We start from the raw sequence: 105005 nt of genomic DNA, 5'->3' as shown, positions 1-105005 counted from the left end.
GTGGTGAGCAGACCCTTGAGTCTGTAGCACCATCACAGGAACTTCTAACCATAATCGGAAGAGCAGCATAAGGACAGGAAGTGCCTGTACACTTTGACCCCTCCCTTTCTTGCATGTCTGAACCAGTCCGAGGGCTGGCTATCCAAGTTACACTGGACTATTTGGAGGTTCACGCACTTGAGTCTTCCTTGAGATTCCATGGAAGACCTCTCTGGTCAAAGGTCCGGAGATCTTTGAGCAGAGGCAGGCGCAGCACTCCAAATTTGGGGTAAACCCTGATTCAGAGCACCGGATACTCAGGTCTCCTCAGAGGACCAGGCACCCTCTGCTCCCAAGTCACCAAGTCTCCCAGAGACTCGTGGCTTAGCACACGTGTCTGAAGACCAATGAGAGCAAGCAAGAAATCCAGGTGTCTTTCTCAGGGAGAATAATAAGGTATATCTTAGTTTTACCAGACCACTGAGCTGTTTAACAGCTCTCCTAGGGCTGGCCCGAAGGATTAGATATTTCTACATAGCTTGGAACCAATTGGTTACCTAGCAACGGGACCTACAGCTTATTATGGGATCTGAACCACATTATATCGAAAAATTAATTTCTATCCCTAGAAATAAATTCCTCTGGTTCTACGTTGGCCGAGCCGAGAATCGAACATCGGACCACCAGATTGGTAGCTGAGTGCAAAATCCACTCGTCCAACGAGGAACTTTTCTCAGGGAGAAAGACATCCCTTCGGAAGACCCAGAACGGGGCTTCTTCCAGGTGGGAGCAGCGTCCTCCCTCTTCCTCCGTTTAGGGGCTTTGGAAGGGGAAGGAGAGGGAGTTGAAACAGAAGAGGAAGACAACAATGAAGATGGAGTTTTCCTGGATCTTGTCTTCAATTTCCTGGATACTGGGACCTGAACTTGGGAAGCAGTGACTGAGACAGATGTCACCACTGGGGCAATAGTTTTGTGAACTACTGCTGGGGTGTTCACAAAACTACTGCTGGGGTGTTGAGAGTGGGGTGCATACAAACACCCCTAGTCATCAAATAATTTATCATCATGGTTACCATGGAGGTGTGTGTCACTGGATGAGTAGGTGCATGAGAGGCTCGCAAGTGACTCAACAAACCTTTCATAGAAGGAACTCCTTGGGGACCCAAAGACTGCCAAGTCTCTTGGAGTTTGTCAACCTCCATGCCTGAAAACGAAGTCAAGTTAGTGGGAACTACCTCCGCTCATACAGAGAGAGAAGCACCTCCCTTGCAGCAGGAACAGGGCGCCAAAGAGAGATCGTCCTGGTCTCCAGTTTTCCACCAACGATCTCCTCCCAACAAAGTGAGAGAAGACGACGAGTGAGAAGCCACTCCCACAAGAGGGGCAGCAAGGACAGAAACTTCATTGGGGGAATGAAAGCCGCCAGAGGATTTCTCGTCAAGGTAGTCACCGAGGCCGTGGCACCCTTTGATGATGACTTGTAGAGTTTCTTCTGGTACTTGCTCCTTAACAAGAACTTATTCCATGCTCTGAAGACTAGTTGTGACACTCAGAACAAGTGGAATCAGGTGTACAATCAACTCCCCTGCACGACGTGTAGAGGAAATGAGTCTACATCAATAGAGGAGCGGAAGTGGTTGCACGCTTTGATGGAGGTGCTAGGGCAGACCCATATAGTAACCTGCTATCATACAATCAGCAACAACAACAAAGGACTATTCCACCAGGAAAGATGAAAAGTATAAAAGCTGAAGAGAGGGCAAAGAAACAGCAGGCAGAGCAGAGGGCAGCACACAACATCCATCTACTAGGACAGCCGAAAGTAAAGTGTACCGACCGAGCAGGAGTACCTCCCATCCAGTACTCAGGTAGTTAACTACCATAAACCTTGTTAGAAGGTTTAACTGTTGGTTTCCAGCTTTGCTGAATAGTAATTTCAATATAAAGGCTGAAAGGTTTGTATATCGTGTAGGAACAAATTGATTTTAACTGGAATTGGAATTTAGGCGAAGGGCCAAGTGCTGGGACCTGTGAAGTCATTCAGTGCTGAAAGGGTAAATGGCAGTAGGAAGATCTGAGAGGTGTGACAGGAGGAAAACCTCAAAGCAGCTGCAGTTGCACTATGAAACAATTGTTAGAGAGGGTGGGAAGTCAGATGGATTATTTGGTCCCTCCAACAATGCTTCACTTGTTTTCTGAAATAACATGTTCTCTGTCATATTTCTTTATGAATTAAGATGTTTTTAGCTCTTAAATGTGTAAGTATGCACAACGTAGTTCTTGGGACAAATAACTGAATAGCTTGGGCAGTCTTATTCAAAGGTTCCTTTACCAATATAGTCATTGCACCATAACTCTATTATGCATCAATATGATAATTCAACTCCACAGCAACATAGAATTCAATATCAGTAATCATCAAATGAGAGCTCCTTAAATTTACCAGGCTTCAGGTTTCCATATTTGGGTACTAGGTATAGCCTATTAGCAAATTTTCATCAATACTCAAATGGAATATTTAGGTAATAGTACTTTAAATAAGCAGCACTACCAAATCTCCAGCTGAAGTTTCCATATGTCTTTTGACTCCTTACAATTTTCCTTACCTTTGACTTTGTTAAACAATAATCACTTGTAAGAACTGCTGATGACAAGCATTAGTGTGATATAGTATAAATGAAATACCATGGCATAAAATACGTTCTATCTATCTGCAAATCATCTCTTCCACTTATAGCATGGTCCGATGTGTAAGAAATTGTATAGGGTAAATGACCAAGCGGCAACATAGTGGCCACATCTTCCGGAACGCGGCCACCTTCCCGAAAAAGTACTTGACTTTGCTGCCATGAGCATCAGTCAAGATTTGTGGCCCATCCAGGCAGCACATCAAGACCTCTATGCTCCTCTCAAAATATTTTCTCTTAAATTACAAAATAATGGCATAATTCAAGCACTTTTTCAGGAAATGGCCGCGTTCTTGAGAGAGGTGACTCCTATGCCACCACTAGGTCATTTATCCTGCATACCTAATCTTTATAGTACTTTAAATAGGGGGTCATGAGGAGCAAAGCCTCATAGCCTAGGTGAGGTATGCCTCAGCACCCTGTTAGGTTAGGGAAAGTAAAGTTAGGCTGCATCCCTTTATTTCCCTAATTACTCCAATACCTAATGGTCATAAATGCATGCAAAACATGATGAGCCATTTAAAAAATAAATTTGTTCATGTACTACTGCGTACCCTTCCTATTTGTCTACTTACCCAAGCATTCATAGCCTATTTTGGTAGATCTAGAGTACTTATTCGCAGTGGCCTAGACTATGGCAGTGGCGGTTTTTCTATGCAGTTTTACCTACTAAACAAGAATTTTAAGTAATATTTATTCGGACGACTGTAATTAACCCCCCCGGAACTTCCAGTACTCAACACTGCGAAATACATTGGACGCCCAAATCCCTAGTGGATGTCGTATCTGTGGTAACGTTCCTTGCCGTCCGTGCGGACTGCTTCTGTAGAAATACCCCTATTTTCACTGATGAACTTGCTCCTCATACCTAGTAGGTACTATGCCCTTGGCAAAATACCTACTAGGCTACCTAGGTACCTATATGACAATCATTCGACCATGTCTGATATTGAATTTTACCTATGATGGCAAAGTAGGATAACAGGTTAAGTATCATACCTACTAGGCTAGGTAAGTAGCCTATTAGGTAATTAGCCTAGTAGGTACATTCCCTTTCTACCGAATCCTCATGAAAAAAATAGACAATGATGACCATGACCCCATCCTATTGCCATTCATCAATCTTTAATCTGGCTGCTTTAATTACCTAAACAACGTAATTTCCAAAGAAATACCGTTATGTAGGGATAACTAGCCTACTAGGCTTAAAGCGTATTCCATTTTTCTTAAGCGTTATTTATATTTTTCTTATTTTATTTTATTATTTTTATCATTATTATTTTGTGTCAGTCTGGAAGAAACTAGTTTGACCTTAGCTAGTCTCTGCCTGACGGAAGTGCATCGGAATGCCATGCGCCTACTCTACGTAGTATTAACTCTGTACATAGTGTTTATAAACACCTTTACTAATTTTTTTGGGGGGAAATCACCTCACCAAGTTTCCATCACACAAAAATCCCTTAACATAAGATATGATAAGAAACATTAACGACGCGCCACTTACAAGCAAAAAGCTCAATGCCAAAGGGTCGTCTACAAGGTAACAACTCCGGAAGGGGAATGACAATGAGTCAATGACGTTTGGAAGTAAATAGAAAGGCAGGTGCTGCTATCGGTTGAAAGTTTCCAAGCATTCTTCTTCTTCTAATTGCTTACCGCCAAAATGCTTCTGAAATTTTTGTGTAGTACCTATTTTAAAACTGAATTAAGTGATGCATTAACATGTCCTAAACTTATACTCTACCCAGTGTAATTTTGATATGTTAGCTTCACTTTGAAAACAACAGAAAAATATTGCATTGAGATAAGTTATATGTTCAATAGTAATAGTGACTTTTTTTACATTTGCACAAATAAAAGTTACTCTCTTAACCCTATCAAGATTTGGAAGAAGTCTGTTTTCAGACTGGAAGGGCTTGAGGAAATGCAGCTACTTGTAGCTAGCCGATAGAGAATGTCTAACAGAAGGTTATCATTAGCCGAGTTATATCATATACAAAGCTTTTCTGATGTCAGTTTGGAATTTTGCGATGTGAGAATCTATTCACAATATGCGCATTTCTCATGGAAAAGTAATACACGATGCAACAATTACCTCAAAACTACAGAAAACAAGCTTAGATGCAAAGTGACTCTATAAATACCATAGTTACTCACAAAGTGAACATGAGGCACTAAGCAACTTTATATATATATATATATATCTATATATATATATATATATATATATATATATATATATATATACTATATATATACATAGGGCCGGAGCTGGAGCTCAAAGATGTATCACGAAGGAAGTAGTAGGGAAAGGCATCCTCATCCTTTAACAGTATTTCAATGCCGACGTTTCGCGACGAATCGAATTCCCAGTCGCATTTCCAAGGCTGAAAATACATAAAGTTTGCGAACATTAATACTCAATTTGATTTAATTTATATTAAAAATGTAATGGCAACAGCTCTCAAAGTAAAAAGTTAAAAGTTAAAATTCAACAGCACCTTCAAAGTAAAACAAATTACAGGCACAGGACTTCACTAAAATCTTAGAAACACCTACCTATACAGGAGAAAGATGTCAGTTTTACTAACAAAGTAAGTAAAAACAGAGTGAGGCAAACCAGCTGCCCAAAATACGCTATGAACAATTTTACAGAGGACGTTTGGGTGTTTAACAACGGTACAGTCTTTTTGATAATTATAGATTCTAAAATAGCTAGATTGTTGCAGATTTGATAACCTACTACCTATTCTATGGTTTATGCCCCTGTGGGAATCTATTCGAACCTTCAACAGCCTCTTCGTGCATCCCACGTATGTTAGTCGAACTCTTTCTTTTGTATAAGTAGGTGTTTCTAAGATTTTAGTGAAGTCCAGTACTTGTAATTTGTTTGCCTTTGAAGGTCCTGTTGAATTTTAACTTTTAACTTTGAGAGCTGTTGCCATTACATTTTTAATATAAATTAAATCAAATTGAGTATTAATGTTCGCAAATTTTATGTATTAAATTTTAGCCTTGACAATGCGACTTGGAATTCGTCGCGAAACGTCGGCATTGAAATAAACTGTTAAAGGATGAGGATGCCTTTCCCTATACTTCCTTCGTGATATATATATATATATATATATATATATATATATATATATATATATATATATATATATATAAAGTACAGTGTATATATAAAACTTAAACTACGACTCGGTCAGTATTTATGCACCTACAAAAATCAGTTGAGAATTCAAAAGTATTATATATGCTCAATTTTACATCCAACCAATTTTGGATTCATATTATATATATATATATAACTATATATAATATAATATCTATATATATATATATATATATATATATATGAATCCAAAATTGGTTGGATGTAAAATTGAGCATATATAATACTTTTGAATTCTCAACTGATTTTTGTAGGTGCATAAATACTGACCGAGTCGTAGTTTAAGTTTTATATGTACACTGTACTTTATTTATTGAATATATCATGGCAGGCCATCATCAAAATAATACGAGCTTTAGCAAACTGAGAAATTAGTGCTAATCAGAAATTGAAGTTCTGTGGCTTGCCTAAGTTTGAGACCAATTTCCATTTAATATTATTCTCATTGTAAGCTATGTTTTCTGCTCTGCTAATATCTAGACTATGAAAATCTTCATTAATCGCTGCATCAGTCTTTCCCCTGAATATTTATTGATTTTGCTGCCGCATGCAGGATGTAATGTAACAGTGCTAAACATTCCATAGTCCCTAATTATGTAATACCTTTATCTTATTACCATATTCTCTCCCTCTTACATATGGAACTTTTAATTAATACCTAATTTCTGAAGACAGCAACCGTTTACTAAATTTTTTAAAAAGTTGAATGCATTCATGCCCACTCTCTTAACTGCGAGAAGTTTTAAATAAATCGTGTTTCATCGTAAGCTAGCATACGCTCACATTTACATTTACTATTCTTATTTAGCATCTTCTAATAACTTTTACTAATTTATATTTATCCTGAGACTAAGGTCGTAATTCTATAGTTAGGTGCATTTCTGTCTTTTTGTGATCTGTTTCACTTCTTCCACTCGTCAATGTACTTACTTTGTTCTATATGAACAAGTGAAGGTATTTAAAAAAAATATATATATATAAAACGGTCCAAGGTTTACACAACACAGAACAAACAAACAAGACCACTTAGGTCATGAGGGACTGCATATTTGTGTTCGTTCCTTAGCCCCTTGCATCCCTTCGTAAGGGACCAACAATTTCCTTAACAGCTTTGCTTTAAGCTGATGTTTTTCATGCAATACCTTTGGTCTCGGCTTGACACCAAACTTTTTACCAAATAATCCACAACCTTTACTTTTCATTTTGGAACAAAACTGAGCTCTACGAGTCTTGGAATAGTAGTCTCTCTAACTTGGGAATTCAGTTCTTTTTAGTTGAAAGTTATTTCCATTGAAGTGTTCTGATTTTGATGTCATAAAAAGAAGTTTGACTTTATGGCAGAAAATGTGAAAAAAGGAAGAAAGAAAAGAAAAGAAATGAAATGTTAAGATGACAGGTTGAATCTATTCCAAAAAGATTCCGATGCGAAAAATATTTAGGTAAAATAAAGCTTATAAAACTCCTGTTCCATGAAAATTGCCACTAGCCTACTTTTCAAAACTATAATGGTATAAGCTATTTAAAGTAGTATTGAGCATTCAAGATAATAAAAGATGTAAAAGTTTTATAATTGTTAAACTTTAGTAATATAATTTTTGGACCCATTTGCGCACTTTTCATACTGGAACGCACCAAGTTTATTTTGCAGCTTAAATGTCGATTCATGGCAGAATGTTCAGAGAAGCAAAATAAAATATCTCAAAATGATGGTTTGACCTTAGCTAATGGGTGTTAAGCTTTCCTTGTAAATGGAAATGCAAACAATTTTTTAGAAACACTGGTCAAGGTGAATAAATTTCATTTTTTTAAATCCATATATCAGGTTGTTAGCCCAATAAGCATAAAAATTGTAATTTGATGTGGTAAAAGGGCAATTTCCATTAAATTTCATAATTTTCTTTTTCTTGGACACATTTCCTTTGAATTTTTGCAGGGTTCAGGAAAAGACATCAAAATTTTCCACTGCACTTTATTAGTTGATACTTGAAATAAGTTCATCACACATTCCAAGAAAATGAAAAAAATACCATGTTTTTAAAAATAATAGATCACAGACATTACAATTAGAATCCCGAAACATTAAAGTTGCTCATCCTCTGAAGATAGATGCAAATGGTACTGTTCTGTTTCCTCTGTTGTTGACACTTCAGCAGCATCAAGAGGATAATACTCAGGAATATCTGCAGAGAGTGATAATTGGTCCATTTGGTAAACAGCCTCTTCAAGATCAGGTGGGGGTGGTGGCGGTGGTGGAGTATGAACCGAGCGCGACTGATTTGCAGGATGAGTTTCATTAACATCACTATCGGTGGGAGACAGCTCAGGAATTGGGTGATGTGACAAATGACGCTGCTGAACCTGACTGTGGTGGTGGTGTGGGGCTTGATGAGAATGTACAGTGTGAGACAAGATACTGTGATCAGCACTAGTAGTTAGATTATGAGCTAAAAAATGAGGGATGTGAACAGGGTGGTGAAAATGCAAATGATGGTGGTGATGAGGGATGTGATAGTGATGACGGTGAGAATCGGCGGAGAGGGCATGTATGTGTGTTGGCTCACTGGTGTCAGGTGACCCACTACTACTACTTGTGGCACTAGGTGTGTGTGGTGTTTGAGGAGTATTGCTTGGTGCTGTGGGTGTTGGTGGGCACAAATCATTGTTATTAGCTGATGGTCCCATTAGGTGACCATCTCCAAATTCATGACTTAAACTGGAATCCCCTGAAGTTGGAACATGAATGGCATGAGCAGCAGAATGAAGTGCTGATAATTCAGCTTCCAACTGGCTTGGAAGTTTAATACCAGCAACACCCTTCTTAGGGATAGAACTCAGGTCCCTCTTGATGCGGCGTCTTCGACTAGGATCATTACGTCTCAACTGAACCATCCTGTCAAAATCAATGATGTATAAAAAGCCAGCAACAAGAACTTCACAGGCACGTTGACCGGAACCGTAGGCTGCTTCTAATTCGTGACTGGTCCGCTCATCATACTGCCACCAACCTGTAAAAGTATTGCATACAAATTGTCTGTTAAAAATAACAGCCATCATAACTTATTAGAAACTTGCAAAGACCATACAAAATTATGTTTTCCTTTACAAAAGTTTGGTAAACATTGCAAACCAAGCAATACAGTATAGATACCTTCAACACAAAAGACAAGCAAATGATTCTTTACTTTCCACCACCAGTGTTGTTCTTTATATACTACCAATAGACAGATACATGTTATACATCTTTAAAATTATCAAAATTACTAGCTTTATTATCTGGGCCCAGAGACACCACCAAAAATCAAACAATCACAACAGTTTTTGTCAAACATTATTATATAATATACAAAAAATAATGTTGCCAAATTTAAAGACTGGGTACAGCTATTCATCTGCCACTCCTCCAATGCAATTTCTGATTTTTTCTGGATTGCATTATAAGTTTTACATTACATATTATATGCACCAAAAATATAAAATATCCTCAGAATTTCAATGTCATTCTTTTATGACATAATTCTATTGGCTATAAAGCACTGAATAAGTAACATTTAAAAGTTTTCTTTTTACCAATTAATTTTCCCATTTAACCCATTTCTCCAAGATTATTTCCAAACATTACTACAGTGTTTTAATAAACAATTACCACAACATCCTACTAACATGCCAACAATCTACAGGCATTATGAACTACCATGCAAATAAGAAAGCTTTACATCAACCAAAGTAGTGTTACTGTATATGTCGGCGTATTAGGTAACTTGGCTTATAAGATGACACCCCCTTTTTCCATGTAAAAATGTAGGTTTAGGAATAGGTTCGCCATAAAAGACAACCCCTAGTTTATTAAATAAATAACTCAGTCATCTGATGTAAGTTAGTTGGTACAAAAATAAAAACAATAATTACGTATTGGAATTATCATACCAAAATTGTGTAAAATCAGTAACTCAAAGATTTTAAAGTGTTTCACAAAGCTACCCACTAAGAAAAAATACTTTTGTATTCCCTTAGGAAAAATGATATTGTTAAACTACAATAAAGTTTTGTACATACTTACCTGGCAGATATATACGATTAATAGCCCACCCAGCCTCCCCTCAGGAGACAGGTGGAAGAGAAAAATCTGACAAGCTTACAGGAGTGGTTCGTACATCCGCCACCCAGCGGCGGGTAAGGTAGACCACCTGACCTACCTGTCGCGTGTGCCGCGAGATTTGAAATTCTGTCGGGAACGTCGGAGACTATAGCTAAGTATATATCTTCCAGGTAAGTATGTACAAAACTTTATTGTAGTTTAACAATATCATTTTTGTACATGAACTTCCCTGACAGATATATACTTAGCTGATTGGCACCCTTGGTGGAGGGTAAGAGACAGCACAATAATACAGGTAAGACGGGAAACAACTAATGTTGTAGGATATAAAAACCTTGGTTCTCACCTTTTCAGGATGAAGACTTCATAGATACTATCTCTGAGTCTGCATTGCCTGGAGAGCTACAGCTAGGACGTGACCTGATGCTGAAAGACTCTCGGATCTACCACTGGGATATGTGATCCCCTATTGTGGTAGAATCCAAGTCGGATGCTGTTAGAGGGACCTTGTCCGCTTACCTAACAGATCCTTACCACTACCTCTGCAAGGAGCCAAAACCCACCAGACCACCTAACCAAAATACAAAGGGTTAATATTACGACAAAAAGAGGTGCCTCCTGCAACCTCTTTCAGACAACCAAAAACAACAATATAAAATATAGGGTAACATATAAAAAATTTACACAGGATAAGTTTCAGCTCCCTGCCCCAGCACCGAATCCGCCGATACGAAAGGACCCAAGGCGAAGCATTTATCATATGTGATTTTTACATCACGTAGGTAGTGGTTTGCGAAAACCGATTGGCATCTCCAAAAAGTCGCCTCCATCAAGTTCCGCACAGACATATTTTTTCTGAATGCAAGCGAAGTTGCGATGGCTCTCACCTCGTGAGCTTTCACTTTCAGTAGTCTAAAATGATCTTCCTTACAGGCAACATGTGCCTCTGTAATAAGGCTTCTCAGAAAAAAGGAAAGAGCATTCTTCGACATGGGCCGAGTGGGGTCCTTTACGGAGCACCAAAGCACATCTTGATTAGCCTTAAGTTGTTCCTTCCTCTTAAGGAAATACTTCATAATTCTCATAGGGCAAAGAGTTCTTTCAGGCTCTTCCCCTACTAGAAAAGATAAACTACGAACTTCAAAGCTCCTGGGCCAAGGGCGTGATGGGTTTTCATTCTTTGCCAGGAAACTTGGAAGAAATGAACACACCATAGAATCTTCCTTAAACCCTACATTGCCCTCAATAGCTTTGGAGCTCACTCACTCTCTTAGCTGTAGCTAGGGCCAAAAGGAAGATAGCCTTCTTCGTCAAATCCTTGAAAGAGGCTAAGCCAGGAGGTTCGAATCTAGACGATCCAAGGAATTGTAGGACTACGTCTAGATTCCAGTTCGGTACTACATGAGGACGCTTAATGGTTTCAAATGATCTAATAAGATCATGCAGGTCCTTATCATCGGATATATTTAAGCCTCTATGCCGAAATACCGCCGCCAACATACTGCGGTATCCCTTAATAGTTGACACAACCAGATGACATTCTTCTTTGAGGAAAATAAGGAAATCCGCAATTTGGGTCACAGAGGTACTGGAAGAGGAAATGTTCTTCCTCTTGCACCAACGTCTGAAGACATCCCACTTTGACTGGTATACACGCAAGGTGGAAGGTCTCCTCGCTCTTGCGATTGCTTTAGCAGCTGTTGCTGAAAAGCCTTTCGCTCTGACCAAACTTTGGACAGTCTGAAACCAGTCAGACTGAGAGCGAGGAGATTTTTGTAGGTACCTGTCGAAGTGGGGTTGTCTGAGTAGATCGCTCCTTAGCGGGAGCGATCTTGGAAGGTCCACCAACCATTCCAGTACCTCTGTGAACCATTCTTGGGCCGGCCAAAAGGGAGCGATTAAGGTCATTCTCGTTGAATCGGACTCTACGAACTTCTTGATGGTTAGCCCCAGGATCTTGAAGGGGGTGGAAACGCGTAGACGTCGAGTCCGTTCCAGTCTAGAAGAAGAGCATCTATTGCTACTGCCTCTGGATCTGATATCGGAGAGCAGTAAGGATCCAGCCTCTTGTTCTTTGACGTGGCAAAGAGGTCTATGTGTGGCCTGCCCCATAACTTCCACAGGCTCTGGCATACATCCAGATGAAGGTCCACTCTGTGGGAAGGACCTGATCTTTCCTGCTGAGGAGATCTGCTCTTACATTCCTTTCTCCCTGCACGAACCTGGTGAGAAGCTTGATTCCTCTTTCTTCTGCCCACAGAAGAAGGTCTCTTGCTGTCTCGTACAGGAGAAGGAATGCGTCCCCCCCTGTTTCCTGATGTATGCCAGAGCTGTAGTGTTGTCCGCGTTGACCTGCACTACCGATCTTCTGACTTTGGGCTCGAAAGCCTTCAGAGCCAACCACACAGCCATCAACTCCTTTCTGTTGATGTGCCAGGCTATACCTGGTCCCCCACCCAGGTACCTGACACTTCGCTGGTTCCCAGAGTTGCACCCCACCCCATGTCCGACGCGTCGGAGAACAACACCAGGTTGGGGGTCTGTGATTGAAGAGACAGTCCCTTCGCAAAGAGGTTGGGATCTGTCCACCATAAGAGATGTTTCTTGATGTCCTGGGATAACGACAGGGAGAACGTCAAATCCTGAGAACGACGACTCCAATTCCGATGAAGAAAGAATTGGAGTGGTCTCAGGTGCAACCTTCCTAGGGAAACGAATTGCTCCAGAGAGGAGAGCGTCCCCAGCAGACTCATCCACTCCCTCACTGTGCATACTTCTTTCCCTAAGAAGGTTGTTACTCTCTCGAATCCTCGGGCTATCCTTTCCTGCGAGGGAAAAGCCCGAAAACTCAGAGAGTTCATCTGTATCCCGAGATACACACACTCTTGCTCGGGAATTAGTGATGACTTCTTGAAATTGACAAGAAGTCCCAAAGCCTTCGTCAATTCTAAAGTTACTTGTAAGTCCTTCAAACAACGATCTTCTGAATTGGCCCTTATTAGCCAATCGTCAAGGTACATGGATATCCTCACCCCTTTCAAATGAAGCCATTGAGCCACATTCCTCAAAATCCCCGTGAACACTTGAGGGGCCGTCGAGAGGCCGAAACACAGAGCCCTGAACTGAAAAAATTTTCCCCCCCATCATGAATCTGAGAAACTTCCTCGAGGAAGGATGGATCGGTACGTGGAAGTAAGCGTCCTGTAAATCCAAGGAAACCATCCAGTCCCCTGGACGAAGTGCTGCCAGCACTGATGAAGGCGTTTCCATCGTGAACTTCTTCTTTTCTACGAAGAAGTTCAGGGCGCTTACATCCAACACCGGTCTCACCCCTCCCCCTGAGACTTCGGAACTAGGAAAAGGCGGTTGTAGAAGCCCGATGAATGATGGTCTGTCACTAGTTCGATAGCCCCCTTCTCCAGCATCTGATCTACTGCTAGATGGAGAGCTTGATTCATGATGGGGTCTCTGTACCTGGCCGTCAGTTCCCTTGGGATGGCCGTCAAGGGAGGTCTTTCGACGAAAGGGATGAGGTAACCTCTCCTCAAAATAGAAAGGGTCCAAGGATCCGCCCCTTTTTGGGCCCAGACTTCTGCAAACTCTGGCGCCCACCGTTGATTGAAGGACTTGCAAGTTATTTGGGGGCCTTAACAGACTTGGCGAAAGTCTTACCCCTTCTTGAAGGTCTACGACCTCTAAACGTAGAGTTTTCTTGATGAAGATGCCCCTCGAAAGGGTTCTCGAACACTTGCCTTTTCCTTCTTAGCCTTGGTAGGGAAGGAAGGGCGAGGTTTTTCTTGCCGACTGTGCCAAAAGGTCCTGGGTGGCTTTGGCCGAAAGTGACCTCGAAATGTCCTGCACTCGATGTTTCGGGAACAACTGAGTAGACAGAGGGGCAAACAGCAAAGAAGACCTCTGAGCATGGGAGACCGACTTCGTTAAGAAGGAACAATAAACCGACCACTTCTTCACGATCCCGGCCCCATAAAGGGAGGCGATTTCACTCGCTGTCCGTCTCTTACCGACTTGTCCATACAAGACACATAAGATCTTCTGGCGAAATTGACTCTGGCACTTCAATTTTCTTGGCTAGGACTCCCAACGACCAATCAAGGAAGTTAAATACTTCTAGCACTCTAAACATACCTTTGAGGCAAATGATCCAATTCATTCATTGCCCAAGTCGTCTTAGCAGAGTTAAGGGCAGTTCTTCTTGTCGAATCTACCAGTGCCGAAAAATCCGAATCAGCCGAAGACGGTAGACCCAATACTAAGGGCTCTCCTGTTTCGTACCAGAAACCGCGCGTCCTGATAATATTCGAAGAGGAAAAGCGAACATCGTTTTCCCCGCTTCTTCTTTGGAAGCCATCCAGGAACCAAAACTCCTCAGTGCCTTCTTTCATAGAAAGAGTTGGCTTCATCCTCACACAAGAAGAACTCTTCGCTGTCTTCGCCGTTGAAAAAAGTGAGTGAGGAGAAGGAGGAGCCGTAGGCGTAAGGGAATCCCCAAAAACTTGTAAAAGTAGCTCTGTAAGCTTCTTGTAAGAAGAGACAGCAGCAGAAGTGTTCGGTTCCTCATCCGAACCTTCTAGGACGTCTTCTCGAGGCGAGCGCGGAAGATCCTTATGTGACGAAGGGATCCTAGCAGGAGTTGAGCGAGAGGTTGGAGAACGCCCTCTCTTAGAAGAGTTCACATCCACTGGAGAACGATGAGAAGATCTGGGAAGTCTACGATGAGACTCCCTCTTCGAGGTATACGGAATCTCAGCCGAAGGAGAGGTAGGGCTCCTACTCCGAGAATCCTCGGAAACATCCACAGGGCGCTTACGAGGAGGCGAGCGCCTACTATACTCTATGCGCCTATCCTGAGGCGAGCGGCTGCCAGGAGAAGAGCGCCTATCGAGAGCAGAGCGCTTGCGCGGCTCTCCATACCTGTCCAGTTTGCGTACCGATCAAACGGAAGTCCGACTGGAAGGCGAAATGCGCCTACTAGGAGAAGGCTGCTTGCGAGACTCTTGACGTCTAACAAGAGGGTAAGATTCAGGAGAAGGGCGCTTCAAAACTAACGAGCGCCTACTTGGAGAAGGGCGCTTCCGGGATTCCTGGTGCCTACCCAAAGAGACAAACGGTCAGGAGAAGTGCGCCTAGAAGCGGGAGAGCGCCTACCCGGAGAAGGGCGCTTGAAAGACTCTTGTTGTCTGCCCCTAGGAGAAATAATCAGGAGTATGACGCCTTAAAAGAGACGACGCCTACTATGGAGATCTATGTGCAGTAGGCTCTTGGCGCCTACCTTGCGGGGATCGGCTAACAGTAGGGCCGTCTATCATTCAACTCCTCCTACCAGACTCTGATGCCTGTCAGGAGAGAAGTCACGATCCGACACTCGAGGAGAGTGACATCTGGAAGAAGAACGCCTACTTGTATAAGGGCGCCTTCTAGAATCTTGAGGCTGCTGAGGAGAAGTTTCACGCGAGGGAGTTGAAGAAATCGCGTGATGAGCAGGTGCAGTGCGCTTACCGGAAGCGGGAATCCAATCTGGAGAAAAAACTTCTTTCTCCATAGAGCTTCCTACCGATGTTTGGCGTCTTGAAATCGAAAGAGAGCCAGGCGAGCGAGGGCGCTCACGCGAGCGAGGGCGCTCACGCGAGCACCCCCTTCATACGAAACCTCCCCATATGAAGGAGAACGATCCTCTGAAGAGCGGCGCCTAGATCTCTTGATCGGAAGAGAAACGTCCTTCTTCCTACGTGATCTAACTGCTAGAGAGTCTGCTAGCGCCGTGATCTGAGCTTGAAGTCCCGCGAGTACTCTCGTAGGAGAATCTTCTTGTTCTTCCTCGGAAGCAGGCGCCGAGCGCGGAGCGCGCGAAGAAGAACGATCACAGGATTTCTTGTTGGGTTTCTTCGCCTCCACCGACGATTCTTCCGGGAAAACCTCCGGACTAGAAGCCAAAGGACTGCAGGGAGCTTCCAAGCCCTCTTCAACGGCGCGACGCATCCGGGGAGGAGTTCCAACCTCTCTTCGGAGAGGGAGACGACGAAGAGGAGAAGCATTGGCGTAGGAGCTCCTTCTTGTAGCGATCCGAGGCAGCCTGGGAGCGTACTTCAGGATCTGCCGAGGGGACGCCTGACCGGTGGGGGCTCTCCCTAGCCCTCCTGCGGCTTTCGACTTTCCTACTCCACTGGAACTGGGAGTCTGGAAGAGGTCTAGGCCTAGAGGCACTAAGGAGCCGGTCAGACGCACCCTCCACAACACTGGGGACACTGCACTGATCACTAACACTCTCCTTACCTTCCAACTGACGAATCTTCTGATCCATAGAACGATTCTTGGCTTTCAGAGCTGCCGCCTCCGAAGGCGAATCTTCGGCTTCGGTGCGGGGAGCCGGGGCTGCCACTTGGGAAGAAGGTTCTAATTCTACGTTAGTACTATTAGGATCCACATCCAACTCACTCATTCTAGATCTGCTAGAACTTCTAGAGGAAGCCTTACGCACTCTATCACGTTCCAACTTCCTAACATAAGAAGAGAGAGCCTTATATTCTTCTTCATTCAATCCCTTACATTCATTACAAGGGTTAGCAAAAGCACATTCATTCCCCCTGCATTTCATGCAAACCGTGTGGGGGTCTACCGAAGCTTTCGGCAACCTCACCTTACATCCCTCATTCACGCAAACCCTAAACAAAACCGAAGTTTTAACTACCGATTCTAGATCAGACATCGTTAAAGAAAATCAAACTCAAAATCAAACCGGTCCACAATCAGCGTATGCCAAGCCAAACAAAGCGAATACGTCACCAAAAGAAGTCCAAATTAACTCCAGGCAAGCGAGAATCGAAAAACTATCGAGAGGAACCGACAACAGTTGTTATCGTTCCCGCGACAGAGAAAAATCTGACAAGCTTACGGGAGTGGTTCGTACATCCGCCACCCAGCGGCGGGTAAGGTAGACCACCTGACCTACCTGTCGCGTGTGCCGCGAGATTTGAAATTCTGTCGGGAACGTCGGAGACTATAGCTAAGTATATATCTGTCAGGGAAGTTCATGTACAAAAATATATGGTAAACATCATGACAAATGCTCAACACTTGTGACATCAATATCAGCAGAGTAATACCCATTGGAAGTACAAGCATGAATGTATTCCTTTAAAATTGTAAAGAATCCTGATATTAAGGATAACTGGGGAACTATCGATATCACAAATGCCTTTAGTTTGACCATAAAATACTACTATGCAAATATTAGGCTTTATTAAACGACAAGACTCGTGAGTCAAGCACGACTGGGAACTATGAATAAAGAGCAGACTGGAAAATATTTTGAAGGCAAAAACACCATCTAACACTGCAAAAAGATGTACTTCATTCAATTTAGGTTTATAAATAAAGTAGCTGCAATTTCTAAACCCAGCTTTGATAATTTACGAAAGAAACTTATCTCCGAATTTTGTTCCATTCGGCAACTACAGACAGTGATGATATTGGTAAAATGTAATCAGCTGATTATTTTAAGAATGTAAACAAAAGCAGAATGTAAATTAGCAGAATGTAAATTGTAGATCGCTCTGTCTATATTATATTATATGTATTAAGTACATAAAATATGATTAAATACAGTTAAACATCAGTTTTATTAAAAATATCATTATTCTCAATACTACAGCTATTATTCAACTACTATTGCTAATGGATATCTGTCAGCGTAACCCAACTTTGTTGATTTACAAGAAAAAGTATCACTAAATTACTTACAAGAAAAACTACTGCTAAATTACATCTCTTCTAGAAGCTAATGGCAATGAAGATATCAATAATACGTACTCAGTCAGCCGAGATTTTGAGAGTGTAAACAATATCGAGTGCAAATGGTGTACAATGACAATGTTTAAGTGCAAATGGTGTACGATGACAATGTTTACACTACTTTGTTATACTTTTAACTTTTGTAAATGATCAGTTCTCTCCAGAAAATATTTAGGCTTATAAAGCTTTTCGGTTTTCATAATTATGGATAGAGATCGTACACCTGTAGCAAGTGACAGCTCACTCCTCCTATTGTCTAATTATGGTAATTACAGTTGTTTTTATTACAGTATTAATAGTAATGTCACTAAGTGATTCACTTAAATTACCTATGGTTTTTACCATTATTACAGATGTTTTGTTCAGTCTCGATGGTTGGGACAGTAGAGTTAACTATTGACACAACTATTGACACTTCGGGGGTTACCCTATCATTAAAAATCTTGACAGGATTTAAGGTTTACTTTTTATACTCCATGTATAAAACAAACCCCCATTTTGGGGGAGATTTTTAAGGTTAAAAAGATTGCCTTATACGCCAGCATATACGGTACATAGCACACCCAAGATATGTATACCATGGGTAAAAAAATACTGTACATCTATGCTTTTCACAAGATTCTAGAAATACATTAGATTTAACTATGATGAATCATAAAAAGTTAAATGGGAACATTTAATCATAAATGACTTTATGTCATGGTGATATATACTACATAGTGACAAGGAAAGAGCATCTTGTCAAATCCAGAAGCAATTCCTATACATGACAACTTTACACTATGGATTCCCATGTGTGGTTTATTATAAAATTCTAGGTACATTATACTTTATAATAACTGACAAATATGAATTACTTTTCATATTCAAGACCAGGGGAAAGGAAAGCCAAGATGAGAGAGAGAGAGAGAGAGAGAGAGAGAGAGAGAGAGAGAGAGAGAGAGAGAGAGAGAGAGAGAGAGAGAGAGAGAGAGAGAGAGAGAGAGAGAGAGAGATAAATGAATGGTTACCTTGTGACATAATAGGAATGGCAATAATTGTAAGATGATGAGCAGTAATTATCCTTTTCAAACAATTGGGGAGGTTGATGTAAATCAACATTGCTAGCAACTGCCTACGTCAGTCTCCCAGTATTATGTAAGAAGATATGCAACAACCTTCAAAACCCACAATTACTGATTATAAAAAAATAAAAAAAAATATTAGCAAAAGCAGTGCATGTAAAGTACGTTATATAACATAAAAATGAACTTTTCCAGGTTCTTGAAGCCTCTAAATTAAAGGAAACTAGTGAATAAACTGCAAAATAAAGATCCTGAATCAGTCAAAATAAAGAACTTGAAACAAAGAAAAGAATGACCATCAATGTAAAAGTAAAACTAAATTAACTGAAAACAAGGCTTATCTTGAGAAAGTGAAAATATCCACTTATTTACAGATCCATGTTCTCTTTATTAATATAAAGGAAACTCCTGAGATGCAATGTTCAAACTGACAATGGTGGACAATACAATCAGAAGCTGTAATCTCTCAGTTTTCCTGTATGATGTTCTTTTTTTTTTTAGCTAAGAATCACCACAGAAAACTTTATGGGGCCAACTTATTCATCTATATTTCTTACTGCAGTTATATAACTTTAAGGTATTCTACCAGTGTACTGAAACTCCTTGACCGATGGCTTATGTTTAATCAACAGTCACATTATACCTTTCATCACTAAGTAGACAGAAGTTCTGCTGTTACATACAGAAACATTGCCAAGTACCTAATCTTGATTTGATAATTTCCTCTTGCGACCTCTACCTCGCCTTCTACCTCGGCTGGAGCTTTTACCCTTAAGAGTCTTGGTAGTGAGGCCAGCTGTTCCCTTAGCCTTGGAAGTTACTGTGTCACGCTTGATAGCTCTACGTAGGCCTGGGCAATTCGTTCGACTCTGTCTCATGGTGTTAAAATCAATATCATAATTGTGGCCAGCTATTAAGAGAGTGACTGATGTTTCTCCACTGGAATAGGCCTCCTCTATCTCAGAATTTGTACGTTCATCATATCGCCACCATCCTGCAGGACAATCAGGTAACATCTCTCAATATCCTCCAACAAAGTCTTAACCAACACTGATGTTAAACTCAATGATCTACGCCAAGTATCTTTCAAACACTTTTGTTAACTTGAAATGATTAATCAATGTACTGAAAACCAGCACATTGGTAATGGGATTGAAAAATCAGTGATCTGAAACTATATATGTCCAACCCAATTTTTAACATGAATGGTATCTGATCTTTTCCTAGGGAGAAAAACAAGTTTCTTGTTACAATAAAAATCTACTCTACAGAGCTAACTTATACGGCATATACTGTAGTTACACTGAATTCTGTCAATATGCCTTCAGCATATTTTGCTTGTGATAATAATCAAGACTGCTCTCCACTGAATCTTTTTTTTTTTTAACTCATAAATTCAAAGGTTACTTCTCATTGGTGAAAAGTACAAAAGTTTTGAAATGTGTTAACTCATACTACAACTGCATATATGCCTGATCTGCCATACTAAAATGCGGCATCACCACAGACACTATCACTGTCCATAGAAAAAGAAAGAAGGAAAATAAAAAGAAAATAACACGTATATATGCTGTATACATATACATATATATAGTATACTATACAGGGCATCCCCAAGTTACGGTGGAACTGAATTATGGCATTCCGTTCTTACGGTTCTTTACCAAATACATTTATCAAGAACAGGTAAGTTACAGTGCTTACAACAACATTAGGCAACGAGTTATGACACCATAATCAAGTTACCATGTCGTAAGCATATTTAAAGGTGCTGCGCTTACAGTGCCTATCAATAAGCACAGACTTATGGTGCACCGCTGAAATGGAACCTCCCTGTAAGTTGGGGACTGCCTACACACACACACAGATATATATATATATATATATATATATATATATATATATATATATATACACACACATATATATATATATATATATACACACACACACACACACAGTAATACCTCAATCCTACACGATTCGAATTGCGCAGATTCAGAACAGACTCGCGAGCGCAAATGCAACAATTTCGAATCCTGGAGAAATCCTGCAAATTTTGTTAAGTCCAGAGCTGTCAAATATGTCAAGTAATGTGACAGAAAGGAGTGTTGCCAGATTAGTGATCAATGATTTTTATGTAATTCTCTCTCTCTCTGCATATGTAATCTTTACACCCTCCTCTATTTTCACCAACTATTTCTTTCTTTCAGGGTAATGTATTAAGCTAACTTTTAAAGTGAATTACAGTAACTTTAATTTCATTTAAAAGTTAGCTTAATACTTACGCAAAGACTACCCTTCTCTCTCTCTCTCTCTCTCTCTCTCTCTCTCTCTCTCTCTCTCTCTCTCTCTCTCTCTCTTGTAGTTAGAGGTAGCGTAGATAATCATCTATTTTTACCTTTATCTTCTAGAACCGTAAATACCTGTCCTAAAACAGACATAAATTATCATGACCTTGTTCCGTGGCAGGCCTGATAAACAAAACATATACTCTGATCCTGAAACTATGATAAAAGAATAGTGATAACTTGAGCAAAGTCCAATGAAAAATCAAGTCCACATAAAAAGCACTGTTTGTTCATGAAAAGGAATTTCAGAAACAAAGAGAAAGAGACAGAATACAGAATTTCTTAACAGTCGTTGAGAAAACTTCTAAAAAGATTGGTTGGTCAGAAGGGGGAAAGAAGAGAGAACTATGTTGTGCGTATGTAATCTTTATACACTCCTATATTTTTACCAACCATTTACTTCTTTTTTATGGGTAATGTATTAAGCTAACTTTTAAATGAAATTACAGTAACTTAAATTTCATTTAAAAGATAGCTTAACTTAGATGAAGCGATTGCAAACCTGTAGTACAGATATAAGCAACCAAATCCAGAAAATGCTGATTGCCGACGTCATTTGCCGTCACTATAAAGATAAAAAAAAAAAGGTACAGGCAAAATTGATGTTCAAAACTAGCGAAATCACGACGCTTTTACAATCTAGTATTGTGCCACTTTTAAATCCAACTTTGTTAATTTACAAGAATGTATCTAAATTACATATCTTCTACCAGCCAGTGTGTAATGACAATGAAGATATCGATAGCTCAATAAGATGAGATTTTGAAACTGTAAACAATATCAATGCTTATATTCTATAAAACACATCTAACTTTTTCAAATTATCATTTTCTCCAGAAAATATTTATGTTTAGGCTTATAGACCTTTTCGGTTTTTAGAATTACAGATTGAGATCCTACTCCTGTAACAAAGTGAGAACTCGCTCATCCTAACGTCTAATTATGGTAATTATCCACAGAAATTGCTGTAATTAGTTATTTTGTTTACAGTATCAAAAGTTGTATTACTAGTTAATCACTTGAATAACCTATGGTTTTTACCATTATTAGGTTACAAATGTTTTGTTTAGTGTCAATAGTTTGTCGATAGTTGTGACTGTTGCCAACTATTGATAGAACTATTGACACTTCAAGAGTTAGCTTATCATTAAAAATCTCACCAGATTTTAAGGTTATCACAGAATGCCTCTTGCATTATAATTTTCAATAATCTCAAGATCAATTGTGGTTCTTACAGTTTTCCTTACCAAATGAGCATGGGAACAACGCATAATAGCAGCGACTGAACGAATCACTTTTGTTTACAAAAATCATATGATTCCTTGCGTCGGTTTCTGGATTTTTGTTTGAGCTCAGATGCAACACTTACTCAAAATGTTCTATTGAAATCCAATTATTTTGAGTTCTAATATGACACACACATACATAAATAGCAGTGTTTTCGTTTCACTGGAGTTCAGCCTACTATCTCACCAACTACACCATTCACTAATCTGCTCCATGTTACGATTGAGACTACGGGCAGCTTCACTTCTCATAAGTGGAGACTACTACATACACAAGTGTTGCATCATCGGAATATTGAACAATCTTTCTAGGCCAACAACCACATCACTTGTATATACTAAAAATAGCAGTGGAACAAGATCACTGGCCTGTAGAAGTCCACACACAATGGGTTTGACTGGCAAAGACAAACGCAGCCAATTTCTGTTATATCAAATGTCCTTTTCACAGCAAAGCATACCTCAAGTACATAAACTCTGGGCTATAAGCTCGCTACAAATTTATATAAGTTTTTTGAGAGTTAATTTAGTATGACCACGTACAAAACCCTCGTCAAAGGTGCAGATTAAGCTTTTCAAACAACAGTCATAAAGATAAGTACCTAACTAAACAAGCTTTACCCCTTGAGTTAGTAAGCCCCCAGGAACATTGTGAGTGAAGATAATCTGGTAAGACAGATTAGAGCAGGTAGTTATACAATATGTAGCCTCAATAATGCTTACTTGCTACCTGAGGACAAAGCCTGTCAGAAAATCCACCCATTCATCCTTTCAAATAGTCCATTTTGTCATCTAATAAAGTAAGGTACAGAAAACTTTTATCTCAAGGTAGTCAAAAAAGAAAATTTTTAAAAATCATGACACAAAAAAGACTTGTATTCATATAGAAATTTCTTGAGTGTATTGCTTAAGTAATATGTTATAAACAAACAAGAAATTACAACTGAAGCCCATATTGCTGAAAGCAACAGTCCACACATAACCATATGTAAACTATACACGAATTTTGCATAAAGGAACTCTGTATCTCGATCAGTTGCACCCACAATACAATACATATATTCAAAATCATTAAAATTATGAGATGCTTTAAAGGACCTGGCATGGTAGACAACAACATTATAATGCATTAGCTACCACAGACCATCATTTACCGTCATAATTCATAAGCATTAACATTCTTACAGCATATTCTCCATTAATGCAAGCCAGTCTGAAAACACCTCGCCGCTTCTATCTTTTGAACTTTCTGCCTCAAACCACCATAGTTATGTACTCTTTTGTGATATGTCTTCCACTTCACTTCAGCCATAATTTCAGCATTATCACAGTTTTGCAAAATATCCAATTTTCTTTATAAGTGGTTATGTCCACAATGCATAGTTATTTATATTTCCCATCAGTCCAACTTCTCTTCACTTTATCCAGGCTCTTGATATCTTTTTCGTCCTACTGCCCTTCTATTTAATATATCAAAAGTCACAAAACTATTCCACCTTCTTAAAGGCCTGTACCTCCAATGCAATATAATCATCCTCCTCATTCATTTCTTCAGTTTAAACTCATCATATATATGATGGGTATGAAAATCCTTACAGTGCATGAACTTTGCTTTCCTGAACATCTCTGATACAACTTGTTGCATTCCTCCATTCCCCTTATTCAATTTATCCATGATCCATTTCCCATCTGAAATTCCTAACTTTCCTAACTGTTACATTATCTCAGTTTGCTTCCTATAAAACTTTGAGGAATATGAAATAATGTAAGTGACAAAATGGTGTAAGGTAAATAATTCACAAAATCTTCCTCATAAATTGAATTAGTAAAACTGGTAGTGGCAGAGATACAACACACTTCCATCATCTTAATTCCCAATGTTTCGTATTCATGTTTCCAGAATCTTTATATTATTACTTAGCTGCCTTTTAAAAAAATTTATTTCTTAATCAAATTAGTCTGAGGATTAAAAATCAGCTACAAAATCAGTGTTCAAAAGTTACAACACAAAATGCTAGGCCACTTTCAAAAGATTTTAAAACATTACTTTAAAAACATTCAATAGAAAGAACTTTAGTCTACTGAATATATACAGTACTTTGATAAATTTAGTAAAGCTTTGCTAATCAGTATTAAACGGGGAGAGACCTTTGGATTTACAACTATTATTTCATAAAGGCTAGCCAAGAATAGCATATTTCTACCAATTTTTAAAAATTTAGGTTAGCTAATAAACATGTTCTGTCTTCTAAAAAAAGACTATTCATTACTGGTGGGTTGTGATATATGTTAAAAACATTATGGAAATGAAATAGGCCTTGCATTTTTCTGTTTTACAAAAGTACAAAATGCCAACCATAGTCTAGCACTGCCTATGTTTGCTGTACATAGGTAGGCCTGGCTTGGCTGAATTCATGCATATAAGCTAGCTTAAGCTAGCTAATAAGCATAGCTGGTGCTACATAAATAATTATTTATTACTAAAAAAAAGTTATGAAATATGCCAGTAAAGTTATAAATAAACAATTAACAAACATGAAAATTTTTTTTTCAAAACCATACCCATTCAGTTTGAATGGATACAAAATTATCTCTATATGTACTTTCTATTTTATTTTAACCATGTTCTGCAGTAAAGAGCTTTTATTTATTTCCATGTACGTACTATTATACTTTTACTGAACTGTTCAATATTTATCTATACACATGTTTACTAAATTCAATACCAAATTATCTAATATATGATAAATAACAAAATCTAAGACAATAAGCCTATTCTATTTAAATATGTAGTACTCCCTAAAAAAATAAAAATAAATTTTTTAGATAAGCTTATTGTTCAATAAGCTTAACTATAGTACATTATTTTTTCATATGAAGTCAGTATACTTCAGTGCATTTTACTCTTATTTTATGCTTATCTTGTCGGAATAATTTTCATATTTACCACACCAAATTTATCAACAAAGTTCTAAAATGCTGAGTACAATTGTTATTACTGTATTAATTATTAAAGGTGTACTGCTTTTTTTTGTATACGGTGCTTTTAAATAATTTCATTATATTTCATTTCCACCAAAGTTTATACCTTGCATGCTTATTTTGGTAATTAAAATATTTTTCAATTTTCAATATACTTGGCCTGCTTTATTTTATTAAAAATCTCGAATGATAAAAAAAATTATCTGTGGACTATTTATTCAATACCTAAACCAAACAGTTAACTAATGGGTTTAGCATGTTGGATTATCATGACCTTGTTCCGTGGCAGGCCTGATAAACAAAACATACTCTGATCCTGAAACTATGATAAAAGAATAGTGATAACTTGAGCAAAGTCCAATGAAAAATCAAGTCCACATGCCAATATTTAAAACAGTATTGAGTACTACCAGGTTATATTTCTAGACTCTTATAGGACTTACCTAGGTTTGAAAATTGGAGCAAAATAAAGTTCATGAAGTTGGACATTAGGGGAAAGAAACCAATGTAAATAAAAAATATCAAAAGTACAAATAATGTATCCAAAGGTAACATTAATATGTACATTCATAATGCTATGCGAAAACAAACCATTAACAGCAAAATTTTCTTCCTTTTTTCCAATCTACAGTCCTTGGTCTTGCTAATACAACTTAGCTTTAAACTGAATTTTTTTTGTTACTATCACCATTATCAATTATTTTGCCATTATCAATTATTTTATAAACAGGTCGAGTTCTGCTTTGCATACCATACAACTAATGCAAATGATCTGTTCTTAAGGGTCAAGGTTGAAGAATTTGGAAAAATGGGTGGGAAAAGTTTAAAGGGACTGGGTGCAATCTAGCAGTGGACAAAAGGGACAAAACAATGAAACTTGGGTGCTGCCTGCAAAACTATACTTTGCTATACCACTGCTAAAAGCACACCAACAATGCCACAACAAGCAGTGAAACAAAATATGTACACCAGGATTAATAAGTAAATCAACATATAAAAATAAATAGTACATAAACAAATTTCCATTACTATACCCACCATTTCGACCTTCATAAAACCATTGGTATCCTCCAGGATGAATTTCTTCCTTTTCCATTTCAATAGCAGAGAGAAGAGTAGGGTGATCCAGAAAGTCTGCTGGTATCTCCTGCCGGCACATGGCACAACGTTTGCTCTGGTTGGCTACACCCTGTCAGAGAATGTGCTGTTAAATAATTGTGCATTTCAAAAATAACGAAGGGGTTTATATACAGCATCTTGCTTGACTTCCAAAATTCATAATGCATACTTATGAGTTTTATTCACAGACCAATTCAGATTGTTCCATTTACTATACTAACTGTTTATTTTGTTTATTTCAACCTATGCTTCCGCACTGCTAACTGATTATTGGTAGGACGAGAGAGAGAGAGAGAGAGAGAAGAGAATTACCTGATCAATTCTATCCCTCCAATAATGGGGGGGGGGGGGGGGGGGGGGGGGGGGGGGGGGGGGGGGGGAATTACCACAGCAAGTCCCTCTCTGGTGTGAACTTGCAAACTACTAGATGCTTTTATTGGAAGCAATAATGTTAGTCTAGTAGATTAGGAAAAAATCATGCACTTTTTGAACAGATTATCAAAATTTGGCTCCTAAAAGACTTTTTGATGCACTTTCTAATAAGATGAGGAGACAAGTGATCTGAGCACTCCATGACCCCAAAAAGTGACATTTTTCAAAATGGCCGCCTAAAATAGACCTATGCCTATAACTTCTGTTGTAAGTCAGGTAGAAACAAGATTTTAGTAGCTTTACCTATATTGATCAATGTGTCCTATCACGTGCTGCTACCAGAAGTCCAACATGTGTGGCATTCATCTTGGAAATCCAAGATGGCTGCCCTGAAGTTACCTTTATGTATAAATTCGTTGGTAGGAGAGACGGAAATATGATCTTGGTGTCCAAACCTGTGTTCTAATGTGTGACCTGTCTTCCAGGTAACTCAAAAATTAAATATATGTGGCAGCCATTTTGAAAATTCAATATGGCTGCCTCCAAATTAAACTTTTGTGCATACATTGATGATAGATACTTCATGGTTTTGCATGATTTCCTGAGTAAACCATATAGAAGGGTGGTGCTTTATGTTTTCAGGTGTGTCATCCATCTCTTTGTCTTATATCCTGTCTGTATATCCATATGTCCTTCTGACTGGCTGTCTGTCTGTCTATCTGTTTTTGTATATGTCTTTCAATCTGTTTAAACATCTAATTCCTGTTTCATTTTATTTCAGGTGCATAAATATCAAATACAATTATATAGCCAAACCCTTCATGAAGCAATCGCCCTGAATGTTGTACATACGTGTATATAGACTAGTGGTGGTGGTAGTTGTAGTTGCTAACAGTTTAACCATAGAAAATGTCTGAAATGTGCATGCAAGTAGATCCAGTGGAAGGAGCTGCCATGCAGAAAACTGCTAAACCTCAACAGATTGGACATTATGTATTTTATGCCAGGTTATGAAACCAAATGAGAAACTTAAACTCCCAGGTGTAAAACACAACGAAGAGACAGTGAATGTAGTTACAAAAGGTTAGCAGAAAATATATATGAATTTGAACAACTTGGATGTGTTCCATTGGACATCGACATTAAAAGACTGGACAATGGCAAAGGAATTGAAGCAACGCTACAAGAAAATGATGCCAAGTTTCACAAGTCATGTGAAGGCCTTTTCAACAACCAGAAGCTACAGAGGGCTAAAGAAAAGAAAGCAAAGCAGGAGGTTGGCTGTCAACCAAGCCCAGCAAAAAAGAAGCTTAGATTAAGCAGTGACAGCATGCCAAAGGCAGAGTTATGCTTCTTCTGTGAGAAAGATGAGAGTGAAGCACCTTTGATCAAAGCAATGTCACTAAATGTTGATCGCAGAGTCCGAGAGTATGCTCATATACTACAAGACAGAAAACTTTTCGGCAAACTTTCTGTCTGGAGATTTGCCAGCTCGTGATGCTGTTTATCACCACAAATGCATGACAGATTTGTACAACAAAGTTAGGGAAAAGAAGAATATTGATGACAGTGGAACAAAAGATGCTTTCAACACTGGGCTAGTTCTAAGTGAATTGGTTTCACACATAGAAGAACAGAGAGGTGAATCACTTCCAGTATTTAAACTTGCAGACCTAGGGAAAATGTATGATGCAAGAATGGCTAAAATAGATCCAACATATACCCAAAAGGTGCATACGACTAGACTTAAAGAAAAGTTGTTAGCTCTTATTCCAGACCTCAGGGCCCATAGTGAGGGAAGAGATATAATATTGATGTTTGACAGAGATATTGGAAAGGCTATCCGCATTGCTTGTACATATGCTGATGAGGAAGTATTCGATTTGATGCATGCAGCTAAAATAGTTCGCAGAGATATACTTTCCCATGAATACTCATTTGATGGTTACTTTGAGCCAGGATGTGAAAAGAATGTGGTCCCAAGAAGTCTTCTTGTCCTTGTAAAGATGATATTACAAGGACCTTGTATCAAAGATCAACAATGTGATGATGATGCTATGACCAAAATAGCCCTTTGTCTGTCACAGCTACTGATTTTTAATACGAAGACGACCTCAAGAGAAGCTTCATCTACAAGACATCAGAAGTGCAGAGAGACACCATTTTCGATCTATGCAGCCCTACTCATCCATGCAAAAACTCGACAAAGAAGTCTTGTTGATACTTTGTTTAGTCATGGACTCTGCATATCATATGAACGCACTCAAGAGCTCTCAACAGCTCTTGCCAATGGTGTCATCAAGCAGTTTGAACAAGATGGATGTGTCTGTCCTACAACTCTAAGAAAGGGCATATTCACTGTTGGGGCAGTGGACAACATCGACCATAACACTTCTTCAAGAACATCAAAGGATTCATTTCATGGAACAGCTGTTTCCATAATTAGAGAAATCTAATTAAGTTTAGTCATTATAGATATATTACTATTTCAAACTATATACTGTATTATTATGATTGTGGTGTGAGTAAACAAGATGAATACTCAAATGTAATATAACTATTTTTGAGAAATGCATTTTACTATAGCTTCAAACACTTTACATATGCCTAAAGATTAAATTTTTTTCTGATGCATCTATTACTGTGTTAAATTGTTGGCTGCACTTTTGACTGTCTATGGAACACTTGTAATGCACCTCAGAAAAATCCTTTTTGTCATTAATATGTTGGATGCACTCTTTGAGACATTTTCCCCAAGATCAAGCTTGTACATTTATTAAATTATTAAATTAAATGTTATAAAATGTTGACTTGTTGGCAGCCATCTTGAAAGGTGTTCTATTTATTATTTTTGGTAAAAAACAGTGCATTATGGTCATTGTACTTCAAAAAGTATCAAGATAATTAATTCTATTCCTAAAAACAAACATCGGGGCAAAAATTTTAAAAAGTGGCAAATATAAGGCGGCCATTTTGAAAAATGTCATTTTTCAGGGTCAAAGAGTGCTCAGATCACTTGTCTCCTCATCTTATTGGAAAGACCACATAAAAATCTCCTAGAAACCAAATTTTGGTAATCTGTTCAAAAAGTGCACAATTCCTACTAGTTTTTGACCTAATCCACTAGACTAGTTGGATCTGACTACAGAACTGCATGCATGGTGCCAGATTCAATTAGAATTTTGCCTTAGATTAGGGTCAGTGAATGACAAAAGGTAGTATGTCTTGGTTCATCCAGTAGAATATCCAAGGACTTTTCTAATTTACAGTGCTAAAAAGTCATAAAAAGCAATTGTTACTTGATGGGTAAATTTAACGTAACAAAAAGAAGTGATTTGGGCAAATAGAGTGTAAGTGAAAGAGACAGGCAAATTATCATCCCAGCCCAGCTGGTAAGTCAGTAAGAAGCAGACCCCCTGTCTCCCTCCCATAACCCACCACTATCCCTTCCCTCTCCTCTCTTTTGTCTCAGTCAGCATACCGAACACTGGCTGAAGTTGGCTCAATAAGACATTTCTTTTATGACTGTATAGCACTTGATTGTTTTTGTGTTTTATCATTATGTTAAATCTATTGTGAAACATTTTATTATTTATGTCAATTGGTACTGATGTTAGATGCATATAGTAAAGATTTTACTGACTCTTCTCCTTCTCTCCTCAACAATATCACAACGCCTGATAACTTAAAATAAATTTTTCATTGTTCCTCAAAACTGTAAATGCTCCCTCCGACTCCAGTTATCTGTGCATCACCGCAATGACATATGATCTTTTTCATTGTTCAAGCTCAATTTTATTGTGAAAAGCTTTATTCTTTCATTTACTGTTGTGTTGAATTTGGTTATCATTAAACCATATCGTCTCACTCACCGCACCGAACACTGGCTTTTTTTATATACATATAATTTTATTGTTTCGGTAATACTACATTTGATTGTTTTCATATTTTACCATCATTAAATTTATTTTTTATTTTTTGGTTGAATATGGTTATCTCTAAACTATATATTGTAAGGGAAAAACAATGTTTTAACAGTTTTTCTTGTAGGACGCAGCAGGGCGTCTAATAAAATAGTATAAGCAAGATTATAAGTCAGTTAGAGGTACAAGTATTTGTTCGACAAATGATAGAAAATTTTCTCAAAAACTTCATTCCAAAAACAGAATGTTCAACATAAACTTTCGACTAATGAGGTACAGTGGTCCCCCCTTATTCACGGAGGATGAGTAACGTGAATAGTTAGAATCCGTGAATAATTGGAACCCCTTTAAAAATGCTGACAACAGCCTATTTTGTTAATTGAAACTCAAGAAAAAATCCACTAAAACTTTTTATACTTTACTTCTGGATATTTCCTGTAGAAAAATACCACATATAGGTGAAATCCCCATGCTGTTATCAATGTTGCTATTCATTACAGGTACTCCTCATTTAACGACATATGTACTTGTTTTACGACAACTTGGAGTTATGACGACAACGTGAAGAAAAAACCATACACTAATGAAAATAAAAACATTGCCAATGGTGGCCAAGAGAAAGGCTATTGAGTGCCAATAATCTAGCCTAGCCTAGGTTTTGAAAACCTTGAAATTCATGGCTAAAACAATAAAATAAATAAGGCTTTAATATATTTTGCAAAGAAAAGCTATACAGTTGAACCTCTTAAAATTGGCATTCTATGGTCTGGGAACTCCACTGGTTGGCTTGATTCAGCCACCATTAATTTGTTGCGCGCCAGAACGGGTGGTACCACGTTTGTTTACAACTTCAAGAAAGCAAAACTCATGCCATATCTCCTTTATTTTAGTGAGAATAATTCTTAGTAATGAAAAGAAAATATGTGAATTCTTAGGAATGAAAAGAAAATGTGTGAAGTCAAATATGTTTTTTATATTTACTTGAAAGTAAATATATTTATTTAAATATTCCACTTCAGAAGTCTCTACAAAGTAAATCCTTTTAATCAAAACAATGACACATTTGGCATGAGACCAGATGATACTAGAGGGGAGAAGTGCAAGCATATACCTTCATCAAAGCTAAAAATGCATATCCCATTAGTGAATAATTTAGTGTTCACTTTCCTCAATAGATGGCGTTGTGCTTTGTTTATGTTTTAACGGAAACATTCAAATGGCTCGTGATCACCGAAATTCATTAGTAATTACTTTTTTCATCTCACTACCCTCAACAATAAAAATAAGACAAAGAAACTAATAGTGATAATTATGAAATGCTAAATTTAGAATATGATATTAACTGCTAAATAATGTGCAGATTCTGAGAAAAGTTTAGTACTGTAGGCTATCTCAGGAATGTAAGCTAAATGTGTTAAATAAAGTATACAATATTTTAAAGAAAATTATACATCATGAAGTTATAAAATGATTTAATTAAAATATGAGTAATGAAATTATATAAAGTGTTGTCAGAACTTTGCCAAGTAGTAGGCTATGTCAAAAACTAGTTCTGTGTATAATATATGACTGAAAATTAATACTATTGTCGAAATAAAGAGAATAACCTGTTTAACAACATGGTCGCTGGAACAGAACCCCGTCATTGAACGAGGAGTATCTGTATAACAGAGAGAAAAGGACCAGGAACTGATATAACCAGGTTTGTTTGGATAATGCTCCATTAACCTAGTTGGGCAGGTTGAAGTTATTAACTTTGTATAAAGCCTGAGTAAATTTGAAATAAATAGTACTGTAAACTTCACTGACCTATTCTAGGATTCTGACTGGTACAGATTTAATGATTAGCTGTTATAAGCAGACCTCCCCTACATGAATTTAATCAGTTGGCAGAGAAAGGAATGATAGCAAGCCAGATGTTTGACGACTGCTTTCTTTAAGATATTCTCATAGATGGTGGGATGCTAGTTTGATGTCACCCAGTAAGATGTTGGGAGATCATTACAGGTATTCTCCTTTGGTAGAGGAAAAGTGACTGCAATGTTGAAGACAACAACATTGCTGCAAAGTGGTCTGGTCTGGCTGCACATTTAATTATATGACTGTCAACCTGTTTTCCAGTAATGTTGTCCAGAAGGCCAATATTTTGTAGACACTTTGGTTATAGAATTCAGTTTGAGTGCATAAGAAAAGCACTACATATTGATTTATCTATTTTCTAGTCAAGTTTTCCCCATCTTGGTTTTTGGACTTTGAGATGATTTATAGATCTTGTTATATCTATATCATTTCAGCTGTCATTCTACAGGTTCAGCTTGAGTTTAGTAGTGTAGACTTTAGAATTTTCAATTGCCTTTTCGCAATCAAAATAAGACAGTCTGGTCTCCCAAGATTTTGTAGGTTGTACTGCCTGGTAGATTCTTATATCTAGGTTAGACTTTAATGCTTAGTACACTTTGATGTAATATTTCCTAGGGTTTCACTGTTCCATTTGTTTCTTGGAAATTCATCTTAAGGCTCATATGGCAGCTGCTAGGAAGGGGTAGCCAGGTGGGAGAAAGGGAGGTGGGATGTGGGGGTGCCACCAGGTAGGAGGACAGTGGGTTGGGAACTGACACAACACATGCAGGTGTTAATGGTGAAAGTAGGTGTTTGTATTAGCCTCATCAAAGAATAAGGTATAGTAAATAAATAAGTAAATAAATTATAAAATCACAGACATGGCCTTCATGGCCTCTTTCAAATTCTACCACTCACATTTTTCCTGTCCCATCTCTTCCACAAATCTCTAACCTCTGCCTCACAGTTCTCATTCAAAGTCTGGGTCTTCCAACTATTCTGATATTTACAGCACCCAAACTGACACTATCACCTACTATTCTTCCAGGGGTTATGTGATGAACATGTACAAAAAATCTCCATCTCCCTGTCATCATTACCTCATCTACATAATGCACTCCTGTGATTTCTGTTGTGGTATCATTCCAAACTACCCTGCCATCTAACTCCTAATATCCTCCTTGAAGTCTTACCTCTCAAATTGAAAAAATCTTTTAGATATACAATAATACCCCAAACCTTATGCAATTCGATTTGCATGAATTCACAATGGCGCAAACTTTTTGTTGGAACCTAACTAACTATTACACACAAGTTCTTCACAATAGCGCGAACATTTGCGAATCCTCCAGAAACCCTGCAAAAGATGATATTGTTAAGATACAATAAAGTTTGTTCATACTTACCTGGCAGATATATATATAGCTGTATTCTCTGAAGTCCGACAGAATTTCTAAAACTTACGACACACGTAGTGGGAGTTAGGGTGGTTAGTACCCATTCCCGCCGCTGGGAGGCGGGTATCAGGAACCATTCCATTTTCTATCAGATTTCATCTCCACTGTCTCCTGAGAGGAGGTGGGTGGGTACTAAAATTATATATATCTGCCAGGTAAGTATGAACAAACTTTATTGTATCTTAACAATATCATTTTGTTCATGAAACTTACCTGTCAGATATATATATAGCTGAATCCCACCTTTGGCGGTGGGAGAGACAGAAAAAACAAAGGATTTTAGAAACATATAAATGTATATGATTGACAATCTTGGTTCCTTACTGTTAGCATAGCTGACTTCGTGATTACTGTCACCCAAGCCTGCTTCTGCTTCACTGAGTTACCAACAAGGTAGTGACCTATGTAGTTGGTGCGCTCTAGATGATCTGTCAACGGGGACGGGACCACAATGTGACTAGACCATGACCATACTTCCGAGGGCAACGAGGCAAAAAACCACCTACCAAGTTAGCCTAACAACAAACTCCATATACCAAAGGCTAAAGGAAGGGACGACTGTACTCGGCAGCCGACCCTACAACTATAAACATACAAATATTAAAAAACTCACCTACCCTTTTCTATGGGAAAGGATGAGTGCTACCTCGCTGCCCCCAAAATAGTGTCTGCGGCGACGTATGGTCCGAGAGAGTAACAGCTTTCATAGGTTCTTCCGTTTCTCACCGCTCCCGAGTAGGTAGTGAGAGGCGAACACTGAGTTACTCCTCCAAAAAGATAGCACTTAAAATGTCTTTAAGAGCCATGTTTTTCTGAAAGGCTATTGAGGTCGAAATAGCCCTTACTTCGTGCGCGTTAACTTTAAGTATCTTCAGTCACTGTCTTTGCAAGAAGCGTGCGCCTCTTTAATGGTGTTTCTCAAAAGAATGCCAGTGCATTCTTGGACATGGGCATGTTTGGTCTCTTGACCGAACACCATAAGTTCTCTGCAGAACCTCGGCAATCCTCGTTCTACGAATATACTCTCTAAGAGCCCTAACAGGACACAGGACTCTTTCTGGCTCTTGACCAATGATCTCTGCCATACCCTTGATCTCGAATGTTCTAGGCCACGGATTGGAAGGGTTTTCGTTTTTGGCCAGAAACGACATATTCAAAGAGCAGACTGCATTATGCCCTTTGAAACCGACGTGTTTGCTGATAGCCTGTATTTCGCTAACTCTCTTCGCCGTCCCGCCAGAGCAGTTAGGAATACAGTTTTCTTCGTCAATCCCGTAGAGACGAAGATGAAAGAGGTTCAAAACGATTTGACATCAAAATAATTTTAGGACCACATCCAGGTTCCACGAAGGTAGCTTCGGTAGTGGTACCTTGGTCGTTTCGAAAGATCTCAATAGATCATGGAGATCCTTATTGTTAGCGAGGTCAAGACCTCTATGGCGAAAGACTACAGATAGAACGCTTCTGTAGCCTTTAATAGTTGACACTGCCAACTTTAGATCTTGTTTCAGATAAAGCAAGAATGTCGGCGATCTGGCTCACAGAGGTAGTGGTAGAGGAAACTCCTTTTCTCTTACACCAACTTCTAAAGGCTGCCCACTTCGATTGGTAAACCGCGATTGATGATGGTCTCCTCGCGGTGGCGATAGCTTTAGCCACTGATTTCGAAAAACCTCTCGCTCTGCCAACTTTTGGGATAGTCTGAACGCAGTCAGACTCCAGAGCGGAGAGGTTTTTTGTGGTACCTCTCGAAGTGGGTCTGTTTGAGTAGATCTCTCCTTAACGGAAGAGATCTCGGATAATCCACTAGGTAGAACATCACCTCTGTGAACCAGATCGCTGCGGGCCAAAAGGGGGCGATTAAGGTCAACCTCGTCCCCTCCGATGCTTGCAAATTTTCTCATCACCTCCCCCAGGATCTTGAAGGGGGGAAAAGCGAGAGATCCAGGCCCGTCCAAATCCCATAGGAAGGCGTCTACTGCTACTGCTCCCGGATCGAGAAACCGGGTAGCAATACAGAGGAAGTCTCGCCGTCCTTGATGTTGCGAAGATGTCCACTAAGGGGCATCCCCAAAAAGACCCCACAGTTCCTGGCATACTTCTTGATTGAGAGTCCACTCTGTCGGCAATAACTGTCCTTGTCGACTGAGGAGATCTGCCCTGACGTTCTCGACTCCGGCAATGAGTCTTGTCAATATTGTGACTTCTCTCTCCTTCGCCCAAAGCAGGATCTCTTTTGCTAGAGAAAAACAGGGAGCGAGTGTGTTCCTCCTTGTTTCTTCAAGATGCCAGGGCTGTGGTGTTGTCCGAGTTGATCTGAACCACACGCGACGGGAGACTTTTGTACTGGAAGAACTGGAGCGCTAATTGAACCGCTGCCAGCTCTTTGAAGTTGATATGCCAGGTTACCTGTTCCCCTCTCCAGGTACCTGACACTTATCCTCCCCCCCTAGAGTTGCTCCCCACCCCGTGGATGACCGCGTCGGAGAACAACACTAGGTCGGGGTTCTGAAGCTTGAGGGATACGCCCTTTGACAGCTTCCACGGATCGAGCCACCATCTTAGATGGTTCTTCACCTCTTCCGAGATGTTTAACTTCATGTCGAAGTTGTCCTTTTCTGTCCAGCTGTCCGACAGAAAGAACTGAAGAGGTCGGAGGTGTAGCCTCCCCAGGGAAACAAACTTCTCCAGCGAGGAAATGGTCCCAGCAGACTCATCCATTCCCTCACCGAGCATGAATCCTTCCCTAGAAAGGCTGACACTTTTTCTATGCCTTGTTGCTGACGTTCCTGGGACGGAAAAGCCCGAAAAGCCACTGAATCCATCTGAATCCCCAGATACACGATGGACTGTGTTGGGGTCAGATGTGACTTCTCGAAGTTCACCAGAAGTCCCAGGACGCAGCTAAAGACAGAGTCGTCTTCAAATCCTTCAGCACCGGGTCTGCGAGGAGGCTCGTATGAGCCAGTCGTCTAGATAGAGCGGAGATTCTGATGTTGGAAAGATGGAGCCACCTCGCCACGTTCTTCATTAAGATGGTGAAGATAAAGGGGCCGTACTCAGTCCGAAACAAGAGAGCCCGAATTGAAAGACCTTCCCTTTCAATACGAACCGAGTACTTCATCGATTGGGGATGTATCGGACGTGAAAGTAGGCGTCCTGGAGGTCGAGTGTACCATCCAATCTCCAGGTCTTAAGGCCCCCGCCCAAGAACTGACTGAGGTGTCTCCCATCTTGAACCTCTGCTTCTCTATAAAGAGGTTAGACGACTTACATCCAAGACGGGCCGCCACCCTCCCGATTGTTTCGGTACAAGAAACAATCTGTTGTAAATCCTGGCAGTTGCCAGGTCTAAAACCTGTTCCACTGCTCTCTTCTCGAGCATCTGCTCGAGCAGGTCGAAAAGAATCTTTCGCTTTGTTAGCGGATACGATGGGGACAAGTCCCTGGGAGTGGAAGTCAACGGGGGCGGCTTTATGAAAGGGATCTTGTAACCCTTCTCTATGACGTCGAGAGACCAGGTGTCTGCCTCTCTTACTCTCCAGGCTTCTACAAACAACTGCAGCCTGGCTCCTACCGGTGACTGAAGGCACGATCTCTCACTTCTTACCCCTAGACTTGGAAGGGGCTCTACCTCTAGGAAGGCTTCTTCCTCGAGGAGACGATCTAGCGGAAGTCCCTCCACGAAAAGGCTTCTGCTTTCTAAACTGTTGTGTTCCAGACGACGTTGAAGGGCCAGCCGGACGTCTCGAAGACTGAGCCAACAGGTCTTGTGTGGCTTTTCTCCTGCAGACTCACTGCCAGATCCTTCACCATAGCTTGGGGGAAGAGATGACTCGAGAAGGGAGCATACAAAAGTTCTGTCCTCTGAGCGGGAGAGACAGACTTAGCCGCGAAGTTGCAATAAAGCGACCTTTTCTTAAGAACCCCTGCTGAAAAATGAGAGGCTAACTCCTCTGAGCCATCCCTGACGGCCTTGTCCATGCATGACAATACACTGGACAGCTCCCCCAAGCTGATCGAGTCTGGCTTACGAGATTGGTTGTCTAAGGCTCCAAGACACCAGTCTAAAAAGTTGAAAACTTCTAAGGACCTAAATAGTCCCTTCAAAAGATGGTCCAGTTCGGAAGTCGTCCAAGAAACCAAAATTAGCCGATGCTAAAAGGGCCCTGCCTTCCTTGAGGCATCCACCACGCTGGCGAAATCACCTTGAGCCGACGTAGGAACCTTCAATCCTAAATCCTCGCCTGTCTCATACCACATCCCTGCCTTACCGCTAAGTCTAGACGGAGGCAGGGCGAAAGTAGTTCTTCCTTTTGCTTTCCTAGACTCCATCCAGGCGTTTACCTTCCGGAAAGCTCTTTTCGTAGATAACGACGTCTTTCATCTTCACGAAAACCTGGAGAGGAGGATAAGGAGGAGCAGCTGGCTGAAAAGTATCGCCAAACGAATCACGAAGTAGTCGTGCCAAAACTTGATAATCTGACGAGGCAGACGTAGCAGGTTGATCATCATCAACAATCCTCCGAAGAACCGCTAAGTTCTCCTTCTTCCCTACCCGAGTGCAAGTCCGAAGGCAGAGGCAGAAGTCCTTTAGCTCCAAGTCTCCTATCTGAACGATGAAAAGAAGACGAGGGTAACGGATCCTTAACAGTAACAGGATCAGGAGTCACTTTTAGAGGCGAACGTGCCAAAGTCTCGGGAACCACATCCGAAGTGACAGCGAAACTTCCACATTCGCGTCCACAGAGGTCTTACTAGAACGTCTACGAGCGTCCATCTGAGCGTCCAAAGTAATCGTTCTCTCGAGCGTCCAAATCAGCGTCCAACCTAGCGTCAGCGAAAGCGTCCAACGGAGCGTCCATCAAAGAGACTCTTCTACCGTCCCGCGAAGCGTCCTTCCGAACGTCCAGCGAAGAAACTTGATCCACTGCCCGACTAACATAAACGTTGAGCGTCAACACTGTCATGTCGAAGACGTGCAGAACGCAAATCGTCGTCAGCAGAAGCGTCGAAGTCGGAACGCCGAGCGTCCTCTCTACGGGAAGGGAGAGGAGCATGCAGAGAACTCTCTCTAACTTGGCGTATAACGTCACCTCTAGATGAACCCTGGGGAGCCAAACACGTCTAGAGGGCGAAATATCAGAAGACGGGGACGAAAAAGGAGCCATTGGAGAAGACTGCTTAGATCTCCTTGATAGGCAGTCTATCGTCTTTCCTTCGACGCGGGACCGTCTCCTTCTGTTTCAGTAAAGCGTCCAGTTGCCGCTGCATCGCAATGATGATCTCCGTCTGAGATGTCTCCTTACGCGGAGACGGAGCTGCGCTTGCGAGAAGGAGAGGGGCGAGGGGACGCCTTCTTCCCTTCTCCCAGGAACAGCCTTGGCTCTAGAGCGACTGGGGCGCTCGAGGGCGTCATCGTCGGATGACGTCCTATACTTCTTCTGGGGAGGAAAGGCTACGCTTTCCGGAGAAGAATGCCACTCAGACATAGCATGACCGTGAAGCGTCCAGCTCTTGAAGAGTCCTCTTCAGAGGTCGCGAATCCGATCGAGATTCCCACCCCTTGCGCGGGGGGACGCGTCGGAAGACGAGAAACAATCCTTAAGGATACGTGCTCGGAGCACGCTCCTTAGCAGCCTGGGAAGCGTCCACAGGAACTGCTGAGGGACGCCAGATCGGTGGGGGTTCCCCGTAACCCTCCTTCGGCCTTCGACAGCCCTCTCCCTGAGTCCTGGGAGTCGGCAGAGGTCCCAGCCTAGAGGCGCTATAGGGCCGATCTGACGCCCCCTCCACTTCACTAGGGCACTATCACTGCACTTATTTTGCCTGTTTTCAAGGGCAAGCACTTTAGATTCAAGCGTCTTCATGAATCTAGAATAAGCGAAAGGGCATTACCCTCCGCAGACACCACTTGAGGGCCCGAAGGCAACACTACAGGGTTAGGAGACACAAATTCTAAAGGAGGGTTAGAAGGGGATACATTAATACCCTGTCTGCTACCCGCACTTACTCCTGGAGGAAGACCTCCTAATCCTATCACGTTCTAACTTCTTAACGTAGGATTCATACGTCTTCCATTGCAAATCATCTAAGCTTTCACACTCATTACAGCGCAAATCAAATCTACACTCTTGCCCCCTACACCCTTTACACAATGTGTGAGGATCAACCAAGGCTTTTGGAAGCCTAACCTTGCATTCCACCTTCGAGCACACCCTGGCGCTAGCAGAACTACATCCAGACATTTTTAAGGGAAAAATCTAAGCCAAAATCAAAAAACAGTCCAAATCATGTATGCCAAGCTATCGATCCAATCAAAAACCAAAAAGTCAGGGAGGATACCTCAAGCAATATGAAAAGTTTTCCAAAATCCTGAGGCGGAGGTGTGTAAACAGGTGTTTACGACACCGGCGACAGAAGAAATCTGATAGAAAATGGGAATGGTTCCTGATACCCGCCTCCCAGCGGCTTGGGAATTTTTTTTGGGTACTAACAACACCCTAACTCCCACTACGTGTTGTCGTAAGTTTTAGAAATTCTGTCGGACTTCAGAGAATACAGCTATATATATATCTGACAGGTAAGTTTCATGAACAAATGTTAATGTTTAATTTATTATTTAAAGTTTTAAGTTTTAAAGCTTTTCTGTATAATATCTTTATTAAAAATGTATTATTTTCATTTTTGTACATGCATAAATATGATAAAAAGGTAATTACAGCACCTACCACTTAGTTCATATATGTACTTTTACTCTCTCTCCCTCTCGTTCATAGTTAGCCCTCACACTAGTACACGATTTTAAATAGATTGAATTTTACCTTCACCCTCTGCAAACCTTATGTATGTACGTACAGTGAGCCCTCGCTACTTCGCGGTTCGACCATCGCGGATTCACGACTTCGCGGACTTTTTTCATTACGTATGTATATATTATAAAAGAAATATATCGCAGATTTTCCGGAAATTTCGAAAATAGCCGCAATATATGAAGACCCCAAATATTTCGTTAATTCCATTAATAATTAGTAATATCTGCTCTTACTGATGGTTCAATGTGATCATACGATAATTCAGTATACGTAGTAAAATTAAATCGAACATGAAACGCAAATCAGATGCAGTCTGACTTTGTCATATTTGAATGGTGTAAGGCTGCTGATGGCTACTACTACAAATGTAATGGATGTGCATCTTTTCCTTGAATCTTTTGTATGTATACGTAGTACTGCATCCAATAATATTGTTTGTTGCAAAAATCACATCTCGAATAAGCGTACGTATCTTACAACAAAACAAGCGTAAAATAGCGTACGTAAAGCATCTATAGTACCTTGTACATATTTGAATTTGTAACTACTACGTAGCATGTAAGACGGACTGTGATTGGTTCCAATGCTGATAGATGACGAATCAGCTCCCAAGTTTTGTAATCTAGCCAGTGATTGGTGTTTTGACCGCTTCTCCGATCCGCAGCAGCTTGGCTTGTCTCCGACCAGTAGCATCTTCTCGCGGCCACTTTGTTTGCCGCTCTCTCGCCCGGTAGATGCTGCTACGTTACTGTGTAACTTTAACCTGTGCTGTGCGTGACTGTTTGAAGTTGAACTTTTTGTTGAACTTTCTGTTTACGTAACCCTTGCAATGGCTCCCAAGCGTTCTGCTTCTGCTAAGGCTGGTAGTAAGCCTAAACGCCACCGAAAAATGATACGATTGCTGAGAAGGTGACACTTCTCGATATGTTGAAAGAAGGCAGAAGTTACGCGGCTGCAGCCCGCCATTTTGGAGTGAACGAATCCACCGTTCGCTACATTAAGAAGGACGAGGCGAACATTAGAAAGACGGCTGCCATCACCTTTAGCAGGTCAGCGAAGCGAGTTGTTACTCCTCGTAATAAAACGATCGTCCGTATGGAAGGTGCTTTAGCAATCTGGATTGCCGACTGCCGGAAGAAGAACATAGCCTTGGATACGAACACCATCCGAAACAAGGCTTTGAGTTTGTATGAGAATTTTGCGGCAAAGGAACCTCAAGACGACGATGGCGACCATGCTGAAGAAGACGAAGATGATGTACTAGATGAACCTCAAGCAGGGACATCCACTGATTCCCAGCCTCAGAAACAACGTTTTTCCGCCAGCAAAGGATGGTTCGCGAAATTTCAGAAACGCTTCGGCCTAAAAAGCGTTTCCCTGCATGGCGAGGCTGCTTCCGCTGACACTACCGCTGCTGAAACTTACGCGAATGAGACATTTAAGAATATTATCACTGAAGGCGGATACAAGCCCGAACAAGTGTTTAATATGGATGAGACCGGCTTGTTTTGGAAGAGAATGCCGTCGCGAACTTTCCTGTTCAAAGAAGAAGCCAAAGCCTCTGGCTTTAAAGCATTCAAAGATCGTGTTACCCTCGTGATGTGTGGCAATGCTGCTGGATTTTTGCTAAAGCCGGGGCTTATTTACAAATCGAAAAACCCTCGCGCTTTGAAAAATAAAAATAAGAATCTCCTTCCCGTGTACTGGATGCATAATCCAAAAGCATGGATTACGAAGATGCTGACCTCCAACTGGTTCCACCAGTGTTTTATCCCACAAGTCAGTAAATATCTCTTAGAGAAGGGCTTGCCATTTAAGATCCTTCTCCTTATGGATAACGCTGGTGGACACGCAACTGATCTGGTCGCATTGAGGGTGGCTATTCAGGTTGAGTTCCTGCCACCCAACACAACATCATTAATTCAACCGATGGACCAGGGGGTTATCAGGGCGTTCAAGGCCCTCTACACGAAGAATACCTTGGCAGACCTCGTTGCATGTGTGGATGCTGCCCAAGATGATGAGGATGAAACATTCAATTTGAAGGCGTACTGGCGGCAGTACACAATAGCCACGTGCCTGCAGAACATCCAGAAGGCACTGAAAGAAATGAAACCTGCTACTGTTAATGCGAGCTGGAAGAAGTTGTGGCCCCAGATTGTTTACGATGACAAGGGATTTACACCTGCTGAGATTCAACACTCTGCAGTACGGAAATCTGTGCAGTTGGCTGCGATAATTGGAGGTGACGGGTTTGGCGACATGACAACTGAAGACGTCGACGAGTTGTTGGACTGCCATTCCCAGCCGCTAACTGACGCAGACCTCGAAGACTTGACGAAATCGGCCAGTGACGAAGACAGTGAAACACAGGAAGAGACCCAAGAAATTGTTGAAGAAACGGGCTTAACATTAGAACGGCTTGCCAAGCTCTGCAACCTTGCGAAGGAGTTGAAAGAATTGTCGCAAGAGTGGGACGAGGATATGGTTCGTTCACTGCAATTCTGCAACAAAATCGATGAAGACATGACTCCCTACAGGATGCTCTTCGAGCGAAAAAAGAAGCAGCGGCAGCAACTTCCGATCACAATGTTCTTCCAGCCTCGCAAAAAAGAGCCAGTTCCTCCTGCTACTATGCCTTCGGAAGAAATTGAAGAAGTGTCCCAGGAAGAAGTTGAAGAGGTGTCCCAGGAAAAGACACCTCCGTCTGAAGAGACGTAAAATACTATCATTGGCTGCACAGTAGAAGACATCATCAGCTTCATCATCATCATTTCTACTGTGCAGCAAATTCATCGCCATCATCATTCAAGTTTTTCTTCAACTTCTTTCGTGGTGAGTACAGTAACAATCTTTATTTTTTTATACTTTAATATTCTAATATTTTAATATTTGTGCCTGTTTTAGTTTAGGGTACTGTAGTACATGCATTAAGTGTTCTGTACATTAAAGGGTGGTTTGTTAACAGTACTACATAAAGGGAGGGTTTTAAAAGTCTGAATATACATGTTAAATAAATACGTAAATATGGTGTCCCTACTTCGCGGATTTTCAGCTATCGCAGCCGGGTTTGGAACCTATCTACCGCGATAAACGAGGGTTCACTGTATATAAGTTTTCTTTATTTTATTGAATTGTGTACTTTTTGTTATGACTGATACGTTTTCTTTATTTTATTGAATTGTGTACTTTTTGTTATGACTGACATGAAGTTTACCTAGTGACCCAAAAAAAACTTCTTTTACTCTGAGGGAAAAAGAAAATGGCATCCCACGAATTACGCGTAACATTAGTATACGTATGAAAATGGCTACATATGTACGTTGTAGTTATACTGTAACTATTATTATGCCAACCAGTTATTCTTTTTAAGGGTAATGTATTAAACTAACTTTTAAATGAAATTACAGTAACTTGAACTTCATTTAAAAGTTAGTTTAATACTACTTAGGGAGCATGAATATGGTCATATTTAGTGTTCAAACACTAGAAGCTAGCATTTATTAGAATTTTTAGGGACTGTGCCAAACTTACGTGAAACTTCCCCATGTGCGAGGAGGCCTGAAACCTAACCTCACGTAAGTTTGGGGTATTACTGTACTGCAGCGTCAATATCATACCCGAATCATGTCCCTTTACAGCATTTTCAATCTTTTTGATTTCCAAATCTTATTCAGCATTTCTAAATCTTTCACTAAACTCCAGCTCAAGATACCCAAGCTTGATATTATTTTTCCTAATCATTTGAAAGACTGAGCTTTTAATCTTACAGGGTGAATTATGCAATCACTTTCAGAATAAGTAGTCACTTGGGATCGTTCCAATCTTATTCATCAGGCATGGCACATCCTTGTTGGAAAGATGTTCGATAGTTCAAATTTAATGCATGGTTCAGAAGGAATTAGTGTAGAACCTTGGATACTCATCGGTGTCGAATAATTGGGGGGGGGGAGAGGCAGGAAGTGGAAAAGTCATCAAATAATTATTTGATTTATTACAATACGAATAATTATGAGCAAGATTGCTTTAAAAAATAACCAATGGTCAACAGTTGGACATTTTCTTGTTACTGATGAGTAAACATTTAGAAAAGGGGTGTAATCTGTTATGAGAATTTCTAACTATGGTCTTATTATTTATTTCTAAAACCTATAATAATTGCATATTTGGCGAGAACATCAGTATATTAAAAAAATAAGTACTAATTGTAAAAATTAATTTCCAAAACTGTTAAGTGATCTTAAATTTCCCTCTGCAATAAAAAGGAATGTCATAATTACAAAGAGAAACATGCTATAAGTGGCTTTTATGTCGGTACATATGGCAAGACGACATCAACCCATCACCACCATTTCCCCCTGGTAGAACTCAGTTCCTACATCCTCTCTTCCTTCCCAGTCCTTAGCCTTCCCAACACTCCTTCCCTCTCCTCCCATTCCTACCCTGTCCCATTTTTCCTCCATATCCCCAATACTTCTCAATATCTCCCCATTTATGTGAAACTTTCAAAATCTAAATGTTTCTCTTCTAAAACTGTAAAAAGAAATCGTCACACTTGAACATGTTCGCTGGTGTTAACGTTCACTTAAGAAGCAACAACACAGACATGATGTTTTTCCATTTACACAACAGGAGGTGTAATTTGAACCACACTCTTAAATTTAGGGTTTGAACAACACCGGCACCAAGATAAGGAAGTTACAATTGTGTGTGTGTGTGTGTGTGTATGTGTATGGGGGGACCCCATAGCCTAGAATGACCTTATTACTTTTAAATAATGTATGGTATTACCAGCTTTCACTTCAAACTTTAACAAAGAAGGCTTATCATATAGTAGATGTAGTTAGTACTAATATCCCACAGGAAAATTTCAAACAAAAATCGGAATAAATTAGACTGAAATTTGTGTGGGGAGATACATAAAAAAAATGTGTGTGTGTGTGTGTGTGCACATTATATATATGAATGGGCTGCCTTTGAGTGAGAATGCAATTATGAGTTCATGAAGTAGTTTAGGTATGTTACCTTATTGTGGTGAAGGTTTTATATTTAATCACAACTTTATTCAGACAATAAAATGACACTTCTTATTTCTACGAATTCTACTGTATAACCTTAAAGTTACAATATAGCCTCTGGGGCAGGCTAAGATTTAGGGGCGGCATAACCCTAGGCTGGGCTATTAAATATTTCAATAAATACACACCTGTCTAATTAATGCAGTTACTATACATACAAACACAGATATGGATATCAATCTTGTATTTTAGCTACTGTATTTCTTTTATAATTTAATGTTTCTAATTGGGGTAATCATTTCATGTTACTATTTCACATACTTAATCAGTTTTACTATCATGTTTAAATTTCATACAAAAATAAGTGCAGATAATGCATATTACCATTCCGTACAAGCAGTTTTCTATAAAAGTTAGTCCTTCATAAACGTTTATTTCTACCTAAAAGGCTACATGAAAAATAACAGAGAACACTTGCCTTTACACACAAAAAGCAGAAAATGTGAGAGCATGGCAGGCGAACAGGATGCACACACTTCTGGAGGCAAACAGCACATTCTAGCTCCTCTTCCTCTTCTATCTTGGGCTGCGACTGCTGTGTTTTTGTCGTCTCTGTTGAATCTAAATAATCAAATAAAGAAAATTTAAGTGGCTAAATTATAAGTACAAGTTGCTTACAGATAACATAACATAACTAGCTGAGCAAACCAAATTAACAGAAGTCCCTTGATTAAAATGTTCTTCATGTATACATCTGTCAGTTACAGACAAACACAATAAAAAGACAACTCGCATGACATGCCATAAAATCAAGCAGAATGAAAATATCAAAGTTAGTACCATTAATGCAATTAATGATGTTGACCTAAATCTAAGCTCAAATGTTTTCATTTTTAGTTATTCTCTCTCTCTCTCTCTCTCTCTCCTCTGTCTCCGTTCGATCTCTCTCTCTTTCTCTCTCTCTCTCTCTCTCTCTCTCTCTCTCTCTCTCTCTCTCTCTCTCTCTCTCTCTCTCTCTCTCTCTGACACAGGTAATCAGATATATGCACTTAAAATCACTTTAACCAAAACTTTAAAGTTATCTGTGCATAACATTAATTTTGGTTCATGCTCAAGCTGACAACTCATTCATAGTCATAGGTATGAAACATTTAACTAACATATTACTGTACCATACTTAAGAAGCTCTTGAATCTTCCATCATGGATTGATGGGTTGAGTATTCACCACAAACTTAGGAACAAATGTGATATCTCACTCCACAAACCAAGTCAGAGACTGAAGTTAGCTTACTCTATTAGCTAATACTAAGGTTAGCAGGAAGCATCTCTTTTGAAGCATCTGTGTCTGTAAGCCAGCCAGTTGTCAAGAATATGCTTAAACTTATCCTGTGCAAGAAGGAGCAAGTTGACACAGGTGAAAACCTTAGGGGCTGTTGCCTGTCACAAAATATTAGACTGAGCTAGTGGATAGTCCCTTCACAGCAGAACTAACACCCCAAAGGGACTGATGAATGGACACCTAATAATACACACCCCTTTTTACTTTCAAACGTATCAAGTTGCTTTCTTTAATGGAATCCATCATGAAACAAGTTGTTTCCTTCTTGAGCCAAGTGGGGGGCATAAAACTTGTTTAACAAAGAGAGGTTCCCAGCCCCCAATCAACTTCTCAACATGAGAGTCAAATGTAATAGGTTGGGGACAGGTTGTCTATGATTTAGCATGCATTCTTTTCCAGCATTGTCCTCATCTCAACCAGCACACCCATAGCTTTGAAAGAATGAATTAATGATGTAGTTTCTGCTTTAGTTAAGACGAAATAAAGGAGCTGGAGTTGATGGGTAGCAAGATACAGGGTAAACGTCCAGGCATGCAACATGTTGGCTCGTAGAAAAACCACCTTTTCACTCGATATTTAATTGGTGAAAAAACAATATAATTACAATAGACCCCCCTATTCGTGCACTCTGAATTCGCGGATTTCTCTTTGGAACATATCTACCCATTATTTGCAATAAATTCACACATTCACTGTATTTTTCTATGAGAAATATGTATTCACAAATTACAGTTGTTCTTTTAGCAATTTCATCATAAAATGATATTGTTATGATACAATAAAGTTTGTTCATACTTACCTGGCAGATATATATATAGCTGTATTTTCTGAAGTCCGACAGAATTTTAAAAACTTCCGACACACGCAGTGGTCGGCCAGGTGGTTAGTACCCATTCCCGCCGCTGGGAGGCGGGTATCAGGAACCATTCCCATTTTCTATTCATAATTTTTATTTCCACTGTCCCCTGAGGGGAGGTGGGTGGGTACTTGATTATATATATCTGCCAGGTAAGTATGAACAAACTTTATTGTATCATAACAATATCATTTTGTTCATGAAACTTACCTGTCAGATATATATATAGCTGAATCCCACCTTTGGAGGTGGGAAGGGACAGAATAGAAGGATTTTGGGAAACAAATGCATGCAGATGATTTACATCTTGGTTCCACCTGTTAGCATAGCTGGCTTCGTGGTTACTGCCACGTAAGTCTGCTTGTGCTACTAGAGTTGCCAGCGAGGTAGAGACCTATATAGCTGGTGCACTCCAGATGATCTGTCAACAGGGGCGAGACCACGACGTGACTAGACCATATTGACCATACCATGAGGGCTAAGAAGTAAAATAAATATATATATATATATATATATCACCACCTGACCAACCTAGCCAAAGTTAAGGTGTGTTAACTAAGGCTTAAGAGTTAAGAAGTCGCCGTTGTCGGCGACTCCACAACTAAATTAAGAGCTCTTCCTAACCATTTTCTACAGGATAGGATGAGTGGTACTTCTTGCCCCCAAGATTGTGTCTGCAGACACGTATGGCCCTAGCGAGCAGCAGATCTCATATGCCATCTTCACATCTCGCAGGGAGTGTGAAGTGAACACAGAGTTGCTTCGCTAAAACATGGTACTCAGGATGTTGCTGAGTGCCATGCTCTGTTGAAATGCTTCCGAGGCCGCGCCCTCACCTCGTGAGCATTCAGATAAAAGATTTCAAATCTTTGTGCAAACACAATGAAGGAGCATTTTTGAAAGAACTCCTTAACACTAAAGCCAGGCTGTTCTTCGATATGGGCAAGTCTGGTCTTTTCGGAACACTGCAGATTGCCCGATTGACTTCGACTTTCTTGAGTTTTATGTAGATAAAACTTGAGAGACCCGACAGGGCACAGGACTCTCTCTGGCTCCTGCCCACTAACTTGTGCCATCCTTGATTCCAAGCTCCTGGCCCAAGGACAAAACGGGTTGGGTTACCATTCTTAGGCCACAACGGAAGGGTTAGAGAGCACACCGCCTTGTGTTCTCTAAAGCCAAAACTTGTGACGATGGCTTAAAATCTCACTAACCCTCTTTGTCGTATCTAGGGTGGTTAGAAGAAGACCTTCCTGATCACATGCAAGAAGTTAACAGGTAGGAGAGGTTCGAATGCTTTGACATTAAGAACTTCAGACTACGTCTAAGTTCCATATTGAAAGCTTCGATCTGGACATGCACAGTCAGTCCGTCTGTACTAAAGTCAGGTGACCGACCAGTTGACCAGTCAGACGAATCAAGGACAGCAAGGCTGTACCCTGAAGACCATAAGGCACTATTCTTCGCTGAAGGATGAGTGTCTGGACTGCCTGGGCGATTCAATCTAAGCAAACCTTGGGGTGTATCAACGCAACCCAACGTCGTCAGCGAATCAACTCCTGACTCGAGCTTCTGGTGCCAGGAGAAAGGAGCGAGGAGCAAAAAGGCGATTCAGTCCCGAAGGAAGAATGCCTGACAGTCCAACCTGGTCTCATGTTACACGATCATCGGGGGTGTATAAACGCAACCGACTTCGTCAACAAGAAACTCAGGGCTACTATATGTCGCCTGATCTCGCACGAGTGTCTGACTCCGAGAAAACAGGTGAGACAAAAAGTAGATGGGTGAGCGAGGTTCGAGATTCCACAGAACTCAAAGATCGTGAAGGGCTTTGTTGTTTGACAGACGCAAATCTCTGAGCCCAAAGGCCGTCAACAACATATTTGCGTATTCTTTAATAGTTGTGACTGCCAGCTTATCCCATTCTTCAGACGGAAATGGAAGACGGTAATCTTATTCCTGTCAACATCTCGATAGCCTGAACGTAGTCAAGACTCAGAGCGGAGAGGTTATAGGTACCTTTCGAGTTAGAGTAGACCGACTCTCTCGGAAAAGGTCCTTGGAAAGTGAACTAGGAAGTATGTGACCTCTGTGAATCCAGGATCCTGAAGGCCAATCATGGGGCGATCAGCGTCATTGTCGCTCCCTGTGACGTCATAAATCCTCTTATTACATTTCCTAAGCAATTGAAAAAGGGGAAAAGAGACTAAATATCCATCGCCGTTCAATATCATAGGATGGCGTTAATGGTACCGATCCCGGATCGAGAATAAGGGAGCAGAGAAGAAGAAGCCTCTTCGTCCTCAACATATCGAAGAGAAGAATGAAAGGGCGTCCCTAAAGTCTCCACAACTCTCAACTTACTTCTAAAGAAAGATTCCACTCGGAAGTCAATAGTTGCTGCCGTCGATCGAGACGATTCGTACGGACTTTTGCAATCCGGTAAACGAACCTCTAGAGGATCGTTACATTCTACGCCTGTTGTTATAATAGGCTTTCTCGTAAACTCGAACAGGGACCGAGAGAAGATACTTCTTAAGATATGGGAGAGAGCTGTGGAATATCAGAGTTGATCTGGACCACTGGTTCCCAAAACTCGTTACGAGGACTGGAGGGACTACCGAATCGCTTTTACTTCTTTCAGATTAAGATCCAGGACATCTGAAAACCCTATCCAGATGTCCGGCACCTTCTTTCTATCACCTCAGGTGATAAACGCACTGAGAGATGTTCAGAATCATTCCTAGATCTTGAATAATATTTCAGTTTCCCGGTAGGAAAAAACTGTGGTCTGAATTGCAGTCTATTCGGGGAAACAAACTTCTTCAGGAAGGAAATGGTCCCCAGCAAGCTCATCCATTCCCTCCCCGAGTATGCTTACTTCCCTAATAAGGCTGCGCTTTGCCTAAGCAGGAGAGCATATAAAAGTGCAATGTTGCGGTAGACTCGTAGTTCTATACCGTGCGGTAACGAGCACCGAAAGGATTAAGAGATAACTCTGTTGAACATAGTAAGGCAAAACGCGAATGCAACGTTTATTCATTCACGTAAGAAATCCCCTCAATCTTAGGCTAAAGTCCGTGATTGTAGGGCAGAGTTACAGTTAGTCAGTCAATCCAGCAGGAGAGACGTAACCGCCAGCACAGAGATACGGTTAGTCAGTCAATCCCGCAGGAGAGAGAGACGTAACCTACGGCGGATGACAGCGCCCGATCTGTTACTGGCTCGGTTGGACTGGAAGACAGACAGACACAGCGTGACAGCAGCAGCCAGCAGCTTACGAACGTCGTCTCTTAACTTTATGTCTGGGTTGCCAGCTACCCTATTCTACGAAGAAATAGGCCCGTTATTTTTTGAGCCGAAAGACTCTCAAGCTGGTATATTTAAGCGAAACAGAAAACGCTAAATATATAGATGCGTTTGTGTCGTCAGAACACTACCATACAACGGTAAAAGATAAATCGGAAACTCCTGGAAGGCTGCAGGGAGTAACGATTAAATGTCCTTAAAATAGACAATAGACCTCTCGGTTGCCATCCGGAAGAGAGGTAACTACAGCAAGCGTATATGACTTGAACCAACCAGAAGTAAAATAACGCAAGGCAAAATATGAAATTATATCACAATAAAGTTTGTTCATACTTACCTGGCAGACATATATATAGCTGAATTCGGAAATACAGCTACATACATATCTGACAGGCAAGTTTCATGAACAAAACTTAAGAGAATCGAAGCAGTCAGCTCAAGCTTCTTATGTTACTGGACATAAGCGTTCATTGACGTAGTCTACAAGTCTATTTCTTGTACGAGTCTGCGAATGACGAATGAGAGCTCTTCCGAATCTTGTCAATAAGAGCTTATTCGCTTACGCAATATCAAGTTAATGAGATGTTTGTCAATGAGAACTAACCCATTTACGGGACAAAGAGATATTTGTCAATGAGGGGATACCCACTTACTTGACAAAACGAAAGTATATTGTCAATGGGGGAAAGTCACTGAATTGACAAAACGTAATCCAGGGAATCAAGCATTTAATTTTTTTTTCGATTCCCGTCTCAATCGAGGAAGGGGCAAGAATCCTGTTAAGAGACTGGGCTTACGGCAGGTAGAACGACGATGTTCAATTCGGCAGCGTAGTCCCGACTAGAAACTAACAAAAATCTATCATCTGAAAAACCCTTTCAGATGGGCTAAAAAGCTTGCAAAATTATCCTGGGAAGAGGAAGAAACTCTCCAACCAGCTTCCTCTCCCGTATCACAACTAATGCCTGCTAAAGCTTAAAATTTATTGGCGCAGTATGGCAAAGGAAGTCCTGTCTTGCGCTTTCCTGAAGAGCGTCCTTTTGATGAGTGCCTTTGCAAGAATCCCACTGAACGTTGCCGAGAGTCCTGACGTGCAGGACATCGAGCCTTACATAACCCGTAACTGCCTTATCGCAAAGTCTTGACTGCGGTAGTGGCAACTTAAATTTATTGGCCGAATGGCAAAGGTTGCGGTAGAGCAAACGAGATCTTCCCTTGAGCTTTCCTTAACTCCATCCACCTATGCGAAAAGCAATATTAATTGACAGAGACCTCTTGAATTCACGAAACCCGATGTCTTGCTGGGAGTTTCGAAGAAGAAGTTGTCTGTTCACTTTAAACTTCCTCCGAAGCACTGCCTACTTCACATTCTTTGCAGGTGAGGTAGAAGGTATCACCGGAGGTAGAGGTAAACATTCTTTAGGCCCATATCTGAAACAAGAGCTTGAAGAGTTCAACAGAAACGTTCAGCCAGGCGACACACCTGGCGTGCGCTGGTGCACGCTCGGCGTCCACTGGCGCGCGCTCGGCGTCCACTGGAACGCGCTCGGCCGTCCACTGGAGCGCGCTTGGCGTCCACTGGAGCGCGCTCGGGCGGTCCACTGGCGCGCACTTGGCGTGCACCCGCGCTGCGCCTGGAGTCCATCCGAGCGTCCCGGGCGTCCGCTCTCAAAAGCTTCCTGCTACTATGACTTCTTTTACGTATTTCTCGGTGGAAAGACGGACAAGAGTTCAGGCGACGTTCGCCTTCTTACTTCTCACTGAAACGCATAACGAGAGAGAGGAGAGGACGTGGAAGCGTCCTCTTCTATAAAGCTTCTATTTAGAGGGCGCGAGTCCTTCCGAAAGCTCCAACCCCTGCATGGGGAGGACGCTTCGGAGGACGAGAAGCAATCTTTCAGGATTCGTGCACGCGCACGCACTTTGGCAGTCTGGGATTTTCATCAGAAACTGCCGAAGGCACGCCAGATCGGTGGGGGTTCCTTGTAACCCTCCTTAGGCTTTCGACATGCTCCCTCCCCGGGTCCTGGGAGTCAAGCAGAGGTCCCGGCCTAGAGGCGAAACGAGGCCGATCTGACGCACCCTCCACTACACAAGGGGTATCACTGCACTTCTGCACTTCACTTTTACTCTCTAAAGCAAGCACTTTCGATTCTAAGATACGAATCGAAAGAGTATCAGAGAAAGGGTAATTCCTCTACAGACACTGCTTAGGGCCCGAAGGCAACACTGCAGGGTTAGGAGTAACAATTACAGAAGTAGCACTTCACAGCAATGAAGGAGAGCGAGCACCTCTCGTAGACATATTCATAGACCCGTAGGCCATACTACAGGGTTAGGCAAAATAAAGTCTACAGGAAGGTTAGCAGGTTCACTACCTGACTTTTGTTACTGATTAATTGCGTACATACGAATCATACGTCTTCCTTACGGAATTAGACATGTTTACTGATTAATTGCGTACATACGAATCATACGTCTTCCTTACGGAATAGACAAAGTCTCACACTCCTTACATGACAAATCTCAACAAAGAAGCAAGACCCCTACCCCTCGTACATACCAAGTGCGGATCTACCGAAGCTTTCGGTAGCCACACCCTATCTTTGCAGACAACCCCGTCTGAAACTAGCCTAACTAGATTCAGATATTTTATGCAAAAATGAATCAAATTCAAATCAATTTAAGATAGCGTATGCCTAGCCACAAATCCCACAAATCCAAGTAAATAAATCAAAAGACAATTAGGATACTTAGCGGCAATGAAGTTTCCAAAATCCTAAGACGGAGGTACTGAAAACAGGTGTTTTCAGCACCAGCGACAGAAAAATTATGAATAGAAAATGGGAATGGTTCCTGATACCCGCCTCCCAGCGGCGGGAATGGGTACTAACCACCTGGCCGACCACTGCGTGTGTCGGAAGTTTTTAAAATTCTGTCGGACTTCAGAAAATACAGCTATATATATATCTGACAGGTAAGTTTCATGAACAAAATACACCTTTTGTGATAAACTATTAAAAAATCAGGTATAAACACTTTAATGGGTTTTTCTTGAGTTTTAACAAACAAAATAACAGTTTAAAGCATTTTAATAGGGATTCTAGCTATTGACAGTGGGGTCTGGTACACATTCCCCCGCAACTACGGGGGAACACTGTAAATCCTTAAGCATACCATTCAAAAGATTGAAGTTTCATCAACAAAATGAGATATATGAAACCACCACAAAAACAATACGTATTTGCTTAGGTATACATTTATGTAATGTTTACTGATATTATGTACTCAAGACTGTAATTGTATTCAGCACAATAAAAGAACATTTTGTTGCCTATACCAGTGAAAGTATGAGACTTCTTATTCCTGGGGTCATGTTTTGAACTGAATTGCATTTTTATCTTGTAGTCGGTGGTTTTATCCTAACTCTCATCTTAACTGAAACTCAACAGTGCTTATCTGATTGCAATTATACACATTTTGTTCTTATTCACTCCAAATTCCATGAAATACGCAAGAGTTCACAGCAAAACCATAGTGGGAATAATTTTTCAGCCTTATTGTATATATGGCTGCCAAAAATATCCGCGAGCAGACAACGCATTAGTGAACTGTTCATGACAAAAATGTTGTATTTTGTGCTAGCACTTCTTATTTATTTAAGTCCATATTACTATTTTGACTTTTTTTATTTTTAATAATTATGGCTGAAATAAATGTACTCTATAATGATTGCATGCTAGGACTAGAGTCCCGAAGTGTGACGCAATCAATACGTCTCTGGCCACTTGTCTGTTTTCGCTCTGCAAGAAAATAATGGGGCTGACTTTTCTGTGTTATAACTATAAAGTAAACATAAAACACTGAGTTATTACACAGCTCTCACATCAAACAGAAGTTTTTAGGTAAGTTTTCCTCAGTAAGTTACACTTATAGAAGCTACTGTCATGTGACGAAGAACAAAATAGACGTGTGAGGCAACAAGAGTGAAAATTTTCTGTATTCACTGAGTAAGAATGGATCATAGAGAAACAGGAAAGTAAAGAGATTTAACCTGTACGTATTGCATTTATCACTTTTTTAGTTAGTATTTTTTAGTCCTTGCATGCATGCGCAGATACAGACGTCAGTCTGTAGGCTAGTTGACTCAGTGAGAGACAGAGTTCTCTCAACTTAGTTTTTTTCACAAGTTTTTACATATTTTTTTTTCTTGGAACCAATAGGTAAGCATTTCCTCACTTAATGACTTTATAACTAAGAATTCTATACACTATTTCTGTAACTCTAGGTAACTACTTTTTTTATACGCTCATGCGGCCCTTTGTTGTAAAATTACCTTCACATTTTATATACGTAATATTATATAATACTTATTTTTCTTAATATATTTAGGTCTAAATACTAACTTCCCTATACGTACTATTAAGGATTTCAAGGTTGATTCAAATCTGGGTCTTTTAACTTATGGCGATAAAACTTTGCTGTGGGTCCGGGCCAGGCGATCACATAGACTCCGACACCATGGCCGCAGAATGCATTGGCAAATGGAATTTATAAAATGTATTATGAGATCAAATTATAATTGGAATAAGATATTTATTGGAAATTCATAAATTTTTATTCTAAGTATTCAAAATCTTCACTTTTAATCTTACAAAAATTTATCCTAGAGGTCTTCACTTAACCTAGGGTCTAGGTATCTAGCACACTGGCACCCCCAAAAATTTGCTAGGTTTCTCCCAGCCACATCTTGTTAGCAAACATCAAGATGGTATTAATCATCTACAATTAAGGTGTTTTAAGTCAAAATTTCGGGATCGGTGGCTGCTAAGTCACTGCTCGGTCATTTACCCTACTTAGATCTCTACTGTTAGGTATACTAAGTGTTCCTACTATACCTAGTAGGTACTCAGCCACCCCAAATCACCAGTTCCCAACAAAAGTTCATCCTCATTACCTACTACCATTGCTAGACTTAGGGTAGAGGGGGAACTTTAGACATAGCTAGGTACTAGGAATAGCCTTAGCTAAGGGAAACAACCGAGTGGACTAGCTGATCCAGTCTTGGCCGCTTGTTGGTCCACCCTCCGAAAAAGTACTTTAACACATCCTGACACCGGAGATGGGCATCGATCATGAGTCATCGGTGGTGGGAGCAACACCTTGAGACCTCTAGTCTCTTTTCGAAGTAAGCAAAAGGGTAGATCTATATTACTAGGGTAAACAACCGAGTGGACTGGCCAACTCACCGACTACAGCGGTTTTGGCCACCCTCCGAAAAAGTACTATAACAGGTCCTGACACCGGAGATGGTCATCAGTCATGAGTTATTGGTGGTGATAACAGGAGCTCAAGACCTCTACTCTCCTTTCGAAGTAAGTATTTTCTCCAAAGGTAGAAATTAAGACCATATTTTAAGATTTAAACAGAGGGTAATGAAAAGTGTGACCAACGCAGTGCACACTACCCTAAAACGCTTTTGAAGTTTTTACATACAGCTCCAATATTTCGAAGATTGACGCCATCTCGATGTTTGCAGACACTTGTACCCATAGACACTGGGGCCCTTTCATCACAACAATCGTAAACCCGACCTCTAACCAGTACTTATTTGTACTTATTCAAGAAGACTACGGCATTCTTTGCGGCATTTTGCGCTCTTCAATTGTTTATCAGTGCTGTCAATTGGTATGTGTTTACCCTCCAAATTGGGTATAAGACTTACACAAAACAGGGGAAATAAGTGAAATTAGCGTATCTATTTGTAGTATATGTACATATTACAGCAATTTTATCATTACTGCATTACTATGACAAATAGAATTCATGGAAACAATTTGTAAATGCATCGGCGTATGTAGTAGTAGTAGTTATGGGTCGAGGCAATGCCTTTGCAACGGCGCCTCTTAGTCTTGGGTATTTTTTTTTTTTTTTATTTGTTTTTTTTTATTTATTTTTGTTTAGCTTCTTCCTTTTTTTTTGTTCTCCTTTTTTTTCCTTTTTTTTTTCCACATCAAAGTATATGGTTTCTTTTCTTATTTCGTTGTTACCTGAAAATAGAAATTTTCCCACTACGTCACTTTCCTTCTCTTCATAGGGTTGTTGTAGCCCTATTGCTTTAACCCGTTCCTCTATATATGTATCACAATATAAAAGGAAATGAAATATGTCTTCTACTGCATCATTGCAAAAAGGACAACAGGTGTTCTCCTTCTGGTGCCTTTTTGCTATATTTAAATTAAGAGAGTTGGTTCTGGCTTTGAAGAGAAGGACTGAACCCATAGAGTTGTCATAAATTTCTTCATCTTTTATTTCTCTTTTCCACGTTTTATATATGTTCACAGTCACTTTATTTTCCAACTCTTCTTTCCACCTCTCTGTGTCCCATATTCTGGCTTTGTCCTTTATTTCTGTTCTGGACATTCCTTCTAATTTTCTTAAATTTATTTTAACTTCATGCATGTACTTTTCCACAGTTTTCCACCATTTTCTTTCCTTTTCTTGCATATCTGTAATTATTTTCTTCAGTATCTCTTTCCGTCCATTTAAAGTATTATTTACATAGCTTATCTTCCCATTCATAATTCTACTTTTCATTGAAGAAGCTCCTATCTCCCCCCATAATGTGGCTACTACTGTACTTCTACATGCCCCTAATATTTTCCTATATACCCCATTCTCTATTCTTTGTAATTTTTCTATTTCTGCGTCTGTTAGATTAACCACATTGGTTCCGTATAAGATTGATGGTAGAGCTATGTTTTTCCAGAATGTTTTCCCTATTAGAACTTTGTTGCAGCTTTTTTCTATCACGGAGTAGGTTAGGTTGGCTAACTTCTGTGCTTTATTCAACATTTCTTTTTTCTGTAGCTTAAACAGATTTTCTAGAGTCATTTATCTTTATTCCTAAATATGTAATGTTCTCCCTCACCTTTATGTTCTCTATCTCTTCTGGTTTATCTTTCATGTTGAAAATAATGATGCTGCTCTCTTTATTTATTTCTAGCCCACATTTGTTCCCTATATCTATTAAAATCTTTATGTTTATTCTTGCGTCTTCTATATTACTTGCTAGAACTAATCCATCGTCGGCGAAGAAAAGTGTCCCTATCTTTACTAGTTCATTTTCAAATCCTGTCCCTTCCTCCTCCATTTTCTTAATTATTAAATATGTCATTAGTTTGAAAAGTGAAGTAGAGCCTGTGCAACCTTGCCTAATCCCACTTGTAATTCCCATTTTCCTGTTCTACTCCCTCCCCTAGGTCTATTATTGTGCTATCCCCTTCATATATGTTAACTACTGCCTCTATGATTTTTGGATGTATTTTGAACTGTTTCATAACTTCAATCATGACTTCTCGTTTTACCGAGTCAAATGCTTTACTGTAATCGATAGCTATTACTATTAATGGTTTTCTATCCTGTAGCTCTCTTCTACACCATATTGTAGTGTAAGGATGTTATCTTCTATCCTACTCCCTCCTGTAAATCCTGCTTGGCATTCGTGATCTTGTTCATTCAGTCTGAGGTGTGCTTCTATTCGTCTTTTATCAGCATCATGAATACTTTGTATGATATATTTAATAAGCTATAGGCCTTAAATCCTTAGCCCTTGGTTTCCTTTTCTTTTCTATCATTTTTGTTCTAGATTTCTTCCAAGATTCAGGCTTTTCTTTGATTTCTAGTTCTTTGTTGTAACACCTAACTAGTACTTCTATACATGTTTTGCTCTTCATTAAAGCTTTGTAAAGCTCTGGTTTGATTCCATCTGGGCCTGCAGCTTTTTTAGCTTTGAGCTTACTTAGACAGCTATGACTTTTTCCTTGGTTATCACAGGCTCTTGCATTGGGATTATCTTCCTTTTGCATTCCATCACTAGGTCCATGTGTTCTCTTAGTACTTCTGGGAATCTATAGTCTCCAATTCTTATGATATCACTTCTGCTGCCAATTCATTTTCATATTCCATCCTTTCTCTTCGTTCCAGATTTCCTTTATTTTATTTTCGTGTTTGCTGTAAATGGTTCTCCAATAATTCACTAATTCTTCCTTTGTTTCAGCCTCATTTAGCTTGCTTCCCTGTTCATTATATAAGTGTATAGTTTCTTTTTTGGCTTTTTGCTTATTTCTTAACTTACCAATATTTTCCCAGAGCTCTTTGTTTTTGTTTCTTTTTATTTCTTCTGTTATTTTCTTTTCATATATTGTTATCTTTTCTCTTATTAATATCTGCACTTCTTTTTTCTTTTGTATATATTTCTTCTCTAGACTTTCTTTTACGACATTATCTCTCTCATTCCTTTTCTTCCTATTCAGCTCCTTCCTTTCCTTTATACCTTTTCTTACTTCACTGAACCAGGGTTGCTCTTCTACTTTCTCCTCTACTAGCAACTTTCTCCTGTATGTTCTCATTAGCTTGTCTTCTGCTACTTCTTTTATTGATAAGTCCATATCTGTGATTCTGTCAATGTCTTTATCTATTAGGATCTCTTCTAATTTTTTAATAAAGTCATTTAGGTTGTCTTCATCTGTTTTGAAGTATTTTACTTTCCCCCATTTACCCTTGTTGAGATTCTTGTTCTGTCCTTTGAATGTTAAGTGAATGGTAATTAGGTTATGGTCTGAGATATCAAATTCCTTTTTGTCTTCATCAATTACCATCTCCTCAAAATTTTTGTATAACTTCTCATCGACTAAAGCAAAATCTATTACGCTTTTCATCTGCATTCTCTCCCATGTGTATACTCCAGTGCATCTGTCTTCTGCGTTAAGTAGTATTAGCCTATGTTCATTCATCCATTCTAATATTATTTCCCCGTTTCTGTCTGTATTCTGGTGGCCTAAGAAACCTATATGGCCATTGAAATCTCCTAAAATCAGTAATGATTCTTGGTCGTTTATGTTTTTCATTATGTTTTCGCATTCTAGTTTTATTGCTTTATCTCTATTTTTATCCTCCTCTGTATTTCCTACTGATAGGTATAACAATAAAATATGGATAGTATTATTGTATATTTTGCATTTAGCATATAGTAGGTCTTTGCTAATAGTCTCCACCTTGTTTAACTCTGTGCTATCACTGTCTCTATAGCATCATTAACCCTCCCCCTTTTTTGTCTTTCATCTCCCTCATATTTTCTCATTTTATTTATACCTTTACTTAATGCTAACTTGTCTAGTTTCTGGTGAGTTTCAGTTAAACAAAATATCTTATTTTCATTGTCTAAAAAACTTTCTATTTCTACTATCTTTTGTCTAGTTAAACACTGTATATTTATCATATATATTTTGAACTGTATTTCAACTTTTTTGATTTTGGCTCCTTGGTTAATGTATTATTTTCATCTCCGTTTATTACATTTCTCCTATTGCCCCATCCAGACTCTGAAAATTTTCATTTCTGATTAGTTTACCCTTTCTGATGTACCATCCCTGTTCCCCCCTTTCTTTCTTGTCTTTGAGTTCCTGTCTCAATATCTTATCCTGTTCTCTTCTTGAAGGTTAGGTCTGGTGCTATGAATATTCTGTTGTATCCTACCTCTTGTTTCCCCTTGAGAATCTTGGCTTTCCCTATTACTGCCCATTTTTCCCTTTCACTTTTCATCTTAACTAAAATAGGTCTTGGCCTAGGTTCTCTGTCTCTATCCTTGTTCCCTGTAGTACTATTATTGGGTGCCTGCATCCTACATTTCTTCCTAATCTACTTACTTCTACTATTTCAATGTCCCTTAGCCCTAGTTCCTCTTTGAACAGCTTGCTACAGGTTTCTGTGTCATTTCTAAGCCTAGTTTCATTATTTCCCTCTAAGCATTCCTTGATGTTGTAAATAACAAGATTATTTTTACGTTTTTCTTTCTCCCATAATTCCTTCACCTCTTCTCTAATCACTGGGTTAAAATCCTCACTTCTTACTCTCTGTTCAGTGTCTAAGCCTCTTTTCACTTCCTTTAGCTCCTCACTGAGTTTCATTATAACCTCTTCTAGGGCACTCATCTTGAGCACGAAAGTATCCCTCAGTGTCTTCATCTTCCTGTTCTCAGTTTTCAGATTCTTATAAGCTCCATTGCATCTTCCACAAAACCAGTTGAGGCTTTTATTTTTCTGTACTAATTTATATTCTTCCTTACTTACTTTTACGCAGCCGTTGTGAAACCAGCTGTCGCAATAATCACAAGCGATGCCATACTGATTCTTTGTTACCTGCTTCTCGCAGATCGCACAATCGTCCGGCAGAGTTTCTTCTTCCGAACCAGAGGTAATGTCTTCCTTGGGATTCTCATCCTTATGCCTATTAGTGATCCTTTCTTTAACCATTTTTGGAAATTACCTACGACCCTGTAACCACTTTCGAAACACTTAAACACTCTTAAAACACTATCCTATTCGTATGTGTGAAGCTCCACTAGATTGGTAAAGATGAGTCTTTTTGCCATCGTCTGCTCGTACTTCAGAAATAACTGTAATTTTTTAGGGTTAATTTGGTTGCAAAAAAGAGATAACAGACATGAATTAAATAAACATTTTGAGTAAAGTTAAACTAAATAATGAGTAAAGTAAACAATTAAGGGAATAAAGCTTTGCACCTCATAAAGAGTGTGGTCGTCTGTTGCTCGTAACTCTGTTTGCGGAGTGAGTGCTTAGGAACCCGGAACAGCAACATGGTTCAAATAAGTGCTGTGGAGTTTCAGTTGTGATGGCAGTAAGGGTAAAACCACCAATTAAAGGGTAAAAATGAATTCAGTTCAAACCGTGACCCCGGGAATAAAAAGTTTCATACTTTCACTAATATAGGCAACAAAATGTTGTTTTATTGTGCTGATTACAACTGCAATCTTGAGTGCTGGGAAGGCTGGGAAAGATGGTGGATTGTCTGTGGTTAGAACGGCCAGCCACACGATTGCCACCATATTGGATTTCAAAACTACCTTGAAAACATATTTTACGAAGAGCTCACATGCTTATTTTAGTTCGTATGGGGCTTTCATATATCACATTATGTTAATGAAACTTCAATCTTTTGAATGGTATGCTTAAAGTTGTAATTGTATTCTTGTTTCACCAATTAAATATCAAGTGAATAAGGCATGGCCAGCGCGATGACAATGGATCGTCTGCGGTTGTTTACCCTATTCTGCGGCGGCCTCAACTGTGGCAGTTGCAGTTTTTCTATGCAGTTTTACCTCCTGAACAAGAATTTTAAGTAATATTTATTCGGACGACTGTAATTAGCACGCAAGGGTTCGTACTAAACACAGCAAAATACATTTGACGCCCCAATTCCTGGTGGCTTTCGCATTCCCGGGGACAAACGATGCAGCCATGCGGAATACTTACTAGGGTAAAAAACCGCATGGTATAGGGGTGGGGCATGTACGATCAATGTGTACAACCTCAAGAAAAGTACATTATAACGTGCCCTGACACTGGAGTAGAGGTCTTCAGCTCCGTTTCTCACCAACAAGTCGCGACTGATGCCCATCTCCGATGTCAGGACGCGTTATAATGTACTTTTTTGGGGGTTGTTCACGTTGATTGTACATGGTCCACCCCTGTACCATGCGGTTTTTTATCCTAGTAGGTATAAAGAAATACCAGCAAAAGTACTTTTTCGGAGGGTGGATCAACAAGAGGGCAAGACTGGATCAGCTAATCCACTCGGTTGTTTCCCCTGCTAGGAATAGCCTAAGCTACTTTCCATCAGATAGGTTAATAGCTATAGGAAATAATCAAAAGGATTACCGTAATCGAAATCGTTAAAATAATATACTAGCCTACTAGGTAGATAGCCTAGTAATTTGACAGCCCACAGTTGGGTACAGCATAGGTAGTACCTACCTGGGCAACAAATGTGCTACCTAAACTAGGTAGGTACTTAGGTACCTAGTAGGTAGAAGGGATTGTGAAATTGCAAAGCGAACAAAATAGGTATGGCCTTCCAGATTTAGAAACCAGAATAGGATTACAGACTACCATGGTATTAGCTAGCTATACTGGTTACTGGCATTTTTTTTAAATTAAAATAATGCATAGGATACCTAGTAGTACCGATCTTCGTCTACCTATCGAACTAGGAGTAGCCTACTAGGTAATAGCTACCTACTACCTAGGTACTAGGCTACTACACATTGTCAGTCATTACAATACTAGCTTAGGTACCTTCATTATCTTCTGCTTTATCCTTCAGGATCTCCGTAGTAGACTCTTCTTTATTCGAAGCCTCTGCCATAGCTGAAGTCACTCACAACGTTTCGGAGTCTCAGTCACACGGCAACATTGGCCACAAAAATGGAAAGTCAATCGTTCATCGCTGTTTGGGTGATGGTTGCAACTTCCGTTCCCTTTTGTCTGTTTATTTGTCTCTTGTTCGGACCTGACTTGCTGAGGGCGCCTTCGATTGCACGCAGTTTGAAAGTTGGCTCAATACAGCATTTCTTGCTGCGCATTGTCGTTATTACTTTCCCTTTCTCTCGCATGGACACATTGCTTCTAAAATATTTTGTGATTGAATCATTATTTTATAAATCTAGTCATTTTATATTTTCTGAAAGATTGAATGGACTTCCTTAATAGATTAAGACCAAAGTAAATATTGAGTTGCGCTATCTTTAAATCCATTCGACCAGAAAACGTCTTAAAAAAACTTCCCAATTGTTTAAATCCTATTGAATTCATTGTATAGCTTGCATGTTTAGATTTTCCGTTTATAACTAAATAATCTAAGCGAAAAAATTAGTTGTATCACGAAAAATATTAGATTAGTTAATTCGTTTTCAACACTGCTTTTAATTACGATACGAATAAAACTGTCTTTTATTATTATTTCCTTGGCATTGATACCTTGATCATGTTTCTGATATGAGTTAACAGCTGTACAAATTTTTCATATTTTCACTAATAAAACCTACAGAGCAAAAGAAAACAAAATTAACGCAACAATGAATGCCCCAGTCATCTCTTCACTATAAAAGCAAGAATGAAATCCAACAACAACAAAAATTGATAATTATATAAATCAATAACACCCATACGTTGAGCATATTTCCTTCATACGACAACACAAAGGCTCATCAACATCACATTAATATCTGCACATAATGTAAACTGAATTATATACCTCTATTGAACTTCCAAGCAATTGACCCAGAAACAGCCGTCTTGACTCTTTGTATGTCTCCTCCTCCCTATTCGAAATTTCATTAAAAAAATTGCTAACCCACTATGGAGGAGTTATGGAGTTCTATTTGCCAACGTCTGTGTGTATTAGAGAGAGAGAGAGAGAGAGAGAGAGAGAGAGAGAGAGAGAGAGAGAGAGAGAGAGGGTGTAACTGCTGTATGGATAGTTAATGACTGAATTGGTAGTTAGTGGGTTCTGGGCTGTCTGCTGGTGCTGTTGATTGTTAGAGTTCTGTGTTTTTAGTGTTTTTTTCAGTCAGTCTTTGGTGAGAGCTGGTGACATTTAGTAGTGACATTTGATTTGTTATTTGGTTGTTAAGTTGGTGTTGTTTGCTTAGAGTTGTTGTGCCTGTGTTGTTGTGATTTTGTTGTTGTTGTGCAGTGGTCTTTTGTTGTGTTGTTGAGTTTTGTTGTTATGTGTGTGGTTGTGTTCCTTGGTTGGTTGCTGTGTTGTTGAATTGTAGTTGTGTTCCATTTTGTTGTTGTGGTGCTTGATTGTTGAATTGTTGGTTGTAGTCCTTGGTTGTTGTTGTGTTGTTATTGGGTTGTGGTTTTTGGTTGTTGTTGTTGGTATCTGTTACCTCGACCAGTGGACAGCACAGGATAGCCCGGAGTAACTGGATTGATTAGTAAGTACATGTGTTTTGAGAGTTTTTTTGTTTTATGTTTTGTGTAGTTGTAGGTCAATTGTCCTGCGTGTATGCTGTAGTGCGTAGAGGAAAGTGTGACTGGGGTGGATTTGGCAGCTGGATCGATTAGGTTAATGTGGGGAGGGTTTTGCCACTTGTTTTTTTTTTTTTCTAGCTTGTGATCCCGCCACATTATTTTTTGGCGCCCGAACAGGGACTGTTGGTGCGGCAGCTGCAGGGCAATTGGGGTAGTGAGTTGTTTGATTGGTGGAGAAAGTGAGGATGGAAGGGTTGAAGTAGATAGAGAGGCTGAAGGAGGAGCTGAGGTTGGCGAGGGAAGCTAAGGGAAGGTTGGAAGTGGAGAATGAGAGGTTGAGGGTAGAATGTGAGGAGCTGAAGAGTGAGTTAGAGGAAATGAGAGGAATGCTGAAAGGAGCGGAAGAGAGAATGGTTGAGAAAATGGAAGAAAAATTGGGGGTAATGATGAATGCAGTGCAAGAGATGATGCAGGAAATGATGAAGGGATTCCTGGGAGAGGGAGCTGTATGAGGTAGGCCTACTGGGTCTTGTGACGGGCCAGGAGTGGTAAAGGAAGAAAAAGAGCGAGTAGATTAGAGTACGAGTGACGAAGGTGATTCGGTTGTGATAGGTAAGGGAAAGAAGGGGAAGACACAGTGTAAGCAGGTTGAGACATACTCGGGACCAGTTGATTCCTTTAATGTACAAGAGTTGATTACAGATCAAGGGATGAGCGGGAACTGACTTGTGTCTTTTCCTGAACCCCATGCAAAGAGATACACATAACAGGGAAAACATATCGTACCTCAAATGGAACATTCCTACACCTCCCCTTTAAGATCAAAGCTCCCCATTCAAAGCAAACATAGTATATTTAAAACATAAGTATAGATTTCTCCTTTTAGTTGCGAAAATAATAAAACTGGTAAAGGTAGTAAAATATGAAGCAAAGGGAATTCAGCTATAATAAAGATAGTCCTTCGGACACAGCGCTGGAACATACATAAATGGTAAACATGACAAGAGGAACACTTATTAAACCCAAATAATCAGGATTAAAGTATATGCACAAAACTTGACATGTTTAGGGGATATTTATTAAACACAACTAAAATGAATTACTCTGTAATATAATCATCGTGCCATTGCGGAGGACGACGTACCCTAGTGCTTCTCTCCTGGGTGGGTACTGGGCCAGCCTCCCCCGAGGCGGTGGGAGTAGGTTCTCCCTCAGGTGGTGTGGGTGGTAGGGATCTCAAATGCTTGCAATTTCTTGTCGAAATTCTTCCGCTCCCGTCTAACCTTATGCGATATTGGCGGTATCTATTCTTTTCAATAACCACCCCGCTTCTATTCCAGGCTCGTGTAGTCACATCCTGGATAGCTACCCTGTGCCCTATTTGTAGGGGGGAAAGATCCTTGGCTTTCTCATTATACTTGGAAGATATTCATTGCTCAACAACGCTTCTTTCCCTCTCTCTTGTGGACAAGGTTTCCGACCAATGCTCGGTGACGAAATGATAACTTTTTAACATTGGCACCGAATCTCGAAGTTGGCGACCCATGGCCAGCTGTGCAGGAGACTTATCTATACCACGTAATGGTGTATTTCTATACTGCAATATCGCCTGAGCTACCTTGTCATTGTCTAGCCCTCCATCAGGTAGAGTATTGCCCATTAATGTTCGTTTGGCGGTGCGCACAGCAGCTTCTGCCCGCCCGTTGGACTGGGGATAGTGAGCAGACGACACTCTCATAGATACCCCCCACTTACCAAAGAAATGTCTCATTTCCATGCTCGTTAGATTCGTGCCCTCGTCCACTGATATTTCTTCAGGTGCTCCCCACTGCATAAAATATCTTCTAAAAACTGGGATCAATCTCGCGGATGTAGTTCCATTAGCGAAGAAATAAATTTCCATCCATCCAGTCAGTCGATCGGCGTAGACCATATACTGCCTCCCTGCTACTTGAAATAAATCTGCAACAGTTCTCTGAAACGGATATTCGGGAGGGGGAGTGTATATAATACTTTCCCTTTGTTGCGAAGGTGCCGCAACGTTGCAATCATGACACTGCCCTATAATTTGCCAAGTCACCCTCAATCCCAGGCCAATAAACTGCCTGTCGTGCTCTTCTGATCATGGAGTCAGTTGATTGATGACCTGAATGTAAATTGGTTGCAATGTGTAAACGTAGTGCCTCCGGAACTACCAGACGAACATGCCCCTCATCATATCCATATGTGACTAATCCTTCAATGACACTCAGTCTATCACGTACATTGAAAAAAGGTTTTAGGCAGGGCTCCACTTGAGACCTTGACGACGGCCAACCCCCTTCGCTGACACGTCGCTGCAATAGTAAATAATCAGGATCCTTCTCTGCTTCCCCCCTCATGGTAGTAATGACGTCCATAGTAATGACGTCATCCGCCAGCGATGACGTCATGGAGGCAATACAAACTTCGTTCATAAGTTCCTCCTCTTCTTCGTCTTTAACGGTAGTTTCACTGCGAATCACTGGGTATCTTGATAACGTATCGGCTGCCGAATTCTTCTTCCCCGGCAAATATCTTATGGTAAAACTATATTGCATAGTTTTCTCCTTCAACCTTAGTAGTCTCGGGTTTGCAATGTCTTTTAGGCTCCTATCCCCAAAAAGTTTTACCAAAGGTCTATGGTCCGTGATTAAAATGAAATTTGGGCATCCCAATAAAAACAATCTCGATTTCCTAAGGCACCATACTACTGCAGCCGCTTCCCCCTCAATGACGGCATAGCCGGCCTCCGCCTCCGTCAGGTGCCTGCTGCCACATAATGCCAGTTTCCACACCCCCTTACAACAAAAAGGGGCATTGAGATCCTCGCAATTGCAATATTGTTGCAATATAACAAATCCCATTCCTTCTCTGCACCAATCGGTAACAACAGCAGTGCGCCTTGTATCATAATATGTCAGTCCGTCGCCCAACATCTTGCAAATGCTGTCCTGGGCTGCAACAAAACTGTTTTGAAGGTGTTGGTCCCAATAAACTCACTTTCCGATGGGGGGATTTCTTGAGAAGATCCCTGAATGGTGCAATTTGGTTCACAAGTCCAAACCAAGATCTTATACCGTGATAGTTGGGCTTGCAGGCACGGGGAAGTTCTTAATGGCACTCATACGCTCATTAGAAGGTCTATAATTATCCCAATCAAGTTCGTACCCCACAAACTCTACCTGTCTTTGACAAAATTGGAATTTATCCGGATTCAGCGTAATACCATTATCTCCACATAATTGCAAAAAATCACAAGTATGCCAAAAGGCTCCCTCAACACTGTCGTCATATAACAACACGTCATCTATGCACTTGTACTTTCTGTGTACATCAATAATGACGTCATCGAACCTTTTCGTGTATGCATCGGGGGCCGTGCAATGACCCATAGGTGTTCGACAATACTGGTATCTCCCCCATGGTGTAATAAACGTTGTCAACTGTCGGCTCTCCTCATCTAATGGCACCTGGTGGAATCCGGCATAGGCATCAACTACAGTCTTATATGTACGAAGTGGCACACCCGAGACCATGTCAAAAGGAGCACATATGTGATGCGTTTCTCGTTTGCAATTCTTATTCAGCTCTTGATAGTCCACGGTCCTCCGTGGTTTACCATTTTTCTTTGCTACTACTACCATCCTCGCACACCAGTCCGTAGCTGTACCAGCAGGGACCTCCCTAATTACTCCTAATTTGACATCGTCGAGCTGAGCCTTAACATTGGCCTCCCAATGCTTAGGAACTGGTATAGGTGTATGACATGCATAGGGGATGGCGCCTTCCCTCAGGTGAATGTGGTGAGGGGCTCCTTACATCATCGGCAGAGGGTTTCTTGAAACGTTGAACGTAGTCTTCGCAAAACATTGCAGTAGCCAGTCCCTCAGCCTAGGGACATTCTCCTCCGTGGCAGCGTATGGCATCTCGCGCTGACGACCACCACCCCCTACCCGTGTGCGAACGTTTTCTTCAGGCGTTTGGTGGGGGTTAGTCGACGCAGAGGGTTTCCGAGTGACGTCATTCACGGTAGCGACAGTATGATGGGGAAACTTTGTATGCACTAGACCTAGTGATTTACACACTCCTAAAGACATATCAAAACGGGTAGCACCTTGCACAACGATAACACTAGTGCTCACTGATTTATCATCCAATTCTATTAGCATATCAACAGACCCATATATTCTCAATGACTTCTCCCCTGCGTGATTTACAATGACATTACACTGAGAGAGATTAGGTACCTTCAAACCCAATTTTGGTAACAAATCTACCCCTACTATACACACTTCTGCCCCTGTGTCTGGAACAGCCTCAACAACGACACACTCACATGAAAACTCATGCTTAACCTTTATTTTCACCATCGGCAGTTTCCCCACTGCCACACATAGGCCTACCTGGCGATTGTCCGCAGGTGGATAGGCAACAGTGCATGACGTAACAGATGCGTCCACAATAGGCGCCGTTTTGGCGGGCTGTTGCCCCCCTTGACGACAGAATTTAGCAAAGTGCCCCACAATACCACACTGAAAACAGTTAACATTATCAGCAGGTCATTTTCCCTGCCAATGAGAACGACCACCACACTTTTTACACCTGGTATCTGACTTACTGCTACCAGTAGGTTTCGAGCTACTACGGCCACGGCCGTGTCCCTTGTAACTATTATTAGACCTATAGCTAGCAATAATTTTACTTTCACCTTCTAACCCACTTTCAACTAGGCCTAAGCCTATCTCATCCCCTTTTACCAAACTAGCTACGTTTGCCCTTCCACGAGCGCTAATACTATCCTTTTCTGCGGATTCATAAATTTCACATTTACATAACAATTTCTGCACAGTATTGGAAACCTCATGATCCTGTAGGATCTCTTGCTTAAGTCCCACATTGCTTAAACCACTTGTTATCCGCTGAACTAACACAAAATCATTCAGATCAGCTCGACAATGGGGACACTTAAACCCACAATCTAAGGCCAATTGTTGGCACCTATGCACAAAAGATTTCGCGGTTTCTTGATCGCCTTGTTGCGGTGAGAAAAACTTGTCCCATGCCACTGCATTATTCACAGACTTCGTCGTGATCTCCTCCAGTCTGTCAAATGCCTCAGAGGCCGTTAATGAGTTCCACTGAACCTCTGAGTGCGTTGCATCTATAGCCATCCTTAACTTCTCATCGCAGTTTAACCGGATACTGATAAGTGCATTCTCTCCTGAGACGTTTCCTAAGGCCAGCCAATCACTCATAGAGCGACACCATTCTCGAAAACTGCTTTGTGTCATCTCATATAGCTACACTTCTCAGGGCACATCGCCCTAACACCTGCCGAGGCTGAACCATGTGGTCTTCCTTGTGCCATGAGGCCAACCAAAGCCTGTAACAAGTCCTGTTCCTCGTGGTGCCGGCGTGCCGGTGTTGTATTCCTGCTTGCAGTGCCCCTGGGGGAACGTCTTGCTGTGCCCCTGGGTGTGTTGTGATGGCCTCGTCTCAGCATCTTGTAGGTCCTGCTTTGGAACGAGAATCACTGCGCCATGTAAGCAGGTTGAGACATACTCGGGACCAGTTGATTCCTTTAATGTACAAGAGTTGATTACAGATCAAGGGATGAGCGGGAACTGACTTGTGTCTTTTCCTGAACCCCGTGCAAAGAGATACACATAACAGGGAAAACATATCGTACCTCAAATGGAACATTCCTACACACAGGATAAGGAAAAACCTTTGGACAAGAATAAGAAAGTGGCTGAGGAAAAGAAGACTAAGGGAAAGAAGGTTAGTAAGGGTGATGGACAGGATGAGACTAGGCCAGAATACATTGGGGAAAGGGCTGAGAGTGATTTGGATAGCGGTGAGTGGAAACAGGTAGGTAGAAAGAAGAAGGGTAAAAGAAGAGCGTAGTCAGGGGTATGGACGTGGGTATGGAAGTGGATTCGCTGTATTTGGAAGAGGGAAAGAAGGGTCAGAATGGAAGTAGCGAAAGTGAGAGTGAGAGTGAGCAAGAAGTACGAAAGGTTGTGTATATGAGAGAGTTACCCCGATGTGCACAATACGAGGAATATGGTAGTAGGGACGTAGGGGACTTTTTTAAAGAATATGAGAGGTATTGTGAGGCTAAGTATGGGGATAACAAGAGAGTCTGGGCAAGGGAGTTAGGTAGCTTTTTGACAGGATTTTTGTTGATTATGTATGGGGTATTGATGAGTGTAGGAAATGTGCCGTATGAGAGTGTAAAAGCTAGGATTGTAGAACAGGCAAAGAGGATAAAGAGTAGTGTTAGATATAGGAGAAAGCAAGATTTTGAAGAGGCAAGAATGAATGTTGGTGAGTCGTTGTCAATGTATGTCTGTAGGTTAGAAACATTAGCTAGAAAAAAGTTTGGGGACGATGGGATAAATGAGTGTAAGGAGTTAGTGAGGAAGTTGTTGGCGACTGTACCAGAGATTGTATATGAGTTTATAAATCTGAAACATAAGGAGAAAATGTGATGGACGAATGAAAGGTTGACATGGAACGACATTTTAGAAATAGTAGAAGATTACGAGCTAGACAGGTGTATGAAAGAGAGTAGAAGTGTTAGTGTTAGGACAAGTAGCTGAGGTTATACCAGAATTTAAAAGCTATAGGGAGGCCGTTCTGGAAGGGCCGAGGCGAATGGCAGAGCGAGTGGTAGATAGGAGTGTTAGGGCAAGTAATGAGAGTGTAGTTAGCCCTAAAAGAGATAGGAGTGTGAGTGTTGGAAGAGTAGGGTCAGTTGGTTGTGAGCGAGAGCAGCAGCAGTGTTATAGATGTGGTAAGCCAGGACACAGGAAGAATGAATGTCGGTGGGCGTTAGGAGCGTGCTTCGGGTGAGGGCAAACAGGGCATTTGGTGAGTGAGTGTAAGAAAGATAGGGATATTAAATGTTATAGGTGTGGACAGGCAGGGCACATTGCTAGTGGATGTCGGGGTACCCGTATGAACATAGTTTGCGACAACTGCGGGAAGAACGGGCATTATGCCAGGATGTGTAAAGAACAGTGTGCAAAATGTGTTGAATGTGGAATGGAAGGTCATGTGGCGAGTGTGTGTAGGCAAAAGAGGATGTCAGGCTGGGAATTTGGGAAACTAGGTGAAAAGGGGATTCAGTTGGGTGGGTCCTCTAGTATGCGACAGTATGTTAGGGAGAATGTGATGAGTGAGTGGTTGACGGTGAATAAATGTGAGCCGAGTGTCTGTGAGCAAATGCGTCTGGGAGATCGGCAGTTAGTGTTTGTTGAGTATGGAAGAAAGTGGAAGAAGGTAAGGAAAGGGAATGAAAGGGAGAAACGTGAACTGCATGATAGAGGGGTTAGTGTTAGGGTAAAAATGGTGGATAAGGCATGTAATACAGACGACTTAGAGGGAAGGAATGATACATATAGCGTGTGTGGGTTTGAATTCTCAGGGTTTAGTGAAGTTTCACCGGGAAGGGAATCAGGTGGTAAGGATGTAGTTGGCAGTATGAATGAGTCTCTTTGGGAGTTTGGCAGGAGTGTAAATGAGGTAAGTGATTTGGTCGCAGAGTTACGAGAGATATTTGGACAAGAGTTGGAAGGGGTAGATGAGATAGTGAATGGGATTTGGGAGGATGGTAGTGAGGGAGATAGTAATGGTAGTCTGACTGGAAGTGGTCTGGGAGAAGTTGGTGGCGGTGTAACTGAGAGTGTGTATGAGGGCCCTCAAACAAGATCTAGGGGACCTGCATCTGAGCATCCGTGGGTGTTGCGGAAGGCCATTTAGTGTGGGTGTTGTGAGTGAAAGGAGACGTTGTCAAATGTAACAGGGGAGGAAATATAGAGGAGTTATGGAGTTCCATTTGACAACGTCTGTGTGAGAGAGAGAGAGAGAGAGGGTGTAATTGCTGTATGGATAGTTAATGACTGAATTGGTAGTTGGTGGGTTCTGGGCTGTCTGCTGGTGCTGTTGATTGTTAGAGTTCTGGTTTTTAGTGTTTTTTTCAGTCAGTCTTTGGTGAGAGCTGGTGACAGTTAGTAGTGTGGGAAGCAGTTCTTTGAAGGCACTGGGAGTTAGTTGAGTTTTGTGTGTTATTGATTTGTTATTTGGTTGTTGTTAAGTTGGTGTTGTTGTGCCTGTGCTGTTGTGATTTTTTGTGTTGTTGTGCAGTGGTCTTTTGCTGTGTTATTGAGTTTTGTTGTTATGTGTAAGGTTGTGGTTGTGTTCCTTGGTTGGTTGCTGTGTTGTTGGGTTGTGGTTGTGTTCCTTGGTTGTTTGCTGTGTTGTTGAATTGTAGTTGTGTTCCTTTTTGTTGTTGTGTTGTTGTGGTCCTTGGTTGTTGAATTGTTGGTTGTAGTCCTTGGTTGTTGTTTTGTTGTTGTTATTGGGTTGTAGTTCTTGGTTGTTGTTGTTGGTATCTGTGACCTCGACCAGTGGACAGCACAGGATAGCCCGGAGTAACTGGATTGATTGGTAAGTACATGTGTTTTGAGAGTTGTTTTGTTTTATGTTTTGTGTAGTTGTAGGTCAATTGTCCTGCGTGTATGCTGTAGTGCGTAGAGGAAAGTGTGACTGGGGTGGATTTGGCAGCTGGATCAATTAGGTTAATGTGGGGAGGGTTTTGCCACTGTTTTTTTTTTCTAGCTTGTGATCCCACCACACCACTATAGGAGAACGGGATGCAAAATAGTCATTGAAGATTTTCAATTTGTTCTAAACGGGGGAAAAATGGAAAATACGCGACGTCTTCATAATGGGGAAACGAACACTTATAGATATATTATAATGATTGGTCATTATTTGGAAGAAACAATCTTTCTGATTGTTCATTGTCATACCCTTCAGTGTTTATTACCCCCAAGGTAACGAGGTGACGTCTGTCCCGGAGTGAGTGACAGCAGTTGTCAGGTTTTGCATGACTATAGTGTTCCTAGGCAACTATTAGTTACGAAGGCTACAGCAGCATGGTTGGGTGGCTGTAATGGAATGGCTGGAAGTTATTTTGATGACTTCAACGAGAGGTTGAGGATCTCTATGTATGCAATGACTTCTTCACTGGTAGCAGCATGGACGGACAGGTCTGTTTACCTGGTCACTTTGATAGGAGGATGAGGACCTCTCCGTCTGTGGGTGTGTGTGTGTGTGTGTGTGTGTGTAATATGGCTTTTTCAGCAGCAGATTGATTTATCTGTGTTTATTTTGCATGTATGTTACTTTGGTATTATGTTAATTTTACATAAATCATCACTATTATGCTGCCTATTTATGTCATTATTGTTATTGATTATGCTGTGTTTGCCTAATTTTGGTGTTGTGTTTTTTTTTTTTTTTTTACATTGTTATTATTTTGGTGTCGAGCAGTATATGGCTCTGGATAACAATATAGTCTTTACTGCTCTAGAGCAAATTCCCAAACTGGAATCCGCAGACCCCTGTGAGTCCAGGAAATTACCTAAGTGGTCTGCGACAATAAAAAAAAATCTTTCAACTCCAGAAAAAAAAATTATGGCCATTTTCACCAAAAATATTTTATATAGATTTACTTATACTTACTTTGTGCAGGAATGTGCAAATATTAAATGTACTCCATTGTACTGGGCATCCTGGTATGGTAATGAAACCTTTTGATTGGCTGGGGGTCTTGGCTGAGAGTCATCATATCTGGGGTCCTTGATATAGTCAAGTTTAGGAACCACTGGGTCTAAAGCAAGTAAACAAAGAGAATGTCGGCCCTTTTAATGAGATTGAAGTCATTCAGAGAAACAGAGAGGCAGTGATTGAAAGGTCGACCAAAACTATTAATAACTTCCGACAAATGAGTGGAAGCAGAGGATGACCTTGTCTTCAATGATTGTGAAGCCTTTAATTCAGAAAGAGAGGGAAGTAGAGGGAGAGAGAGGGAAAAAAAGACGAATTAAGCAATTGATGATCTCCAGAAGATTGAGTGACCAGCTGCAGAGGGAAATTGACAATAAGGAGACAAGCAGTACCTACTATTGAAACTGAGAAGCCAATCCGCCTGTTAAAAGAGGAATTGAAAAGGGCCAAAGAACAATACCAAGCCCAGATTAATATGAAATCCAAACTAGTCAGAGAAAGAAGCATTGGAGAAAATTAGTCAATAAAAATAAATTGTTCCGACACATATTACAAACCCTCAGTCCTTTACATAAGGAATGTAACTTTCAGCGTAGCTGGAATTACGGCCGTTGAATCATGAACAAGGTGGTTAGGCAGTAACTACCGGGGGGCAGGCTAGCCTGCCCGGATGTAAACACTAAACACTCCACTTTGCTTTCGGCCGTCTTTCGGAAAAGACGTGTCTGTGAGCTCCAGCTGACTGGTCGTGGATCTTTTTTCCCGGTGGGATCCTTTTTGGTTTATTTTTTGTTTTTCAAATAAATATGTATATACGGTGTTTGATATTAATACTAAAAGGTTTGCCCTTGTTTTTCAATTAATATACAAACCCACTTTTTGTGATAGCCTGCATAACCGCCCCCCTACTTGTGTTAAGAGTCGGCGGCAAAGGTATAACAACATATTATTTCGCCCTTTAACACTGGTTCAGACCTGCATGAGGACGAGATATGTATTTAACGTGAGAATGAGACATGTATTTAACCTGAGTGATTTTGATCCTGTAACGAGACATGTATTCATCCCCAAAAAAATTACGCTTACGCTTGGGGATTACTGAGGGAACTTCAAAGGTTTGTCATTGTTTTTATGGTAATTTCTCTTCTCCTTCATCCTTTCACTTATTATCGGAAGAAGGTAGAAGAATGGGCGTATGGTATTGATGTTGGGGGATCTCCTCTCACTTTGGAGGGTGGTGCCCTTGGATGTGGAGGAGTATCCCCATTACTTTAATAATTTTTTCTTTATTTTGCAGACTGACAGTGGTGATTGTGTTTACAGCAGTATTGGTTGGATAGCTCTTCGTATTGGTTATCCTAACCTTGGATTTGTACCTGTGACTTGTAGCATATTGCCTTACCGATCCTCGAGTGTGTGTACTGATCCTTGCTGGTAGTCATACTCTTTTACCACGACTACCCCGGAGTTATGTCACTGGACGAAGCTATTGCGGCCCCGAGATGATTTTCTACTCCTGATGGTAGAAGTCTGGCAGAATTTGGAGGAACCGAGGAGGAAGAGAGCTCATCAAGTATCGTCATCCTCCTCTTTGAGATCATCAGATTTTCATGCCTCCACCCTTTCAACTTTAAGGCTTTGCCATAGAAGAGAAGGTGGTCTGCCCCCCTTAAGAAGTCTTGTTATGGGACTTCTAAGGGTATGTCTCGCTCCGATGAGACAGGTGGGTCGTCCGCTGGTCCTCCCGTTCCTCCGGGAACGGGGCCCATCTCTCCTTCCTCAGGGAAGAAGAAGACGGGGACCATGGAGGTACCAGCCACTGCTGGTACCTCCTCTCCCGGTTCCAGAGGTTCCTGGACCGGGAACCTTCTTGGCCACTCGCCTGCGAGTGTCACCGAGTGTACGGTCACCTACGGGTGAACGTGCAGCCAAGGTCCAGACTGCTCAGTACACTCACCGTGTCAAGACCCAGGCACGGAGCGGAAGCTGGTATGAGTCGCTTGGGTGACTCTCGCCAGACCGGCGATCACTTTCACAGCAATTGTAGGGTACCCAGGGTTGACGTAACGTTCCCGCGGGTCCATGCACGCAGAGACCGGTGGAGGCGGGCCATCCAGCCCTCTTTTAATTAATTTCTTTCTTTCAGAGAGGTTTCGGCCTCACCAAGGACTTGGAAGAGTCGGAGGACGGTATCGGCGGTCTCCTGTCAGGTGCACGCTCAGCCCCACCCAGATGACAGTCATGTTCGCACGACCGACCAGTCTCGGTGGTGGCAGGCGCTTCACCTTCCAGGTAAAAGTTTCGTAACCCTCCTCAAGGAAGCGTTCTCTCCACTGCTGCTCCCGCAGGTCCCTCCACAGGCGCAGTTGGGCCGTGTTGCTACCGCAACTGCCCCAACTCCGTCCCGGATGGAGGACCTGTCTGTTGTCCTGAGGGAACTGGCGAAGAGGAAGTCCAGGAAGAAAGGAAGGTGTCGTCGTCTTTTACTGCCTCTTCCCCTTCGAATTCCAAGGCCCCCCAGCCGAGGAAGAAGAAGGTGGCCTTGGGCCCCCCCAAGGAGTCTCGCACAGAGACTTCTAATGGTCTGTCTCGCTCCGGTGAGACAGGTGGGTCTTCTGCTGGTCTTCCCGTTCCTCCGGAACGGGGCCTGTCTCTCCTTCCCCAGGGAAGAAGACGGGGACCGTAGGGTATGCCGGTACCTCTGCTCCCGGTTCCAGAGGTTCCACCTCCGAACCGGGAACCATCTTGGTCGTTCGCTTGCGAGCGTCACCGAGTGTACGATCACCTACAGGTGACCGTGCAGCCAAGGTCCAGACTGCTGAGTATGCTCACCGTGTCAGGACCCAGGCACGGAGCGGAAGGATAGTAAGAGTTGCTCAGGTGACTCTCGCCAGACCGGCGATAGCTCTCGCAGCGATCGTCTATTACCCAGGGTAGACGTGATGTTCCTACCAGACCGTTCACATAGCGAGGCGGGAAAGAGGTCCTCCCCCTGGCCACCGGGTCCAGCCTAGCCTGGACCTGGTCCAACCTCACCTGGGCCTGGTCCAGCCTAGCCTGGACCTGGTCCAACCTCACCTGGGCCTGGTCCAGCCTAGCCTGGGCGCGTCAAGAGGACGGTGCTAGCTCTCACCTCTTTAGTGGACGCTACCAGTCACCTGACCGTTGCTCCCACCGGGACCGGATGGCTCGCACAACTGGTAGCAGCTCCCCTGATGTACGAGAACGACGCTACCGTCCTCGGTCCAGAGCTTCTCCGGAAGAAGACTGCTGATCCAGACCTGCGGCTCGATCGCCACCATGGTTGGAGATTGCCTGCAGTCCTCCCAGCCTACTGGTTCTGTTGGTAGGCAGGGGAGGAGCGCTTGTAGCAGCTCTCCTGACACAAGAGACCTATGCTCCGTACTTAGTCCAGCGTTTCTCACCTGGACCTGGTCCAGCCTCGCCAGTCACCCGACCGTCGCTCCCACCAGGACTGGACGGCTCGCACGACTGGTAGCAGCTCCCCTGACACACGAGAAGGACGCTACCGTCCTTGGTCCAGTGCTGCTCCGGAAGGAGACCGCTGGTCCAGACCTGCCGCTTGATCGTCACCGTGGGTTGATGATTGCCTGCAGTCCTCCCAGCCTACCGGTTCTGCTGGTAAGCAGGGGAGGAGCGCTTGTAGCAGTTCCCCTGATGCAAGAGACAGACGCTCCGTCCTTGGTCCAGCGTTTCCCCGCAAGAAGACCGCTGGTCCAGACCTACAGCTTGATCGCTACCAGGGGTTGGTGATTGCCTGCAGTCCTCCCAGCCTACTGGTTCTGCTAGTAGGCAGGGTAGGAGCGTCAGGTCTCCCTCACCTGTCCCTTCAACCTCCTTAGGCTACACTGGGAGGAACGAGGTGAACAGGAGTGACCGTGATGAATGCACTTCTTACGGTCCGGCCACGAGCCTGGTTCAGTCTTGGGACCTACAGATCCTCGCTCAAGTGGTTGGAGGAGATCGTGGAGGGCTGGCAAGGACGATGACACTTCCCAGACTCTCGGAGTGACCATCACTGCTGCTCACATGACAGTCCTGCTGGACCACGCACACAGAGACCGTTGTGGGCTCCCTCTGCAGTCCTCTTGAGAGTTTTCGACCTCAACGAGGACTGGGACGCGTAGGAGGATGGTATCGGGGCTCTCCTGTCAGGTGCACACCCAGACGACGGTCACGGTGGCGGCAGACGTTTAGCCTATAATACGAGTTTTGTAACCCTCCTCGGGAAAACGATTTCCCCAGACGGTAACATTTTCCTAGACTCGGAGTGGCCATCACTACACGGTGATGGCTGCCCATACTCACTTCTCCGACTGCTAGTTTCGCTGGGAAGGTGAGCGAGAGCATCCAATCTTCCTCCCCCATTCCCTCTCTCCCTATGGCTGCGCGGGAAGGGGAAGGGTCCTGCAGAGCATTCCTCATAGGATTCCGTGTCAGCGACTGCATTCCTGGAGGGACCTTCTGGTCCTACCGGACGTAAGTCGCCATCATTGAGGAAGGATCTTGCCCTATCCTCAATTTCTATGGGAATTGGGAGGACCACCACCCGATGATCGTGTGATGAATTTGGGGAGGTTTTGCCGAGTGCTTAGAATTCTTCGGAGTTTCTAGCACTTTCCGAGTGTTCTGGTCTTCTATGATCTGCAAACACTTGGACGAACAACGGTCCAGAGTGGGCGAGACGAGAATCCCAGATAATCGTGACTACGATAATCGGGAATCTCACTGAATGCTTGAATTTTTGGAATTTCTAGCGTTCGAGGGAAGCACTGCTGCTGAAGGAAGAATATCTCGGGAGGGGTGCAGCGTGGATAGACCTGACGGTCCATCGCCTCAGTAGGCGGCCAACCCTGGGATAGAGAAGAACGGGTGGGAACATCCAGTTCGGCTTGAACTATCTTCTTCGGTATCCTGTTTTCACCGTAGAAGTCTTCCTTCGGGAAAACTTCACCTTTGCTCTCTTCATTAGAGAATGAAGGGTGTTAGCTTCCAGTCGTTATTCTTGTTCCTTGAATGGAAGAGAATTTAGGTTGGAGGTATATGTACAGGAACCTACAAATATATTACGTACATTGCCCTCACAACATGGTTCTGTTATCAGTTGGATTGTCCGAGGTGTAAGCACATACCGTAGTTAACTCTACGGGTTGTGACTGAGACGAATAGTATCTTCTTAATTGAACTGCAACTTGGGACTGCCCTGCAAACCTCCCAGGAGTTACCAGTTTCGATTTTGAGATACTTGTGGTATTGTTACAACAACAACACCACAGTGTTTGCATTCACCGATATCAGTTTCGGTTAAAATGCAAATGCTCGAGCATATTTTTTTTGCGCTCGATGGTTCTAGCCGAATGCATTCCTTCTTGGAATGGATTACCTGGCAACTCAGGATGACGAGTAAGCGAGAGCTAGCGGTGTCTGGGCTGCCTGCCAGCCCTGCCTGCCACAGCCCAGTACCCGCTGGCTCTCCGAGATAGTATGGTCGGATATTGTCTCTCACCTCTGCGATGATTGACTACCAAACTGAATCTCTGCCCGACAATCACAGACTTAGGTCTCTGGTTGGCTGGAATTCTTGCATACGTGTATGACCATCTCTACTGGATGGCCTTTGCCGTTGCGAGAATTTTCAGACAGAGATATCTCACTAGATTCGTTATCATCTTTCTGTTTACCACATGGTAACAGAAGTCTGTAGCCTAGTCTCCCGCTGCATCGCACCTGCCGCTGCGATGACGCGGAATGATTTCTTCAGACATCTGAGTTTGTCTTCTAAATACATCTCATATTCGTAGGTGTGCAATTGTTCTTTGTCCACCCTGAATTGTAGATGTATAACGGAAGACATCGCCTGTTCCCCGCCCTGCCTGCTCTACTTCCAAGCATATAGATGTCCTCCCTGACCCAGCCCATGAGAAGCAGTTCTTCAGGCAGTACAGTCCCTGTGTTTTCATTACTGAAAAGCGCTCCGCTTTCATTGCAACTCCGACTTCTCACCAAACAGCAATGAAGTAGCAGTTTAGCGTTTTCAGTCCTCTGTAAAACAACAGGGATTAAGCCATCTTCACAGGTTGGTGTCATCGGCGGGATGTTTTCTACGTTCAGAATCTTGAGAGTTAACTTCTCTCGATTCAGCTGTGAAGACGTAGGTCTGCATTCTGCTAATCACTTTCGTCTTCAACGGCACATAGTATTGTTTCTCCTTAGTTGAGATTCAACTACTATGAGGATTTCTGTCTTGCCATCAGGGACCTCGGTCTCTAAAAGTCAATTGACTTTCGTCTGTTGGGCACATGCCTTGAGAGAATCATCATCTCGCCTTCCAGCATCGACGGCAACAAGATAGACGAATTGTATGATCTCTCAGCATAACCCTTCAGAAGGCGAGCATCACGTGACTACGCCTCAGATGCATGACTGCTCGCCTTATACAACCAAACGCAGTCAGTCGGCAGCTGTCGAAGCGTCCGAGACTGTCACAAGCTACGCTGTGGATTTTGTATCAGTTGATCCAGATTAGTCATTACGTCGTCCTAGTGGCGTGTTCCGGTACCCATAACTATCGACAACCACCATGGAGTGTCGGTGTCTTTATCCATTGTGGAGACGACGAGACCATGAGAGACTTCGCTGCATTGGGATACGAGACCGCGAGCGACTTCGCTGCAGATGGATAGACCAGTGGACGGGTACTGGATATCACTTCAAAGAATATGTCGGACAGGAAGATGGATAGGTCATTGCGACCATATCTTTCTTTCCCTTCGGGACTGCCCACAGGTCCTTGGAGCCTCATTTCCCTGGACCAGTGGTGGATGCTTGCAATATGTGTTTGCTTACCCAGCTCCTTCAAGAGGACATGTTGCATCTCGTCCATGGTGTGTAGTTGAAGAGGTAAGAAGGATGCGAGGGTGACTGGCTCTCCCCCTCCCACACCTCGTCCCTCCTCTCCTCTTCCTTCAGGTTGAGGATAGGACTCAAACTCACACTGGCTGGTCGGACGATTGATGCGGTAAGCTTATACATAAGCATCCTTTTTATGTTTCTTATCAGAATCATAGAAGCAATCCCGCTTCTTCCTCTAGCAAGGGGAGGAAGGAGACTGGCAATAATGCAAACCCTTCCCAGAACTTTGCATTAATGTCTCTGACGCCAAATATTCTTCACAGCCCGTTTTCGGATGAGTCACGATCCCTCACTCATTTCGAAAAGGCCCAGAAGTCTGACTCGTGATCATGCAGCTCCTATACTCCAATCAAGTTGTCAGAGGCAGCAGGGCACTCCTCGCTCTTACGAACAGGAGGAGTAGCCTAGGTGCGCAGAACTCCAGTCAGTTCTAGAAGCTCACTCAGAGTCCACCCACCAATCAGTGAGTCTTCCTTATGTAAAGGACCGAGGGTTTGTATTACGTGTTGGAACAAATCACAATTTGTCGTAAATTATATTTTTCTTAACTATACAAACCTGAGGTCCTTTACACATATGTCCACCTCATGCCACCCCTCAATCTGAACCTGGGCCGAAAGGCAAAGTGGAGTGTTTACATCTGGGCAGGCTAGCCTGCCCCACGGAAGTTACTGCCTAACCACCTTGTTCAAGATTCAACGGCCGTAATTCCAGCTACGCTGAAAGTTACATTCCTTATGTAAAGGACCTCAGGTTTGTATAGTTAGGAAAAATACATTTTACGACAAATTGTGATATTATTAAAAATATGACCGAAAAAAGAAAGATTAATGAATGAATTAATTGACGCTAATATTAATGACTTGGTGATGGATGGATGCATGCATGATATTTAAGGATAAAGCCCAGGCACTGGGGCCAAGAAGGACATTCAGTGCCATAATGAAGGTTAAGTAAATTGAATTAGGGTAAATAAATGAATGACTTAGTGAAAGAAATTATTAATAAAATTAGATGTGACCAATAAATAAAATAAAAATATGAAGTTTGGTGAGAGGAGGAAAGTATAAAACTCTAGCTAGTGAGGTTTAGGTATTTAAGAATATGGTAAGTTTTCTTGAAAATTTGTCACCTAGAGCTTGAGAAGAGAAAGGTACCTTGACCATAAGAGAAACTAAAACGTAGCTATACAAAATCCAAAAACGTGTATAAAACTGAACATATTAATTTTGTTGCATATATTTATCTACAATTTTTTTTGCTATGAAGGCATAGAGTTTATTGTTTGTATGGTGTTTTTATGTTGCATGGAACCAATGGTTATTCAGTAACGGGACCAACGGCTTTATGTGACTTCCGAACCACGTCGAGAGTGAATCACCAGGAATACATATCTCTAACAACTCAATGGTATGCCCGAAAATCGAGCTCGCGGCCACCGAGGTGGCAAGTTAAGACCATACCGATCACGCTTGTCGAGTTTGAATAATCCAAGGCTTAAATTTAGAACAATTCCAATGTTTGACTTGATGAAACAAGATTCAATAATATTTCTTTTAACTGTCATTACATGGGAATAAAGCTCTTGCTTGACTCAGTTACTAGGATGACCTTTAATCCCATGTGATGGCACAGTTAAAAGGAATAAAATTTAATCTTGTTTCATCAAGTCAAATAATAGAAGGATTATAAATTTAAGCCTTGGGTTATTTAAGCTCGATACCTTCATAATGAAAAAAATTGCAGATAAATATAAGCAACAGAATTAATATATTCAGTTTTATACATGTTTTTGGACTTTGTATGGCTACATGGCTAAGTTTTTGTTTCTCTTATGGTTAAACCTATGTTTAAGTTTGTGACCGTGTGATCTCCGATAATCCTGGATTATCTTTTTGATTTTTACCCTTTTGACAATTAACCATCTAGTATTCTTGATCATTTTGTTTACCTGGTAAATTTCTTTCTAACTGTATTTCATTCGTTCCTTGACAACAATGTCTTGGTAAAGATGAAAGCGCTTGGATTTCTGCCTAACATTTACTTGTGGTATTCGCTTATTTAATGAAGTCACGAGCATCTAATGAGATTATTATGTATATACGTATATATATATATATATATATATATAATATTATATATATATATATATATATATGCATGTGTGTATGTTTACGTGCAAGGTTGTCTAGGGCTGTTAGATGAGGACAGCCTATGGGACAAAGGAACACGGGGACATGGTTCGAGACCTGAGGGTTTTTTACAAGATTAGGAAAGGTCAGAAGACCATGATTGGACATAGCTCTCAGCTTTTTGATGCAGTGGGAGAGTTGATACAGAAAGGTAATAAGGATACAGTGGCGGATTTAAGGGGGGGGGGCGCTGGGGACCTGGTCACGTGGCCCCCCCATGGGTATGAATAATAGAACATTGCTTTCTTTCAATAACTCATCACTAGTAGCAAAATTTGCTTAGTTAATGATCATTTCAACAACAACTGTGCAACAACAAAAACAATAACTACAACTGATGTGTATACGTGTGCTGCATATATAAATATTGATAGTCAGACAGATAATGCTTTACTTTTACATTTAAATGAAAAGTCCCACAAAATACATTGGACTCAAAGCAAAATAATGTCACATTGTAACGAAGCTATTTCAAAGAACTTTTTAGAAGCTGTCTTGATACAGTTAACCTGAGTGAATAATTTTAATGTAAGTCTAAGATTATCTTCTTTTGACCCAGTCATAAAACAAATGTTCCAGAAGGACTTGAAAGATAGAATAAAGAGGATTGCCACTAAGAAGATTTCGATTTCAATCTGTTGGCCGTTCTGTAACCTCCCTACCTTTTTGCAGTCTATTATGACTTGTATCCACCATTTATATAAACCCTTGCTTCTGTATATCTTCAGTGCTGTGACCATATATCCATCCACACCTGTTTATGTCAACCCCGCTCACCTGCAATAAAGCATCAGTACACAGATACCTGCCTTTCTGTCAAGTCCTCACCTTCCAGATTGGACAGTGACTCAGTGGTTTTGGCTCCTGCCATTAACGGACCCACACGGTGTATAGTCTAGGTCTCTGATAGCTCCAACGCCGTTGGCAGACTTACTAAGGTACATCTTCCCCAGGTGTGTTTTGGCGTTGTTCAGACGGTTTGGCCCCGCCATTTACCACACTTGTCAACAGTATTCAGTGTCATTAACGGACCCACACAGTGAATAGTCTTGACTCCGACAAAACTCTACACCATTAACAGACTAAATACGGGGCTCATTTCGCGTTTTAGTGTGTGAGACAGGTCACGAGGACAGTTACCTGGGTGCTGGTTAGCCGGCACACAAAATCAAGCAGTGGTTCAGACCCTCGGCCCGTCTGACATCGCTGCCTCACCTGTAGGCCTCCTCGGCCCGCCCGATGTCGCTGTTGCACCTGTAGGCCTGCTCAGGCTCACCCAACGTTGTTGCTGCTCCTGCAGGCCTCCTCGGCCCACCCGACATTGCTGCCTCACCTGTAGCCCTCCCCGACCCACCCAACACCACTGCCTTGGGCCTGCCCTGCCCGCCTGACATCGCTGCGTCACCTGTAGGTCCCCTCGGCCAGCCCGACGTCATTGCCTCACCTGTATATATATATAAAATATGTTGTTTATATATATATATTTATATATAATATATATATATATATATATAATATATATATATAATTATATAAATCTATATATATATATAATATATATATTATATATTATATATATATATATGTATATATATATATATATATATATAATATAATATATATTATATATAATTACTATGTAATGATTACATAATAAAAATATGGAATGTTAGTCCATATATATAAAAGACTAAAACTAAAGAGGTCAACCAGATTGCTTGCAGGAATGTGATCAGACTAGAGACGCTAAAGATGACGTATACAATAAAGTATGTAGGCTAAGTTGACATGCCGTCATCTGTGGTCATTCATTTGTTTATAAACTTTAGTCCAAGCTCCCTGCTTGAGACAAACACCGTGACCTATAGCTCAAGCGGCCTACGTGATTAGTAACTATGTCATCTGATTGTATGTTCGTATGTTCGAGCTACTGTCTGTTCCTTTATGACTGGTAACCGAGATGGTAGTAGGGCAGAATAGAGTTAGCTATCGTCATTAGAAGACCTGTACCTCTTTACCTAAGCTTTATCATGTAGAGAGAATAGAATTAGCCATCATCATTGGCAGAAGCGATCAAGCTATCGTCATTAGAAGACTTGTACAATCCTACTCGATCTTCACTATGTAATATCAGAGAATATAAGTATTTTTATACTTCGTGTTTTCTAAGAACCTCACATCAGAAAGAAATCATCATGAGTTTAACACATCGTCGTCATAACCAAAGAAGATAATACCGACTTCGTAAGTGATCTACAAACCCCAAGACACTCCATTGAATATGGAAGTGCAATACCAACCGACTTAGCATAAGATTATCGCAAGTCTAACATTACCTCATAGGGTGCCTTATTATACAAGGCAACAGCCCTAAAATAATATATATATATATATAATATAATATATATATAGATATATATATATATGTGTGTGTGTGTGTGAGTATATGTATATATATATATATATGATATATATATATATATATATATATATATATATATATATATATATAGCCAAACTGGCTACAGTCTAAGGTAGGTGCTTCGTGCTAAAGATGTAGTTATCTTATTGTCTTGAATTTTTTATTATTTTGGGAAAATAAATTGATGTGTCCTTATACGTATTTATTCTTGATAAAAGGAAAACTTATAATATCTTACATCTTTTGAATTGGGGGCTTGGACTGAGACATACTATTCTGAAGGTACTTTGTTTCTTTGCAAGTCTATTTGGCACTAGGGGAATTTTACGAGAGTTTGATATCGTCACTAGGCCCCAATCAACATTTCACACACTCACACTTCACACTTCCTCCAACTTCTCTTCTTCCCCCTTCCTCTACTTCTTCTCCCCCACTCTCTACTTTCTTCTCTGCTCTCTTCCCTATGTCGAGCCTTCTTATTTCGGATGTCATCTTCTTGGCACCACCCTTGGGTTCTTGACTTTGAGTCTGGGTGTGGCATTTACTGGAAGAACCCTTATGTATGAGTGGCTATTGCCCTTTCTTCAAAATGCCTTCCTGTCATCTTTCCTGTAGTAATTGTTAAGCTTCTCATTGGGAAATGCCTCCTTGTCCATGCCGAGGCTCTTGAGGGTGTGTCATCATTAGACATTGGTTAAATAGGCCTCACAGGACAGCCTTGTAGGCTGGCACTATTGAATTGATTGGTTAAAACCATAGGCCTATCCTTGGAAAGAGTGGAGCTAAGATTTTTACACGATTCCCCTCTCAAACAAAGAAGCATTGAGTTTTCCTTAGTAATATTAAGCAGAAGGCCCTCGAGATGGTCTAACCTAAATTAATTCTTGGTGCTCGAATGTGTCAGAAGATGTCAGAAAAGCCATCACGTCGATTAATTTTCATGAAGTGGGAGGACTGAGTCTAGCGCACCTGTCTGTGTGTGTACACAAGTTCGGGAAGACTGGGCCTTCGTGAAACAGCCTCCATTGTTAGCGATGTGGGCTCCGTTATTTCTCCTGGAGTAGAGTTATTATCCTTAAGGCCATTATTGAACTCAAAAATCCATTATCATTTTTATAATTGTGCCTCTTCTATGTCTGTATATGTTAATGCACTCTGACAATAATTTCCTTGATCCTATAACATATATATATATATATATATATATATATATATATATATATATATATGATATGAATAACTTGATCACAAAATATATAATACATGATGCTAAGAATAAATAAAGGTGATGCTGTGGAGAGGTCAGAAGCTCCTGTTACCTCGGCCTGCAGACACCACTTCACCCCTTTCTGCTCCCTCTGCGTCCCTGCGTCCTCTGGAGAAATCCCAAGTATTTTTATACGTCCATAGTGCACAGAAATATCAGCAGATAAGAAGGCTACCAAGCCTAGGATTTCCAGGTACTGTGAGAGTAAATTCCAGTTTAGCCATGGAATTGTTTTGCCTTTTGTCTATTTCATTTCCATTCTTCCAAGGTGACTTTCCCCTCTTTTGTTTAACTTCTCACTCCCCCAATCTTGGTTCATTGCTGTGATTACTACCTTTGTGATACTAGTAAACATCCCCTAGTTAATTCAAGCAACATAATAGTTCCTTCTGTAAACTCCCAGTCATTTCCATTCCCTCTGAGCAGTTTGTAAGTCTTTTTGATTGAAAGCAAGTAGTGTGTAACGCTCACCCATGAGTTTCCTTACCTCAGTACTTATGCTAGGATACAATCTCTTTGCAGACAAACACCGTGCCTAATTGTGGGAGAATTTGGGAGCCCTTTGGAATAATCCTTGCATTTCAATAACCCATTTGCACAAAATTCTGAACTCCATGTCTGGTTGCCCCAGCCATGTGTTTCCGGTGGATCAACAATCAACCACCTTATTAGTTCCTGGACCTATGTAAATTAATTTAAATGTAGTGCATCTAAAACTGAATTCAAGCTTTTATGTAAATTCCTCCTTTCTCAGTAATATCGGCCTTCTGCCCTAGTTTTTTTTCTCTTTTCTTTGTTGTGATCTCTCATTCCTCCATTTAAGGCCAATTGTTTTTAGTGTTAGATAACATTTCTCAAGAGTGTATGAGCAGTTCAGAATAAAATGGCGACCTGATGCTAGAATCGTGAAGATAATTTTCATTTCCAGTCGTGTAGCGATCATTTAAACTGGTATCACGAAAGAAAAAAGTCTGAATTCCTTTAATATTTTTATGAGCAAGCGAAAGCAAGGTTTCCCAATTCTCCACAACAGAAAAAAGGTCAATTTTATTTTCTAGATATTTGTGTAGAACTAGGTATTCTAGTTAGGGGTATAAAATCTGATTGCCATTATAGCAATAGGAAATAGACCTCTTGTATGCTGATAGACTTGAAAGATAGAGAAATTTTAACTTGGCTTCTTTTCATGTGTCATTACATAAAGCATTGAGGTATTTAGGGAGTCGAATTCAAAATGAAAATAAGTACCATATTTTGTGAATTCAAGTTAATAACGAACCTCGTGTTGTAAAGATATTTTGTGTTTTATTTTTACGTGAATCAACGCGCTGATCATTGTCCGAGCACTCTCTCTCTCTCTCTCTCGTGCGCGCTCGCGGTCACTTGCAGCTCTAAACAGGATAGAATTTAAATCCCTGGCCATGTGTCTACTTCAACCCATCCATTGCCCCATTTATTAACAAAAGAATAAATGAGTCAATAAGAAGAAGAAAAAAAAGAAAACAAAGTGTTAGCATAAATTCTTATCTTCAGGATAAGGAAAATCAAAGGTAAACATTTTCTTATTTTTTCTACTTTCTGTGCAGAGAGGAACAATAAGGGCAAATACTTATTGCTTTACAAACAAGGGCACATGTTACCCTTAGCCTAACTTTCTCTACTGCAGCCTTGAAATTCTTGTGTGATTCATCCTTTCTGTCTAGCCGACCCGTGTGCAGGCCTAATTCTCAGGAGATTTAAATTGGCGGAATTGGAGGGTCTTAGGCTCGCCAGAGCTATGGTGAAAAAGGGTACATGTAGGGGGATTGTGCTGAGGTGGTTATGTAGCAGGGAGAGATTTTATTTAATTTCCCTTTAATGTACTATACGAGCTAGCGTTTAAGATATGGATTCTGAGCATAGCTAGGTCGAAAGAGTAAGTTAGACAAGGGATTTGCGTTGGCAAAAAAAGGAAAAATAATTTTTAGCCCCTTTTCGTCTTCGTCCTCGAGACGATATAAAAAAAAAAGGGGAGACCCATAAACATTCTATATTACCAACTGCATTGGCCACGTTTTTTCACGTTGAGTTTCTGTGAAATTCGTGACCAGATTCTTTCTTTTTAATTCACAAAGCTGTATGCACGTTGAGTTTCTGTTTACAAAGTTCATTTGCTACTTCACGTTTTTTCAGATTGAGTTTCCGTGAAATTCGTGACCAGATTCTTTCTTTTTTATTCACAAAGCCATATTTGCCATGAGTTTCCGCATTTACGAAGTTCATTTGCTACTTCACGATTTTTCACGTTGACTGTTCCGTAAAATTCGTGGCCAAATTCTTTCTTTTTTTTCATTTTACAAACCCGTACTTGGATTGAGGTTCTGCGTTTACAAAATTTATCGCCAAATCCATTATCGGTGTCGAGTTCTCCGCCGAACTGTAAATTACAGAGATTTTATGGCGTGAGTTTATCACAAACCCCTGGCGACATTTGCAGTTTTGCAACTGCCTTCCATCCTATTATTCTCAGGCTAGACTACTAGTGTTCTACCGCTGAGAAGATGGCCAGTAATGCAGCACTGGAGGAGGCTACGGCCTTCACAGAAGCCGGAAGAGTCATGGGGATGGAGGGCGCAAAACAGATAATTGGGTGAATGATAAAATGAAAGAAGCTTCAGAGAGAACCTACCAGGCAGCCAAAAGGGAGGAGAGAAGCACAAGAGAGAAGAGAAGCAGCTGAGAGGGAAGCACAAGAGAAAAGAGAAGCAGCTGAGAGGGCATTCCAAGCAGCCGAAAGGGAGAAAGAAAGAGCACATCAACTGGCTATGGCAGTCAAGAGTGCCTCTCTGGCACCCCCGAGTGCCACGCCCCCTGCACCCCCTCCTTCACACTCTCACCTCCACAGCATGGGCACCCTCATTAGGACTTGGGGCGATAATGAACCCAACACCTGGCTTGACCATGTCATGCAGGTGTTCGAGAAGTTCAGTCCAGCCCCTCAGGAGGTGGCCCTCCTCCTTGGCAAGCACGTCGCTGGCAAAGGGCGGACTGCCTTCAAGGCCCTTCCCCTGAATGAGTGACAAGACCTCGCCCTCGTCTGAGAGGCAATTCTTGTGGCTTACGAGTTGACTCCAGACCGGTGGAGGCAGAAATGGAGGACATGCCCAAGGAGGCTAAACAAACCTGGACAGAGTGGGCAGCCAAGGAGACACTGGCACTCCATAGGTGGACGAAGGCCTCCAATGCAACATCTGTTGAGGAGGTCTTAGAACTTTTTGAGTTAGAGGACTTCCTGTCCTATGCTCCCCCTGACCTTGCCACCCACTTGGTGGACAAGGCCCCTAAGACTATTTTGGAGTGCTGTAAATGGGCGGATGCCTATGACACCCACCATCCGTTGCAGAGTTCTTTAAAAAGGAAAATACACCCTACTCTCCCTCTCACCCCTGCTGCCACCTCTCAGCCTACCCAGCGCCCCAATATTCCTCCACGGAAACCTGTGTGTGGGCGTTGTAATAAGCCAGATCACACCATGGAGCAGTGCCTCTCAAAGGTGGATCCTCCTCAGCAATCTGCCGCTACTCCTCAGAATGGACTACTTCATCATTCTAATGATAAGATTAAACGCCATTGGAACAGAAACAACAGACCCAGGCCTGATTTTAGCAAGAGTTTCTGTGACTCATGCAAAGTGCATGAGCACACTGCTGCCTGGGCAGGATGCCCCAAGAAAGCTCCTGTTTCTGTCATTGCTATGGCCGTGACAAATCCTTCAGCTCTAGGCCCTCCTGCTCAGGGCCCCATATTTGTCGCACCTCCCAGAGGTCGCAATCCTGCCCACCAGATCCGAGCTCTCAATGACACTGGTGCGCAAGTATCCATCATTCAAGGAGATAAAATTCCTTATGGAGCCCAGGTTGATAGGCACCAATAGAGAGCCTCAACCACGTCAAGATGTTCTTGCCTACTGTCCGGTTGAGAGTCACATGACCTCACCGTTCTAAGATATGTACCATGGCAGTAGCAACCTATATAGGTACCAGGAGGTTATGATGTCCTGCTAGGACAAGATTTTAAGTCTCCTCCTACCTTTGTACCATATCAGGGCCCCTGCCCTCACATAGCTCCAGACCTGTTCGACGGGCCTCCAAGAACTAGCTCTGCACAGCCAGTGCCACTTGAAGGTGCCAGGCAGTGCCAGGCTCTGTCTCTCATGGAATTTGAGCCACATTCGAGCCCCTCCACTAAGCCAGGAACGGCCTCAGTGCCAGTGCCAAGGCAAGACTCGAGTCTCCCTCCTGGAGCTATAAGTCCCAGTCGCTTTCCCTCCGCTGGCTTGGCCTCACTACCCATGCCGGCAGTCGAGGAAGAGCCAATTCCAATAGGAATCCTCTAGGACATCCATGACCATGGTGGACACTTCACCAACGATGTGGCCTCGCAGACCGCCCCAGAGTCAGTCCACCGAATGGGTAAGTCCATCCCGAATACATTACCTCATTCAATCCCCCTCTGTCAGCAGCTAACCGGTCCCGGAGTAATGTCTCTGCCGAATCCTATTTGGCCAAAGAACTCAGGGAACCGAGCCACGCAGCATTTGGCACGGGGACGAGTGCCAAGGCCCCAGTTGTTGAAGCAGCAGGAGCCGATGCTCCTGCAGAATCTTCAAATGGCTTGAATCATTCAAGGCCCCCCATGGCATCGTCAAACCGACCTTGGAGAGGTCGAAGGAAAAAGAGAAAAGGGCGTTGAGGTTTTCAGAAACCTTATGAGAGCCAATAGTCTCTCTGCACTAGTGCCTGGCACAGTGCCACCCTCTTATAGAGAATTCTGACCCTCTCCATTCAGAGGAGAGTGCCAGATTCTGCTTCTTCTACTTCCTTCTGACCCTTGTGTAACTTTCTATATTTTGTACTGTCTATATCTTCTCTTCCAGTTTCCTTTCCTCTTCTTTACTGCCTTATGCATTTATTGTATATTGTATGCTCTGCTTAGGCAGAGCCACACCTGCCAGCTATTCTGGCCTTATAAATTAGTACTTCATTATGAACTACTGTCATAAAAGTGCCACAATTGGCACAGTGCCCTATCCTAGGCACTTAGCATTCCCGACTAGGGACAAATTTTAGCCAGCAAAAATTGCCATAGCTTTAGAAATATTTTCGAATCCTGGCTCATTTATACATTGTTTTGATTTGATTTCTGATTTAGTGTTACTTCCTAGTCTCTATATTTTGTGAAATTGCCATAGTCTCTGGTGAGACTTACATTTTCTGTAATCTTATTTCCCCTCTACGGAGTATTATTTCATTAATTCTACTAATGTTAGTTTGCACTAATGTTTACTATGATGTAATTAATACTGTTAGGCATCTTCTTGTTACGAGACAAAGTCACTTAACAAAATAGTAGGGCTATTAACACACCTGAACACGTCATATCGCCTCATCAGGGTAAACTAATAGTATGTGTTGCCTTAAACAATTAAGCTAGCAGTATTATATATGATATAATCTACGCTGTAGTTTAAGATTTATCTAATTATTATTTGCTATTCATTGTCATTCTCAGTGTGATGTTATATTTTAAGAGTATTCTTCATTGGAATATAGCAAGTTGTTAGTCTTTAGTCACGTCACACTTTATTTTGTAACTAATGATTAATCCTCTGCCTGTCGAGTAAGCCTTCATGAATATTATCATTGGCAGAGTTTGAATATTGCTTATATTATAAGTCCACTCAAGGGAGTATAGAAGGCTCGGTAATTTATATTTGTCATTTGTCCTTGTTTCTGGCTTGTCCTGTCCATTCCAACCCATCTAGGGTTGAAATGTCCTCTAGAATGGGGAGGTGTTCAGGATTTTAAGCCAGAACCAAGGAAAGTTAAGATTTCTTATAACAAGATTCATTCATCCTTGTCTATATAAGTTGCCCCTTTGAACTGAAAGCCGCAATTCTCTAGACAAACTCTCTTCTCTCCCATTGGCCGTCCAGAAAATCCGAATTGGGGGCGGCACCTACCAGGAGAAGTCTTAAAAGGGCAGGGACCCAGCTGTTAGATCTCAGAAGTCCTCAGAACCTCCTCAGAGCTAGGAGAGGTCAGAAGCTCCTGTTACCTTGCCCTGCAGACACCACTTCACCCCTTTCTGCTCCCCCTGCCTCCTCTGGGGAAATCTCAAGTATTTTTATATGTCCATAGTGCACAGAAATATTAGCAGATAAGAAGACTACCAAGCCTAGGATTTCCAGGTACTGTGAGAGTAAATTCCATTTCAGCCAGGGAATTGTTTTGCCTTTTGTCTGTATTTCATTTCCATTCTTCCAAGGTGACTTTCCCCTCCTTTGTTTAGCTTCTCACTCCCCCAATCTTGGTTCAGTGCTGATACTAGTAAACATCCCCTAGTTGATTCAAGCAACATAATAGTTCCTTCTGTAAACTCCCAGTCATTTCCATTCCCTCTGAGCAGTTTGTAAATCTTTTTGATTGAAAGCAAGTAGTGTGTAACGCTCACCCACGTGTTTCCTGGTCTCTGTACTTATGCTAGGATACAATCTCTTTGCAGACAAACACCGTGCCTGACTGTGGGAGAATTTGGGAGCCCTTTGGAATAATCCTTGCATTTCAATAACCCGTTTGCACAAAATTCTGAACTCCATGTCTGGTTGCCCCAGCCACGTGTTTCTGGTAGATCGACAATCAACCACCTTATTAATTCCTGGACCTATGTAAAAATAGTGCATTTAAAACTAAAGTCCAGCTTTTATGTAAATTCCTTCTTCCTCAGTAATATCAGCCTCCTGCCATAGTTATTTTCACTTTTCTTTGTTGTGATCTCTCGTTCCTCCATTCAAGGCCAATTGTTTTTAGTGTTAGATTACATTTTTCAGGAGTGAATGAGCTGTTCAGAAGAAAATGTATGTAATATATATATACATATCATATATATATATATATATATATATATATATATATATATATATATATAATATATATATATATATCATATATACATACATATACTATATATATATATATATATATATATATATATATATATACATATATATATATATATATTATATATATATATATATATTATGTAATATCCACAGGTGAAAAATAAGAGACAGGGTGTAGGTTTTGACTGGTTTCGGCCTCATTTCCAAGCCATTGACAAAGGACTGATACATAGTATTAGAAGTCACAAGTATATATACTACAGAAACAGTGGATATGTGTGATAAACGAATTACGTGCTAAAGTGATTATATTTACACACACACACACACACACACCACACACATATATATATATATATATATATATATATATATATATATATATATATATTGTAAGGCAACACCTTTGCTATATCTTTATTGTATATTATCATCAAGTCATGTTGTTCCTTCAACCATTCTATAGCTCTTTCCACGGCCTTTCCGCCGATGTATAACTCATGTAATTTCACTATTTGTATATCTCTCTGTTCAGGTAGGATACTACATATCCATTTGCAGCTTCCTTTATAGCCTGTAGTCCTCCTCGGCTTGCTGACACCACTGCCGCACCTGTCGGCCTCCTCTGTCTGCCGACGCCGCTACCTGCGGGCTTCCCTGACATGCCGACACCACTGCCTCACTTGTTTCCACTATGCCCACTGGACGCCGCTGCAGCACTGGGGACTTCCTCAGCTCAACCTACACTGCCACCACACACAATGCAGCTCCCTCTTCAGTCTTGGTCGCCCTCAGTCGACAGTAAAACCCCTCAGACTATCTCCAGGGGAGCCATCCTCTCATCCAGCAATGCCGAAGGACTCAACATCCAATGATGCCCCACAGCAAGTGTCACAGACACTGGGTCACCTCCGGCCTCCAAGATATCTTTTATCCAATCATTATTCCATAATCATTGTCTTTGGGGGGGGGAGTATTTGTAAGGACAACGCTTTCTCTATATTTTTATTGTATTTCATCATCAAGCCATGTTGTTCCTTTAACCATTCTATAGAGCGTTCCATGGCCTTTCTGCCGATGTATAACTCATGTAATTTCACTATTTGTATATCTTATTATCTTTAAATGTATGTCTTCAAGAAAACACAAATCCTACTGACCCACACTCAGTTTCTCTTTGTTCAGATAGGATACTATGTCCATCTGCAGCCTCCTTTATAGCCTGTGTTTACCTGTAATAAAGTATCAGTACCCAGCTACCTCTCTTACTCTCTGGTCCTCACAATTTTATATATATATATATATATATATATATATATATATATATATATATACACATATATATATATGTGTGTATATATATAGTATATATGTATATATATATATATATATATATATATATTATATATATATATATATATATATTAGGTATAAGCCACGACGGAAAAATAAACAACGGTGTTTCTGCAAGATCTTTCGACATTCAATGCCCTTTACTTAGCAGATAAGTTTATCTGCCAAGTAAAGGACGTTGATCGTCGAAAGATCTTGCGGGAACTCCGTTGTTTATTTTTCCTTCGTGGCTTATACCTTTATTTGTGGATTTATTGCGTTCCAAACTTTCATGATTCACACACACACACACATTATATATATATATATATATATATATATATATATATATATATATATATATATATATATATATATATATATATATATATATATATATATATATACAAAATATGACAAAACTATGATTTTACCTATTGTGTTTATCTGCTAAGTAAAGAACGTTGAACATCGAAAGATCTTGCGGAAACTTCGTTGTTTTTTTTTCCTTCGTGGCTTATACCTTTATATATATATATATATATATATATATATATATATATATATATATATATATATATATATTATATATATATATATATATATATATATATATATATATATATATATATATATATATATATTGTGACAAAGTGGCCTAGAGTATCTGGGGGATACCATTAATACTTGGGGGAAGTAGCCAAAGATCTGTGTCTGGATACCATTAATATTTGTTAACCCAAATTGCCAGACACCGGACCCTTCATCACAAATACTAAACGACTGAATACTCTAAAGGTAACAGTGATCCCTTATGGAAATGAACAGTCAAGAAAACAGTCAGTCTAAGTTCATTAAAATGGATGTGAGGTAATCTTAATCAAAGGGCATCACTCCTCCTGCAATTCCAAATCTAAGTATTTCCCTGATTCTGATTCATTTGAGAGAAACGGCACAATTACCACTCTATATTTCTACCTAAACAAAAATAAAATATAATACTAGGGGTATAATAAAATGCTCATATAAAATTTTAAATACAAAAATTTATTTCTAAATTCAAAATTTATAAGTGAAATTCACAATCTCAGGGAAATTGTTATTACTTGAAAACAAAATTTAATCAATCCTTGGATTCATTATTAAAAAAAAATTAAATCAAAATTTATAAAGAAAATTAATTAAATCAAATTACAAAGCAATAATTAAATTTGAAATGAAATTTAATGAAATAGAAATTAATTCACAAGAGTAAGGTTCAAAAATTACACAATAAAAAATTATTCAAACTAATTAAACAAAATAAAGACAATGCAAAAAAAACATAATGCATAATATGGAAACAATTAAAGCATTGACAGCACAAACATTAAGCATATAAAATAGACATGTCAAAAGAACAAAGTAAAAGTAAAATGCATAAGTAAAATAATTTTATCCAAACACTGTAAAATAAAACCTCGAAGTGCACTTCAAAACATTTTGTAAAATACCTGTATATGCAGTTGCAACTTCTCGCTCAAAAGAAAGGCCTGTTACAATCTTCTACACTTTCGTGGGCGCCTTCACAAAAATAATAATAACAACACTATGCTCAGATTACACAAACAACACATACATTACTAACTGAGTGACCAGCTCATATATAAATGTGAGTTACATTACGTTAATGAAACAGTCTCGTGAACGATCGAGCGTGAGAGAGAGAGGTTTCTCCCTAATGCACCCAACCAGTTATCGGAATCGAAAGAATAGTTCTCTGTCTCCATATGTTTAAAAATTAAAAGTTACACTACTTAGCATGTTATCTTTATATGTGGGAATCTGAACACAAAAACATACATTTCACCACATTATACACAGTTTCTGAGGTGAATTAATCACATTACAAAAATTATAATTGCATTACAAAACTTACATTATAAGATTCCTCCCCCTAGAAGATTAGTTATCACAGGGTTGAATCCAACGATTCACAACGGGATAAATAATTGGCAACTACATTGTTCTGACCAGATATGTGCTCAACCTTTAAATTATACTGTTGCAACCACAAAGACCACCTGGTTAGTCTTTGATTATGGTTTTTCATCCGCTGTATAAATGACAGTGGATTGTGATCAGACAACACTTAAACTTCTTCATTCCTAGGTCTGTTCACATACACTTCAAACTTTATCAATGCTGTGATTAAGGCTAGAGTTTCCTTTTCAATAGTTGCATAGTTTTTCTTATGTTTTTTCAGTTTCGAAGATAGGAAACACACAGGGTGTAGAAGGTTATTTTCATCTTCTTGAAGTAGAACAGCTCCAATTCCACAATCAGAGGCATCAACTTGTATCACAAATTTCTTATTAAAGTCTGGAGCTTGAAGCACTGGTCTTGAAGTTAAAATGGTTTTTACCTTCTCAAAGGATTCTTGACATTCTGGAGTCCAAACAAACTTAGCTTTGGGACTAGTTAAGTCTGTCAAGGGAGCTACTACAGCTGAGAAATTTGGACAGAAACGATGATAGAATCCAGCCATGCCCAAAAATCTTTGTAGCTGTTTCCTAGTAGTAGGGGGGGGGGGGGCTAGCCTTATGGATGCCTCTACATTAGCATTCATCGGAGCAAGAAGGCCTTTCCCAACTTCAAACCCAAGGTACTGAACATTCGCCTTCCCAAACTCACTCTTCTCTAGGTTGACTGTTAGTCCTGCCTCTTGTAGTTTCTTGAAAACTTTCTTCAGGATCTGCAGATGGTCTTCCCACGTTGTAGAGTAAATGACTATGTCATCAAGGTATACACCTACTCCCTCTATAGATCCTAGCAGTTGATCCATCACTCGTTGAAATGTGGCTGGTGCATTCATCAGACCAAATGGCAGTACAGTATACTGTTACAATCCAAAAGGAGTAATAAAAGCTGACAGCAACTTTACATTTTCATCTAAGGGTGTCTGATAATATCCCTTCAATAAGTCTATCTTGGAAACAAACTTGGCTTGCCCAATATTATCAAGTAACTGATCTATAAGAGGCAAGGGATGATTGTCAGCCATACTAATGGAATTCAGTTTCCTATAATCAGTACACATCCTAAAGGAGCCATCAGGTTTCTTCACTAACACACATGGAGAACTGAAGCGACTTGAACTTGGTTCTGCTAATCCATGTTGCAGCAAATACTCGACTTCTTTCTTCAGAACATCTTGATGATAAGGTGATAAGCGATAAGCTCTTTACTTGAATGATTTTCCATCTTCTTGGATCTTGATTTCATGTTTGGTCAGATTAGTACGTCTGGGTATGTCTGCAAAAATCTCTGTGAAGCTTCTAATCACTTCACTCAATTCCTTTCCTTGTTCAACATTAAGATGTTTCAGTTTATCCTCCAAATTTTCCAAAATTGAAGAATTATTCATCTTTCTTTCAGCTCCCAATTCATAGCCGTCATCGTCTTCTGTAGATGATGATGTCTGTATTATTGACACAGTTTCAGTTCTAGTTTTTGAGAATTAGGGTTTCAAGAGGTTCACATGTATTTTCCTCTGTCGTTTTCTTCTTTCTGGTGTTTCAGTCACATAAGTTCTATCACTTAACTTCTCAATTATCCTGTAGGGACCTTGAAATTTAAGGGGAAATCTCTTAACTGTCAGAAATACTAACACTTGTTGACCAACAGTAAAACTTCTTAGCTTAATCTTCCTATCATAGTTCCTTTTCATTTTCTCTTGACTCATTTTCAGATTTTCTAAAGAGCATTTTCTAATCTCTCCCAGCTTTTCCTTAAGTTTTTCACATACTTTCCTTGGATTTTCTCTTGATTTTCTACCCAATTTTCTGCAAGAATCTTCAAAGGTCCTCTCACTTCTCTTCCAAAAATAATCTCATTAGGTGAACATCCCATGCTTTCTTGATAAGCATTCCTAACTTCAAATTACATTAACAATACTTTGTCAGCATACCTTTCAATGTCTGGTGGAACCTTTCCAAGGCACCTTGAGTCTGGATGATAAGCAGTTGATAACTGTTGCTTCACCCCTAATAAGTTCATCACATCCTGGAATAACTTGGAAGTAAAGTTTTATCCTCTATCACTTTGTACAATTTCTGGTATCCCAAACTTTGAGAAAAACTCCACTAGTTTCTCAGCAACTATCTTACCAGATAAGTTTCTAACAGGGATCACCTCAGGATATCTGGTAACAGGACACATTAATGTCAACAGATATTCATTTCCTTTCTTTGTCTTCGGAAGTGGTCCAACCATGTCTATAATCACCTTATTAAAGGGTTCTCCTCTAACTTCTATAGGTTGTAGGGGAGCTTTATGAATGGTTTCATTAAGTTTTCCAGCTATCTGGCAGGCATGACACTCTCGACAGAACCTGCCAACATCTTTATGAAGTCCAGACCAGAAAAAATATCTCATGATGTTCTCCAGTCTTCCTGATTCCCATATGTCCAGATTCATGAGCTACTGCTACCACTTGCTTTCTCAATGGACATGGAATCAAAATCTGATGATATTCGCCCCACTCAGCATTTCCAGGTATATCTGAAGGTCTATACTTCCTCATCAGCAAACCTTCCTTCAGATAATAACAGGTAGAAGTTTGTTGTACCTCTTCCTGATCAACCTAACCTTGGTAGGGAATAGTTTAGAAAGTTAAGTATTAGTAAGAGTAAGGTAAAGTGTGGTTTATCACGATTATATTTGGGTAAGGGTACAATTTTCTAGCTAATATTAACATAATACAATAATGATTATACATTATATGACATGGTGAATTGTACAGATTACATATTTTGAATTTTATTACATAATATAATCATATTTAATAAAGTTCCAATTTTCTAACTCTAAACTTAATTTTAATTATCATAATGATTTTGCATCATATCTACATATTAAATTCTACAAATTACTTTTTCACAAGACATTTCTTAATTAATAGTATAATGGTCGAGGTTCATCGCGATGAGTATATGAAGATACTCTTCTCCACCATCTGTGGTCTGTGTTGTTTGGGTCAAGGTTTCTCTCTTCTGCTTCTGATTCTTCTACTAATTCACTATTGTATTGAACTAGTTTACTCCATATATTGGTTGCCAGTCTGTATAATCTCTGATTAATTGGTTCTATTTTGTATTTTTTATGTATTTTTTCTATATTCAGATCGTCATCTTCTTGATTGTTTCTCACTGCAGACCTTAGAATCTTATTTTCTTGGGAAATCCCTTCTCGGTCAGCTCCACGGGAAGCATCACTCCCCTGGAACAATTGTTCTAAGTTCAAAGATCCTTCACTTGATCCATCTTGGGCGTGCAAATCCTCAGTTTCTTCACCATCAGTCGTAATCCTCCTCATACTCTTGGTAGTTACACAACTAGGGAACAGGTGGGGGTTATTCTTCTCCAACTCTACCATAGGACTAATCCTCAATGGTTTGTCTGTCACTACAGGCCAAGGAACAAATGGAACACCACCAACTTCATTACCCAACAGAACATGTACACCTTCCACAGCCAGTAAGTCCTTCACAGCAAAATCAACACTCCCTGTCACCAATTCACAGGACAGGTGTAAGCGGCATATAGGAGTTACTTCCTCTCCTCCTATACCCTTCAAATTAACTGAATCTCCAGTGAGATTCTTCTCCAACATTAGGTGAGCACCACGTAACACCACACTATGGTTGCTCCCTGTATCACATAAAATCTTGACTGGTACCTGCACACTCTCTTCTTGAGTTGCCAGTGTACCCTCATAGATATATGGCTTAAAGGCCTCCAAACTGCTCAGCCACTCACTGCTTGAAGTTACATTTCCATTGGTTGCTAAACACTCAGCTTGTTTAGTTTCAGTCTTCCCTGTAGTCGGATTCTTCCCCACATTGTTTTTAACAGTCTGTTTCACCTGGTCACCTCTTACTATTTGACCAACAGGCTTGGACTGCTGATAATTCCAATAACACTCCTGACTGAAGTGTCCTGCTCTTCCACGCTTGAAGCAGACAACATTAGGCTTTTGCAACTGTCTTGCAAAATTAGATGAGGATTTCACATCAGCTTGCTGAGGAGTATTATTACTTGTAGGTTTCCCATTTAAAAAATTGCTCCTGAAACCTGGATGAGACTTAAAACCTGCTACTAATTATGTTGTAGTCTTCACTCAGTGTAGCAGCTTTGTCAAGTTTTTTAACCTCTCTCTCTCTCTCTCTCTCTCAAAAGGCTCTTATATGCTCAGGAATACCTTTAAAATATTGCTAAAAAAACAACTAACTCTTCTAACTTTTCAAAAGTTGTAACTTTAGCTGCCTCCAACCATCTTTTAAAACACCTTCTCACTTTATAAGCGTAATCCAAGAAAGTTACTTTTTCATCCTTTCTTAAATTTCTGAATCTTTCATTGTAGTACTCTGGGGTCATCTGGTATACTTGTAGCACATTATGTTTGAGCACCTTGTAATCTTTACACTGATCAGCTGTTAAGGCTAAATAAGCACTTCTCCCTTTACCAGTCAAGAAACTTTGTAGCAAAACTGACCATTTATCTTCTGGCCATCCCATACCTGAAGCCACTTTCTCAAAGTGATCAAAGACCTCATCTGGAGCCTCTTCAGTAAACTTGGGGATTAACTTCTGCACTCTTACTACATCAAATGCATGGTCTTGATTACCATGGTTAGGGTTAGATGGTATTACAGGTAATGTGGATCTAGCTCTTATCAATTCCATCTCCCTCTCATGTCTTGCAATTTCTCTTTCCTCTTTTATCCTTTGCCTTTCATCTTCTGCTACTTTTTCTTCTTTTCTTTCTCTTCTTTCTTGTTTTTCCCTGTCTATTCTCTCTCTTTCAGCTTGCATTTAAAGCTTAATCAAACAGTCTTCTGATTCTATGTGTCTGACTTCTAACTTTGCATCGTTGTTCTCTTTCTTTTCTACTTGCTTATTTATAAGATCAGCCAGCCTCTGCTACATTCAACAACTCTTGAGCCAGTTCTTATTTATAAGATCAGCCTGTGCTGCATTCAACTAATCTTGAGCCAGTTCTAACTCATCATCATCAGTTATTCTACCAGAGTCTATCAATGCTTGAATAGCAATGCATTTGATTTCTGCTTTTATCATGCTACTAGACACATGACACCCACATGCTACTGCTAAAGCACTCCACTGTGCCTTAGTCAGAGTAGTTTCAGATAACACTTGAATGGAAGGGGCTGCTAAAAATTCCTGAGTATCGTATGGAGCCATTTTTCTCAAATACAATTCTTACAATAAAATACAAAAACAAATATATGATCACTCTTCTAACAAAATATATTCCTAGCACCACCAGTATAAGCTAGAGTGATAATGTGATTTGTTTTCCTCCCTGGTTTCTGGGGATGATTAATACTTGGTACACAAGGTGCCAAATATCCCAGGTCTCTGGGCACCATTAATACTTGGTGCATGAAGTGTCCTAGAGTATCTGGGTCTGGATACCATTAATACTTGGGGGAAGTAGCCAAAGATCTGTGTCTGGACACCATTAATATTTGTTAACCCAAATTGCCAAGTATCTGGTTACTACACTTAACATTTGTACTTGTTAGCACAAGAGACCCTTTTATTCCTGGGTTTGGGACACCCTTTTGTACTTGGGGCACAGTTTGATCAAGTACTTGGTTATTGCTTACCTCACTACAGCCAGACACCGGACCCTTCATCACAAATACTAAACGACTGAATACTCTAAAGGTAACAGTGATCCCTTATGGAAATGAACAGTCAAGAAAACAATCAGTCTAAGTTCATTAAAATGGATGCGAGGTAATCTTAATTAAAGGGCATCACTCCTGCAATTCCAAATCTAAGTATTTCCCTGATTCTGATTCATTTAAGGGAAACGGTACAATTACCACTCTATGTTTCTACCTAAACGAAAATAAAATATAATACTGATGGTATTATAAAATGCTCATATAAAATTTTAAATACAAAAAATTTTTCTTAATTCAAAATTTATAAGTGAAATTCACAATCTCAGGGATATTGTTATTACTTGAAAACAAAAGTTTAATCAATTCTTGAATTCATTATTAAGACAAATTAAATCAAAATTTATCAAGAAAATTAATTAAATCAAATTACAAAGCAATAATTAAATTTGAAATGAAATTTAATTAAATAGAAATTAATTCACAAGAGTAAAGTTCAAAAATTACACAATAAAAAATTATTCAAACTAATTAAACAAAATAAAGACAATGTAAAAAAACATAACGCATAATATGGAAACAATTAAAGCATTGACAGCACAAACATTAAGCATATAAAATGGACATGTCAAAAGAACAAAGTAAAAGTAAAATGCATAAGTAAAATAATTTTATCCAAACACTGTAAAATAAAACCTCGAAGTGCACTTCAAAACATTTGTAAAATACCTATATATGCAGTTGCAACTTCTCACTCAAAAGAAAGGCCTGTTACAATCTTCTACACTTTCGTGGGCGCCTTCACAAAAATAATAATAACAACACTATGCTCAGATTACACAAACAACACATACATTACTAACTGAGTGACCAGCTCATATATAAATGTGAGTTACATTATGTTAATGAAAGAGTCTAGCGAGCGCGAGAGAGAGAGAGAGAGAGAGGTTTCTCCCTAATGCACCCAACCAGTTATCGGAATCGACAGAATAGTTCTATCTCCATATGCGTATGAGCATATGGGGGGCGGTTAGCATCGAATTCAAGACGAAAACATATTACGTCATCTGCGTTCATGTATGTGGATAAATAGGTCCCCATGTGTTCCTCACATGGCCGCTTCGGAAACAAAAATTTAGCTTAACTCATCTATTTTCAAGGGGTTGGATAACAGCAAGTTCTGCTCGGACAGAGCAGTCTCTCTCTATATGTCTTACACTACTTTTTCCTCTCTCTGCCTTATGTATGTTTAAAAATTAAAAGTTACACTACTTAGCATGTTATCTTTATATGTGGGAATCACAAAAA

General features: G+C 40.7%; 1 protein-coding gene across 1 annotated transcript; it reads right to left on the bottom strand.

Annotated features, from left to right (window-relative positions):
- Window positions 1-7795: 7795 nt before the first annotated feature.
- On the bottom strand, window positions 7796-63902 carry LOC135215765 (E3 ubiquitin-protein ligase RNF146-like). The gene is made up of 4 exons (XM_064250720.1): window positions 63636-63902; window positions 46453-46595; window positions 26470-26620; window positions 7796-8848 (listed from the first exon to the last, which is right to left on the bottom strand). The coding sequence occupies exons 1-4, from the start codon at window positions 63703-63705 to the stop codon at window positions 7923-7925; spliced, it is 1290 nt and encodes a 429-aa protein (XP_064106790.1). The 5' UTR covers window positions 63706-63902; the 3' UTR covers window positions 7796-7922.
- Window positions 63903-105005: the final 41103 nt, after the last annotated feature.

The sequence above is a fragment of the Macrobrachium nipponense genome, chromosome 19 (genome assembly GCF_015104395.2).
Source record: "Macrobrachium nipponense isolate FS-2020 chromosome 19, ASM1510439v2, whole genome shotgun sequence".
In the NCBI taxonomy this organism is placed as follows: domain Eukaryota; kingdom Metazoa; phylum Arthropoda; class Malacostraca; order Decapoda; family Palaemonidae; genus Macrobrachium; species Macrobrachium nipponense.
Note: the sequence above shows the minus strand (reverse complement) of the source record. Positions and strands in the feature narration are given on the sequence as shown.

Bases quoted from the DNA above. Each gene is read 5' to 3' on its own strand.
- LOC135215765 (XM_064250720.1), bottom strand. From the start codon at position 63,705: ATGGCAGAGGCTTCGAATAAAGAAGAGTCTACTACGGAGATCCTGAAG. The intron at 46,596-63,635 runs GTACCTAAGCTA...TTGATTATTTAG, and splicing joins TAAAGCAGAAGATAATGAAG to ATTCAACAGAGACGACAAAA. The intron at 8,849-26,469 runs GTGGGTATAGTA...ATACTTTTACAG, and splicing joins GTTTTATGAAGGTCGAAATG to GTTGGTGGCAGTATGATGAG.